Source organism: Anastrepha ludens, chromosome 5 (genome assembly GCF_028408465.1).
Source record: "Anastrepha ludens isolate Willacy chromosome 5, idAnaLude1.1, whole genome shotgun sequence".
Taxonomy (NCBI): domain Eukaryota; kingdom Metazoa; phylum Arthropoda; class Insecta; order Diptera; family Tephritidae; genus Anastrepha; species Anastrepha ludens.
Window position 1 is genome coordinate 94362640 of NC_071501.1, and position 144179 is coordinate 94506818.

A 144179-nucleotide genomic window follows, 5' to 3' on the forward strand; every position below is an offset into this window, starting at 1 on the left:
GGTCGAATTCTCTTATCTCTTCTTCGCGCTATTGCGTCACATTCGAGAAGAAGGTGTGTTGGAGTATCCAGGGATTAGTCGCAGAAACGACAGGAGTTAAATGGCTGCGTAATTTGCTTTGACTTGTGGGAATACCCGTGAGCATTCTCGGTTTGTTCTTAGGTAGGGTTATGAGTTTTCAGAACCTTTTTTCCAAAGTAAACCAGTGAGGACTTCACCTTGCGTAGTCCCACAATTTGGTGCCAATTAACGTATCTTAGTCTTAGCTTTGAGCTTCTTAGCATATTTTTGATAGTTTGTTGTGCCACAGCGAGGAAGGTTTCATGCCCTTTTAATAACGAGGCCGCAGCCTCTCTAGTCAGTGCATTTGCTACTTCGTTCCCAGTGAGACACCGCTATCTCATGAGACCTATATGATCCGGATGTGATTATGAATTACTAGCAAATTTAATTTCTCGATGCACTCAAAAACTCATAAGGACTTAGCCACAAAATATAACAACGTCTTGAGTGCCGACTCGTTCGGCAGTAGTTCAGACTGGTAATTCCCTCGATCCGGAGGTTTCTGCCTAAGTTGATCTCTGCCCAAGGCATATGGCTTACACTTTCACTTGAAAGATGCGGGCAAAACTATCCATCGGCACTGATTGCTTTGCTGTGGTGCCATAAAATTCAGCCATATAATCCACAAGACGAAGGTTACTGTAGTCGAATGGCTTGATCCGTAACTACTATTCGGCAGTGCATAGCTTTGAATCTCCGTGCATGAAATACCAAATGATAGAAAACGTTTTTTCTAATACAGATCGCGCCTCGGTATCCGAGTACATTTTTGCCATGAAAAAAAGCTTTTCATAAAAAACTCATGAAAACTGTTGGTCCTTCCATTTGTGTTTGTTTCCTCCGATTAAGAAGAGAAGCTCGGCCAAACACCAATAAAGGGTATATATTAGGCCGGATCGATTTGTGGGGAGGCAAAAAAATCGCCCATTGCTCTGTGAAAATCATATTCTAGGGATCAAAATAAGAAACTTTGCCGAAGGAACCATACCTCTAAAACGAATTCTGATGTCCCCCAATTTGGGTCGAACTTTTAGTGTATTTTGTAGGGAGGCAAAAAAATCGCGCATTGCTCTGTGAAAATCATGTTCTAGGCATCAAAATAGGAGACTTTGCCGAAGGAACCAAACCTCTAAAACGAATTCTGATGTCCCCCAATTTGGGTCGAACTTTTTAGTTTCTTTTCTCATATAAATGGTGATATTTTGAAATGATTGTATGGGGAGCAACCCAGGGGAGTTCCAGGGGGTGTGCCACTGGCATGGGTGGATCGGCCGTCCAAAGTTAGTGGGGGTCGGTCATACATTTGGACTCGATTGGAGCACTCTAAATGGGTCAAAGTGGGATTTTTCGTTCGGCAAAGTTTCTTATTTTGATCCCTAGAATACGATTTTTACAGAGCAATGAGCGATTTTTGAATCGACCCGCCCTAATGGGTATGCTTTTTGTGTGTAGGGTACATTCTTGAAGTTTACTTTAATTTTCAGTTGCACTCCAGTTTACTTTATAGTTCATTTCGATGCAGAACTTCTTCTCAAATTTAATTTAATAACCTTAGTGATAGCATCCCTGAGTAGCTGGGCCAGTGAGAGCTGCAGGTCCAACAATTCCATGTTCTTGAATGAGATCACTTTTCTTTTACTAAAACCTTCCCTAGCCATATTCCACAGGGTGCGCTTGGCTGATCAGTGAATAGCTATGTGAAGCGGTGTCAGCTCGAGCATCACCTTCATTGCAGCTGTAGGGCAGGTCCGTATCGCACCCGAGATGCACACACATGCTAAGCGCTGAATCTTAGCAAGTGGGAGTCGCACTGTCGAGATAGTGGCCTTCGATACCGCTTCATATCTTATCATAGGCCTTATTATCATTATGTACAACCATCTCTGTATTCTTGAGCTACAGTATTTTCTTGCTAAATGTTTGCATCTCTTTAGAGCCTTTGTTGCTTTGGATAAGGTTGCGTCAACATGCCTTTCCAAGTTAGGCCTGGCATCCCGGGCAAGGCGAAGATACTAGTTTGCTGACTATTCCAATGGTAACCTCGTTCATATTGATTTGCCACATTCTTGGTAGGTATCTTTTCATCGTGAAGGAAATGACGGCTGTTTTGAACGGGTTTATATTCAGACCAACAACGACACACCATCTCTTTGTTGGGTTTAAAGCTCGCTGCATTATGTCACAAAGGGTATTCTCGAAATTGCCTCTTCACATGATTACAACGTCAACCCATCTGCTTGACAGCGGAGGATATTGTTTATCCGCAACTGCTGTAAGTCAGCAACGATTGGGATACACAGGAGAGGTGATAGGGCTTCCGTTTGACCGTTTAGAGTGTGTCTTAATAAATAGAGTTCTTCATAAATCAAATTACTTCAAAAAGAAAGAAAAGGTATTACCGGAAAGATATTTTTTCAAGTCTATCATACCTTGGAAAATTAACCCATTCACAACTTAAATTTTTTACATATAATATATTAGCGCAGTTCCGTTCCGTTGATAAAATTTGTGGCAATTGATGTTGATCTTTTAGTTTGAAATTTTTTATACGATCTGAGCTGATTGAAGAAAAATATTGAATTGAGTTAGGAAGAGGTGACTTGAGCGAAATCCCCGACGAAGTGCCAATCAAATGGCGAAAGAACTGAAAATATCAAAATCAAGTCTTAAAAGATCCAAATGGCGCATTATCTCACACCAAAGCAGCAACAAGTCAGACGACTTGAGAGAGCGAAGGAGTTGCTTCGCTTGACTGAGAGCGATCAATTTCCGAACATTGTGTTTTCTGAGCAATTCATAAACTGCCCAAAAGAATAGGGTTTATTCGAACGACCGTTCATGCGAGAATTCGAGTCATCGATTGGCCACCAGGAGGCAGGACCCGCCACAAGTAATGGTTTGGCCGCTGCAGCTGTAGATAGGCGCTCTCCAACCGTTTTTATTGAGAATGGCGTCAAGGCACATGCGGGAAAATATTCGAAGGTTGCTTTGAAGCCGTGGGCAGACAAACATTTCGGTGGCAGACTACGGACGTTTGAACAGGACTCGGCACCGTCTCACAATGTTCCAGTGAACCAGTAATGGCTAAAAAACAAAGTTCCGAACTTCATAACTTCCACTCAATAGCTCTCAAATTCACCAGACCCGATTCCGATGAATTATTCTCTATGAGCTATTGGGAGAGCAAAGTCCGATCTAAAAGATTCACCAGTCTTGAGGCGCTGAAAAAAGGCATTGTCGGCGAGTGGACCAAAATACCTGCAAGTCACATTCGGGCAGCTTGCGATTCATTTGTGGACCGTCTCAAAGTCATAGTCAAGGGAAAGCGTAGTCATATCGAACAAAAGTAAATTGATTCTTAATTTTGTATTATTTTTACACATTTTTTGCTTTGAATTTAATAAAAATAATTTTTCAAACTAAATTTTAAAATTTTTCGAAAATTTATTTATTTCAATTCTTTATTTTTGAAATCCTAATTTTATTTATGAAAAACTAAATTTTTTAAGGTACTTTCAAGTCGACCCAGCTCACTTATTTATCCACATTTTAATATTTTTCGGAAATTGTTTGGCTGAAGTCTAAAAATATATTACAATAAAATTTACCATTCTGATCGAAAAGCAAAACTATTAATATTTTTTTATATTTTTATATATTTATATATTTTTTATAATTATTATAAATAAATTATACTTTACTAATTTTTATTTCTTATAAATATTCTATTAAGCAAATAAAATTATTAATTTGTTTTTTTGTACGCACCCAAATGCCCCTCCGAGTGTGTATGTAGGCAACTGGTGTCGTTGGATTGCAAGTTTCGAATGTTTGCAGAGATACCATTTACAAGAGAAACACACTTGTTGATGCTTAAATGCTCGTACAAGTATTTATGTATTTGTCTTTGAATGTCTGCACATTCTTTTCAAAGTTCGTTAAAATTCCTCGGCGGTAGACAAGCGACAGTTTGACTAACAATGTCTTGCAACAATAACACGAGCAGTGGTTACGAAAGAGAAATGAGCAAAAAATTGCCTGAATGTCTGCCGAGACTCAAACAAGCCCGTTAAGCTGGTTGACAGATAATTGCGGATTAATACTTGTAATTTTTACAGCACTCCGCATAGACATTTTAAATACTCTTTCCTTTTTCTCAAATTGTATTTCTTGAAATGAGTTAAACTTTTGCCGAAATAATTGTTTGCAGCTCCAATTAAAATCGCAGCGTTGCCAAATTTCTTGCACGAAAAGGTTTATTCAAAATTTACTAGGTACAGCTATTAAGTAAAGATACGGATGTTGTAAAGCGTTTTTTTTTATTTCATGCACACTAACTTATCGTATTCTATGCGCTTTGTAAAGGGTCTTTCAATACCCCAACATAGAAGTTGTTGTAAATTAAAACATATGCAAATTTATATTCTTTTAGGTTTCAAAAATTGTATTTAAAATATGGCTCTTAACAACTGATGTGAAAAATAACAATAATAACAAATAAAAATTTGTGAAAAATTGCAAAATTTAAATATCCACGCAACCATGCGCAACACCATGCGCAACAGGTCCACATGTAAAATCTGCCATGCAGTCGATTTATGAATGCCCAATTGTTACGAAGGTGGAAATCTCGATGTTGAGGGCTGTTGAGCAACACTCTGCGATACAGCAGCAACTCCAGTTTTTGGTCTGCCAGACCAAAGTCTGCCTTTTCCAGTCTTCAACAAAACCATATTCTTGAAATTTTTTCACCACTCTTTGAATTGTCGACTCATTCCAACGATTATTCCACCAAAAATATTACGAATTTTTGCGATATGTTGTTCTTAAAGATCGACTATTTTCATTATAGATTTCAATAATTTTAAGGCGTTGTTTTATGGTGTAAAATTGTACTACTCTGTAGACTGTCAACTTGACTTGAATCACCTGGTAGACTAATCCTAATCTAGAGCTGACGGCACAAAAAACTGGAACAGTTCTATAATCAGTATTTGTAGGCGAAAGGAAAGCCTCAGTACTTCGGTTGAAAGGCATACTATCGAATTCCAAGCGTCATTAAAGTATCTTGGAGTCCATAACGATGAGAAGCTGGTAAGCTACCACACTCGTAAGCTCATAAGCTACCACACTTTAAAGGACCTCAAGGAGGTAAAAGAAAGACGCTTTCAACAGTTACTGACTCTATTTTCCTATACGCCGCACCAAGTATGCTCAAGAAGACAAACGAGACGCTCAAAAGAGGTACTGGAACGTAACAGACTCAGAGAGCTCAGAGTAGCATTTGCTTACAGAACAGATCAGGTGGTGCACTCTGTGTTATAGCGAGTAAAGTTCCCTTTAATATACGAGCAAAGGAACTTAAGCGACTGTATCACTCACGTGGACACAAGCTGACGCCTGAAGAAAAGATAACCGAGCGCACATTTTGCTAGCAAAGTAGATGTCATTACTCTTCCAAAGACCGCTCAACACATACGAGTAATTCCCAAACTAGATGAATCAATATGGCGCGAAACAGATTTCTATCTAATTCAGATGCGTACCTTCACCGTTTTAATCTAGCAGATTAATCGACCCACTCAGAATATCGCAGCAAAGATGAGAGTACAGAGCACGCAACCTTTTACTGCACCAGATTCTTCGAAGAACACTACGAGTTCGGAAATGTCCTCGGCGTCGTCCCCACACCAGATAATCTGGTAACGCAAAAGCTGAACTTGAAAGAGGAAAGGGAAGCAGGAAAAAAAAACTGCAGCAAGAATTATAATAAAACTCGGAAACATGGAATGGAAGCGCAAGCGGAAGCAAGACGAAGGCGACAGGACATCCCAGAGGTGAATCATGTTGAAGCAGATTTTCTTCGAGGGTGAGTGACTATATTTCTGAACAAACGACAAGCACGTACGCCTAAAGTAAGCCTCATAAGGGTCAAGCTCCATCTGGTCTCACTAATGACCTATGTGATGGTTTTCAGCCAGCCCGGTCAACCTAACCTAACGTAACCTAAGTAAGGATATCGAGCAACGACACTGCACCTTTCTGATGCTCCATTGGTCGCAAAGTAGTAATGAATAGCCTTCATCAGCGTATAACTCCCACACGCAACTAGAAGGGAAACCCGAACGCAGGTGATTGGTGTGTCCGAAGAGCACAAACGCGTCTCCACCTTAATGAAATGCTTTTAGCTGTGCCTGGGTGAAATTAGCCGAGCGGGAAGGAATGCCCACTGGTGTGAAGCCACCTTTGATGATGTGTCTGACATTTTCGATTTGAACCTCTTTTGACAGAAAGTAATCACCCGTCAAGGAAAGGCCCTTTTCTTCATGCGCTAATTGAAACGAGGTCTCGGTACTCATGCGAGATAACCAACAACGATCGGTGTTTTTAATGACAACAACTCCCGGCGACGGTCTGACACTACGGTGCTCAAAAGCACAACGGATTATATCAGCGCAGATGGGTCAGCGCCCCAAAAACGCTAAAAACATTTACGGTACCAATTGGCAGAGTGAAATGGACACACTAACTACCTTGGTGGGGTTCGAGGCCTATCTAAACCTCTGACGAATTACGGGTTCCGCACTCGGTTGCAGTGCAACTCCACATCAAGCCAAAAATACTCTACCCGCATATGGATGTTAAGCCACTACTCGAGGGGTCGTCCGAAAGAACAGGTCGGAGCAAGCTACGAGGGCTCCTGCTCCCTGTAGTACCAGATTTAAGTCCCCGGTCAAACGTCGTAGCCAAGACTACTACCAGTTGAGCTTCCACAGGAAAGGAAATGAGGGAAACCCCTTTACCTCATGCGCTAATTGAAACGAGGGCTCAGTACTCATGCGAGATAAGGAACAGCGTTCGGTGTTTTTAACGAGAGCACCTCCCGGCGACTGTCTGACACTACTTTGCTTAAAAGCACAATGGATCGATTCAGCGCAGATAAGTCAGCACCCCAAAAACGCTAAAAGCATTTACGGTATCAATTGGCAGAGTGGGTGGGGTTCGAGGTCTATCTAAACCACTGCCGTACTATGAGTCATCCACTCGGTTACAATGCAACTCCACATCGAGCCAAAAATACCTGTATTAAGCCACAACCACTACTATACTTCCCAAGAAAACGTCCTCAAGAACAAGTCAGAGCTCCTGCTCCGAAAGCTTCTGCTCCCTGTAGTACCAGATTTAAGTCTCCGGTCAGGCTTCGTAGCCGAGACTACAACCAGTTTCCATAGGAAAGGAAAGGAAGAAAATGAAGGAAAGACCCTTTACCTCATGCGCTAATTGAATCGAGGGCTAGATGCTCATGCGACATAACCAACAGTCAACCAATATCAAACTTTACGAAATGTATCCTACATCCACATACCACAATTAGATATTCAAAAGTATCTCTTTAAAAAGCCACGCCTCGCAATTCTGAGCCAAACTTGTTTTACTCTTCGCCAAAGTTTTTACTCTCCACCAACTGCCTTCTTTTGACCCATACAAATCTCTCGTTTCAAACCCGCTTTAGAAGAAGTCAAGCTCAAGTGACAAGGCGGTTGGCTAAGTACACGCGGAATTTGTGCAGCCAGCTTTGACCGGCAATTTCCAAACAACAACAGCAACTACAAATCATTTGCAGTGTTGCCGGCATAAGACAACATAATTACCTTTGTTGTTGCTGGCACTGTTGTGGCGATTAGCATGTGATTCATTATTATGACCAAATAATTTCCCAACAACTGCCAGCGGCCAACATCAACACCAACAGTCCCAATGGCTACCGTTCAAACGCATTAACATTTCAAACGCGCCACTGCAATTCCAACAAATACTTTTCCGTGCATATAAAGTTGTTGCCGTTTTGTTGGTGTTGTGTTTGTGTGTGAATGTTGTTGCTGGCATTATTCCGTGGCATTTTCTTTTTATTTATTTTCATTGCAACGACATCGGTCATGCGGCAACCAATGTGAGCTGCATTTTTCCAGCTACTTAACTCGCATTTATTTTTAGTTATTTATCTGGCTAACTGACGGCCTAACAGCGTAACACCGAGCGGGTGAGAGACGGGTTGTTAGAGACTTGCAGGCTGCTTACCTACGGATGTGTTAAGACTGCGCTGAGCGACCTACCAGTGGCGGCCCATCGGCCATTTCATTCCTGGCTGAGACGGTCTGTCTACATGGGAGTACTCGTGCATATATACGCAGTTGATTGGCCCACAGTAAGCCGTACTTTACGAGTGCTACAGTGCGCCCTCTTTCACCACTAACTTTCGCCTTTCTAACAGTCCAACCACTCCAGCCACGCGGCGCTTTTGCCCATTTTGCCCATTCGTTATGAAAACTCGCGAAATGTGCGATAGGCTGGTTTAAAAATGGTTTGATGGCTGTTGTTGTTTGTGTACCTGTTGCCAATTGTTGTTTGCAGTTTTTATTGCAATCACTTTTTAATTTCCTGTTAAGCGTTTTATGCTCATTCCATGATAATTTGCAAATTCCATTCAAATGTCCGTCCTAATGGCCAGCGCTTTGTTGTCACTTTTCCAATTTGCCAATTTGTTGTAGTCATCATAAACGGCAGGTTAAGTAAGCGATTGGAAGTGTTGTTTATTGCGCTGTGCGACTCAGTTAGTGGCAGAATTTCAAAGTTCCCCCGGACCTATTATCAAACAGGATACCTGCAAGGGTAGACAAATTCAGTAACCAGGAGGAAAGCTTCCTTCAATAAGGAAAAAAGGCCATTAAGGAAAAAGGGATTAGGACGTGGGTCTAAGAGCAAAAGGAGTGATCTACATAGAACAGTTATCACGAGAGTTGGTTCTAGGTTACTGGAAAACCCTGGGCTTATATCGGGCCAAGGACTGCCTCTCCAGCAGCAACAAAAAAAAACAATCTACATTGGAAAATTTCAATGGCGATAGACATCCAATAGCTCTGCTGACACCTGAACTCAAAGTCGATTGCTTAAGCTGAACTCCATATATAAACTCGACTTGGGATGCCCCAGAAAACGGCGGCAGTGAATGAAAATGCAAACAATCAAATAAGGCAACAATAAAGAATCGAGGCACTTTGACATTCCAACTAGCAGATCGCAAGAAAAAAAACACGGGGGGTGAGGGACGCGTGTGGTTGGGCCTGCTGTGCATTCCGCTGTTGTTGCTGCGGCCTGATGGTGGTGGGCGGCCGCGCCACGGAGGCGGTTGCGGGTGCATAGCTCTGCAGCAGGGGGCAACGTAGTCAGCAGCAGTGGGCCGGAATATCTCCGAAAGTGGCACCAGCCATTGCAAAAATTGCATTTGACTGATGCCAGCTTCCGAGGTATTCTGGAAACAGGGAGGACCAAGAGCTGTTGGTTTGTCCCCGCACTGAGGATGTAGCACGAGGGAAGGGGACGGGCTGTGTTGAGGGAGTTTTGTTGCTCCGATAAGCTCCTTACCGTGGAAGTATGGGTTGTGGTGGCAGTTGGAAGAGCCGTCCTATCAGGGGGTAGTAGCCCTTGAGTCATCGAACGCCGACATACCAAACATATGTCCAGAATGTGAAGGCAGCCTGCACGACACTAACCATCTTTTCACATGCCGCTTAAAACCCACTCATCTAACACCCCTCTGCCTCTGGACCCAACCTGTCGAAACAGTATGTTTCCTGGCCCTACCTTTAGATGAGCCTGACGAAGACGACCGTTGCTATACCGGGCTTGTATTACTGCTACAACAACAACAAAAACAATTCAAGTGCCTTAGCGAGGTTATCTAGTGTGGATTCGCCTCGATCAAGGCACATTAAACAAGTACCAGCAGCACCAAACCAAACAATAGAAGTATTTTACTTCTTCTTTTGGTCTCTAGAATCACAAGATCTATAAACAAAGATTCATAGTTTGTTCTTCTTCTTGATAGCCGCTTAAGCAATTTTGGGCGGGTTCAACAAGGCGCCAGTTGGACACACCAAGTGAAGCCAATTCTTTCTTTTCTGATCAGAGGAAGCCCTCATCCCCCCCGGAGAATAACTCTTGCCAATAAATGTTACTTGGGGCCCAGTAGACAACTGAGAAGTAGAGCTCTCTCTCGAAGGACTAAACTGGCACTTTACAAAACGCTGGCGCAGAAGCATGGACGGTGCCAACAGCGGATGAAAAAGTTTTGGGGGCCTTCGAGAGAAAAATTTTACGTAAAATCTTTGGTCCCCTCCGCGTTAGTGAGTTATATGAGCTATATAGGGACATGTACATAGCTAAGCGTATAAAAATACAGCGGCCACGCTAACTTGGCCATGTTACCCGCGTGAAAGAAGACGCTCACTAAGGCGAATTTACGACACGGTACCTCAAAAAGGAAGGCGGGGAAGAGGAAGACCACATCTGCGTTGGAAAGACCAAGTACTGCAGGACCTGTCTTCAGGTCCGGACTACAGTGACCACTCCACTGTGCGGAATTCGTCTGAAGAACACAGTCTTTTTTCGTATTTCACAGATACAATGTCAATTTTTTCGTAAACATAACGCTGCCATGACCCCAGTGACGTCAGCCAATTAGCTAATTCTTTCAAATTCGCTGAGAAGTGGTTAACCGATTGCTCTTGGCCACACCTTTTGAATTCTTTTTACCAGGAACAAATATGACATGGAAAACAATAAAGAAATTTTACTCTGAATTTGTTAAGTTATTATTCGTTATACGTTAACTTTCGTTATGTATTTTGATTTTGTTAAATTTTTTATTTACCATTTAAAATTTGAACGAGGTAGGCCTACCAGCAATGTTTTAAAAAATATCTTTAACAACAATCGTGAACACAACAGTTGATTTGTTTTGACATCCATTCCAAGCACTAGCATAAAATTAGATTTATTTTAAAATTTAATAAAGTCAATATTAAAATTCGCTCAATAAGCAACTTTCAAGCCATGCATTCCTCTCACAGACTTGAGACTTCGCATTTTTTCGGGGCATGCTATCGTACTTTTGCCTACTTTTTTGAATGGCAATCACTATTTCCAGCAAGTTTGCGCAAGCAATATAGGTTTGTGCAAACTACAGAACAGCTTGTGCAACTCTTCCAACATTAGTTCTCTCTGCTATCACAGCTCATCATCAAACAGTAGTATTGTTAATATTGTTGTTGTCTGCTCCACTGCTACTTGGGTCTACTTCTCCTGCAAAATTCAAATGTTAACCATTGCTCGCTCGCCACCTGCGCACTCACTGTGAGAGCTAAGTGTGGTGCATCACTCGCATTGCAATCAGCTCGATAATACAAATATATACATCCATGCACACCTACATATTCCCAACAACTATGAACACGCGAGTTGGCGCTTTAGTGTAGGAGCTGCTCCGACGTACATTCGTTATTTTTTTGTTAATTTTTTCATTTTCCATCTCTTCAACCTTTGTTGCTTTCATTGCCGCTTCTTGCTTGCCTTCGCTAACATATCGAACACTCAGGTCATTCTTTCTCCGACTTGTCGTTCGTATTTGCTCAACAGACTGCTATGACTGTTGGCTATGTGTAATGTTGTTCTTGCTTATCACGTTGATGCCTACTTTTCGTTGGTGTGTGTGGCTCCGCATTGGTGCCATCGGTTCGCTTGCTCTTCAGTCAAGTACACCGAAATTGGCAGCCGCTTGTTGCAGTCGCTTGGGCGCCTATTCGAATATTTCGTGTAGAGGGACCTGCCTCAATGTTGCGAGATTATCTAGGGGTACTTTAGGTTACCTTAGTGGTACCTATCTACATATCTGCCCATATTTTGTTGCTGTGTGCTCACAATGGCTGAAGAGGAGCAGATATTTTTTTTAGCATAGGGTTTTAGTGCAAGGCACCGTTTGTCGACCACATACTCTATATGTATGTGTGCATACCATGTATGCGTGTAGTAGCTATTTGTCTGGCTCTTTGACCTTTGTTTTTTATCTGCTGCGAAACGGCAAAAATGTTTGTACACATACTCCATGCAAGCGTCAGTGTGTCTTTCCCCTATTGAGTGGCGTAGCAGGTTTCTACGGCAACATATACCATGTTCGTGTCTATTCTTGTAGCCTGCACCTCTTTGATGGCGCTCAGCTATTTGTCTCCTCCAGAAAAAGTGCCTACATATTGGTTATGCTTTTGCTTGTTCCCATCTTTAATCTTGCTCTTCTTTTTATTTCTTATTTGAGAATCTCCAACACTTGCTGATTTGTTGCATATGTATGCCGTATTGCTTTCTCCAGTCCACTATTGGCCTGTATGGCGCTCTATTGTTTTTGCTTCGCGAAACAGATTCGTTTAATCGAAAACGTGGCTACCATCTCCCCAATAAGTTGCTCTCTTTTGTCTCACTTACTTTCCCCAATATAAAATTGAATTCCATACACAGTATAGGGAACATTTTCGTATGCTCCACATCGTGTTAGCTACCCAACGTTCAATGAGCACATAATGAAGCGTATAAATAAAATAATCTCAGCGTTATCCAATGTTATGTACAGTGGGATATGATGGGTTAGCAGTACAGAGGAAATTGTACTTAATTGTTAATTTTATATGTATGAGTAGTATTGAAAATATTTATACCTTGATAAGAATATTGCGATTCGCTGACTTTTCTAGATATCATATGTTATTTTAAAATATAAGCAAAATGGTTTAATATACTTTTTATTGACCAAAATCTGATATCATTTAGTTAAATCCTAATAGGATTTGCTTAATTGAACTTAGCGTTAGAAACTTGAGTCATAAGGCTATATGGTTTAATCATCCAGAATATCGATTTTTGAGCTTAGAGAAGTTCCTGAAGTTGTAGGGTTAAAAAGACCTCGTATTTGAATTCAACGACCTCAAAAAAACATAAGATAATCATGATCTGACCTGTATAAAAAAAGACAATTTTTTTTTTTGTGTGGCTATATTATCGACATCTCTGCGCTCGATTTTTATATAGGGGTGATTCAATAAGTTGGCAGCATTTGTTTTATGTATTTCATTATTTTAGCATGTTTTTTAGACTACGGCATTTATGTAAAAAACAACATCACAGGTTGCACATATTAAAATTTCCCTAAGACCTTTTGGCATATTTCGGGCAGTCTAGAAAGGCCTATGATAATATAAGTAGTATAGCGCATGATTTCGCTCTTCAGCTCTGGCATTGTGCCGGACTTATTAGTATAGACCATTGCGATATTCTTCGTGTAACCCCAGAGGCTGAAGTTGAATGATGCCGAATTGCGAATTACAAGTTTTGTACAAATAAATGGGTATACAACTTTGTAGCCCTTTCAATTCTGGTATAATTTTGTGCAAGTGGAGTGAGGCGCGTTTTCTTACATTAAAAAAATTTCGGTCACTCGTTATATGGAGAAAATACGTTTTTATTACTTTCACGCGTTGTTCAACTGAGTTTGGCTTCTTTGTTTTACAAAACCTTCAACTTCTTAATTAGCGCGATAACTGCTTACGCAGTCCTTTCTTGCTCGTTGTTGTTGTAGCAGCATATTTACTAACATACGGGGAATGCTGCTGGAGTGACAGTCCTTGGCCGGATATAAATCCGGGTCGTTCAGGTAACGTAGAGCTGACTGTCTTTTCTCGTGCTAACCGGCGCCAGTTGGAAACATCAAATGGAAACACCAGCTGATATTTCCAACGCAGAGGTTTCAACTCTTTCTCTCCTACCACCAGCTGTTACCCCATCGAATACTTTCAGAGTCGAAGTGTTTGTATCCATTCCGACAACATGACCCAGCCAAGGAAACCGCTGGATCTTTATTTGCTGTGCTTTGTCTTTGTCGTCGTAAAGCTCATAAAGATCATTGTTCCATCACCTGCGATACTCGCTGGCACTAACGTGCAGAAACCGAAAAATCTTCCACAGAATCTTTCTCTCAAACACTCCAAGGTACGCCTCATCGTTTCTACGGCAGTCGGTTCTACGTTACCAAAATGACCCGAATTTATATCCGGCCAAGGATTGCCACTCCAGCAGCATTCCCCGTAATTAAGCATGGGAAATGTTTATGCTGCTACAACAACAACAACAACAACAACAACGCCTCATCGGATGGATGTTCTCATGCTCCGTGACTAAGTTTGAGAAAGTCTGGAAAAAAATAAAAAAAATTAATATATCACAAATAATGGATATCAAAGCTAGCAGCATCCTTGAGTCACCCTATATTTGTCCTGAGATATGGCTCCCTAACTGCATCTAATGGAAAATATTCAGAACTTCTTAGTTCAGCTAATAGATAAAAAAATTAATAAGAGTTTAATATACTTTATTAATAATGGAATGTAATGGAAAATATTCAGTATTTCTTACTTCATCTATTAGATAAAAAAAATTTAGGATAATACAAATAATTTGTTTAATACATCATCATCCGTTGTTTTAATACAAAAATATTTATAACGGTTTAAATACAATTCAATTTACAGCACGCATTTTACAAGCTTAAGCCACTGTGCATCTCAGCTGTATTTAGCAGTCAAATGTGCACGAACGCTCTAACATTCCAACACAAACAATGTTTTTGCCTACTTATTGTGTTCGTAAATCGGTAAGAGCACTTCAAGCCAACAAACACCAACAACTGTACACACACATGTGCGTGTTCCTCGATCTCCAACCATCAACTGTCGCCGTCGCTACGCTTGTGTAAGTCAAAACTCTTGATTTTTTCATTTTTGTGGTGGCAACGGTGGCTTTGATGGTGTCGCGCTATGCTTCCACGTATTCCTGAGCGCTTGCTATTATAACCGCACCGATGACAATGACGCCATGATAGTCTCTTTGCGTTTGATTGCATTGCGTCGCGTTGTGTTGTGTTGTGTTGCGTTGCGTTGAGCCGCGTTGATGGTCGCGGCGGCAAAATGTTAACGTCGCACAACGCATAGCACAAGTAAACATGGAATGGCGCGCGCGGCAAAGCAACAAATTGGAATATTAGCGCCAGACCAAAATTTAGTAAGTTTGAAAACAATAAAGCAATGAAATAAAAAAAAGTTTAAAATAAAATAATGATGGAATTGCATCAATTGTAAAAAGTCACGCAAGCCGCGCGACATTTAGGCGTGTCAAGTCACCTGTAGCGCGCACCAGTACTTTTGACACCGACGCGCTGGAAAGTCACTTCATAATCAAACATCGAAAATTCAGATAGTCAACACCGATGGTGCGCATTTAGCGGCTGAATGATTTTCACACCTCGGGCGCGTTCACGCGTCCCAGTTGGGACGATGCCAGTGTCAGTGAACGCGTTGCGGCGCGTTCCATTAAACTGTCGCCCGGTGTCACGCGCCACCGACTAGTCACTGCACCGGTGGCGCTGATTATTAAACCACCAAACCACCAATCAACCGACTGATTGCGCGACCAAACAACCAGTCAAGCAACAAGCGAAGATGCCACCGTTCTGTGTTTGGAAATAAAAGAAGTACACAACGAGGTACCAACGATTGCACCGCCGATTGACAGCTGTCCGGGTTACGTCAGTCAAAATGACGCATCGTATTTTGGTAACAGGGAAACAGACAATTCCAGCAACCGACTTGTAATGTGCCGACGACTATGCGTCCCAAAGTGCCCGTAGCAAAGCGCCATCCGCGCGGCAATCAACAATGGTGGCGCGCACCGTGCAAGGTTGCGTTGGTGCGTACGTTGAGTTGTCAACAACGCGGCGACGCCAAAAAAGTAATGAAAAATGAATGCAAATGTATGTGCATTAAGTGTAAAATGGTATTGTAGCATAGCGTGGAAGCGAGTTTCTAAATTTTCATTGTCGCCTTGTCGTTGTAAAAGCATAAAACGCCAGGCGTTGTAAGGGCAACACCCAACTGCCGCAGTAGAGGTCCCAATCTACTGTATTATAACTTCATCAGCTGTGTAGGGTAGTTGTTGTTTTTATTTTGCCATTGCACTGATTAGTCGCGCTATGTCAGTCGCCCTCAGTGAACAAAAAGTGTGCGGCGACTTTCCGCTGCCATGGCGCGCCACAGTTAATCATACGAAAAAAGCACTATTTGAAGAATATAAATGGGTGTATGTGTATGCATAAATCAATGCCGTTATGCGCATTCGTATGTAAATTCATGTATGTATGTCTGCATTTGCATTACTTTTCCCGCTGTGCCTATTTTATATTTTGGCTCATGTTTTGCTTTATAATTTTTTCTTTAGCTCTGAATCGTGCGCGCATTTCCCCTGTTTGCTCCACTCTTGGGTTTCCCTGAGAACTTATGTATGTTGCTGAAAATGACTCAGTTAATTAAATGCAGCGCAAGGGCGAAATGTATTTGAATGTGGAGGCAAATTTGATTGGAGGCGTATTTAGCCTACGATGGAAAAATGGGAACCAATTGAGGATTTTAATTAAATTTTTAGATTTTACTTGGCAACAAAAAAAATATTATATTTTTGTATGCAACTGAGAGGATTTCCGAACATGAACAGAAGGGGAAAGGGGGAAACAACAATTGTTCAGAACAAAAGAAAGGTTGGTAGTGATGGTTAAGATGGAAGGTTCTGCCAAGGAAAGTAAGTAGAAAAAGTAGTTTTACATTATTTAAGAACAGTTTTTAATATTTATGCTGAAAAAAAATTCATACAACCGCTCAATTTGAAGTATTTATTAGTTAGGAAAATGGAGAGAAATCCTGGCCTAGCCAGGGGTACAGCAGTGTTTGAGAAAAATTAACTCTCATGGCGCGACTGGAAGAACGGCCGTCGAATGGAACAAAAGTAAGCCTACATTTCACGCTGCACCTAAATACTCTCCAATTGTTGTTTCTTTTTTTACTGATATCGCATTTTTTTCTTTTAAGCTATGAGATGATTTGAAAAGCCGAACAAAGAAAAATATTGGTGAAAATACATAGAGCCTTACTGCGACCGAAGGGGGCCCATTCCATCATTTTCTCCGTTCTGAAATTAACCAACCTTGATAATCTCGTTTTTATTTCAAGGTCAGCAGCTCTGAGCGGCAGAGTTTGGTGCATGATTCGACGGCAATCCACAATCACACCAAGGCATTCATTGCTCCAAGAAATACACCCGTGATTTATTAAGTCCATCAAATATTCAATCTACTGTGAAGCAAAGCCAACTCCACGACAGTCGGTTCTACGTTACCGAAACGACCCGGATTTATATCCCGCTAAGGACTGTCACTCCAGCAGCATTCCCCGTATGTAAGTATGGGGAATATTTATGCTGCTACAACACCACCACCAACAACAACAACAACAACCGCTTTTAGGACAACATCATTCCAAATAAATAAAACAAAAACTAAATAAAAACATTAATAAAAAAATTAAATAAAACAAAAAAATAAGAACAATTAAAAAAAAATTGAAGAATGAAACAAAACATAACATAAAAATTAAAAAAAAAATAAAAATTAAACAAAACAAAAAGTAAACAAAACAAAGAAATAACAAAATAGAATGAAACAAAAGAAAATAAATAAATAAAAAAATTAAATTAAATCTAAATTTAAAAAAATGTATAAAACAAAAAATAAAAAAATTAAGCAAAAATTAAATAAAACTAAGTACAAAATATAAAATTAAATCTAACCAGAAACTAAACAAATAAATTTAAAAAAATATATAAAATAAAAATTAAAAAAATGAAATAAAACAAAAATTAATAAAAGCATTAAACAAATCAAAAATTAAGAAAAAATTAAACAAAACCAAAGAATAAAAAAATAATTTGTTTTACTTTACATAAAAAAATTCAAAAAATAAAAAAATGTAATGCATCAAAAATAAATAAAAATATAACGTGAAACAACAAAAATTAAATAAAAATTTTATTAAATAAAAGCAAAAAATAAAAAGATTAAATAAAACAAAATAAAAATAAAAATAAGTAAAAGCAGAGTTTAAATAAAACTAAAAAAAAAAAATTAACTAAATAAAAAATAAAAAATAGTATAAAATAAAAATTAATAAAGGTCTGTGCAGGTTTCATTCCGCACAAGTTAACTGAGGATCAAAAATTGCTCAGAATTCAACATTCGAAGGACCTCATTAAAAAGGCGAGGAAAGACATTGTAACTGGTGATGAAAGGTGGTGTATATTGCTATTACTGTTAACAAACAAACAAACAAACAAACAATGAAACGTAGTGTGTCCAACATAAACCTGAAACTAAGCGTCAAAAATGTCGAATGGAAGGCCCCAGACGAGCCACCAGACAAAAATTTGCATTTCGACAAGCCAAAAATCAAGTCGATGCTCATTTGTTTTTACGAGTCCAAGGGAATTGTCCTCAAGGAGTTCGTGCCAATGGGCCAAACCGTCAATGCAATTTTCTATCTTGGCGTTTTGAAGCGTTTGTTGCATCGCATTCGTCGAATTCGCCCTGAATACCGCGAACGAGGAAGCTGGCGCTTATTGCGTGATAATGGACCATCTCATCGATCCATTTTGTGACTGGTGTTTTGACTAGAAATCGCATTTTAACCATCAATCACTTACCGTATTCGCCTGATGTGGCTCTCTGTGACTTGTAGCTATTCGGAAAATTGCATTTGGCCAGGAAAGGAAAACGTATTGCGACCGTAGAGGCCATCCAAAAAGCTTGTACCGACATCCTGAAGGACATTCCGGTGAATGACCTGAAACACTCTTTCGAAAAGCTTTTAGATCGCACAAAATAGTGTATCGCGGCTAGAGGGGACTATTTTGAATAAATTAACTCGAAGTTATCAGAACAAAGCTCCTGTCGTTTCTATTTTAGCTCAGTCTTATTTATTTTGGACTTCTCCGTGTATGTATTTATTTGTATATGCCAATTTCCTTTTTGCTGTTACATACAACTGTTATGAGATTATAACACAATGGACACTGGTGGGCGTGTATAAAAATTATGTACGGATAAAGGTTTTGAAGCGATGTTAAATTAAAAAAAAATCGTTTCTTCTTATATTTTACTAGAAGAGATCTAAATTTGCAAATTCAAAATTTTTTCATTTGTGCCACTCAACACATTTATTTGAAAATTCATTAACAGAAACATAAAGTGGGGTTTTAGCTCATGCTTGTCAGCGTAATTCCAACGAAAATGTAATAATGACGTATATTTTGTAAATAAATATTCATCATCTCTAGTCACAGCTTATCACATCAGTAGCTAACTTCTGTTACTGTTCGCACAGTTAGTGCAACCCAATACCTTTGTTTAGCCAAACCTATTTCCCAGCTTACCCGTTTGACGCAACAGCTTCCATTGTGCCCCAGCTCATTACTTGCAGTGGCGCACATTCGTACACATATGCGCACATGTTAATTCTCATTCCTCAATTCCTCAATTCCTGTGCGACCTTGCATGCACTTTTCTGTTGCTGCCCTGCGCACAGTCTCCATCACTTCCCCAGCTGCCATGGAGGGAGCAGCTGACGTCTGTTGGCTGTTTTGGTTGTCAGCTTTCGGCCCTGGAATTCACACTTCACTTTGTTTACCGCAGCATCGCGTGCACGCTTGTTGGTTAGCGCGCCTGCTTTAAAATCATTTGTGCTTCTCTCCTCCTTTAACAATTCTTGCACACACCAATTTTTTATGTTCCGGTCTGCTTTTTTCGTGTTTCAAGTTTCTGTTTTGTTTTTATTGCTCTTTCCACTCCACTCATATTTGTTCATTATATTGCATTCGTTAAATATTTGTTGTTATTCCACTTCTCCATATGGATGGCGTTTTGGGTCCCAGCACCTTGTGTCTTGCGGTTGACGCATGTGGCTGGCTTTGCTTGCCGTATCGGCTGTTTGCCTGTTGAAAATACCAGTTGGGGATTTCCCATGTGACCAGTGTACGCCCACGCAGCCACAGCGGGGAACACTGGCGACGATGGAATCCAAGTAGGAGATGTTCTGTGTTGCTGTGGGGCTTTGACGACGCTGCAGTATGCCTTATTCCAATTGGGAAGCTGTGGCATTATCCAGGCAGTGGTAATGTAGACGAAGGGTAGGCAGCATCGCAAAGCCATTTGGTTGACTAAACAGCCGACTCATGATTATGGTAATGGTGTCGTTGTTGTTTGTAGAGGTGGAGAGGTAGAGCAGCGCCATTGCTACTCTGCACAGAAGTAGGGGCTGTAGTATTAACTCTTATGTTTGCTTTTTTACCTATTTTCTGTTTGTTATTTTTGGTGTGATATTCTGCAAATTGCTTCTAGGCGAATTTGCATCATTTTCTGTGAATACTTTAGTGCCCGTTGTGCATTCTTTGGAAGCACAAGTCACTGCTGCATGAGCTTAACAGCGCTTTACGCATAAGTTGTCCTGTCTTTAGTCCCGTCGTTGGCATCCATTTCGAACATTTCGGTGATTTGTGCGTATTTTCTTGGGTACAGCTCTACTCAATTGTGCTCATATGGCACTGGGACAGCAGCAGTGGTAGCCAGCGTTGAGTGAGTATGGCACCTATTCTTGCGAGTACTTACTGTTGGTTATTTTATATTATCTGCACACTCGCCTCTTGCAGGGAAGTGGCAGTTCAGCGGAAATTATTTGGCGCCGGATATGAATTCTCGTAAGCAAAAAGTTGGTAGAAAAAATACTGAGTTTTAATTTGGAAGTACATTCGTACATCAGGAAACTTTAATTTGGTGGGAATTAATTCAATTGCAAATGTTTGTCTGGGTTCTACACTGCGTAGTGACATCTGTGCCGACGGGCAGTTTTCCCCCAGCATCTTCCAGCCCGAAGTGTAAACCAGCTGTCTATGTGCAAAGACCAACTTAGATAGGAACCTGCGGAATGAGCGAATTGCCATTCTGAGCGACAGGCAAGCGGCACTCAATGCGTTGCCATTCTTTGAATTTAAGCCCTCATTAGTCCTGGAGGTCATCGAGAAACTGTGTTTTGTATTAATGCACAATCGCATACGACTCATATGGGTCCCAGGACACAAGGGTATACCCGAGAACGAAGGAGCGAATGCATTGGCTAGGTAGGTGCCCCAGCCTCGTTATTAAAAGGTCCCGAGACCTTTGTCGCCATGGGACAACACAGCATCAAGGAGGAGCTTAGAAGAGACGTATGCTGGTGCCAAATTATGGAGCTACGCTAGGCGAGGTCCTCAGTAGTTAACAGTAGAAGAAAAGAAAAGTTATAACCTTGGAAATCAGGAAACGTATAATCCTGTTAAAGAACGAACTATAATTCTCACGGGTTTTCTCACAGATCACTGCAAATTACGCAGCCATCTGCATAGGCTGGATATGATTCACTAACTACTGTCGTTTCTGCTACCAGTCACCGGAGTTTTCCACACCTTCTTCTTGAATGAAACTTTTGAAACTTTGTAAGAAACATTCGTCGTTAGATCAAATATTTTTGAAGAAGGTTTGTGATACTTAAATTTTAGCGCATGGAGAAAATGTATCTGAGTCAAGAATGAAAACTGCAAGAGCTGGTAAATTAAATAGTTGAATGCACGTACAAATGCGAACATGAGTCAATCGGTAAATGCCGCCTTTACCAATAGAATTATTCCCTCAAAAGATAACCCGATGATTGGGAACTTCTGTCATCGTTAGATGAGATTGACGATGATGACCGATGACTTCATTAAGGCTTGGTAAACTACTACAAAATCAATAATAATAATAACAATAACAACAACAACAACATCATCAATAACAACAACGAAAAAAACAACAATCACAGCAGCAACAAGTGGAACTTCAGTCCCATACAAAAGCGCAGTGAAATACTTCGGTATGGCATTTCATGTCAAGCTAAAGTGGAAAGAATACATCGAAAAAAAGCAAGAAACTCAAATGGCTGATTGGAAGCAAGTTTAAACTCTCCATTCAAAATAACCTACCTTTTAAGAACCCAACGATTATAATATTGGGTAGTCGAAAAAGTCTTTTCGTTTTTGTCAATAGATGTCGTTGGAGTCATCTATCTCCAGTGCTACCAATCACATTGTGTCACATCATATGGTGTTAGAAAGGTGACATTTTCAGCTCCATTTAACCAGAAAAAAATTAAATTCGGGGAAGTTGGAAAAATGTTATAGCTGTTCAAAAATGAATGAAAATAATGAAGAAATTCGCTATATTTTGAATTTTTTTTTAAAAAAAGGGGAAGAATGCCACGCAAGCCACCAATGAAATTTGTGAAGCTTACGGAGACGATGCTGCATCAGTTCGTGTAGCACAACAATGGCTCGCTCGCTTCCGTTCTGGAAATTTCGATGTGAAAGATGCACCCCGCTCCGGTCGACCTATCGTTGAAAAAGTCGATGAAATTATGGAAAAGATTGACCAGGACCGTCACATAAGCTGCCATGACATCGCCAAGGCACTAAACATTCATCATCAAACGGCTTTAACCATTTAAAAAAGGCTGGTTACAAAAAGAAGCTCGATGTTTGGGTACCACATGAATTGTCTGTGAAAAATTTAATGGACCGAATTAACATCTGCGATTCTTTGCTGAAACGAAATGAAATCGAACCATTTCTGAAGCGAAAGGTTATGCTGTGTGTTTGGTGGGATTGGAAAGGAATCATTCACTATGAGCTGCTCCAGCCTGCTCGAACGATTGATTCTACACTTTGCTATCAACAACTGATGAGATTGAACAATCAATCGAAAAAAACGGCCAGAGCTGATCAGCAGAAAGGGCGTCGTCTTCCATCAGGACAACGCTAGGCCACACACATCTTTGATGACTCGGCAAAAACTGGGAGAGCTTGGCTGGGAAGTTTTGATGCATCCACAATATAGCCCTGACCTTGCACCATCGGACTACCATCTGTTTCGGTCAATGCAGAACTCCCTTAATGGAGTAAAGTTGGCTTCAAGAGAAGCCTGTGAAAATTACTTGTCGCAGTTTTTCGCCAGGAAACCACAAAAGTTTTACACTGATGGAAAAATGTCTCTAGAAGAAAAATGGCAAAAGGTGGTCGACCAAAATGGTACATATTTGGTTTAATAAAGTTCATTATAAATATAAAAAAAAATGAGTTGAAGTTTGATTAGAAATACGAAAAGGCTTTTTCGACTACCCAATCTGTGCCCTCATTCCCACGGCAGTCGATTCTACGTTACCGAAACGACCCGGATTTACTATATATCCGGCTAAGGACGGTCAGTCCAACAGAACTCCCCGAATATACAAGCAATGTTTTTGCTGCTACAACAACAAAAACAACGTCGAAAATGGGTTCAAAATTTCAAAACAAAATATTTTCGGATATTTTAAAGGCGCCATGGCATATTAAAAAAAATAGCAACCGATCAATGCAGAAATTATAAAACGTAAGTGGAATTGGATGGATGAGCCATTACATGAAACCCACAAGGCAGCAGACGTAGAGGAAGATCAGCTCATACCTGGAGAAGACAACTGGAAATCGAAATGCAGAATCTCCCGCTAAGTTGGAATGAGACCAAAACTCATGCAAACGACAGAATAGCTTGGAAAAAACCTATTACGGCTCTTTGCTCCTTAACGGAACGACAGGAACTTATACAGGGCCTGCCATCTATCGTTACGGATTTGAACTAGGTATTATTTGAAGAATGGTAACACTTAGCTGTCATCTGATTTGACAGAAAATTAGTTTTATTCTTCCGCTGAACGAAAATGGTTGTGTATACGCTCAAAGAACGCTGGGAAATATTGCAACATTACCTTGAAAATCATGGCAATGTTGCAGAATGTGTACGAAAATTACGTATGGCAATGGGAAGAAGAAAATCACCGAATGAAGCGTACGTGCGTTACTTTGCGAAAAAAGTAAGAGAAACTGGGTTGCTTTTGCCGTTGGATTATTATTTTTGGGGTGCCGTCAAAGACCAGTGTTATGCCAACAAACCAACAACAATTGATACACTGAAGACCAACATACGCGATGTCATAGCTAAAATACAGCCGCATACAATCGAAAATGTGTTGAAAAATTGGATCGATCGTATGGGATGGTGCATGGCTAGCCGAGGCAGCCAAATGAATGAAGTTGTATTCCATCATTAACCGGAAGGGTTGTACTTCAAAATAAAAAAAAAAAAACAGTTTGGAAAAATATTGAGTAGTTTCTTTTTTATAGCATTTTTAATTCCGTAAAGTTATATGGCGAACCCTTTATATAATTAAAAAATAAGCCCTGTATCGTAACATACATTTACGATCAATTTGCTTTTTCAATACAGGCAGAAATTCATGATTGTTTATCGGATACTCATTGAAAACTTTTTCGTTAGTAGTGGGCAAAAAGTCTGAACACTTGAAAAATAATCTTATTGTCTGATGTTTTGTTCTATATTAGCTGTTAAAACAGACATAAGATAAAGAAGGTATATTAGTTAAAAACTTTATTAACAAAGTGGAACCTTTTTAATGGCATTGATTTTAGAAAAGGAATTCCTTGTCTTCTAATTGCTATAACAGCAGGATTCTGTATTAAATTATTTCTTATCATATAACCAACCATAATTGTATTATATCACTTATTTCGATTATATTAGGTTTGTTCATTTAAAAATTACCCAAAAACTTGTTGGTAACTTAACTTCATAGAACTCGCACTCAAATAGAAAAATATCGAAAAGAAGTACACGTACGTAAAACCAGTGACAATTTGGCGGGAAAAATCACAAAAATTCAAAATTGTTTCAGTTTAGCTACTTCGTATTAAATAAAAGAAAAAAAAAAAAAAAACAAAAAAAAAAAATTAAGCAAATAAAATGACGACACGATGATTTTCTATTGTTTTTTTTTGCACAATAATTTTTCCCTTTTTATCATCGCTGTCAGATGAAGACCATTAAATTAGAAATTGTGTTGTTGTGGCAATCATAGCTTTCTTTATATGTATTTATGTATGTCTGTATTTTATATATTTTGCCAAATTAGTTAATAACCAAAAAGTAGAGTATAAAACACAAACGATACCTTCAATGCTTTCGATTTGTATTTTGGAAACTGCAGCAATGGTAACTGGAGGCTGTGGTTGAGAAGTACATACCTCTTCCTATTTAATATAATTCTAAATAATAAACTTCTTATAATAAAAACTTTAATATACTTTATAAATTGAATCTAAAAAATTTTTATTTAATTTTTTTATTATTTGTATTTTCTTTATTTTTTAAAGCTTGCATGGATACTACTTTGGATACCAAGCCATATCGAAATTCACGGGAACGAGATGGCAGACACTGCGTCCAAAAAATCCACATGCGAAAGGAGAGATATTCTGTCAACAATAAAACGATATCTCAACACCAGAATGAAACTGGAGTGGCTAAACTACACCCACCGCCACTACACTACCATAAACCGAGAGCATATACCCCACCGGCGTAGGAAAAACACAAATAAAACACTTCTCTCGGTTACGTCTTGGCCACACTATTGACACACTTCAACACATCCTGACTGGAGAGCCACCTCTAGTCTGCGCACACTGCTGGGAAGCTCTCTCTGTAAACCATCTATATATGTATTCCAGGATTGCCCCGCTTTCGTGGTAGTCAGATATCACTATCTGAAGAAGAACTGGATTAAATTGTTAAAAAACCCCACATCCGATAATATGTATAATCGCTATATACAACTTTATAAAGCACATCCGAGCCCGAATTTGAGTTAAGGATAAATTTTCCCTATTTAGTTTTTAGTACATACATATCGCCCCCTAAATACAAAAGGGGCACAACTCAAAATTTTCCACACACGAGCTTGACTTGTTTACAGTAGCACAGAAAACAAACTATGTGACATATCACGCTGAAATTTGCCACGTAAGCTTATAACAGTCCTACCAAAAAACAAAAAATTTATGTTTGCCATACGTCATTCGCGGGCCGTTTTATTGATAACGTCTCGTTCATATTTGAGCTTCTGCTCATTTTGAGTTGTGACCCTTTTGTATTTAGGGGGCGATATATAAGTATAAACATATTTCATTGTATTTCTACACAAACATTCTAGTCTTACTGTTTTTAAATATTTTTGTAGAGCTGATAGCCCTGGCAGCTAGTGCTCTTTTTCAATATTAACGTAATTAATTTAGTTTAATTTGTTAATAAATAATTATAATAATAAAATACATGATAATAAAATTATTAATAAACTCAAACAAACGCAGCGCTAGCAGAAGAGGCTTTCGGCTGGCTGTCTAAAATATATTTACTTACGTTCTCAATTTTATTCACCATTTTTATTTAAAATTTAGAAGTTCGACTCAATTTGCAAGTTTTAATTCGTGTTTATTTTCACTTTACGATCGGCTGTTTTCCTTACTTGCAAATCTTACAAGTAAAAATTGATCCAGTAAAAACTTGCACCTTCCTTTAAAAAACGGAATGTCATTTTGCTCTCTCACTTTCCCCTACTTTGCAAGTTTTATGGATACATGAACACCAAATCTTGATAATTTGTATTAATTGCTACAAATTATTTGCTTCATGAACGGACCTATTATCAAACTCTGTTAGAGCTTTGTGCTTCTGAATTCCTACCGGGACAGCCGACTTCTTATAAATAACCTACAATAGGCGAAAGAAATGTACATTTTTTTTTTTATTAATTTTTCTGTTTTTGGTTACTTTGTATATTTAAATAAAAATCATTTTGCCATTAACAACGATGACAAATGACACTGAGTATACGAGTACGTATGTATGTATGTATGTATGTATGTATGTATGCATATAAGTCGCGTAACAAAACAAAATCCACTCACATTATTACTTCCACACTTAAGCTTCCGCTTATTTAACAGAAAATAACAGCAGAGAATGTTAATGGAACAGCAGAGAACGTTCTCTGTTTAGAGCTTTGTGGAAAAAGCATTAGCAACAGAACGAAAAGTATAAGCTTCTGAAGAATTAAGACTGGTGCCGTTCTCTTTTACACATTTTGCAATACTCTTTGATATTTTAAAAATATGCACTCCGCGACAAAGCGATAGCACCTCAACATTTTAACCAGTTTTGACTACTTTTTTTGTTTTGAATGTTCAGTACCTTTTTTATAAAAGTATAGCAAAAATTAAAAAAAATCAACCAAATTTTCATTCCAGTCGGATGGCTTTTAATTAGAGTTTCGTGACAGATTTTTAGTATGAGGTTTAATAGTTTATCAAATTTAAGTTTGGGAAGTTTGAAGTTGGTAAAGTGCAGGTTTGAAGTTGGTAGAAATTTCCGTTGATTGTTGTTTTTAATTTTTCCTCTTTCCATATGAAAGAAAATGTCGTGCATTTGTTATAAAATTGAGTGAGAAGCTATAAGTTAATTGTTGTTGCTTTACGTTCTCTCTTAAAAAATTGGTGGTTTTTATACAGATACATATGCAAGTTCTGTTCGCGATTGTCAGAAATTATCAAACTTTGGTGTTCATGTATCCAAAAAACGTGCAAAGTAGGGGAAAGTGAGAGAGCAAAATAGTATTTCATTTTGGGAGGAAGTTGCAAGCCTTTACTGGATTAATTTTTGCTTATAAAAATTTGTGGGTGAGAAAAACAGCTGATTGCAAAGAGAAAATAAACACAAATTAAAATTTGCGAATTGAGTCAAAGTTCTAAATTGAAATAAAAAATGGTTATTAAAATCGAGAATGCAAGCAAACATATTTTAGTTAAAATTTATTTATTTGCTTTTTATTGTTTAAAGTGGCGCTTTTCCCTACATTTGATCTCAAGGCCCTTACTTTAGAGATGAGCAACTTTGTTGGCGCAACCAACCATACATTCTGGTTTCGGTGCTTTCACAGCTAGCACCTACTGGGACAAAGTTCTGATCAGACAGTGCGTGCATGTACATATTTCCGATATGTACACTTATTCCCAGTTTCTTACCTGATTCACACTTACGAAACGATCCAGGCGAACAACTGATGCTAAGCTCGTTGCTTTTCATTAATTTTATTGTCTTTATTTTATTCTTTTTAATTTAATACGAGGTAACTCAATTGAATAAGTTTTTAATTTCTATTATTTTTTCCAACAATTTAATCAGCTGTTCGTAAAACTTGGAAGTTGTTATTGGTTTCGCGTTCATGTACTTTTTTTCTGATATGTTTCTCTTTGAGAGAAAGTTAAGTTACTGGATTTTTTTGACATTAACAGACCTAATATGAATTTCAAAATGAGCCTGAAAATAATATTTTTCAAACGCGATATCTGCACATAGTAGCAAATTTGTTGCCGAAATATTTATATTATCCAATTTTATAAATTTATGTTATAAGTACATACAAATATATTAGTTTTGTTCGATAACAAAATTGACAGTCACCAGACATCCACCCAAATCAGGAGCGCAGCGAAAACTCTCTTCCAAAGAGAAGAAAAAACAAAAAATTAACAAAAGGGAAATTTGTCATCACTTGCAAAAACAGATAGAAATTTACTTATCAGCTGAATTTATTTTAAAAATTTTGTGTTCGCCAAAAACTCTACCAAAATACCTAAAATATGCTTTATGAAGGGTGGTTAAATTTTAAGGGCCGATGTTGAATGTGAACCACACCTAAACGTCAAGCTTTTTTTCTGCATTTCATTTCACATCTTTTAATAACAGACTAACTCAATTTGAACAATGGAACGTTACACAATCGAGCAACGCGCTAAAGTTATTCAGGCTTATTATGAAAACGGGCCTTCAAAATGCATATCGCGCACTTCGTGAAGAAAATCATCTTCAGTGATGAGGCACATTTTCCCATCAGTGGATTCGTCAATAAGCAGAATTGCCGCATTTGGGCGAATGGCAAGCCAAGAGTGATTGCCGAAAAACCAATGCACCCACAAAGAGTGATTGTTTGGTGCGGTTTATGGGCCGGCGGCATTATTGGGCCATATTTTTTTCAAAATGAGGTCGGTCAGGCAGTTACTGTGAATAGTGTTCGCTATCGTGAGATGATAACGAACTTTTTATGTCCCGAATTGGAAGATATGGATGTGGACGATATGTGGTTTCAACAGGACGGTGCCACTTGTCACACAGCTAACGAAACAATGGCTCTTTTGCGAGAAAAAATTGATGACCGAATAATCTCACGACGCGCCGATGTCAATTGATCGCCGCTGGACTTCTTTATTTGGGGTTATTTGAAAGAAAAGGTGTACGTCGATAAGCCAGCAACGAATTCAAGAGCTAAAGGAAGAGATAATTCGGCACATTAACGGCATAGAACCTCAATTATATCTCAGCGTCATCGAAAATTTGGACCATCGGATGGAGGTGTGCCGTCGAGGCCGCGGCGGCTATTCGGCCGATATTTTGTTTTATGCGTAATTGAGCCATACCAATATTATCATAATAAAGAGAAATGACAATAATTTTCTAAAAAAATTGTATTTATTGAAAATCAACACCGGACCTTGAGACTTAACCACCCTTTAGTATAAACTCACGTTTTTTGTTGCTAAATTTGCCCCTTTTATCATTTCTGACTATAAACTGCAAATTTCAAACCGGCAGAAGTAAAGAAGTGCATAAAAGATCAGATGTCACATAAATAAATTTATATGTTTGAAATTTATTTAGCACAAGAGAAGCGTCTCTCGGGTATCGAACTGTCACTTTGCTCTCTTAATTTACAACGTACAAAAATTATGTACGAGTATTTGCTAAGTCTGTAAACCTTTCCCAACACAAATTAAGTCGGTATCTTTTAATTGTTTCCCAGCAGGAAAAATCTGAGCTCACACAGCAAATATTCTACCTCTTAAACTAAGCTTTGATAGAAGGGGTCATACTAGTTCGAGGGTGGTTAAAGTTCTACTAGCTGCAAATGAATAACAAATGAACAATACAGCTTTATTTAAACACAAGAACAAAAAAATGAGAGGGTCATTTGAAACGCCTATGCAAAAATAAAAACTACTTATTTGTTTGAGATAAACCGTTTTTATTTTTGTCATAGTCTCTTTTTAGGCTTATGCATTTCGTCCAACGAAGTGCTCTGCTCTGGTTAGCAGTTTGCTTTTGCGAATAATAGAATTTCTTCAAGACTTAAAAATAGCCACTCGTTTCTGCACTCAGCTCCTTGTTTGAATTAAATTTTTTTCGTGCCAGCCATTTCATTGAATTGGGGAGCAAATAGTAGTCTGAGGGAGTCATATCTAGAGAATAGAGGGAATGTGAAACGATTTACAACTCTATTTCCATTAATTTTGTGACACACTTGTTGAAGCGCAAGCTGATGCGCTATCATGATAGATAGGGAAAATCACTCGACTTCCTCGATTCAAATGATTGCCAAACACAAAGAAATATACCGTTCTGGGCGAAATTTGGTGAGCGTGATTTCAAGAAATGCTACTAGAATATCAAAAGAACGTATTGGTTTTATATTGCAAGAGCATTTGACTATGAGACAGATCTGTTCAAAGTGGGTGCCGCGTTTGCTCACTGATGAACCAAAACAAGAACGTGTTCATGATTCTAAGCAAATGGCAAAACTACATAAATTTAACTTCGAATTGCTGCGCAATCCTCATCCACATTCACCAGATTTGGCTACCAGCGTCTACTGACTGTTCGCAAACCTAAAAAAATTGCTCGCCGGTAAGAAATTTCGTTCGAATGAAGAGGTTATCGCTGAAACTGAGACCTATTTTGAGCCAAAACATAATCGTTCTTCAAAAGTAATATTAAAATGTTAGATTGCGTTGTGCTTGATGGAAATTATGTTGATGAATACAGCTAATTTTGAACAAGAAAAAAAACGAGTTTTCTTTGTTAAGCACGGGACTTTTCAGGCCCACTATACTTAACCTCGATACGCGCTAGTAGTGCCAGCTCTCGGACTTTGCACAGAATTTTCAAACGACACTCGTTTTGTGTTTGTTATGCTTTCCAATTTTTTTTTGAATTTTAGTATTTTTTTGTTTTTATTTAGTTTCAGCACAATTAACGTTTTGTATTATGACATTTCTTAAAATAAAATAATTTTACGTAAGGTTAGGTTGACCTGGCTGGCTGAAAGCCATTATATGGACCTATTGATCGTTAATGTTACCATCTTGTAATACGTCTGCGTCTTTTGCGAATCTAAGTAAACTGTAAAGCTCCAAAGCACTTTAATCTGGTTCTAGCTAACGGAGGACAAGAACATAGAAGGAGTTCTACCGTTTTCCTCTCTTCCAGTTCATTGCAAAATCTGCAGCTATAAAATAATTTCAAGTCGAATAGCAAATTGCAAGGTAAGAAAAAATGTTGCACAATATTTTTAATTTGTAATGAAATAATTTAGAAGCGCTTCCTTTATCAATTTTGATTTGCTTGCCCAACTTCCCCAAAACATTGTTATCTTTCGCCACAAATTGGATCAGAGCTTTTCTGTCTGTTATGAACTGATATGAGATTTATTGCAGAGGCTAAGTAATTTAATAACTGTTATGGCACTTATGCAGAGTCAGACCAGAGTCGTACCAGGCAGTTTACTGAATAATGTTGATATATAGGCTGACAATAAACATTTCGGAGGACATCGCAGTTTCTGAGTCGCCAAAGTACCTGCATTGAAGAAAGATAGAAGAAGAATTTCATTAGCTGCAATACAAACTGGTTTTGAGGTAGTTCAAAACTAGTAGCTTTGGCTGCTGGGTTATGAGGCAAATCACTTGACTCACTTTACGCAAAAGCGTGAATCCCCTTATCGAATGACGGAACAATCTGTACTTATGCTAGATACATCTACCAAAAATTTCAAAGTGAAAAAATTCTAGTCGTAATCGAAAAATATGATTTTAACCGAGATAATTATTTATCACACAATACGCGCATGCATATATACATACATACATATTTATATGCACATATTTTTTGTACGTCTACGTAGTTATCTGTAATTGGCAACTACTCTTACCTCCAGCAGTGGATGTTTGTGAAACATTTTAAGCGATTTTATTATAAACTTACTAGGTTTTGACAAATTTATTTAGTAGATCGCTAGACGTGCAAGCGCAAAGTGGGTTGGGCAGGCAGTTGTGTTGAAGAAAAATATTTGAAACAAATAAAACAAAAGCACAGATTAAATCGGTGAGTGCGAAAGTGTTAACTTAAAGCGAGCGCATGAAGCTTTTAAACGTTGAGTGCAGTGGGTCGGGAATGAAAATTATATGCAAATTGAAAAAAATAATAAAACATACTTTTTTATACAATAAACAGAAAAAAAATATTCAAAGTTAAGAAAGTGCAATATGAAATTCAAAATCGGCAAAGTTTTTTTTTTCTGATACCCCTAAGCAAAGTCTACGAATTGTTCAGTTTTCAAATAACGAAAAAGCTATACATTCCAGCTGCATACTGGAATTTCGTATACCGATTTCAAGCGCGCTTAAGTTAAACTAGCAGAAATAAGAAAAATCTGATGAAAATACCTAAAATTTTCTAATCATGTAATATCCATTAACTCAAAAATCATAAAAGTATAACAAAATGTTATGAAGGCATTGCAAGGATAATTAAAATACATTTCAGCGGTGGCCCAACATTCTTAACTTTTTCTTGAAAAAAGAACTGCCTCAAAATAATTTTAAATGTTTAATAAAAAGTATTTTATTTCGAAAAATGTTTGCGTTTTTGCTGAGAAACTTTCACTTATTTAAGAAAGATAAATTTTTATCCCTAGCTTTTTATGCCTTTTTGATTCAATTTTGTACACTTCTTATGTCTGGTTTTTTTATTATGCCTTTTATTGTGGCGGCCGCCGTGGCCGATTCGCGTGACTACCATGCTGAAGTGCGCAGGTACGAATCTCCGTGCATGAAACCACCCAAATGATAGAAATAGCGGTAGGCAATGCCAAACGCCCTAGTCTATTTCTGCAATGAAAAAGCTCCTCATAAAAAACCATTTGCCGTTCTGAATCGGCTTAAAACTGTAGCTTGAGGATCAACATCGCCACAACGCACGCCACAAATAAGAGGATGAGCTCGCCCAAACACCTAAAAGGGGTGTCACGGCCAATTATATTTATTGTGACAAAGCGTGCCTTTACATTCTTAAAAAAAATAAAATTATTGTAAAGACATCCTGCATTTTGCATCATTTCATTCCTATTCTACGCCAAGGCAAAATGTGCAAAAAATTTGGCATTTTGTGTAAAATTATTGTGAAAAAAAATAAAAAATTTAAAATTGAGCGCCAGGTATTAGATGTTTTAAATTTTTACAACAGGATAATTTTAGCGTTTCGTTAATACACTTACTAAAAAATCTGAGTTCAATCGAGGATGGATACATAATATTTTGATATTTTGAAGTAGAACTTAGACACGTTCTAACCTAAAGAAAGATTAGATTACTAACCTAAAGAAAGACTAAATTACATGTAGATATTTCGAAATTCTGGTAGTTAAACAAATTCAAAATTATAAAAAGATAAAGAAACAAGTGACTTGTTTAAAAACTACTCGCAAAGCAAAAAAATATAATATAATCAAAAAGAAAGACATTTTAAATATGTTTGACATATCAGTTTTTTTATTTCAATTTGAAACTTTTGATGCTCTATTAACTTGTCAAAAAAGTATAAAAATGGTTAATTAAAATTAAATCGTTTTCATTGAAGAAAGTTTAAAAAAATATATTTATGTAGCATTAGCATGCCACTACGAATTGATGATGGCATATCACGATTCGGATTAACGAAATATTCCAATTAGTAAATAGATTCTAAATATAATCAAATACATAATAATGGTATTTTCAATACCGACGTGCTCTTAAGCTTCTCTAATGTCATATAAATGGCAAAAAGGCTGTCAGGACTTACTTTTTCACCAATAGTGAAGTTGAGCAATGTTTGGAAAACAATGCCGGTCTTTCACCTTAGTTGTGTATAGTATTTCTCAATTCGATGACCACCACTTGCATTTTACTGATTTGCGTGGTGTAATCGAGGTCAAATTTTATGTACGAAAAGTGTTTTCTTTTTAAACTCAATTAATAAATCATAAAAGTTTCATAAATCGTTATAAGTTAACTTTTTCATTTATAAAAACAAAAAACAAATAATACTGAAAATACTTCGTCGAATCGATGATCGTTAGTATTATACTAATGTACGCAAAATATGGTTGGTATTTTGGATTATGGAAGCTTACTTACATAGGGATTAACGATCCTTAGGGATTGTGAGAAACTGGATAAATTCGAGTCGGCATATTCGCTTTTGAATCGTTTTGTACCTTTTTTGAAACAAAGCACTGCTTCCAGAACCGAAATTATTGCAGCCGCAGTTGCTCCAATTCAAAGTCAGCCATTGGCATTGTAGTCTCATCAGATCATTTGAAGCACCGAAATTTCTCCAATTAAGCCCTGCTGGAATTCACCATGAGAACATAGGTTCAAATCTCGGTGTAACACCAAAATTAAGAAAAACATTCTTCTAATAGCGGTCGCCCCTCGGCAGGCAAAGGCAAACCTCCGAGTGTATTTCTGCCATTAAAAAGTTCGTCAATTATATATATATATATATAAAGATAAGGAAAAAAAAGATATATATAAACTGCTAAAGTTGTATTATGTCTTTTTGAAAAAATTGTCTGTTATTTCAAAAAATAAAATATTAAATTATTAATTTTTTTTTTTTTAATCAAAATTTATAATGTTGATTTGCTGCAATTTTATGACACATACATTCAAAGCTCTGCTCGCGATTCTTTCTGCCATAATATCTATGTGATCTCGGATATCTACTTGTACATAACATTTGCTGTTTGTAAGCAACGATATTTTAGTGTGACGTTAATCGTAGAACTACGTCTATAAAATCACTGTTTACTCAGTCACAGTAATAAAGCAATAAGAATCCATTAGAAGTCGAATTTTAATTACCTTTCCCCTTCCTCTTGATTGGCGCGATAATGGCTGCTTTGCATGGACTTCAGTTCTTATCGGTTAGACAAGCCGACAAGCCATACATTTGGAGTTATTGGAAATATTGATATACAATTTTTAAATTAATTTAGCGCGTCCATATGTACTCAGCACTACACAGCTACTCAGCACTCAGCATTAAAGTAAAAAACTGGATATTCCTTAATTAAGTGATAGGCAGACCTTTGTTATCTTACATATTTTTATGTGATCAAAAAGAACGCTCTCTACCTAAGTAAATTGTTCCTAAACAGAAAAGAGCAAAATTGTTTTTTTTTTTTAATGACAAGCCACCTTCCAAAATTTGTCAATATTAATTTTTATTTATTAATGAAATCAATATTCCAAATTCTGTGTAATTTCTTCACTTACACCAAGGCACATGTGACTTGACTTATGCATACATAGAAAACATTTATTTTCACTTCGCTCAAAAATACACAAACTAGTTGCACTGTCATTGGGTAAATATAGAAGCGACCAGAGAGCAAACAGTTTGATTCTTATCGGCGTGAATGAGAGAGGTGCAAAAATTGAGAAGGCGAAAGCTTGCGAGAGGCACACACACCCACACCTATTGGCAAGATTGAGTGATCGCCTACAACTGCTAGTAGTCCAAATGCACTTAGAGGCTAAATAAAATTGTGATGTTTGGCTCGCAGCAGAGCCGCCTATTGGGCACAAGAATTCTGCAGAAAATATCCTCCATTCGTATGACGAATTCAACGAAAGAGCTGAGAGCGACTTGTGAGTGAGCGCGGATTAACTGAAAATCCGGTTTTTAAATACAACATTTTGAAGCTATGCCTTTAGTTTTAGTTTGCTTTAAGGCTCGAGAATACAAAGAACATTTAAATTTGTTTGCGCTTAAATCTTAGTTTTGGCTAGAATAGAATTTTTCTTTTTATACTTTTTTTTTGTTGTGCTTGACCCTTAACTCGCTTAACCACAAAATGCATATAAAAAGCTTATATATTTTTCTATTCACTATCTGCATACTACACGTCGTCGCCATCATTCCCACATCCACCGCGCACGCCTCACCTCGCGACGAAAACACAGGTAAAATGTCCGGCGAAAAAAAATTTAAAATTTTAGTAACACACCCAGAAGTGCCACAAGCTGGCATCGATCTGTTGTCACGCGACTGTGAGGTGACCGTAGTGCAGAGTTTGCCGCCTTTGCGTTCAGAGATTTTAGAGAAAGCTAAAGGTGTAGACGCACTCTTTTGGGGCAGCCATGAACCGCTCAATGCCGAAGTATTGGATGTGGTTGGACCACAACTGAAATCGATTTCCACCATGTCGGCGGGCATAGATTACGTGGATGTGCAGGAAATTAAGCGCCGTAAGATACCACTCGGCCACACGCCCGTCGTGCTCAATCAAGCGGTGGCAGATGTAGCGGTTGGTTTATTGCTGGCGGCAGCGCGTCGCTTCCACGAAGGACGGATGAAGATTGAAACGTAAGTAGTATCATTTTGTGCTGTTATAGAAATACATAAATTGCAATATAAATTTCCCTTCCGACTTTCTTAACTGCCCTTAGTGACACCTGGGAGGACTTCCATCTCAACTGGATGTTGGGCCGCGATTTGCGCGACTCCGTAGTGGGTTTCTATGGTTTTGGAGGTATTGCACAAAACATCGCCAAGCGTCTGAAGGGCTTTGACATTGATAGCGTACTCTATACGACACGTCGTCGGGTGGCGCCTGAAATTGAGCAGGAATACAATGCCAAAAAAGCAGATTTCGACACGATGCTAGCCGAGAGTGATTTCGTAGTTATTGCGGCGCCCTTGACCAAGGACACTGCTGGTGTTTTCAATGCCACCGCTTTTGGTAAAATGAAGAAGACTGCCGTGCTGGTGAATATTGGACGTGGAGGTGAGTGCCGAGCAGTGCTTACATACAGGCAAAGGTATTTAGTACTAATACACAGACATCTTATCGCATTTGTAGGTATTGTGAATCAGCCAGATTTGTATGAAGCTTTGAAAACAAATCAAATATTTGCTGCCGGTTTGGATGTGATGACACCTGAACCACTGCCACCCACTGATCCGATTTTGAGTCTACCAAACCTCGGTGAGTACAAGATGAGTGGGAATGAGTAGTTAAAGGCCAAGAGCCAAGAGTTGTGACACTTTTGACCTAATTGACTTTAGATTAGATTTTTAGATTTTAAGTTTATTGAAGGTTTGCTCTTCGATCTCATGATATTTTAAGCCCTCTATACATCACAGTATCTTATCCAGGCCCAGTTTCCTTATTAAACTTAAAGTAGAATTTACTTTAATGGTAATTTTTTAAGGATTTAATGTAATTTTTATGCAATAAGGAGTTTTTCGAGAAAAATAGTGACTTGGCGAAAATACTTATGCTTTTAACAAATATTAAAATTTTTGTTTACACCCACAGTTTTGCGGCTTAAGTACTAACGCGTGGGAGCGGTGATAAGTACAGACTATTTTCGTCAGCAAGCAACAAAGTGATGCAAAAAGTGATCACAATCTTATCAAAGTGGATTATTGTAGTTTTGTTTTTGTTTTTGTCTCTTATCTATACATATGTACAACCACTAGCTGAAGTAACGGGTGATCAATTAAGAGGAGTTTTTTTCATTTGCGTTTTTTTTACAGATCGCGCGCGAGTTGTGGCAAACTGTCACCGTGGATTTGTTGAACAGCGTTTGGCATTTCATCATGGAAAGACTCACACCGCAACAACGTCTACAAATTGTTCAACTGTATTATGAAAATCAGCGTTCTGTGACAAATGTTTTTCGTGCGCTTAGACCGCATTATGGTCAACATAATCGGCCTGCCTTAAACACTATTCGACATACCATCAACAAATTTGAATCCGAATATTCATTGGTGGATAATTCTCGACCGAATAGACCACGTCCAGCAAGAAACATTGAGAATATAGCGGCAGTAGCAGAGAGTGTACGTGAAAACCGCGATGAATCGATTCGGCACCGTTCTCAGCAACTTGGACTGTCGTATGGAACAACTTGGTCAATTTTACGGAAGGATCTTCATTTAAAAGCATACAAAATACAGCTCGTACAAGAACTAAAGCCAAATGACCTTCCTGCACGTCACCGTTTTGCTGATTGGGCTCTTGAAAAGATTGAAGAAGATCCGCTGTTTTCGAGCAAAATTGTGTTCAGCGATGAGGCGCATTTCTGGCTCAATGGTTACGTCAATAAGCAAAATTGCCGTATTTGGGATGAAGAGCAACCAGAACAGGTTCAAGAGCTACCTTTACACCCAGAGAAAACAACGGTCTGGTGTGGTTTATGGGCTGGTGGAATCATCGGTCCATATTTTTTCAAAAATGATGATGGCCGCAACGTAACTGTGAATGGTGCTCGCTACCGTACCATGATATCGGACTTTTTGCTACCTGAAATTGAATCTAATGATCTCTACGACATTTGGTTTCAACAAGACGGAGCCACTTGCCATACAGCTCGTGAAACAATGACTTTATTGAGAAGTCATTTCGGAGAGCAGCTGATTTCACGTTTAGGACCTGTGAGTTGGCCACCAAGATCTTGTGATATCACACCTTTGGACTTTTTTCTTTGGGGATTCGTGAAGTCCAAGGTCTATGCTGATAAACCAGCTACGATTGAAGCTCTGGAAGCCAACATTACGCGTGTTATTCACGACATACCAGTCGAAATGCTCGAACGAGTGATTGAAAATTGGACCTTCAGAATGGACTACCTTAAGCATAGTTGCGGCCAACATTTGAATGAAGTCATATTCAAAAAGTAAATGTCAAAGAATGTCCTTTCAAATGATAAATAAAGGTTTTGAACATAATTTACATTTTTGTTTTTTTTTAACTATTGAAAAAAGCACCTCATGATTGATCACCCGTTACTTGCAAATACTAAATGCTTTCCGCACTCGTGTTTTTTATTGTTATTATTATTTTTTCTTTTTTCTTTGCTTTTTGTTTGTTTTTGCGGCCAATGTCAAAATGTCAACTAGGGCACTCAAAATGTTCAAAGTAATTGCAACTAATTTTTTAAACTGGCCATATATCGATCCCTGTCTTCGTGTGCTAATTTAGAATACGCATTCAGTTGTGAAATTCGATTGAAATGTATTTGAATTTAATGTTTTAAAAATTTCAATATTATTGCGTCAAGCCTACAGATAAGAAGGAACTCCAAATTTTAGATTTTTATCTGAGTGTGAATTTCCCAAGGCGCACTCGTGAAAGGTCAAAGCGAATTGAGTACTGGAAGTGTCGTCTATCCAAAACAGTTACTTTATTTTTCGCGATTTTGACAAGTCTATTAAAGTCTTTATTAAAGGTGATGGCACGGGACCAACAACAATGTTTTGCACGTTAGATTGCAGATTGTTACGGCAAAGTATTGGCAAAGTAGAAAACAAAGAATGAATTTTCTATGTTACCGGAACGATCCGGATTGATATCTGGCCAAGGACTGCCACTCCAGGAGCCCCCCGTAAATGTATAGGAAATGTTATGCTACAACAACAACAACAACAACCCAATGAATGCTGTTTAATGCTTGTCTAAACTCTGCCTGCTCCAATAGATGCGCTCGGTCCTGGATCCGTCTATTTTTCTTTCTTTTAGGCCAAAAGCATTCGCGATAAGTTTTTGGCGAGTCCTGCTAAAGTGGCAGTTCATAGCTGGATATGAATCTGAGTCGCACCGATTATGTGGATTCAACTTCAGGAGTCACTCGAACTTAGCAATTGGTTCCGAATTGAAGCTCTTCATCTGAAATATATGACTATTGTTCCCTGATTCAAATGAATACTTGCCAAGGTAGTGAATGAAGTGACAGTCCTTGACCAGAAATAAATGTGGGTCGTTCCGCTAGCGTAGATCCAACTATTGTGGGAACGTCATAGTTAACTTTGATGATCCACCTGAATGTTGAGAAAGTCTTTAGAACGGAATTTGTTTATCTAATACCCACATATTTGTTATCTTAGGCAATACGGAAGTGCATAGGTTCGAATCTCCATGCATGAAACACCTAAAGTTTTTTCTAAAAGCGTCACCCCTCGGCAGACAATGGCAAGCCTTCGAGTGCACTTCTGCAATGAAAAAGCTTCTCATAAAAATCATTTGCCGTTCAGAGTCGCCTTAAAATTGTACGTTCCTCCTATTCCTTCGCTTTAGTTTAGAGAAACACCAGAGATGTAAACATCAGAAAGTTTGAAAACAAAAACAAGTCTTGACGTTTTGACGATGGATGAAATTCCAGGCTTAAAGAAGCTATAAGTAACAACTTTGAAATATGAAAAAAGGAAAAATCATAACAGAAAACTAACGACGTTTATTACACATAAATTTGTAAAAACCCCCTTTGCTGTCTCACAACCCTACGAGATCTTCAAAAGCAATATTTATAGTGCAATCGAACGTTGAAATTATTATTATGAGATGAAAAAAGAATTATAAATAGCAACTATTTTAATCCCCTTTCATTTCTCCTTTCAGTTGTTCTCCCTCACTTGGGCTCGGCCACCGAACGCACCCGTGACGATATGTCTATCATAGCAGCGCACAACGTTTTGCGGGGACTGGCTGGTGAACCAATGCTCTCGCCCGCCTATTAAATGGTTATGGATAAAACGACATTTTTCCATGAAGCTCCCATAGCAAACCGCTGGGGTGTATGTATGTTTAGCTGTGTAAAATATGAAGCCTTTTTGTAATAAAAAAATCCATTAAAAAACACTGCATGTTTCTAAATAAATTTTCTCGCCTCAGCACGAGTGGAATATCCAAGTAATTAATAGGCGTATTAATCAAAATTTTATGCAATTACAGCAACCCGTCAGCCAATTGGAAAAACGGAAGTTATTGTACTTATTTTACAAAAACAAAAAGAAACAGTGCTATTTATATGCCGTAATTTCCATAATAAGCAAAAAGTTGGAGCTTGTAAAAATGTAATAAAAAAAAAATTATGAACCTCTATGAAAGTTGGTTTTTTAACGAAATTATTGCTTTTGAAATGAAAAAAAGAACTCATGTATAAATATCTAACGGTCATGGCATTGACTTAATTGAAAAGTTTATTTATTGTGACGGGTACGATTTCAATCTTTTATTACTTTTCTGAGTAACACAGGCAAATCTACTGAAACAGCACTTAACTCACTTGTTACAGAAATCGAGAAGTCAATTTATAATAAAGAATTCACACTGGTAGCCTTCCTTGATATCGAGGGCGCGTTCAACAACATCCTACCGGATACCATAATAAAGGCACTGACGGATATCGGGATCTCTGGCGCTCTGGTTGAGTTCATCAAAAACATGATCTTGAGCAGACTTGCGATCGCAACCCTAGGGACCTCAGAGATCAAGAAAAAAAGTTAGCAGAGGAACACCTCAAGGCGGTGTGCTGTCCACTCTCCTATGGGTGGTGGCATTAAACTCCTTGCTAAAGAGCCTAGAGGAGAGAGGACAACACGTCGTAGCTTATGCGGATGTCGTTGCAATGGCAGTAAGAGGGAAATTTCCCAATACACTTAGAGAAGTCATGCAAGATTTACTAAACAAGCGTCAACCCCAATAAAACTGAACTCATCCTATTTACCAGGAACCATACAATTCCAAATATAGCTCCCCCGACTCTAGGTGGAACGGCACTGTCATTTAGTGATGAGTAATACTAGATCGAAAACTAAATTGGAAGGCAAATGTCGAAGATAGAGTAAAAAAGGCGACAATAGCACTATACTCTTGTAAACAGCTGATAGGACTAAGGCCTCTCCCCATCTATCGTATATTGGCTTTACACAGCAATTGTCAGACCAATCCTAACATACGGCATATTAGTATGGTGGACAGCTTTAGATAAATTATACATTAAAAGAACTATGGTACATGTACAAAGAATGGCCAGTCTTTGCATCTGCGCGGCCCTTAGGGCCACACCCACAGATGCACTAAATATTATGCTTAATATTTTACCAATAGAACAATTCGGTAAGCAAACAGCTGCCAAAGCAGCTCTCAGACTAAGAGCAGCTCTCAGAAAGAGCAAATGCAAACGTAAAATTCGTCGTCTGGCTGCTCAAAAAGAAATGCCTTGCATGGAAATCAAACACCATTTAAGTCTTAAGGTCACCGATAGATGAATACATCAAATGTTGGTCGAGGACGGAACATTTAAATATTGTTTACGGGAGCCGGTACCAACTTTTTCAACTCTTTAGCACGCCACATTAATGCTCGTTTAGCATTTGCCGGAAAATATAAATTTAGGATTAACGAATTCCGAAAAGTTGTATTTTCGGACGAAAAAAAGTTCAACTTAGATGGTCCAAATGTTTGCCGGAAATATTGGCGGGACCTTAGGCAACCACGGCCAAGCGGAACCGCGGTGGCGGGTCTTTGCTGATTTGGACCACTTTCGGCCATGGTGGAAAGTCTCCAATTTGTTTTATTCCGACAAGAATCAATGCAGAATTCTATGTTGAAGTATTAGAGGATGTTTTCATTGAGTTTGCGGGAAACAATTACGGCGACGACTGGGTTTTCCAGCAAGACAACGCCCCAATCCATACGGTTCGTTTAACTAAGGCCTTCCTATCGTCAAGAAAAATTTCAGTTCTGGATTGGCCAGCACTAAGTGCCGATTTAAACTCAATTGAGAGCTTCTGGGGAATATTGTCGGCCCGTATTTATAAAAATGGCGGTTCGAGACAATCAAAGACCTGAAAGTTTCTTTAGTGGAAGAGTGGGACAAGATAGATGATTTCACTATTCAAACCTTGGCAGGCTCTATGCCTAAACGTATAAATGATGTGCTTTCTGAAAATGGAAAATTTATTAATTATTAGAAAATCGAAAGTTATAGAAACGTTGAAAAAAGTGTAAATAAAAGCCAATGCACATATACTTATTTTATATAAAGTTATTTTAATTTCTTTTCAAATACCAGTCGAATTCCCAGACCGAGAAGACTGAAGAAATGTCCCAGACAAGACATTAAATACGTACATATCATACACTGAGTCATTGGCCCACTTGCGGAAATTTTACACAACTCATTATAATTCCCCAAAACTCAATTTTTCTTTTTCAACTTTTTTTAATATACGCAAAGCTTAATGAGCAACCAATATAGAAAAGCTAAATTATTAGAGGAAGATGGGAATATTATCAGTATTTAAAAACTCATTAACATTCATTAACATTTTGTTATGCCATATGACGCGCCTCTCAAAATAACTCACTCATTGATGGGTAACGATTGTTTTTAAGAAAATTGTTAGTAAATTTGTATCTGTTTGCTCGATCTAGAATAGTAGGTAATGAGATTGCCTTTTAAGTTGTGTTAGCGAATTTTAGTAGTGTAGATATTGTGCGTCATCATAAAATGGCTCCATAAACTAGAATCGACATATACAATATATTAAGGGCACAGATATTTGTAAACGGTCATATTTTCCCTGATTTTCATTAAAATTATTTAAAACGAAGAAGCCAATATATTTTTTTATACATTAAAATAATATAAACATTTGTTTTTAATTTAATTATTTACAATGGCGTGTGTACACTCAATTCTTCCAACAGGGCTTCTCAATAGTTCTTTTTTATTAATGTAATAATTTCTATATGAATTAACAATAAATGGAAAAAAATTCGCGGAATAAAATGCTTAAAAAAAAGAGTTTTGGGGCGAATTTTCCTACTATTTTTGCTTCGAAAAAATTATTTTTTCGAAAAAAACTTGTAAATTGACATAGAAAGTAATATCATAAAAAAGATGTGTGCAAAATTTCAGGGAGATCGGTCAATAACTCTTCGAATTATCATGTAAGCCAATTCGAACGATCAATTCTGATCTCTACATTGAACAAGTAACGAAATTAAACAATGCAGTTGAAGAAAAGCGACCCGAATTGGCAAATCGAAAAAGTATTGTATTCCATCATGACAATGTAAGGCCACACACATCTTTGTCCACTCGGCAAAAGTTATTGAAGCCTGGTTGGGAGGCTTTGCCACATCCACCGCATAGTCCTGACCTTGCACCATCTGATTACTTTTTGTTTCGATCTTTACAAAACTCCTTGAATGGTAAAAATTTCAATAATGATAATGATGTCAAATCGTACCTGATTCAGTTGTTTGCTAATAAAAACCAGAAGTTTTACGAACATGGGATTATGATTCTGCCTGAAAGATGGCGAAAGGTCATTGAACAATATGCACAATATATTACAGAATAAATTTATTTAGTTCCACGAAAAAATTGTATTTGATTTTCTAAAAAAAATCCGCAATTACTTAGTTGCCTACCCAATATTTATAAGTAAGCATTTATATTTATAAGTATAAGGCTTAAACATTCCAAAGCTTTCGACGAGGACCCACTGTATTTCAGTCAGAGGTACTGGTAATGTTAGCCGAGAGGACAAACAAGGACTGTACCAAGTTGAGTAGGACCGGTTTAAGATTGTTGGTGGTTAATGGATGGAATGGAACTACTGAGGCATAATACCGACTAAGTGTGGATGACGAAGAAACGCCACAGTATTTTCTATTTGAGTATTCGTTCTTTACTAGGCTTAGGTAGATTTTCTCTAATAAGTATGTAGCTGATCGGAATACGAGAGCCACATATATTTCAACCCACTGATGGGAATGTAAAGGTACTTTGAGCTCTTCATTAAAATAAACTCATTGTAATGTCATTTGGTCCCTTTCAGCAAAAGGTAGCAGCTCCTTCTGAATCAATTTATCTATTAATAATGGCAGGCTACTCTTAATAGACGATTGGCTGAAATTAACGGGGGATAGATATCTACACAATTGTATATTTCAGTCCACTTCTTAACCCAATACGATCCCTGCCTTACTGCTTCGACAGCCAAGCTGCGGGGGAGTCTGTTTGCCGGTAGACTAAGGCAACGTACAATAAAAGTAATGTGGGTATAGGTATATCGAAAAACTGCGGTAAAAATCCTTTTCTAGGTGGAACATATAGTTTGGCGTGTTTGGAGGTAGAAAAATTAATTTTTTTAGAAAGAGTCGCAGAAGTTTCTCTGCTGGCTCATATCTATTAACACCCCAGATCGGAGCACCTTGGCATATTATCGACCTTATTTAAATTTTTTTTGGAATTATTTATTCCGGGTTGCTTATGCATTTCAGCCACGTGGCATTTATTGCAAATTTTGTCTCAAAAAGTTATTTATCCAAGTGTTTTATGTAACTAAGTGCATAGTTTAACATAATACTAAGATATTTATATTCAATGGCAATACTACCGTACGGCCAAAGACAGCCACGGGGATTCTAATATAAGCTAACGCAATATTTCATATGACCTAATCAAAATATGATGGTAAACTAACACTCTACACGCGCAACCACAAAGGTATTGAGGAAATTCAGAGCAGTGATGGGCATTCCCGTGGAAAACCTCTACTACCCGTGAGAAACCTCTAGTACCGTTCACGTTGCAAGCACGCGGGCTTAGCTTTTCATCTTAGTAGATATTAGAATTAAACTAATTTGTAAGTTCAGTTGTAAAAGATTTAGCAACCAATAAAGACCGGTCGCATCTGGAACATTTTTTTTTGTTAAACACCACAGCCAGGTAGCTTAACTTAGATTCTCGGTAAGCCATAACTGTAGATTTAAACAGATTTACGTTTAGTCCTCATTGCGTACAAAAAACGTATAGATCATCAATCAATTTTTAAAGATCTATCGCAGAATATGCAAGCAAAAGAATATCGTCAGCGTACAGCAGTAGCTTGAGCGCACTATCAGCAACTTCCATACCGCATTGTAAAGTGGTACTTAGGTCATTAAGATACAAGGAAAAATATGTTCTTATCTATTACCTATTAATCTATGTTATTGTTCATTTATCTATAATTAGTTTATTGTAATAGTTTAGGAACACGTTTCAAAGTCATAACTAATGTGCATAGTGTAATATACGAATAAGGGATAGGCAAATACGTATTTCCAAACTGAGATATGGTGAAAACAATCTTTGTTTTCGAGTATATCATTTATTATGATAGAAATAGCTAAATTTATATTCTCTATGGCGTATGAGTTCATTAATGTGACTGACGGCTTGGCTCGCGAATGACTCCGTGGTTGTAGACGCTTTAAATAAGTGTTCACGGTGTAAAAAATTTCTCACCAGAGATGTGTTATTGAGCAAAGTTTTGGCCTAGGAAAAGACCAGCCAAAAGTTGGATATTTAGTATAAAATTGGTTATCAAGAATACTTGATTCTAGTGGAAAACGAACAATTTCTCGAAGGTAACTACAACTTTATCCAACAGCTATATCCAATACTGCAATCATTTTCGTGGAAACGAAATAAATCGAAACGGTTCCTCGAGACTCTTCTTCTTCCACTTAGCATCACAGTCCTTGATGAACCATTGCCTCATTCACAACCTTGCGCCATCTGTCTCTATCTAAGGCTACCTCATTCCACGGCCGCATGTTTAGATTTTCAAGATTAACTTCCACATCTTCGAGCCATCTCTTTCTGGGGCGTCCTCTGCTTCGGCCTTTAATAGGGCGTAATTCAGCTGCCTTTCGAGTTGTTCTCTCTTTGGGCATTCTAAACACGTCTCCGAGACATCTTATCCACTGAGATCTTATAAATCTTATCACAGTTTCGGTTTTTGCCAACAGTTCCAGCTCATGATTATATTATATCTAATTCGATAAGTAACGTCTTGCAGTCTTACAGGTCCATATACTTTTCGCAATATTTTTCGTCTTCAAATACCATTAGCTAATTAATGTCAGTAGTTTTTAGCATCCATAGTTCGCAAGCACGAGGAGTATCAAGATTTTGTATATCCTGAACTTTTGGTCGCGAAATAATAACTCAGACTGAAGCAACTTCAAATTAGAAAAGTAAGACTTATTTGCTGCTAAAACTCTGTCAATGACATGTCCTTATTGGCTGATATTTTGATACCCACATAGGAAATTCTTCTACACTCTCGAATGCATAGTATTCGATTGGCAGGTCATCATGCCTTAAACCGGAGCTGGATTGGACCATAAATTTCGTTTTCTCTGTGTTAATTCTTAGCCCAGTATTTCGGTTTATTAATTCTAGTATAAGTAAGTATATCATCTGCATATGCACACAGCTGGAGCAGTCTCCTTGTTTAACTCCCGATATAAGCGGAAAGGATTTGAGCGCTCTCCTTGCGTCATAATTGAAAGCTCAATTAGCTTTAGCTTTAGCGGGATGCCTATAGACTGCAGCAAAAATGTAATTTGCCTTCTACAGTCTGTGTCAGAAAAAAGGAACAGTGATTATTCATGAAGTATAAAAGATACATATTTAAAATCTTTTTTTACATGAAACTATGTACCAACCTACGAGTCGCAATTACTCTTCTTCGTTTTTGAGTATAGCCTGACATCTTCTTCATGCTTTGAACCAGCTTTTCTGCGTAGCTCGTCGACAAGCAGGACTAGATTTTGCACACTTGACGTACGATTTGGTTTCAATCATGGACTGGCCTTCCGACAAGATGCGTTTTTATAGTTCCCCAGACATTTTCAATGGGGTTGGCGTCTGGGGGCTGGAAAGGCCAGTCCAATACTGTGACACCATTTTTTTGATTTGTTGTTTCTCAATATGTTTTTCTGAGAGCAGTGATGTGTGGGACGGTAGGATATGTTCGCGTCCTTCAGTCGACGTTCGCTAGTGTTGATACTCACATTTATTTCCTTTTTAGCAAAACTGGGTCCCGCTTAAAAAGTTGGACGATCACTTTATCCTCCGTCACTCGCTTCACGCCGCGCTCGGAAAAGTCATCCACATTTTTGTACCGATAATTTCGGCCCTTCGATTATATATATATAAATAAATAATAAATAATTGGCGCGTACACTTCTGTTAGGTGTTTGGCCGAGCTCCTCCTCCTATTTATCACGCACGAACCCATTCGGCTACGGCGACCAACCTTCGATTGGGGGCATAAAAATACCGCCTCAAAACGCTTCGCGTACTACTCACTCATTTTTGTTTGGTTGCGTTTACGGGAAAGTTTCGAACGACACTAACCTGAGTTAGCTAGCACTAGCGTCGTGGGACTATTATGCAGCAAAAAGCAGAACGAAATATACCTTGAAGTTAAAAGAAAAAACCGGTTATTTTCTGCTGACTCAGACTGTATCTATGCTGTCGAACGCTTGTTTGAAGAAACAACAAAAAACAAAAACTTTGCCCCGTTGGCGCATTGTTTTGCGACTGCGCTCAAATAGCCAAGATTCACCTTAGTATATTGCTGTCATTCCAAAGCGGAAATGGAATGTTAAAGTTAAGGAAACTGAACCAGAAGCTAGCGCATTTCCTACAGGGTATGGGACTCTTCAAAAACATTATTTGTATATGTGACAGTTCATAGCATGAATTCGCCTTGTTGAATTGTGTACAAATTCAAGAACAGAAAAGCGTATTGCTGTTGGGCGAGCAATTTAGTGTCTCATGAGCGACGGCGAAGCTAATCAAACTTGCACAAAAAGTCTATCCCTAAGATGTCCGCGACACGACGGCTATACAAAGTGCTAGTCACGCATCCTAATGTGTCCAAGGCGGCGTTGGAGTTGCTCCAGCAGCGCGGTTGCGAGACAATAGTGTGTGAAAGTGTGCCGCCATCGCGCGTCGAAATATTACGCAAACTGCCGGGTGTGGATGCGATTTTCTGGGCGCACTATCAGTCGCTTGACGGAGAAATACTCGATGCGGCAGGCAGCCAATTGAAAGTGGTGTCCACCATGTCATCGGGCATTGACTATGTGGACATGGCAGAATTTAAGCGACGCCAAATGCCACTGGGTCACACGCCAGGCATTGTAAGGAATTCTGTTGCCGACTTAGCCGTGGGTTTAATGGTATCTGCGGCGCGTCATTTTCATGCTGGGCGGCAGGAGATCGAAAAGTGAGTTAAAATGTAAACAATAGTAAATGTGACAATATTTAGAGGTGACACCAAAATGTTTTGATTTGTATTTGCGGGGCGTGTGAAGCGAACAGCTGATATAATAGTAACGATGAAACATTTTGTTGCTGGATGAAGCTTTGAAAGCTTACTTTGGACTTGCCAACTTAGCAATTGCAGCGCTGTTAAATATTCTCTCGCTATATTTATGTTGCTCTTTTTGCTTGCTTTTTCATCTCTTATTTCAGATCTCTTGCGCCTGGCACAAGGTCGAAGATGTGGAGCACTTGAAATGGAAAAAAGGTCTATGCTATGAGGAAGAAATCATTTTGAATGGGAAAACTCACCTGTGTTATCCAAATTATCGCGTATAGCCAGCACATCCAGTCCCAGCGATACTCCGCGCCAGGTAACTAATGGTATTTGTGCTTGTAGACCTGGATAGCGCGGATTCAAATACAGGCGTCCACTGTAGGTGTAGACCCAAATCGAAGTGGCATCTAAGACCATAAAAAATCTGAAATGGGTACATTACGGAGGATGCCATAAAAGGTGTAAAAAACACATTAATATCTGCATAGACTCAAACTCATAAGAATGGAGTGAAGCACAAAAAAATTGCATGAAATCCTTTCCTTAATTAGACCGAAGTGAAGAGGATATTGCGGCTGTAAATGGGAGTTTTGCCGAAGACCCGGAAGAATCGATTCTGCGCCGATCTCTACCACATGGCCTTGCTAATGGGATAACTTGTTCCGGTTTTACGCAAAGCTCTTGGTTTGAAAGCGTATAAAATACAGCTAGTCCAAGATTTGAAGCCGGCCGATCCTCCGACACCTTATAATTTCAGTCGTTGGACACTCGCCGAAGATCCGCATTTTGGAACCCGAGTTTTGTTGAGCGATTATTCCTATTTTTGGCTTAATGCCTACTTCAATAAGCAAGATTGTCATATTTGGGCTGAAGAGCAACTCGAAGTCATTCAAGAACAGCCATTACACCATTTGATGCCGCCTATGTGTTGAAGCATTCATCCGCCCATATTTCTTGAAAGACGAGGTTGATGCCAATGTAACAGTGAATTGCGAACACTATCGCGCACTGATAAGCAACTTTTTGATGTCGGAAATTGAAGCCCGTGATCTCAACAATATTTGGTTCAAACAAGACGGTGTTAATCGCCATACAGCTCTTGAAACAATGGATTTACTACGTCCTCATTTCGATGAACAATTTAACTTTCGCTTCAGACCAGTGGATTAGTCACCCAGATCGTGTGATATCACACCTTTGGACTTTTATTTGTGAGGGTATGTAAAGTCTTTGTGAGGGTATGGCGACCGCCGTAGCGGAATGGGCTGGTGGGTGACTACCGTTCGGAATTCACAGAGAGAATCTCAGTGAAACACCAAAATTAAGAAACAAATTTTTCTAATAGCGGTCGCCCCTCGACAGGCAATGACAAACCTCCGAGTGTATTTCTCCCATGAAAAAGCTCCTCATAAAAATATCTGCCGTTCGGAGTCAGCTTGAAACTGTAGGTCCTTCCATTTGCGGAACAACATCAAGACGCACACCAAATAGGAGGAGGAGCTTATATGTTAAGTCTAATGGTTTATGATAAACCAGTTTGAATTGAGGCATTGGAAGCCAACATTACTAAAGTTATTCACAAGATACCGACCGAAGTCCTCCTGCGAGCCATTCAAAATTAGTGTTTACCGATGACCCAATTACGGCGCATTTGCGGCCAACATTTGAAAGAGATTATTTAAAAAAAATAAATGACATGAATGGTTCTATTCAAAAATAATAAAGATTGCCCAATCAATTGGAATTATTGTTGTTTTATTTCAATTTAAAATCCGATACCTCTAACTTGATTATCCTTTACATACATGATATATAATTACAGGGAGATACTAGAGGTCCCGAGTCGATCTCGAGCAAAAGTAGAACACTAATCAGATATCAAATCTGGGGGAATCACTCTCCGAGGCGCGCAGGCTTAGCCAGCCACCTCGTAATCCTATTCATTAAGTAAAATCTTGTAGAACCTGTACAAAAAAAAAAAAACATTTTTAGTTAATATACTTCTTCAAATATGATGGTATGAGAGCCATAATACCCAACTCTTTACTCTCAATTCATCTCCGTTATATTAGATATTTGAAGCACCATAATTTTCTTTAGCTCAGAGGAGGCGTTTGGCTTAGCGGTGGGTGAGGACAAAACTTGAAGGTAACTTCCTGCCGGCAACACAAATAGAGTTTTGAACACACGTCAATTACTGAATTTTGGATCATTCTTGTCGGTTATAACCTCGAGGTGGTGTTCACCTTTAGTGGGTAAATACCACCAAGAATATCAGCCATGAGCTAAAGCGAAAAACAACTTTTCCCACCATACACAAGTGCCAAACACAAAGAAATAGAACGAAGGCTGGAGCTTGGTATGTGTTCTTCCAAGAGATGCTACTAACTAAATATAACCTCGATATGCATCAGTAGTGCCATCTCGTAATACTCGTATTTTGGGCTCCTCGGTGGGCAACTAAAAAACATTCTTATCCTGCCTTCAAACCACATTCCTAAAGTGGCTCTTCAAGCTCCGACCTTCAATTAGGCACCTAAGGGAGGCTAAGGAAAGCAAGAACGCCCGTTAATAAAGGGGAAAAATCAAATTTACTCTAAGATGTCTGATATGAATAATCGCAAAGCAGAAAAGTCTGTAGTTGCCCGCGCGAGATTTTGCAAACGGTAGTAGAGCCATGGAAGAGGACGACTTAGAATAAAGAGACTTTCGCCATACAAGAATCAAGCCTCTCAAGCCAAAAAAAGATTAAGCTCAGCAAGAAAATACGCGACGAGGCAGCCGTTCGTAGTGGCCGAAGAAGAGAAAGGCTGCTTAGAACTAACAGTCAGAACACTGCTGACCGTGGCAAAAATCTCGTAGACGGTTACAGCTTTAATCAAGAAAAAGGAGGGAGATCTAGAAAAGATATCTAGAGTCTCAAATTATATATCTTTATCTGAGTTATAATACTTTATCTGTGCTACTTCGATGGTTCTCAACAATACTTAAGTAGATATTCATACTCACTTTTTCCCCACCTCGATTTCGCGCACATCCGTCCTGCCATCAATAATAATCGGTGTATTGATATACTTTTCATTGTAGATGTGCAATTGATTCGATGTGGCCACAATTAAGTGACCATAACCCAAGCCAAAGTTAATTACACGCTCAGGAAAGTCCAAAACATCGCTGCTACTATTCGAAATGTCCTGCAATAGTATAATTTTGCGGCCTGTAGTTGTAGCCTTCAGATTACTTGAGACCAACTGCCGATCAACAATATAACCAACAATGAGATTGCCGGTCGAGGTGCCACAAGCCACCTGTGTGCTATCCGAATACCAGGACATAGTGTAGAAAGAGCCAACCACAGGTTCGCTGAAGCGAGTGCTGCTATAGGACCACTACGAAATAGAGAGGGAGAAAAGAGAGACTTAAATATCAAAGTTTGGGTTTTATAGTTTTGCTTATCCTTACTAAATATTTTAAAATACTACTTACACCAGCGCTGGAGCACAACTTTAGTATATTGAAAGAGCCCACCAAGAGCACATCCTTTTCAGAGTTGAAGCACACTGAAGTGATTGCATATTCCTCTGCGGAGCTGGTGAACAAATTAGCGCCTTGTGTATCCCAAGTTTTGAAGCGAAAATCTTCACCACCCGAGGCGATAATATTCGAATGTGTAGACCAGGTAAGGGAAAGTACGAGACCATCATGGGCGCGCCACTATAAAAGAGATGATACTACATAGGTATACTTATATACTACTGTGGGCAAAAAGTAAGGTGAATTTATTTGTTAAACTTCGCGGGATTAAAATTTCGCTTTAGTTATTTTTTCATGAGTTGGCAGCACTGTTAATAATATCTGGGCCAACTTTCATGTGAATGTCATTATCAGTAATATATTTACGCTTGTGTTTACCAAACGACCAAGAGTGCATTTTTCGATTTTTACAATGTGTGATTTGATTGAGCAGAGAAGTGCCATCAAATTTTGTTTCCGGAATGAAATTTCGGCTGCGGAATCGCTTAGCATGCAGAAGGCATTTGGGGATCGACCATGTCGCAGAAAAATGTTTATAAGTGGTACAAAGACTTCAAAGAGGGTCGAGAACGTGTTGATGACTTCTTGCGCTCCGGACGACCATCGACGTCAACAGATGACCAACACGTCAATAAAGTGAAGGAGTTAGTGCTCAAACATCGTCGGTTGACTGTTAAAGACCTTACTGATATGATCAGAATATCAGAAGGATCTGTGAAAACCATTTTGAAAGACCATTAGGACCTACGAAAAGTCAAATCTCGTTAGGTACCGAAAACTCTCAATTTCTTGGAGAAAAGTAGTCGCGTTGATGTGTGTGAAACAATGCTTCCAGACTATCAGGACAAGCTCAAATGCATCATTACGGGAGATGAGACTAAGATTTATGCTTACCACCCTGAAACAACCGACCAATCAAGCGAATATCGTGCTAAAGGCGAGGCCAGACCGAAAAGAGCACGTCAAAGTCGTTCAAAAATAAAGGTCATGCTGACCGTGGCAAAAATCTCGTAGACGGTTACAGCTTTAATCAAGAAAAAGGAGGGAGATCTAGAAAAGATATCTAGAGTCTCAAATTATATATCTTTATCTGAGTTATAATACTTTATCTGTGCTACTTCGATGGTTCTCAACAATACTTAAGTAGATATTCATACTCACTTTTTCCCCACCTCGATTTCGCGCACATCCGTCCTGCCATCAATAATAATCGGTGTATTGATATACTTTTCATTGTAGATGTGCAATTGATTCGATGTGGCCACAATTAAGTGACCATAACCCAAGCCAAAGTTAATTACACGCTCAGGAAAGTCCAAAACATCGCTGCTACTATTCGAAATGTCCTGCAATAGTATAGTTTTGCGGCCTGTAGTTGTAGCCTTCAGATTACTTGAGACCAACTGTTCAGTTTTTTTCGATTTTCGTGGTGTGGTGCACTATGAATTCCTTCCACCTGGCCAAACTGTTAATAAGGAATATTATTTGAGCGTTATGCTTCGTTTACGTGAAGCAATTCGTCTAGAAAGACCAGAATTATGGGCCAACAACTCTTGGTTTTTGCATCACGATAATGCACCGTCTCACACTGTACTCGTTCTTCGTGACCATTTCGCCAAAAATTCCACGCATATCGTTCCGCAACCACCGTATTCGCCTGATTTGGCTCCGTGTGACTTCTGGCTATTCCCAAAACTCAAGAGACCACTCCGGGGAACGCGTTTCGAGTCGATTGAGGAGATAAAAGCTGAATCGAAGAAGTGCTGATGGATATACCGGAAATGGACTATTTGGTATGTTTCGGGGATTGGAAAAATCGTTGGCATAAGTGTATTTAATCGATAGGGGATTATTTTGAAGGATATGAAATTGATTTTCAAGAATAAATAAAGATTTTTTATTTTACAACCAAATTCACCTTACTTTTTGCCCACAGTAATACGTTACCGGAACGACCCAGGTTTACTATTATATATATCCAGCCAAGAACGGTCAGTCCAACAGAACTCCCCCAATATACAAGCAATGTTTTTGCTGCTACAACAACAATAACAACGTCGAAAATGGATTCAAAATTTGAAAACAAAATATTTACGGATATTTTAAATGCGCCATGGCATATTAAAAAAGAATAGCAACCGATCAATGCAGAAATTATAAAACGTAAGTGTAATTGGATCGATGAGCCATTACCTGAAACCCACAAGGCAGCAGATGTAGAGGAAGACCAGCTCATACCTGGAGAAGGCAAATGGAAATCGGAATGCAGAATCTCCCGCTAAGTGGGAATGAGACCAAAACTCATGCAAATGACAGAATAGCTTGGAAAAAACCTATTACGGCTCTTTGCTCCTTAACGGAACGATAGGAACTTATAAATAGTTAAAAAATTAGCCCTTTCAATTACCGTAACATACATTTACGATCAATTTGCTTTTTCAATACAGGCAGAAATTCGTGGTTTATCGGATACTCATTGAACACTTTTTCGTTAGTAGTGGGCAAAAAATCTGAACACTTGAAAAATAATCTTATTGTCAATGTTTTGTTCTATATTAGCTGTTAAAACAGATATAAGATAAAGCAGGTAGTTAAAAACTTTATTAACAAAGTGGAACCTTTTTAATGGCATCGATTTTAGAAATGGAATTCCTTGTCTTTACATTGCTATACAGCAGTATTCTGTATTAAGTTATTTCTATTTATATAATAAACGATAATTGTATTATATCACTTATTTCGATTATATTAGGTTTGTTCATTTAAAAATTATCCAAAAACTTGGGGGTAACTTAACTTCATAGAATTCGCACTCAAATAGAAAAATATGCAAATAAAAAAGTAAAAGTACACGTACGTAAAACCAGTGACAATTTGGCGGGAAAAATCACAAAAATTCAAAATTGTTTCAGTTGAGCTACCTCACATGAAATAAAAAAAAAAAAAAACATGTGCAGCATCGTACACGTGGTAGAAGTGAAACTTCTGTGTGTGAGTGATTGTGAATAAGAGAGAGAGAGAGAGAGAGAGAGAGAGAGAGAAAGAGCGAGAGAGGAAGAGAAGGAGACAGGGATAATTTCAAAAGAAATACAACAGTATAAAATTTGTGTAACCAAAATTCGATTTTATTAACTATATATGCATTACGCTATCATCTGTTGGTGGTTCAATTGGTAATACTTATATAATCGGCTTGTAATAGCTGAAATATGAAATATATGTACGTGATTCAATATTTTCTAAATAACGTGTGAAAATTGCATGTAGTGTAGTTCCGGATTTTGTTGTTGATTCTTTAGGGTTATTGTTTATCTGCAAACCGAATGTTTCTCGAAGAAATTGAATCAACGGCAAAGAATCATTGGATCCGAAATTTACGTTGAAATTTCCCCTGTGAGAATCAATGGAATTTTGTCCTCGCCTCTTCCAAGTGCATTTGCACCTGCGTGGCTGTAAACCAGTAGTGAGCGGTGAATGAAATATATTATGTTATCAAGATTTTGGTTCGGTGAGATATAGATGGCGGCTATGACAATAGTTTTTCCATTCAGCGTTTGACATTCTGCAAAGCAAACATCGCCAACTGGTGTGACTTTTGATGAATATGACTGAGACTGTCTTGCAGTCATTTCCATGTTTGGTGTGACGATATTTACGCAATCATCTTGATTGTGGTAGATTGCCACACCGCCAGCTCTAACATTTAGTCGCTTATATTTGATGACGCAATTGAAATTTGGTATACTAATATCCTCGTTATCGTTTAACCAAGTTTCGGACAAAAGTACTATACTCGATTTGCGGATGACAGAGTCTGTTAAATCTGCGGAATGTGCTCGTAGGCTCTGACAATTAAGAGTATATAAGTTAACACATGACTCACACGAGTGACACATGAATATCATGTGCAGACTAAGCTACTTTGCATTAGCGTGGGAAAGCTAAACTTTTCATGGTCGCACAAATTAAATTCGCACAACTGCAGCAGTAGGGATCATATTCATACTTACCGACAAGTGCAGACTACAACAACAACTCCATATTCAGCTACCTATGCAAACTACAACAACAACATTGGAATTCCACGCTTTTCAGACCAACAACAACAATAAAGTATCTACCAGAAAAACAATTGTGCCAAGAATAGGTACAAGTTAGATTTTAATTTATAAGTTAAGTTCAGTTCCGTTTTTGACTCGAAATAAAGAAGAGCGCATCGCGCTACAAACAAAAAACCTTCGGTTTTCTTTTTTAATAAGCACATAGTGCTTTAACAATAATTGGCGCTCAACTGGCAGAACAACTGAGTCTAACAACGAAGGACACAATCAACTCTTTTTGGAAAAGAAAAAATCTGAACGCAAAGCGAACGTGGGAGAAACCTGCACGGCTGCAGAAATGATTGTAATGTAAGTTAAATTTGTCAGATCAAGGGGAAATAAGTGAACATTTATTGTTAAGAATTTTTGAATTCATTTAATGAGTATTTGTGAATTAAAATTTTGATAAGAAAGGAATCCGTAAAAATTATTATAAAAATAATTTAGAAATTGTTGTGGAATTAAAATTTCCAAAAACAAGGATTCCGTAAAAAAATGATTGTGAAAATAATTTAGAAATTGTTGTGGAATTAAAATTTCCATAAGCAAAGATTCCGTAAAAATTATTGTGAAAATAATTTAGAAATTGTTGTGAAATTAAAACTTCCATAAGCAAGGACTCCCTAAAAATTTTTGTGAGAATTAATTAATAGTGTTCTAAAAAGAAATTTCCCTGTCGAGTGCTCAGTGATAAATATTAAAATGAACGAGGATCAGTTGAGAATAATAGTGACAGCCGCAGTTTCAGCTGCTACAGAAAGGACTAGAGCTTCGTTTGAAGCAACGATAGGACAACTAACTGATAGGCTTAGGATCCTAGAAACCCCGACTAGGGTTGAAGAATATCAACCAATAATAATAGATCAAACTGTGCGATGTGAAGAGTCTCTAGAAATCGTAAAGTCGTTGCCTGAATTTAATGGCGACAGGAAGCGGTATGTTAGCTGGAGGCAAGCAGCATTTGCAGCTTATAAACTGTTTGAAAGTTTCGACGGTAGCTCCAAGCACTACCAAGCTGTAGCGATAATTAGAAACAAAATTGTCGGTTCTGCCGATCAAGTGTTGTCGTCATTCAATACCGTTCTTAATTTTAAGGCAATTTTAGCACGTCTGGATTTCACATATGCGGACAAAAGGCCAGTTTATTTAATTGAACAGAAAATGTCGACTCTACGCCAGGGAAAATTTTCTATTGCTGATTTTTATGATGAGGTAGAAAAGAAGTTAACGCTGATAATAAATAAAACAATAATGTCACACGAGGGTAACAATGAGCTGATTAGGTCACTATGCCAAAAATATAGGCAAGACGCTCTGAGGGTGTTTATATCAGGTTTGCGTAGGCCTATGAGCGATATAATGTTTTCATCGCAGCCCGCAGATATGCCCAGCGCCTTAGCACTAGCACAGGAGTTGGAGGCAAATCATGCCCGGTATTCATTCGCGAATTCTTTCAATAACAGGGGTGAAATTCAGTCAGGACATAACAACGGAAGGTCATATGTGCCGCACTCCTCCCCACATTATACGCAACCTAACCGGCAAAATCAAAATAAGGCAACCCCAATGGAGGTCGACCCTTCCATTTCGAACTTCGGACAGAAGACTAGGAACAACCCAAATTGGAGGTCACCGCAGGACTCCTCCAGAACTCGTCAACCGTTTCAGAGACCATTGCCCAGTAATAACCAGCAGAATTTACGAGGGGAAGCACACAAAAGACAGCGTGAAAGCGGTAGGCAATCGCTTATACCTAAAATTCAGAGGATAAATCATCTATATTAAACCAGAATCTCGATGAAGGAAATTATTCTGAAAATAAAGTACAAAGCGAGTTTTTTGAGGAAATAAATTTTTTAGGAGGAAGTCGCTCCTGCCATATGTAAGCAGGGAGCTGGCAGGGCGACCAATAAAGTTTTTAATTGATACAGGGGCGGGGAAGAGTTACATAAAATATGATGAAAATTTAAAAGGGATTAAAAAAATTGATAAACCGTTTAGGGTAGAGTCAATTCATGGCACCCCCGAAATAAATGAGAAATGTGTAGTGAATATTTTCGGAAGGAACTCGGTTTTTTACCTCCTTCCTCATTTAAAAACATTTGACGGTATAATAGGATTTGATTTTATGAAAGAAATTGAGGTAAAATTGGATTTAAAAACAGGAATTTCACATTACCAAAGTGGTCAGGAGAAAATAAGATATTACAACTGTAAGGATGTGAATAGTGTAATATTAAATGGAAATCCTACAGTTAAGTCAGATGATAGTGATATGATTTCACTTATTTTAAAAAGACACTCAAAGGCTTTTGCGAACCTGAATGAAGCATTGCCGTTTAATACGAACGTAGTTGGCACAATAAGAACTGTGGATAGCCAACCGGTGTATTCCAAGTCGTATCCATGTCCAATGGCAGCTTCAAAATTTATAAATGAAGAAATTTCGAATTTACTCCGAGATGGAATCATTCGTCCCTCTCGATCACCCTATAATAACCCTATCTGGGTCGTCGATAAAAAGGGATTCGACGACAATGGACAAAAGAAAATGCGCATGGTAGTTGATTTTAGGAAATTGAATGGGAAAACAATTTCTGATAAATATCCCGTTCCGGACACTTCTGTCATTTTGGCAAATATGGGGAAATCAGTTTTTTTCAGAACTCTCGACTTGAAATCTGGATTTCACCAGATCAAGCTTGCAGAAAAGGATAGGGAAAAAACCGCATTTTCAGTGAATAACGGGAAGTACGAGTTTTGTAGGCTTCCCTTTGGATTAAAAAATGCTCCAGGAATTTTTCAAAGGGCGATTGATGATATTTTAAGAGCAGAAATCGGAAAATGTTGTCACGTGTACATTGACGATGTGATTATTTTTTCTAGCAGCAAGGAGCAACACTATAAAGACATAAAAAGAGACTCCTTACGAGACTTTATGAAGCAAATATGCGGGTTTCATCAGAAAAATCCAAATTTGTAAGAGAAGAAGTTGAATTTTTAGCCTTCATTGTTTCAAAGGAAGGCATCAAAACATGTCCTGATAAAGTCAATGATATAATCAATTATCAAATTCCTAGTACGCTTCGTGGTCTACGATCATTTTTAGGATTATCAGGCTACTATAGAAGATTTGTTAAGGATTATGCTTCTATACTAAAACCCCTCACGAAATATTTAAGAGGAGAAAATGGCCACATAAAGGCTAATCAATTAAAAAATGTTAAAATTAAACTGGACAAAGACGCATTGTTGTCTTTTGAAAAAGTAAAGAGGATTTTGTCCTCGGAGGACGTGCTTCTTCTTTATCCAAATTATAGTAAACCTTTTGATCTAACGACAGATGCGTCAGCACATGCTGTTGGAGCAGTCTTATCACAGGGAGGTAGACCAATCACTATGATTTCCAGGGCGTTATCATCCAGCGAAGAAAACTACGCAACCAATGGAAGGGAACTGTTAGCAATTGTATGGGCCCTTCAAAAACTCCGAAATTATTTGTATGGAGTAAGGCATTTGAATATTTTTACAGACCATCAGCCCTTAACCTTTGGTGTTTCGGACAAAAATCCAAATACAAAGATTAAGCGTTGGAGAGCGTTTGTCGAAGAATTTTCTCCAAATTTTTTTTATAAACCCGGGAAAGACAATCTTGTTGGCGATGCGTTGTCCCGGCAACACTTAAATGCTATAAAACATTCCGAAGATTCTACATCCGTCACGATGCATAGCGAAGAATCTTTATCGGAAGTAATTCCAACGGTTGAAAACCCAGTGAATTCATTTCGGAATCAAATAATCCTAGAAAAAGGGAATACTTCAACAAAAGTTACAAAAATTATTTTCAAATCCAGGATAAGACATTTAATCACATTTAAAACATTGCAGGATCTTATGGCGATAGTTGGGGAATGCATTAATCCTGACGTTGTAAATGCTATTCATTGCGATTTACTGACCTTGGGCAAAATTCAAAATGAAATTGTAAGGAAATTTCCATCAGTAAAATTTCGGTATACTACGAAAAGAGTAGATGATATTTTTAATGAGGACGACCAGAATGAAATTTTAATAACGGAGCACACTAGAGCACACCGCTCTGTCCGGGAAAACTTAAAACAAGTTTTGAATGACTACTATTACTATGCGAAAAAAGTGAAAAGAAATTACATTGAACTGTGAAATTTGTAAAGAAGCCAAGTATCAACGACATCCGGTTAATCCTGAAATGAGAAAGACCCCAGTGCCATCTCGTCATGGGGAAATGTTACATATGGATATTCATTCTACTGATAAACACTATTTTTTAACTTGTGTAGACAAATTTTCGAAATTTGCCGTTGTTATTCCAATTAAATCCAGGGCCATTGTTGACGTTAAACAGGCTTTATTACAGATTCTTAATTGTTTTGAAAATACAAAAAATATAACATTTGATAATGAAAAATCTCTCAACTCTCAGACCGTTAGGTCCCTTCTAAAAGATCATTTCGGAGCGGACGTTTTTACAACCCCTCCTTTCCATAGCAAAAGAAATGGACAAGTGGAAAGATTACATAGTACTCTTACAGAAATTGCTAGGTGAGCTAAAATGACACTGATGAATTAGTACTTCTTGCCACTTCAAAGTATAACAGGTCCATTCATTCAGTAACTGGATGGAAACCGATTGAGTTAATTTCTTCTATACCAACGTGGCTTAAAACTGAAATTAAGGCGAAATTAATAAAAGCTCAGGAAAATAAGTTGGAAACACACAATAAGGATAAAGTGACGCGATTTTTCAATCCAGGAGATAACGTCTATGTTAAGACTAATAAAAGAATAGGCAATAAGTGTTCCAAAGTTTTTATAGAAAAAACGGTACAGAAGGATTTAGGATCCACCGTTCTAATAGATAATAGGAAGGTCCACAAAGGCAACCTGAGGTAATAAGTTTCTTTCTCTTTCAGATTTTTTATACTACTTTTAATTCAAGGGTTATACGGTAAAATAACGGAGTTTTCAAAATCGAACTATATACCGATATCGGACGGGAAAGCTGCAATTTGGGAAAATTTTGACTACATGACACATTGTACAAACCTTACGACTTACCGTAACGTTGTAAAGGAAACAGAAAATATACTTCACGTTTTCCCTCAATCTCATATGAAACAAATTCTCCAATCGGACATGGAACATATACTCAGACTGATGGACACACTTCAGATTCATCATAGACATGCACGAAGTATAAATTTAATTGGTACAGCAGTCAAATACATAGGCGGAACCCCGGATTTTGACGACTTCAATGAGGTAAAATTCAAAGAAAGAGCGCTCATTGAATCTAATGAACGTCAATTCACTATTAATACAAAGATACAAGTACAAATTAACCAACTTACTGATACAGTCAACCAAATTTTAAGAACTACCAAGGAAAATAAAATAGATACAGGGAATTTATACGGATTATTGACGGCAAGAAACAGGGCAGTTATAACTGACTTAGAGAATATAATTTATTCTATAGTTTTAGGGAAAGTAAATATAGTAAATCCTATTATTCTTGACACAAAAGAAATTTCAAAAATATTAATCACTGAGCTCGCTGCAAATGTTAGTATAAGTGATATTATAAGTAATTCTAAGTTGAAAATTTTTCAAAATAATGAATTAATTTACTTTATAATTAAGTTCCCAAGAATAAAAAAATTATGCAGTTTAGTTAGGGTGTTTCCAGTGGCACACAACCAAAGGACAATATTCTTAGAAACTAATCAAGTTGCGGACTGTGGAGACTCAACCATTCCTGTCACAAACTGCACGACGGCACTAACACCTAAATTTTGTAGAGTAAAATTAGATGCGACTTGTGTGCAACAACTGTTTAACAATCACAAAGCTACATGTAAAACTACATTCAACCAACTCGAACCAGTTGCCGAGGTAGACAATGGGGTGATTATAATAAATGACCAAACTGTTGAAGTTCAAGAAGCAGACAATTCATCAGTCACGATATCTGGCACCTTTTTAATAACTTTTGATAAAACAATTCACGTAAACGGTACGACTTTTGTCAACGAAAAGGCAATAGCAACACTCTAATAACTTTTGATAAAACAATTCACGTAAACGGTACGACTTTTGTCAACGAAAAGGCAATAGCAACACTCTACCCGGGAGTTCCCTCAACCCAGTTTGTGAACTTGACGGAAGATTTGGAAATTTTAAGCTAACCGTACCTACACAGAATCAATTTGAAGAATCTTGGATACATTGAAAAATTACATGACGACATTCAAACTTGTTCAATTCAGGGAGGATCAATACTAATTATCATAGTCATCGTTGTTGCCATAATCTTTGTAATCAAAAAATACAAAGCAACCAAAGTGAAAAAGGATAAGATAGAAAGAGATGAGATAGCAGCAAAAATCATAAAAGCGGCCGAGGACGACCTAAATTTACGAGGGGGGCAGTTAACACATGACTCCCACGAGTGACACATGAATACCATGTGCAGACTTAGCTACTTTGCATTAGCGTGGGAAAGCTAAACTTTTCATGGTCCCACAAATTAAATTCGCGCAACTGCAGCGGTAGGGATCATATTCATACTTACCGACAAGTGCAGACTACAACAACAACTCCATATTCAGCTACCTATGCAAACTACAACAACAAATTTTCAAGTCGATCCGAATAATAAATTCGGAGATACAGCCTTTGGAATGTGTGCGCTCCAAGCCACTTTTATTGTTACTCAAAACTTTAAACACGTTTTTCTCGGAACCGTGTTTTCAAAGGCCGTTGTCAAATGTTCTCGAAAACTGCTCAACCGATCTTGATGAAATTTTACACAGGTGTTCGAGATACAATTTACTCGTGCTTGATTGAAGGATTTTCGTTTTTTTCAATTATAACTATTTACAAAAAAAAAAAAATGTCAAGGAAATTTTACCGAATTTTTCATTTTTTTGGAAAAATGTCAAAATTCCAATTTTTACTTTTTTTCTTTCTTTCGTTGAAGCACAAGTTTATGGTCTTAACTACAATAAAACACTTAGTTTATTTTGCTTTTTCATTTTTATGATCCTGTCAGGAGTTATGCTGACAACACGGACGCACCTTTTTTCCGAGACCGGAAATGACGTCACAATGGAGGAGTTTTAATTTTTTTTTTTTTTTTTTTTTTCAAAAATTATTCTTTAAATATGAATGTAAGTTAAAGTTTCATTTTACAATTTATGTTTTTAAAAAATATTGCGTGAACAGGAGTCCACGTCTTTTCCTTTTATTGCCCACTTAAAAACTGAATTTACAAAATATTCTTACTTCTATATTACAACTATATTTTGGCCAGGACACGTTGCATCTGCATGTGCTGGGAAAATTCCTAAGTTTGGTTAATGCATCATCATCACTTTATAGTAGCGCGTGTAGTCTCGTTTATCCGTGAGACACAACTTTGTGATATGTTCACAATATGATACATGATACGTGGCTACAACCATTTTCTCTGTTTTCAACGCTGAATGTGTTAACTTGTATAAGACAGAAAAAAGTTTGAATTAAATGAATAATTTTTTACAAAGAAAAAAAAATATTGAAAATAGGCCTCTTTTTACCCGACGAAACTTAGGTAACCCCTTAACAGACCTAATATGAATTTCAAAATGAGCCTGAAAATAATATCTTTCAAACGCGATATCTCCACATAGTAACAAATTTGTTACCGAAATATTTATATTATCCAATTTTATAAATTTATATTATAAGTACATACAAATATATTAGTTTTGTTCGATAACAAAATAGGCCGTCACAAGCCATCCACCCAAATCAGAAGCGTAACGAAAATTCTCTCCCAAACCGAAGAAGAAACCAAAAATTAACAAACGGGAAATTTGTCATCCTTGCAAAAATAGATAGAAATTTACTTATCAGCTTAATTTATTAAAAAAAAATTTGTGTTCGCCAAAAGCCATACCAAAATACCAAAAATGTGCTTTATAAAGGGTGGTTAAATTTTAAGGGGTGATATTGAGTGCGAACCGCACCTAAACGTCAAGTTTTTTTTCTGCATTTCATTTGACATTTTTCAATTTCAGACTAATTCAATTTGAACCATGGAAAGATACACAATCGAGCAACGCGTTAAAGTCATTCAGGCTTATTATGAAAACCGGCGTTCAAATCAAAATGCATATCGCGCACTTCGTGAAGAAAATCATCTTCAGTGATGAGGCGCATTTTCACCTCAGTGGATTCGTCAATAAGCAGAATTGCCGCATTTGGGCGAATGATAATCCAAGAGTGATTGCCGAAAAACCAATGCACCCACAAAGAGTGACTGTTTGGTGCGGTTTATGGGTCGGCGGCATCATTGGGCCATATTTTTTCCAAAATGAGGCCGGTCTGGCAGTTACTGTGAATAGTGTTCGCTATCGTGAGATGATAACGAACTTTTTATGGCCCAAATTAGAAGATATGGATGTGGATGATATGTGGTTTCAACAGGATGGTGCCACTTGTCACACAGCTAACGAAACAATGGCTCTTTTGCGCGAAAAATTTGATGGCCGAATAATCTCACGTCGCGGCGATGTCAATTGGTCGCCAAGATCATGTGATTTGATACCGTTGGACTTCTTTCTTTGAGGTTATTTGAAAGAAAAGATGTTTTTGTTGCTAAATTTGCACCCTTTTATCATTTCTGACTATAAACCGCAAATTTGAAAACCGGCAGAAGTAAAGAAGGGCACCAAAGAACAGATGCCACAAAAATAAATTTATATGTTTGAAATTTGTTTAGCACAAGATAAGCGTCTCTCGGGTATCGAACGGTCCCTTTGCTCTCTTAATTTACAACATGCAAAAATTATGTACGAGTATTTGTTAAGTAATCCTTTCGCAACACAAATTAAATCGGTCTCTTTTAGTTGTTTCCCAGCAGTAAAAAGCTGAAGTCACACAGCAAATATTCTAACTCTTAAACTAAGCTTTGATAGAGGAGTTCATACTAGTTCGAGAGTGGGTAAAATTCTACTAGTTGCAAAAAGAACAATACAGCTTTATTTATACACAAGAAGAAAAAAATGAGAGGGTCATTTGAAACGCATATGCAAAAATAAAAACTACTTAATTGTTTGGGGTAAACCTTTTCAATTTTTCCAGATAGTCTTCTGCTTATAGTTTACATTTCGTCCTACGCTGCAATAGTTTGTTTGCCCCTTCCGAATAATAGAATTTAGCCAAGTCTGAAAAATAGTCACTCGTTTCTGCAATCAGCTCCTTGTTTGAATAAGCCATTTCCATTTGTTTCGTGTCAGCCATTTCATTAAATTGGGGAGCAAATAGTAGTCTGAGGGAGTCATATCCAGAGAATAGAGGGAATGTGAAACGATTTACAACTCTATTTCCATTAATTTTGCGACACAACTGTTGAGGCGTAAGCTGATGCGTTGTTGTTATAGATAAGGAATTTCACTCGACTTCCTCGATTCAAATGATTGCCAAACACAAAGAAATATACCGCTCTGGATGAAATTTGGTGAGCGTGATTTCAAGAGCTGCTTCTAGAATATCAAAAGAACGTATTGGTTTTATATTGCAAGAGCATTTGACTATGAGACAGATCTGTTCAAAGTGGGTGCCGCGTTTGCTCACTGATGAACCAAAACAAAAATGTGTTGATGATTCAAAACAATGGAAAAACTAAATGAATTGAACTTCGAATTGCTCCCACATCGAGCATATTCCCCAGGTTTGGCTCACAGTGACTACTAACTGTTCGCAGACCTAATAAAACTGCTCGGCGGTAAGAAATTTCGTTCGAATGAAGAGGTTATCGTTGAAACTGAGACCTATTTTGAGCCAAAAGATGATCGTTCTACAAAAGTGGTATTGAAATGTTAGAGTGCCGATGGAATGATTGCGTTGTGCTTGATGGAAATTGTGTTGGTGAATAAAGCTAATTTTGAACAAGAAAAAAAACGAGTATTCTTTGTTAGGGACGGGACTTTTCACCCCCACTAAACGTCCTTGCAGTGCCATCTCTCGAACTTTGCACGGAATTTTCAAACGACACTCGCTTGTTGTGTTTGTTATGCTTTCCAATTTTTTTGAATTTTAGTATTTTTTTGTTTTTATTTAGTTTCAGCACAATTAACGTTTTGTATTATGACATTTTTTAAAATAAAACAATTTTAAGTCAAACAATAAATTTCAAGGTTAGCAAAATTTTTGCACAATATTTTATTTAATTCATAATTAAATAATTTAGAAGCGCTTCCTTTATCAATTTTGATTGACTTTTTCAACTTGTTTAAAATTGAACTGTCATTTTTCGCCACAAATCGGACTATAGCTTTTGGACTGGTCCATCCACTGGAATAGAATTTATTGCAGAGACTAAGTAATTTAGTAACTGTTATGGCACTTAGGCAGAGGCTGACTGGTTCGTTAACTGGGTAATGCTGATACACAAAGCTGGTTGGGTGGTTGGTGCAAGTGGTGATTTACCAATAATCCAATTTGTGTTTCCGCACCATTTTATTCCCACCTTCTCGCTGCCAACAAGTTATACGGTGATTCTTTCACGACTATATCCAGTCTGTGCGATTGAGAAAACTTATAAGGTTGTTTATGTCTAAACTATTTAGTTCTTCGAGGTTTTGAAAAAGCGGATATTTAGGTTGACAATTAACATTTCTGAGAACGTTGCCATTTCAAAAGTATCTACCTTTTGCCAGCATTGAAGAAAGATAGAAGAAGAATTTCATTAGCTGCAAGACAAACTGGTTGTGGCGTAGTTCAGAACTAGTAGCTTTAGCTGCTGGGTTAAGAGGAAAAGCACTTGACTCACTTTACACGTGCGTGAATCCCCTTGCCGAATGGCGAAACAATCTGCACTTATGCTAGATACATCTATCAAAAATTTCAAAGTGAAAAAAATCCTCTCCTAAATATGATTTTAATCGGGATAATGACTTATCACACAATACGTGTATGCACATATACATACATACATATTTATTGTACGTGTACGTAGTTATTCCTAATTGGCAACTACTCTTACCTCCAGCAGTTAATGTTTGTGAAACATTTGAACCGATTTGATTATAAACTTACTAGGTTTTGACAAATTTATTTAGTAGAACGCTAGACGTGCAAGCGCAAAGTGGGTTGGGCAGGCAGTTGTGTTGAAGAAAAATATTTGGAAGAAATAAAACAAAAGCACAGATTAAATCGGTGAGTGCGAAAATGTTAACTTGAAGCGAGCGCATGAAGCTTTTAAACTTTGAGTGCGGGGGGCGGGAACGAAAATTATCTGCAAATCGAAAAAATTGTTAAAAACATAATTTTGTATACAATTAACACAAAAATAATATTAAAAGTGAATAAAGTGCAATATGAAATTGAAAATCGGCAAAGGTTTTTTTGGATACCCTTAAGCAAAGTCTACGAATTGTTCAGTTTTCAAATAACCGAAAAGCTATACATTCCAGCTGCTTACTGGTATTTCGTATATCGATTTCAAGCGCGCTAAAGTTAAACTACCAGAAATAAGAAAAATCTGTTGAAAAGACCTAAAATTTTCTATTCATGCAATAGCCAATATCTCAGAAAGTCATAGAAGTGTAAGAAAATGTTATGAAGGCATTGCAAGGATAATTAAAATACATTTGAGCGGTGGCCCAACATTCTTAACTTTTTTTTGAAAAACGAACTGTCTCAAAATAATTCCAAATTTGTAATAAAAAGTAAATTGAGTCCCAAACAGAAAAGAGCAAAATGATTTTTTTTGTTTAATGCCAAGCCACCTTCCAAAATTTGTCAATATTATTTTATTTATTAATTAATTTATTTATTTATTAGAATTAATATATAATACTAAAACTAATACAAGAACGAGTACTAGCTGTCAATATTAATTTTTATTTATGTATGAAATGAAAATTCAAAATTTCTGTGTAATTTCTTCACTTACCCCCATGATTCAATTATTAAAGGTTCGCTCACTAGTGACATTCGATTTTTGACACTCCCTTACAAAAGGTTGTATTTAAAAATGTGAATAAAGTGGAACAAATTAAACCCTTTTTGGTAAAAATGGTAGCAAAAAAGTATTTTCTTGCTTAAATGGAAATAAACTGCGAACGCTTTAAAAAATTAATTTTAATTAATATTTGAATGTAAATAACGGTACAAACAGAAGTTATAAGCGGAAATTGCGTCAAATATTAAAACAAGAAATTATTTCACTTAATCCAAGATTATATTTTGTGAATTTATTATTAAATTTAAAAGCGGTCGCGAAGTTGCGAAGCTTCGCCAATATGAAACTATTTTGTTAAAAATAAATAAATAATTGGCACGTACAATTATGTTAGGTGTTTGGACGAAATCCTTCTCCTATTTGAAACGCGTGTCTTGATGTTGTTCCACAAATGGAAGGACCTACAGTTTTAAGACGGTTCTGGCAGATGGTTTTTTATAAGTAGCTTTTTCATTCTGGTACTGTGCTCTACTAAGCCTCCTCTGGACACTTCATTCATTCATGGTAAGGTGGGCTATTTGGAAACAAGTTCCGTCAATCCTAACTTTTTATAATGAAGTATGCAATGCTATCGGTCGCGTCGGGACTATCCAATTATTCTCCCTGTCGTAATTCTTTGGGAAATGCTAGCAAAATATGAATTCCTTCTAAATCAACACATCACAAGAAATAAAGCTTTGTAAACTCTCCACTCATCGATCTTGGATTATGTCAAATAGTCTATCATGTCCTAACTTAAGCGGTATGTATTCCATGTCATACTACCATAGTCCTGAACATACCGATAAAAACTCTTGAGCGAGTGGCTGCTCGTAAGCAGACCACTTACAAAATGAAATGCTTTTTCTACAAATTTTACTTTTCCTCCACTTTCTTTCAAAATTTCTAGAGCTAGCAACCCAATGTCTTGCTAAGGGAGCCGATTTTTATCATTGAATCATGACTTACCCCAAGGCACACGTGCCTTGACTTATGCTTACATATGAAAACTTTTATTTTTACTTCTCACTCAAAAATACACAAACTCGTAGGGTAAATATAGAAGCGACCAGAGAGCAAAGAGTTTGATTCTTATCGGCGTGAATGAGAGAGGTGCAAAAATTGAGAGGCAAAAGCTTGCGAGAGGCACACACACCCACACCTATTGGCAAGACTGAGTGCTCGCCTACAACTGCTAGTAGCCCAAATGCACTTAGAGGCTAAATAAAATTGTGATGTTTGGCTCGCAGCAGAGTCGCCTATTGGGCGCAAGAATTCTGCAGAAAGTATCTTCAATTCGTATGACGACTTCAACGAAAGAGCTGAGAGCGACTTGTGAGTGAGCGCGGATTAACTGGAAATCCGGTTTTTAAATACAACATTTTGAAGCTATGCCTTTAGTTTTAGTTTGCTTTAAGACTCGAGAATACAAAGAACATTTAAATTTGTTTGCGCTTAAATCTTAGTTTTGGCTAGAATAGAATTTTTCTTTTTATACTTTTTTTGTTGTGCTTGACCCTTAACTCCCTTAACCACAAAATGCACACAAAAAACTTATATATTTTTCTATTCACCATCGGCATACTACACATCGTCGCCATCATTCCCACATCCACCGCGCACGCACACAGGTAAAATGTCCGGCGAAAAGAAATTTAAAATTTTAGTAACACACCCAGAACTGCCACAAGCTGTCATGGACCTGTTGTCACGCGACTGTGAGGTGACCGTAGTGCAGAGTTTGCCGTCTTTGCGTTCAGAGATTTTAGAGAAAGCTAAAGGTGTAGACGCACTCTTTTGGCGCAGCTATGAACCACTGAATGCCGAAGTATTGGATGCGGTTGGACCGCAACTGAAATCGATTTCCACCATGTCGGCGGGCATAGATTACGTGGATGTGCCGGAAATTAAGCGCCGTAAGATACCACTCGGCCACACGCCCGTCGTGCTCAATGAAGCGGTGGCAGATGTAGCGGTTGGTTTATTGCTTGCGGCAGCGCGTCGCTTCCACGAAGGACGGGTGAAGATTGAAACGTAAGTATTATCATTTTGTGCTGTTATAGAAATACATAAATTGCAATATAAATTTCACTTCTAACTTTCTTAACCGCCTTTAGTGACACCTGGGAGGACTTCAATCTCAACTGGATGTTGGGCCGCGATTTGCGCGACTCAGTAGTGGGTTTCTATGGTTTTGGAGGTATTGCACAAAACATCGCCAAGCGTCTGAAGGGCTTTGACATTGATAGCGTACTCTATACGACACGTCGTCGGGTGGCGCCTGAAATTGAGCAAGAATACAATGCCAAAAAAGCCGATTTCGACACGATGCTGGCCGAAAGTGATTTCGTAGTTATTGCGGCGCCCTTGACCAAGGACACTGCTGGTGTTTTCAATGCCACCGCTTTTGGTAAAATGAAGAAGACTGCCGTGCTGGTGAATATTGGACGTGGAGGTGAGTGCCGAGCAGTGCTTACATACAGGCTAAGGTATTTAGTACTAATACACAGACATCTTATCGCATTTGTAGGTATTGTGAATCAGCCAGATTTGTATGAAGCTTTGAAAACGAATCAAATATTTGCTGCCGGTTTGGATGTGATGACACCTGAACCACTGCCACCCACTGATCCGATTTTGAGTCTACCAAACCTCGGTGAGTATAAAATGAGTGGGAATGAGTAGTTAAAGGCCAGGAGCCAAGAGTTGTGACAATTTTGACCTAATTGACTTTAGATTAGATTTTTAGATTTTAGATTTATTGAAGGTTTGCGCTTCGATCTCATGATATTTTAAGCCCTGTTGTCGTGGGGATACTGACGGGACACTGTCTCACACCATCGTATACGACCAAACTAAAGCTAGTGCAGAACGATGCATGCACAACATGTAACGAAGTCAATGCAATAGGAACTCTGGAACAGCTACTCTGCCATTGCCCTGTACTTAGCAAAGCACGAATAAACTGCTGAGGTTCTGCATCATTTTCAACATTAGAAAATGTGCCAGATCAAAAAATTAGCATCCTAAGCAAATTATCTAAAGGATGTTTTAAAGATAAAACATAAAGTTCCTAAACCCTCCACTACGGATCAATTTCTAGTCCATGTGTGACCTACAGGATCAACCAAGTCCAACCTAACCCAACTTATATAAAATATGGTATGAAATTTTAGTTCGAATACTTCATTAGCAGATAAGTTTAGATTAGTTTACGGCACTTACCACTCTCCATAAGGGAGAAAAGGGAGCCCACTTAGATCTGAAAGCCCATTGATGATACCACTAATCTCGACTCATGTTCTCCCTCTACTTCTAAATTGTACGTGATGAGACCGCTTCATCTCTCGGATAGCTGATAAATAAATGTGGATGGCTGCCGATTCGAAATCTGCTAGACATCCATAGAAGTAAGAGTTCAGACAGCCATATCACGTTCTGGCAAGAGCCGGACAGTGGCGGAGAAAGTGTTTAACAGTAGTCATTTGAGGAAAACCTCACACGTGTTCTATGTGTTCCCATTAGCAGATAAACACATGAAAAACATTTGAATCCGAATTGATAGTATCTTGGTGCTTTTATTTTGAATTTTTATTTAAAATAACATTACCTTCTTGAAAATCAATCGCCATATCAACTTCACCGTTTATCTTTTTTTATCAGCAATTAAAAGTTCAAATGTTTTTATAGTACATTTCTTCAAACCATGAAAGAACTTTTAAAATTTATTTATTTCCCTTTTTTTTTTGTTTTTGATGACCATCTGCGATCTCTCTAACATTCTCACAACCACACGCCCATAGAACTTCCAGTGCTTATCAGAATATACCGACGCAATTACGTTTTTGCAGGTCATCCTCACAAATGAAAGTTTCAGCACTCAAAGAATTTGGCAAACTGACTTTACTGGGACAAGATCAGCCCACGATCGTTTCACAAACAAATTCTAATATTTCTCAATAAATTTCCATATTTTCCTAAAGATGTTTGAGACTTTGCACGAGTGTCGAATACGATTTCTCTGTATTTTGACAGCTCTGCCCATTTTTATTGTTGTTGTTGTAATAGTTCTTCACGCGCTGCCAGTGCGGTGTAGTCATCGATCGTCTTCGTCTAGCTCATCTAACGGTAGACCCAGGAAACTTGCTGTTTCGACGGGCTGGGTCCAAAGGAAGAGGAATGTTAGATGAGTGGGTTTGATGGATCATGTGAAAAGGTGGTTAGTGTCATGAGGGCTGCCTTCACATGCAGGACATATGTTTAGGTTCTACATTACCGGAATAAATCGGGTTTTCTCGATCAAGAGCTGCTGCTCCAGTAAACTAGCTCTATCTAGTGTACCGTACCCCCAGGCAGCTGAGGCTCTCCATTGGACTTTGACGACGGCATTCCCGGGCGGGAGTTCAGGAAGGTTGATATCTGGCCAAGGACTGCCACTCCAGGAGTACCCGCGTAAATGCATAGAGAATGTTTATGCTGCTCCAACAACAACACTCCCAATGTCGTTTAATGCCTGCCTAAACATTGGCCCCTATTATGAGTTGCATTCGATCTTCGATATTCGTTGGTTGTCGAAGATCGAAAATCGAATGTCAATTTGGTATTATGAGCGGTGCAACGCTATCGAAATTTTCGTTGTATACTGAATTTAGAGTCGAATGCAATTTTGCTTTCGATTGTGTAGCGTATTGTAGGAAAACTTGTTAAAATGTACGTTGTTTGCGATTATTTATTGTTTTATAGTAACCAAATAATAAATATATACTAATTTTGTTAATATTATGCAGGTCGAAAGTCGTGAGTACCAAACAGCAATTGGAAATGCTAGTTGCATTAATGGAAGAGAATCCACAATTCGCAAAAGGGATTTCCACCAAAGTACAAGCAGCAAAAAAATGGGAGGAATTTACAAAGGAGCTGAATTGATTGGGACCACCAGTTAGAACGGCAGCAAAATGGATTAAGGTTAATAATGGTTTTTTTTTTGTGATGTTTGTAGAAATACATTTTTATTTTCCCTTGGCAGGTATGGGCTGAAATACGTAGAGGAACTGAAATACATATTTGTTTCGAATGACGAATAATTGAATAAAGAAAATTTATAACAAAAACAGAAACTGTGGCGTAAAGGTTTCTATTTAATACTTTTAGATTTTTCTATAATATTCTAAAAATTTCATTTCTTATGTTTTGTGCTTCTCCGCTATTTGGCTCCACTTCAATATCTTCAGCATCATCGTTGAGGGTCTCATCGGATAACTCTTCATCCGGAAGTTGAACATTATAAAACAAGCAAAAAATTAAAAATTTTTTGGAGAATAGTGAAGAGCTCTTGGCTCGCGTGCACTGCTGCAACTGGTTTTGTACTGTACTGGACAGTAGGTTCATAAACGCCTCTTCAGATAATCTAAAGTTCTTTAAAAAACTGTAAGGAAATTTCTGTAATATTAAGTACGTCAACACATTTTGAAAATACTAAACTTACTCAGTGGAAGCCATTTCTAGGGGGTTGGATGCGCCTCTCAGCTGTTTTCTACTTTTAGCTAGTTCCACTAGTTCCGTTGTACTCATTTTCACAAAAAATTATTTTTTTAACTTTTAAAAATGTTGTTAGCAAAGAATTTCAACACAATCGGTTTTTCTTTTATTTTGATTTGCTGTATCAGCTGAGAAAAAATTATCTATTGTAAATGCGTCCAGCGATCGAAATTCACAATAGTCCTATTCTTCAACAAATGAGCACCATAATACCAAATGAAAATTCGTTCGATCAGCACTTTCGACTATAGTCGAAAATCGAATGTTGCTCATAATAAGGGCCATTGTCTGCTCCAATAGATGTGCTCGGCTCTGGATCTGTATATGTTTCTTCCTGTTCTCCAAAGATTTGGGCAAAAAGCATTTGCAATAAGTTTTGGGAAGCCCTGCTTGTGTGACAGTCCATAGCTGGATACGAATCTGGGTCGCACCGATTATGTGGATTCAACTTCAGGAGTCACTCGAACTTATCAATTGGTTCCTAATTGAAGCTCTTCATCTGAAATATATGACGATTGTTCCCTGATTCAAATGAATACTTGCCAAGGTGCTGAATGAAGTGATAATCCTTGGCCGGAAATAAATGTGGGTCGTTCCGCTAGCGTAAAACCGACTGGCGGTGGGAATGTCATAGTTACCTTTGATGATCCACCTGAATGTGGAGAAAGTCTTTAGAATGAAATTTGTTAATTTAATACTCACATGCCTTTTATATTAGGTAATACGGAAGTGCATAGGTTCGAGTCTCCATGCATGAAGCATCTAAATGATAGTAATTTTTGTTTTTTAAACGGTCGCTCCTCGGCAGACAATGGCAAGCCTCCGAGTGCACTTCTGCAATAAAAACCTTCTCATAACAATCATTTGCCATTAAGAGTCGTCTCAAATTGTAGAACCCTTCATACCATCGTTTTAATTTAAAGCAAAACCAGCGTTGAAAGCATGAGAAAGTTTGAAAACAAAAACAAGTCTTGACGTTTTGACGATGAATGAAATTCCAGGCTTAAAGAAGCTACAAGTGACCACTTTGCAATATCAAAAAAAATCATAACAAAACACTAACTATTTTTATTACACATAAATTTGTAAAAACCCCTTTGCTATCTCACGACCCTACGAGATCTTCAAAAGTAATATTTATAGTGCAATCGAACGTTGAAATTATTATTATGAGATGAAAAAAATAAAAGTAAATAGCAACTATATTAACTCCCCTTTCATTTCTCCTTTCAGTTGTTCTCCCTCACTTGGGCACGGCCACCGAACGCACCCGTGACGATATGTCTTTCATAGCAGCGCACAATGTTTTGCGGGGACTGGCTGGTGAACCAATGCTCTCGCCCGCCTATTAAATGGTTATGGATAAAACGACATTTTTCCATGAAGCTCCCATAGCATAGCTGTGTAAAATATGACGCCTTTTTGTAATAAAAAAATCCATTAAAAAACACTGCATGTTTGTAAATAAATTTTCTCGCCTCAGCACGAGTGGAATATTCAAGTAATTAATAGGTGAATTAAGCAAACTTTTATGCAATTACAGCAATTGGAAAAACGGAAGTTATTGTACTTATTTTGCGAAAACAAAACGAAACAGCACTATTTATATACCGTAATTTCCATAATAGGCAAAAGGTTGGAGCTTGTAAAAAAATTAATACTACTAAAATTATGAACCTATGAAAGTTGCTTTTTTAACGAAATTATTGCTTTTGAAATGAAAAAAAACCCATGTGTAAATATCTAACGGTCATGGTATTGACTTAATTGAAAAGTTTATTTATTGTGACGGGTACGATTTCAATCTTTTATTACTTTTCTGAGGCAAATCACAGGCAAATCTACTGAAACAGCACTTAACTCACTTGTTACAGAAATCGAGAAGTCAATTTATAATAAAGAATTCACACTGGTAGCCTTCCTTGATATCGAGGGCGCGTTCAACAACATCCTACCGGATACCATAATAAAGGCACTGACAGATATCGGGATCTCTGGCGCTCTGGTTGAGTTCATCAAAAACATGCTCTTGAGCAGACTTGTGATCGCAACCCTAGGGACCTCAGAGATCAAGAAAAAAGTTAGCAGAGGAACACCTCAAGGCGGTGTGATGTCCCCTCTCCTATGGGTGGTGGCATTAAACTCCTTGCTAAAGAGCCTAGAGGAGAGAGGACAACACGTCGTAGCATATGCGGACGATGTTGCAATGGTAGTAAGAGGGAAATTCCCCAATACACTTAGAGAAGTCATGCAAGATTTACTAAACAAGTGTCAACCCCAATAAAACTGAACTCATCCTATTTACCAGGAAACATACAATTCCAAATATAGCTCCCCCGACTCTAGGTGGAACGGCACTGTCATTTAGTGATGAGGCCCGCTACTTAGGTGTAATACTACACCGAAAACTAAATTGGAAGGCAAATGTCGAAGATAGAGTAAAAAAGGCGACAATAGCACTATACTCTTGTAAACTCTGATAGGACTAAGGCCTGTCCCCATCTATCGTATATTGGCTTTACACAGCAATTGTCAGACCAATCCTAAAATACGGCATATTAGTATGGTGGCCGGCTTTAGATAAATTATACATTAAAAGAACTATGGTACATGTACAAAGAATGGCCAGTCTTTGCATCTGCGGGGCCCTTAGGACCACACCCACAGATGCACTAAATATTATGCTTAATATTTTACCAATAGAACAATTCGGTAAGCAAACAGCTGCCAAAGCAGCTCTCAGAAAGAGCAAATGCAATCGTAAAATTCGTCGTCTGGCTGCTCAAAAAGAAATGCCTTGCATGGAAATCAAACACCATTTAAGTCTTAAGGTCACCGATAGATTAATACATCAAATGTTGGTCGAGGACGGAACATTTAAATATTGTTTAGTGGAGCCGGTACCAACTTTTTCAACTCTTTAGCACGCCACATTAATGCTCGTTTAGCATTTGCCGGAAAATATAAATTTAGGATTAACGAATTCCGAAAAGTTGTATTTTCGGACGAAAAAAAGTTCAACTTAGATGGTCCAAATGTTTGCCGGAAATATTGGCGGGACCTTAGGCAACCACGGCCAACGCGCCATAAGCAGAACCACGGTGGCAGGTCTTTGATGATTTGGGCCACTTTCGGACATGGTGGAAAGTCTCCAATTTGTTTTATTCCGACAAGAATCAATGCAGAATTCTATGTTGAAGTATTAGAGGATGTTTTCATTGAGTTCGCGGGAAACAATTACGGCGATGACTGGGTTTTCCAGCAAGACAACGCCCCAATCCATACGGCTCGTTTAACTAAGGCTTTCCTATCGTCAAGAAAAATTTCAGTTCTGGATTGGCCAGCACTAAGTGCCGATTTAAACTCAATTGAGGGCCTCTGGGGAGTATTGTCGGCTCGTATTTATAAAAATGGTCGGCAGTTCGAGACAATCAAAGACCTGAAAGTTTCTTTAGTGGAAGAGTGGGACAAGATAGATGATTTCACTATTCAAAACTTGGCAGACTCTATGCCTAAACGTATAAATGATGTCCTTTCTCAAAATGGAAAACTTTTTAATTATTAGAAAATCGAAAGTTATAGAAACGCTGAAGAAAGTGTAAATAAAAGCCAATGCACATATACTTATTTTATATAAAGTTATTTTAATTTCTTTTCAAATACCAGTCGAATTCCCAGACCGAGAAGACTGAAGAAATGTCCCAGACAAGACATTAAATACGTACATATCATACATTGAGTCATTGGCCCACTTGCGGAAATTTTACACAACTCATTTTAATTCCAAAAACTCAATTTTTCTCTTTCAACTTTTTTTTTAATATACGCAAAGCTTAATGAGCAACCAATATAGAAAGCTAAATTTTTAGAGGAAGATGGGAATATTATCAGTATTTAAAAACTCATTAACATTCATTAACATTTTGTTATGCCACATGCCGCGCCTCTCAAAATAACTCACTCATTGATTGATAACGATTTTTTTAAAGAAAATTGTTAGTAAATTTGTATTTGTTTGCTCGATCTAGAATAGTAGGTAATGAGATTGCCTTTTAAGTTGTGTTAGCGAATTTTAGTAGTGTAGATATTGTGCGTCATCATAAAATGGCTCCATAAACTAGAATCGACATATACAATATATTAAGGGCACAGATACTTGTAAACCGTCATATTTTCCCTGATTTTCATTAAAATTATTTAAAACGAAGAAGCCAATATATTTTTTTATACATTAAAAAAATGTAAACATTTGTTTTTATTTTAATCATTTACAATGGCGTGTGTACACTCAATTCTTCCAACAGGGCTTCTCAATAATTCTTTTTTATTAATGTAATAATTTCTATATGAATTAACAATAAATGGAAAAAAATTCGCGGAATAAAATGCTTAAAAAAAGAGTTTTGGGGCGAATTTTCCTACTATTTTTGCTTCGAAAAAATTATTTTTTCGAAAAAACTTGTAAATTCACATAGAAAGTAATATCATAAAAAAGATGTGTGCAAAATTTCAGGGAGATCGGTCAATAACTTTTCGAGTTATCGTGTAAGCCAATTCGAAAAATACATCAGGTCAGTCCATAAGTTCGTGCGTATTTTGCCAATAATTTCACTTTTGTACGATTTTTGCATACAAAAAATTATTCGCGGAATATAACGGAACTATTTATATTTTCTTTGATATATTGCGCATTCAACAAGTGATTTTAATCGCGGATAGAAGCACGTGTTGCTAAAAAATAAAATGGAAACTTCGAACGCCTATAAGAGTCATATTTTGTATTTTTTTTATAAAAGTGGTAAAAATGCAACAACTGCTGCTGCACAAATAAACACTTTTCACGTAGAGGATACCGTGAGTATAAGGACTGCGCAAAAGTGGCTTTCAAAGTTCCGAAGTGGTAACTGCGACGTGGAGGATGCCCCCACCCCCTGAAGTCTTTAACTCCGACGCCTTCTCAAACTCGTGGAAGCTGAGCGAAATTTGACAGTCGATATGACAGCTCAGAGTTTAAATTCATTGCATGGAACAGTTCACAGGCACGTGGTTCAGTTGGGAAAGGTTTCAAAGCTGGAAAAATGGGTTCCACATAGACTTTCCGTCGCCAACCTTCAGCAGAGAGGGAATGTGTGTTCTCAGCTGCTGCAACGGTTTGAAAATGAAAGTTTTTTTCGCAAAAGCCAATGGTTAGATAAAGATGAAACACCAGAACCGACCTCTAGAGATTGCCTTCAGCCCAAGAAGGTTCTTCTGTCTATTTGGTGGGATATGGCCGGTATTGCTTATTCTGATCTTCTGTAACCAAACCAGATGATAACTGCTGATTATTATCCGCATCAGCTATCAAACCTGAATGAGACACTTAACAGAAATCGCCCGTCTTTAGTGAATAGACGCAAAGTTTTGTTTCACCACCACAACGCAAGACCTCATACCGCAAGGCAAACATTAGGCAAGCTGAACGAGCTCGGATGGGAGCTAATGCCGCATGCACCATACTCTCCGGATATTGCACCTTGTGATTATCACCTTTTCCATGGACTTCAATCCCATATGAGTCACAAGAACTACTCCTCAAAAGAAGCTATAGAAAGGGATATCGAAGCTTATTTTGGCTCCAAGGACAAACAATTTTTTGAACAGGGAATTAAAAATTTGCCTAAACGTTGAGAAGACATAGTAAATAATGAAGGAAAATATATTATTGATTAATAAATACTTTAAACATCTTTTTTATTAATTTTAAAACCACCTTTAAAAAACGCACGAACTTATGGACTGACCTGATAGTTTTGAGAAAAACGCGTCTACAGTTTGAATACAACGTAACTACACCTCTCCCAGCGCTCGAACGCAAAGAATAGAGTCGTCACGGTTGACGATCTATGTATAAGAAATACTTAAATTTACTTCTAAAATTTTTTTGACATATTCTTAAAGGATTATATTAATATTTCATGAAAAAAAAAAAAACATTCGAAATTTTACAGGTACAAAAGATGCATTCACTTCAACGTTGAACAACAGAAGCCAAACCTGATAGCCAGGCAGCAAGCAAGGCTCGCAACTTATGCCCAAACTGGTGCTGAAATATCTTGATAAACTGAATATCTTAGGCCAGAACACTCAGGCACTATGCGATCCAGGCACATAGGAACTACTGGGAGCGATATGTCAGAAATATTAGCCAGGAGAAGGGTGGCGTCCGTATTTATAGGCCTAGAGCCACTTATTGGCCTCGCTTATTCAGGAAGTAGAGGAAAGACAAAGAAGATCAAAGTGGGACAATCTACGGGGCTTATCGCATTCAACTTCAACTGATTTAAAGATTGTATGGAATTAAATAAGAATAATTTTAGAATATAGACATTTAGGAATTTGAAGAGAATATTTTAGATTAAATCAACATCTTGCTAATCTAGCAATACAGGTATATTCCACTACAACTTACAGGTTCTGTAGGGAAGATAAAGCCGCCAAATCTTTCAGGTCGCAGTGTTAAGTTCCCTCACAATAATAATAATATTGAGTTGGCAACTAAGTAATTGCGGATTTCACTCATAGACGGCTTCAGTTGAATTTTTAGGTTTGCAGACGTAGTACAAATGTAAGACACATTTTGCTATTTGGTAGTTGGTAATTCAGCTGTCAATCAGTAAAAAAAGTTATTTTGATCGGTTGCGTAGTTTTCGTTTGGCGTTGGTTGCAAAATGGAAAATCAAAAGGAACATTTTCATCATATTTTGATTTTTTATTTTCGCAAAGGGGAAACCTCATTGCAAGCTCATAAAAAGATATGTGCCGTATATGATGACGAAGCCTTAAAAGAACGGCAGTGTCAAAACTGGTTTGCCAATTTCGTTCTGGTGATTTTTCACTCAAAGATGAAAAACGCTCTGGTGGTCCAGTTGAAGTTGATGACGCCCTAATCAAAGCAATAATCGATTGGGATCGTCACAGTACAATACGTGGTATTGCAGAGAAGCTTCATGTAACACATACGGGCATTGAAAATCATATATTCAAAAACTCGATACATGGGTCCCTCACGAACTGAAAGAAACGCATTTGACGCAATGCATTAACAGCTGCGATTTGCTAAAGAAACGTAATGAAAATGATCCATTTTTAAAATGACTTATAACTGGCGAACTGGCGATGCAAATTGGGTTGTTTATCAAAATATCAAGCGGAAAAGATAGTGGAGCAGGCCAGGTGAACCAACTCAAACAACATCAAAAGCTGATATTCATCAAAAGAAGGTTTTGTTATCAGTTTGGTAGGATTACAAAGGAATTATCTACTTTGAATTCTTTCCACCCTAATGTCTACATTCACCAACTAACGAAGTTAAACAATGCAGTTGAAGAAAAGCGACCCGAATTGGCAAATCGAAAAAGTATTGTATTCCATCATGACAATGTAAGGCCACACACATCTTTGGCCACTCGGCAAAAGTTATTGAAGCCTGGTTGGGAGGCTTTGCCACATCCACCGCATAGTCCTGACCTTGCACCATCTGATTACTTTTTGTTCCGATCTTTACAAAACTCCTTGAATGGTAAAAATTTCAATAATGATAATGATGTCAAATCGTACCTGATTCAGTTTTTTGCTAATAAAAACCAGAAGTTTTACGAAACCTCTAGTACCGGTCACGTTGCAAGCACGCGGGCTTAGCTTTTCATCTTATCATTAGAATTAAACTAATTTGTAAGTTCATTTGTACAAAATTAAGCAACCAATAAAGACCGGTCTCGTCTGGAACAAATTTTTTTTTGTTAAACACCACAGACAGGTAGTTTAACTTATATTCTCTGTAAGCCATAACTGCAGATTTAAACAGATTTACGTTTAGTCCTCATTGCGTACAAAAAACGTATAGATCATCAATCAATTTTTAAAGATCTATCGCAGAATATGCAAGCAAAAGAATATCGTCAGCGTTCAGCAGTAGTTTTAACGCATTATCAGCAACTCTAATACCGCATTGAAAAGTGGTACTTAGGTCATTAAGATACAAGGAAAAATATGTTCTTATCTATTACCTATTAATCTATGTTATTGTTCATTTATCTATAATTAGTTTAATAGTTTAGGAACACGTTTCAAAGTCATAACTAATGTGCATAGTGTAATATACGAATAAGGGATAGGCAAATACGTATTTCCAAACTGAGATATGGTGAAAACAATCTTTGTTTTCGAGTATATCATTTATTATGATAAAAATAGCTAAATTTATATTCTCTATGGCGTATGAGTTCATTAATGTGACTGACGGCTTGGCTCGCGAATGACTCCGTGGTTGTAGACGCTTTAAATAAGTGTTCACGGTGTAAAAAATTTCTCACCAGAGATGTGTTATTGAGTAAAGTTTTGGCCTAGGAAAAGACCAGCCAAAAGTTGGATATTTATTATAAAATTGGTTATCAAGAATACTTGATTCTAGTGGAAAACGAACAATTTCTCGAAGGTAACTACAACTTTATCCAACAGCTATATCCAATACTGCAATCATTTTCGTGGAAACGAAATAAATCGAAACGGTTCCTCGAGACACTTCTTCTTCCACTTAGCGTCACAGTCCTTGGTGAACCATTGCCTCATTCACAACCTTGCGCCATCTGTCTCTATCTAAGGCTACCTCATTCCCCGGCCGCATGTTTAGCTTTTCAAGATTAACTTCCACATCTTCGAGCCATCTCTTTCTGGGGCGTCCTCTGCTTCGGCCTTTAATAGGGCGTAATTCAGCTGCCTTTCGAGTTGTTCTCTCTTTGGGCATTCTAAACACGTCTCCGAGACATCTTATCCACTGAGATCTTCTAAATCTTATCACAGTTTCGGTTTTTGCCAACAGTTCCAGCTCATGATTATATTATATCTAATTCGATAAGTAACGTCTTGCAGTCTTACAGGTCCATATACTTTTCGCAATATTTTTCGTCTTCAAATACCATTAGCTAATTAATGTCAGTAGTTTTTAGCATCCATAGTTCGCAAGCACGAGGAGTATCAAGGTTTTGTATATCCTGAATTTTTGGTCGCGAAATAATAACTCAGACTGAAGCAACTTCAAATTAGAAAAGTAAAACTTATTTGCTGCTAAAACTCTGTCAATGACATATCCTTATTGGCTGATATTTTGATACCCACATAGGAAATTCTTCTACACTCTCGAATGCATAGTATTCGATTGGCAGGTCATCATGCATGCCTTAAACCGGAGCTGGATTGGACCATAAATTTCGTTTTCTCTGTGTTAATTCTTAGCTCAGTATTTCGTATTATTAATTCTAGTATAAGTAAGTATATCATCTGCATATGCACAAAGCTGGAGCAGTCTCCCTGTTTAACTCCCGATATAAGCGGAAAGGATCTGAGCGCTCTCCTTACGTCATAATTGAAAGCTCAATTAGCTTTAGCTTTAGCGGGATGCCTATAGACTGCAGCAAAAATGTAATTTGCCTTCTACAGTCTGTGTCAGAAAAAAGGAACAGTGATCATTCATGAAGTATAAAAGATACATATTTAAAATCTTTTTTTACATGAAACTATGTACCAAACTACGAGTCGCAATTGCTGTTCTTCGTTTTCGAGTATAGCCTGACATCTTCTTCATGCTTTGAACCAGCTTTTCTGCGTAGCTCGTCGACAAGCAGGACTAGATTTTGCACGCTTGACGTACGAGTTACTTTCAATCATGGACTGGCCTTCCGACAAGATGCGTTTTCATAGTTCCCCAGACATTTTCAATCGGATTGGCGTCTGGGGACTGGAAAGGCCAGTCCAATACTGTGACGCCATTTTCTTGATTTGTTGTTTCTCAATGCGTTTTTCTGAGAGCACTGATTTGTGGGACGGTAGAATATGTTCGCGTCCTTCAGTCGACGTTCGCTAGTGTTGATACTCACATTTATTTCCTTTTTAGCAAAACTGGGTCCCGTTTAAAAAGTTGGACGATCACTTTATCCTCCGTCACTCGCTTCACGCCGCGCTCGGAAAAGTCATCCACATTTTTGTACCGATAATTTCGGCCCTTCGATTATATATATAAATAAATAATAAATAATTGGCGCGTACACTTCTGTAAGGTGTTTGGCCGAGCTCCTCCTCCTATTTATCACGCACGAACCCATTCGGCTACGGCGACCAACCTTCGATTGGGGGCATAAAAATACCGCCTCAAAACGCTTCGCGTACTACTCACTCATTTTTGTTTGGTTGCGTTTACGGGAAAGTTTAGAACGACACTAACCTGAGTTAGCTAGCACTGGCGTCGTAACCCTTGAGTGGGACTATTATGCAGCAAAAAGCAGAACGAAATATACCTTGAAGTTAAAACAAAAAACCGGTTATTTTCTGCTGACTCAGACTGTAACTATGCTGTCGAACCAAGGTGGATTTAATAAGGTGACAGCATTCACCCAGCTGAATTTTTCGCCGTAGGTATGGCTTACGTCAAAATGATACGCTTTGTTTGTATGTATTGGTATGTTTACATTCGTATGTTTACATTTGCTTGCTGATTTTGACATGATGCTTGCACCAAACGCAACAACAAATACATGTAGGGTTTTACTTATATATGTTTGCTGTCACCTGTAATAAATTCGCCTTGTGTCGAACGCTTGTTTGAAGTAACAACAAAAAAAAAAACTTTGCCCCGTTGGCGCATTGTTTTGCGACTGCGCTCAAATAGCCAAGATTCACCTTAGTATATTAGCTGTCATTCCAAAGCGGAAATGGAATGTAAAAGGTACGGAAACTGAACCCGAAGCTAGCGCATTTCCTACAGGGTATGTGACTCTTCAAAAACATTATTTGTATATGTGCAAGGCGAATTTATAAATCCCCTTTGTATATGTGACAGTTCATATCATTGAATTCGCTTTGGTTGAATTGTGTACAAATTCAAGAACAGAAAAGCGTTGGGCGAGCAATTTAGTGTCTCTTGAGCGACGGCGAAGCTAATCAAACTTGCACAAGAAGTTTATCCCTAAGATGTCCGCGACACGACGGCTATACAAAGTGCTAGTCTCGCATCCTAATGTGCCCAAGGCGGCGTTGGAGTTGCTCCAGCAGCGCGGTTGCGAGACGATAGTGTGCCGCCATCGCGCGTCGAAATATTACGCAAACTACCCGGTGTGGACGCGATTTTCTGGGCGCACTATCAGTCGCTTGACGGAGAAATACTCGATGCGGCAGGCAGCCAATTGAAAGTGGTGTCCACCATGTCATCGGGCATTGACTATGTGGACATGGCAGAATTTAAGCGACGCCAAATGCCACTGGGTCACACGCCAGGCATTGTAAGGAATTCTGGCCGACTTAGCCGTGGGTTTAATGGTATCTGCGGCGCGTCATTTTCATGCTGGGCGGCAGGAGATCGAGAAGTGAGTTAAAATGTAAACAATAGCAAATGTGACAGAATATTTAGAGGTGACACCAAAATTTTTGATTTGTATTTGCGGGGCGTGCAAAGCGAACAGCTGATTTAACAGTGATGCTAAAACATTTTTTTGTTGGATGAAGCTTTGAAAGCTTACTTTGGACTTGCCAACTTTGCAATTGCAGCGCTGTTAAATATTCTCTCGCTATATTTATGTTGCTCTTTTTGCTTGCTTTTTCATCTCTTATTTCAGATCTCTTGCGCCTGGCACAAGGTCGAAGATGTGGAGCACTTCATTGAAATGGAAAAAAGGTCTATGCTATGAGGAAGAAATCATTTTGAATGGGAAAACTCACCTGTGTTATCCGAATTATCGCGTATAGCCAGCACATCCAGTCCCAGCGATACTCCGCGCCAGGTAAGTAATGGTATTTGTGCTTGTAGACCATGATAGCGCGGATTCAAATGTAGGCGTCCACTGTAGGTGTAGACACAAATCGAAGTGGCATCTAAGACCATGAAAAATCTGATATGGGTACATACGGAGGATGCCATAAAAGGTGTAGGAAACACATTAATACCTGCATAGACTCAAACTCATAAGAATGGAGTGAAGCACAAAAAAATCGCAAGAAATCCTTTCCTTAAATAGACCATGGCGCTACTTAAGCACTTATACATACATGATTTATCGTTATAGAGAGATACTAGAGGTTCGAGATATTCTCTATCAAAAGAAAAACAATATTCAGTTACTTCTTCCTCTACAAGAACCAACTCCAGAGGAAAATTTCCCTGCAAGACATTCATGGTTGGACAGCCACCTGTGTAATCTTGTCCTTCCAGTAAAATCTTCTAAAACCTTAACAATAAAAATATTTCCGGTGAATAAAAGTTGATCAGATTGGAGGTACTTTTTCCAATAGGGGTTTTTGACAGATCACAAGTGACTACTGTCAAACTAAGTACTATTTTTTTTCAGTATTCATTGACATTTCTTCATGGAAAGTCTTACGCCTCAACAAAGTTTACAAATCGTAAAAGGCCAATTTATGGTGTAGTATAGGTATAACTGTTCTACCGAACGCACCATGGGGAAAACCATAGGCGAAAATGAGAGTAATTTTACATTATTTTACGATACTCGGCCGATTAGACCACGTACTGTCCGAAGTGAAGAGAATATTGCGGCTGTAAATGGGAGTTTTGCCGAAGACCCGGAAGAATCGATTCTGCGCCGATCTCTACCACATGGCCTTGCTAATGGGACAACTTGTTCCGGTTTTACGCAAAGCTCTTGGTTTGAAAGCGTATAAAATACAGCTAGTCCAAGATTTGAAGCCGGCCGATCCTCCGACACCTTATAATTTCAGTCGTTGGACACTCGCCGAAGATCCGCATTTTGGAACCCGAGTTTTGTTGAGCGATTATTCCTATTTTTGGCTTAATGCCTACTTCGATAAGCAAGATTGTCGTATTTGGGCTGAAGAGCAACTCGAAGTCATTCAAGAACAGCCATTACACCATTTGATGCCGCCTATGTGTTGAAGCATTCATTCGCCCATATTTCTTGAAAGACGAGGTTGATGCCAATGTAACAGTGAATTGCGAACACTATCGCGCAATGATAAGCAACTTTTTGATGTCGGAAATTGAAGCCCGTGATCTCCACAATATTTGGTTCAAACAAGACGGTGTTCATCGCCATACAGCTCTTGAAACAATGGATTTACTACGTCCTCATTTCGATGAACAATTTAACTTTCGCTTCAGACCAGTGGATTAGTCACCAAGATCGTGTGATATCACACCTTTGGACTTTTATTTGTGAGGGTATGTAAAGTCTTTGTGAGGGTATGGCGACCGCCGTAGCGGAATGGGTTGGTGGGTGACTACCGTTCGGAATTCACAGAGAGAATCTCAGTGAAACACCAAAATTAAGAAACAAATTTTTGTAATAGCGGTCGCCCCTCGACAGGCAATGACAAACCTCCGAGTGTATTTCTGCCATGAAAAAGCTCCTCATAAAAATATCTGCCGTTCGGAGTCAGCTTGAAACTGTAGGTCCCTCCATTTGCGGAACAACATCAAGACGCACACCAAATAGGAGGAGGAGCTTATATGTTAAGTCTAATGGTTTATGGATAAACCAGTTTGAATTGAGGCATTGGAAGCCAACATTACTAAAGTTATTCACAAGATACCGACCGAAGTCCTCCTGCGAGCCATTCAAAATTAGTGTTTACCGATGACCCAATTACGGCGCATTTGCGGCCAACATTTGAAAGAGATTATTTTAAAAAAATAAATGACATGAATGGTTCTATTCAAAAATAATAAAGATTGCCCAATCAATTGGAATTATTGTTGTTTTATTTCAATTTAAAATCCGATACCTCTAACTTGATTATCCTTTACATACATGATATATAATTACAGGGAGATACTAGAGGTCCCGAGTCGATGTCGAGCAAAAGTAGAACACTAATCAGATATCAAATCTGCGGGAATCACTCTCCGAGGCGCGCAGGCTTAGCCAGCCACCTCGTAATCCTATTCATTAAGTAAAATCTTGTAAAACCTGTACAAAAAAACATTTTTAGTTAATATACTTCTTCAAATATGATGGTATGAGAGCCATAATACCCAACTCTTTACTCTCAATTCATCTCCGTTATATTAAATATTTGAAGCACCATAATTTTCTTTAGCTCAGAGGAGGCGTTTGGCTTAGCGGTGGGTGAGGACAAAACTTGAAGGTAATTTCCTGCCGGCAACACAAATAGAGCTTTGAACACACGTCAATTACTGAATTTTGGATCATTCTTGTCGGTTATAACCTCGAGGTGGTGTTCACCTTTAGTGGGTAAATACCACCAAGAATATCAGCCATGAGCTAAAGCGAAAAACAACTTTTCCCACCATACACAAGTGCCAAACACAAAGAAATAGAACGAAGGCTGGAGCTTGGTATGTGTTCTTCCAAGAGATGCTACTAACTAAACATAACCTCGGCACGCACCAGTAGTGCATCTCGTAATACTTGTATTTTGGGCTCCTCGGTGGTCAACTAAAAACATTATTATCCTGTCTTCAAACCACATTCCTAAAGTGGCTCTTCAAGCTCCGACCTTCAATTAGGCTAAGGTTGCAAACACAGTGCACGCTGAGACGAAGACGAAGATGAAGACGAAGCTGAAGAGAAATTGCTTGCGTTGCGAGTAAGCGAATAGGTTGCACAGTGCAAGACGAATTGGTTGCGCTTTTGTTATGTTAGTCTAATGGACTCCTCATCAGATAACGACCTGCTGATTGAGCAAAGCTTATATTTTAAATTAAAACGTATAAAAGTAAATAAAAAAGTACACCCTATACATTTGGGAAGAGAAGCATTTGGTGAATTTCATCATTTGTATGATGAGCTGCGCCACAATGAAAAGAAATTTGTGGAATATACCAGAATGACAATTAGCACATTTGATTATATTCTAATTAAAATTGAGCCACTCATTATTAAAAATTGGACTAATTTTAATAAAACGCCAATTATATGTGCTGAAAGGCTAATTGTGACGTTAAGGTAAAAAATAAATTAAAATATATTTAGTTTTATGCCTTTTATTGATTATTACTTCTCATTTAATTACTTGTTTATCGACTGTTTTAACTTAATTAACGTGCCAAAGCATAAACAGAACAAACCACGAACCAAAAACCACGGTAACTAGCAAGCCATTCGTCTTCAAATTCAGTACAGCAGCGTTTGAAGCTGATTGCTTGCGTTTCGTCTTCATCTTCGTCTTCGTCACAGCGCGCACTATGCGTACGAGCGAGCGAATTCATACGATTTGTTCTGCACTGTTTTTCGTCTTCAGCTTCGTCTTCATCTTCGTCTTCGTCTCAGCGTGCACTATGTTTGCAACCTAAGGAAAGCAAGAACGCCCGTTAATAAAGGGGAAAAATCAAATTTACTCTAAGATGTCTGTTCTTGATATGAATAATCGCAAAGCAGAAAGGTCTGTAGTTGCCGGCGCGAGATTCTGCAAACGGTAGTAGAGCCATGGAAGAGGACGACTTACAATAAAATAAAGAGACTTTCGCCATACAAGAATCAAGCCTCTCAAGCCAAAAAAAGATTAAGCTCAGCAAGAAAATACGCGACGAGGCAGCCGTTCGTAGTGGCCGAAGAAGAGAAAGGCTGCTTAGAACTAACAGTCAGAACACTGCTGACCGTGGCAAAAATCTCGTAGACGGTTACAGCTTTAATCAAGAAAAAGGAGGGAGATCTAGAAAAGATATCTAGAGTCTCAAATTATATATCTTTATCTGAGTTATAATACTTTATCTGTGCTACTTCGATGGTTCTCAACAACACTTAAGTAGATATTCATACTCACTTTTTCCCCACCTCGATTTCGCGCACATCCGTCCTGCCATCAATAATAATCGGTGTATTGATATACTTTTCATTGTAGATGTGCAATTGATTCGATGTGGCTACAATTAAGTGACCATAACCCAAGCCAAAGTTAATTACACGCTCAGGAAAGTCCAAAACATTGCTGCTACTATTCGAAATGTCCTGCAATAGTATAGTTTTGCGGCCTGTAGTTGTAGCCTTCAGATTACTTGAGACCAACTGCCGATCAACAATATAACCAACAATGAGATTGCCGGTCGAGGTGCCACAAGCCACCTGTGTGCCATCCGAAGACCAGGACATAGTGTAGAAAGAGCCAACCACAGGTTCGCTGAAGCGAGTGCTGCTATAGGACCACTACGAAATAGAGAGGGAGAAAAGGGAGACTTAAATATCAAAGTTTGGGTTTTATAGTTTTGCCTATCCTTACTAAATATTTTAAAATACTACTTACACCAGCGCTGGAGCACAGCTTTAGCATATTGAAAGAGCCCACCAAGAGCACATCCTTTTCAGAGTTGAAGCATACTGAAGTGATTGCATATTCCTCTGCGGAGCTGGTGAACAAATTAGCGCCTTGTGTATCCCAAGTTTTGAAGCGAAAATCTCCACCACCCGAGGCGATGATATTCGAATGTGTAGACCAGGTAAGGGAAAGTACGAGACCATCATGGACGCGCCACTATAAAAGAGATGATACCACATAGGTATACTTATATACTACTGTGGGCAAAAAGTAAGGTGAATTTATTTGTCCAACTTCGCGGGATTAAAATTTCGCTCTAGTTATTTTTTCATGAGTTGGCAGCACTGTTAATAACATCTGGGCCAACTTTCATGTGAATGTCATTATCAGTAATATATTTACGCTTGTGTTTACCAAACGACCAAGAGTGCTTTTTTCTATTTTTACAATGTCTGATTTGATTGAGCAGAGAAGTGCCATCAAATTTTGTTTCCGGAATGAAAGTTCGGCTGCGGAAACGTTTAGCATGTTGCAGAAGGCATTTGTTGATTCGACCATGTCGCAGAAAAATGTTTATAAGTGGTATAAAGACTTCAAAGAGGGTCGAAAACGTGTTGATGACTTGTTGCGCTCCAGACGACCATCGACGTCAACAGATGACCAACACGTCAATAAAGTGAAGGAGCTAGTGCTCAAAAATCGTCGGTTGACTGTTAAAGACCTTACTGAATGATCAGAATATCAGAAGGATCTGTGAAAACCATTTTGAAAGACCATTTGGACCTACGAAAAGTCAAATCTCGTTTGGTACCGAAAACTCTCAATTTCTTGGAGAAAAGTCGTCGCGTTGATGTGTGTGAAACAATGCTTTCAGACTATCAGGACAAGCTCAAATGCATCATTACAGGAGATGAGACTTAGATTTATGCTTACGACCCTGAAACAACCGACCAATCAAGCGAATATCGTGCTAAAGGCGAGGCCTGACCGAAAAGAGCACGTCAAAGTCGTTCAAAAATAAAGTCATTGATAAGAGTCGGAAGACTGATTTGTCTTGACTTCGAATTCACTTTATTTCGCTAGTGTATTTTTTCTAATGGTAATGTACATAAGTTGAGTTGGACCTTATATAGCAAAAATGTATGTACAAGATGTTACAGTAAATTAGAAACGAATATAAGTAATAGGTAAAATGATTAAAATGAGAGGGCTTAATTGGTATGTGTGTATGTATGTAATATAAGTATGCATTGAGTGTAAATGACTGTAAATGACAACAAAACGAAAGAAATTGCAAAGTCAAAGTGCTGGGTTCTATTCATTACAGCGGTTCCCAACAGTCATGATGACAGTTTTTTTCGATTTTCGTGGTGTGGTGCACTATGAATTCCTTCCACCTGGCCAAACTGTTAATAAGGAATATTATTTGAGCGTTAAGCGTTGTTTACGTGAAGCAATTCGTCTAAAAAGACCAGAATTATGGGCCAACAACTCTTGGTTTTTGCATCACGATAATGCACCGTCTCACACTGCACAGGTTCTTCGTGACCATTTCGCCAAAAACTCCCCGTATATCGTTCCGCAACCACCGTATTCGCCTGATTTGGCTCCGTGTGACTTCTGGCTATTCCCAAACTTAAGAGACTACTCCGGGGAACGCGTTTCGAGTCGACTGAGGAGATAAAAGCTGAATCGAAGAAGGTGCTGATGGCTATACCGGAAATGGACTATTTGGTATGTTTGGGGGATTGGAAAAATCGTTGGCATAAGTGTATTTAATCGAGAGGGATTATTTTGAAGGATATGAAATTGATTTACAAAAATAAATAAAGATTTTTCATTTTACAACCAAATTCACCTTACCTTTTGCCCACAGTAATACGTTACCGGAACGACCCAGATTTACTATTATATATATCCAGCCAAGAACGGTCAGTCCAACAGAACTACCCCAATATACAAGCAATGTTTTTGCTGCTACAACAACAATAACAGCGTCGAAAATGGTTTCAAAATTTGAAAACAAAATATTTACGGATATTTTAAATCCGCCATGGCATATTAAAAAAAAATAGCAACCGATCAATGCAGAAATTATAAAACGTAAGTGTAATTGGATCGACGAGCCATTACCTGAAACCCACAAGGCAGCAGACGTAGAGGAAGACCAGCTCATACCTGGAGGAGGCAAATGGAAATCGAAATGCAGAATCTCCCGCTAAGTGGGAATGAGACCAAAACTCATGCAAATGACAGAATAGCTTGGAAAAAACCTGTTACGGCTCTTTGCTCCTTAACGGAACGATAGGAACTTATAAATAGTTAAAAAATTAGCCCTTTGAAGTACCGTAACATACATTTACGATCAATTTGCTTTTTCAATACAGGCAGAAATTCATGGTTGTTTATCGGATACTCATTGAACACTTTTTCGTTAGTAGTGGGCAAAAAATCTGAACACTTGAAAAATAATCTTATTGTCAATGTTTTGTTCTATATTAGCTGTTAAAACAGACATAAGATAAAGCAGGTAGTTAAAAACTTTATTAACAAAGTGGAACCTTTTTAATGGCATTGATTTTAGAAATGGAATTCCTTGTCTTTACATTGCTATACAGCAGTATTCTGTATTAAGTTATTTCTATTTATATAATAAACGATAATTTTATTATATCACTTATTTCGATTATATTAGGTTTGTTCATTTAAAAATTATCCAAAAACTTGTTGGTAACTTAACTTCATAGAATTCGCACTCAAATAGAAAAATATGAAAATAAAAAAATAAAACTACACGTACGTAAAACCAGTGACAATTTGGCGGGAAAAATCACAAAAATTCAAAATTGTTTCAGTTGAGCTAACTCATATGAAATAAAAAAAAAAACATGAGCAGCATCGTACACGTGGTAGAAGTGAAACTTCTGTGTGTGAATGATTGTGAATAAGAGAGAGAGAGAGAGAGAGAGAGAGAGAGAGAGAGAGAGAGAGAGAAAGAGCGAGAGAGGAAGAGAAGGAGACAGGGATAATTTCAAAAGAAATACAACAGTATAAAATTTGTGTAACCAAAATTCGATTTTATTAACTATATATGCATTACGCTATCATCTGTTGGTGGTTCAATTGGTAATACTTATATAATTGGCTTGTAATAGCTGAAATATGAAATATATGTACGTGATTCAATATTTTCTAGATAACGTGTGAAAATTGCATCTAGTATAGTTCCGGATTTTGTTGTTGATTCTTTAGGGTTATTGTTTATCTGCAAACCGAATGTTTCTCGAAGAAATTGAATCAACGGCAAAGAATCATTGGATCCGAAATTTACGTTGAAATTTCCCCTGTGAGAATCAATGGAATTTTGTCCTCGCCTCTTCCAAGTGCATTTGCACCTGCGTGACTGTAAACCAGTAGTGAGCGGTGAATGAAATATATTATGTCATCAAGTTTTTGGTTCGGTGAGATATAGATGGCGGCTATGACAATAGTTTTTCCATTCAGCGTTTGACATTCTGCAAAGCAAACATCGCCAACTGGTGTGACTTTTGATGAATATGACTGAGACTGTCTTGCAGTCATTTCCATGTTTGGTGTGACGATATTTACGCAATCATCTTGATTGTGGTAGATTGCCACACCGCCAGCTCTAACATTTAGTCGCTTATATTTGATGACGCAATTGAAATTTGGTATACTAATATCCTCGTTATCGTTTAACCAAGTTTCGGACAAAAGTACTAACTCGATTTGCGGATGACAGAGTCTGTTAAATCTGCGGAATGTGCTCGTAGGCTCTGACAATTAAGAGTATATAAGTTAACACATGACTCACACGAGTGACACATGAATACCATGTGCAGACTTAGCTACTTTGCATTAGCGTGGGAAAGCTAAACTTTTCATGACCCCACAAATTAAATTCGCACAACTGCAGCGGTAGGGATCATATTCATACTTACCGATATGCAAACTACAACAACAACATTGGAATTCCACGCTTTTCAGACCAACAACAACAATAAAGTATTTGCCAGAAAAACAATTGTGCCAAGAATAGGGACAAGTTAGATTTTAATTTATAAGTTAAGTTCAGTTCCGTTTTTGACTCGAAATAAAGAAGAGCGCATCGCGCTACAAACAAAAAACCTCCGGTTTTCTTTTTTATGTTAATAAGCACATAGTGATTTAACAATAATTGGCGCCCAACTGGCAGAACAACTGAGTCCAACTGGCAGAACAACTGAGTCTAACAACGAAGGACACAATCAACTCTCTTTGGAAAGGAAAAAATCTGAACGCAAAGCGAACGTGGGAGAAACCTGCACGGCTGCAGAAATGATTGTAATGTAAGTTAAATTTGGCAGATCAAGGGGAAATAAATGAACATTTATTGTTAAGAATTTTTGAATTCATTTAATGAGTATTTGTGAATTAAAATTTTGATAAGAAAGGAATCCGTAAAAATTATTATAAAAAGAATTTAGAAATTGTTGTGAAATTAAAATTTCCAAAAGCAAGGATTCCGTAAAAAAATGATTGTGAAAATAATTTACAAATTGTTGTGGAATTATAATTTCCATAAGCAAAGATTCCGTAAAAATTATTGTGAAAATAATTTAGAAATTGTTGTGAAATTAAAACTTCCATAAGCAAGGACTCCCTAAAAATTTTTGTGAGAATTAATTAATAGCGTTCTAAAAAGAAATTTCCCTGTCCAGTGCTCAGTGATAAATATTAAAATGAACGAGGATCAGTTGAGAATAATAGTGACAGCCGCAGTTTCAGCTGCTACAGAAAGGACTAGAGCTTCGTTTGAAGCAACGATAGGACAACTAACTGATAGGCTTAGGATCCTAGAAACCCCGACTAGGGTTGAAGAATATCAACCAATAATAATAGATCAACCTGTGCGATGTGAAGAGTCTCTAGAAATCGTAAAGTCGTTGCCTGAATTTAATGGCGACAGGAAGCGGTATGTTAGCTGGAGGCAAGCAGCATTTGCAGCTTATAAACTGTTTGAAAGTTTCGACGGTAGCTCCAAGCACTACCAAGCTGTAGCGATAATTAGAAACAAATTTGTCGGTTCTGCCGATCAAGTGTTGTCGTCATTCAATACCGTTCTTAATTTTAAGGCAATTTTAGCACGTCTGGACTTCACATATGCGGACAAAAGGCCAGTTTATTTAATTGAACAGGAAATGTCGACTCTACGCCAGGGAAAATTTTCTATTGCTGATTTTTATGATGAGGTAGAAAAGAAGTTAACGCTGATAATAAATAAAACAATAATGTCACACGAGGGTAACAATGAGCTGATTAGGTCACTATGCCAAAAATATAGGCAAGACGTTCTGAAGGTGTTTATATCAGGTTTGCGTAGGCCTATGAGCGATATAATGTTTTCATCGCAGCCCGCAGATATGCCCAGCGCCTTAGCACTAGCACAGGAGTTGGAGGCAAATCATGCCCGGTATTCATTCGCGAATTCTTTCAATAACAGGGGTGAAATTCAGTCAGGACATAACAACGGAAGGTCATATGTGCCGCAATACTCCCCACATTATACGCAACCTAACCGGCAAAATCAAAATAAGGCAACCCCAATGGAGGTCGACCCTTCCATTTCGAACTTCGGACAGAGGATTAGGTACAACCCAAATTGGAGGTCACCGCAGGACTCCTCCAGAACTCGTCAACCGTTTCAGAGACCATTGCCCAGTAATAACCAGCAGAATTTACGAGGGGAAACACACAAAAGACAGCGTGAAAGCGATAGGCAATCGTTTATACCTAAAATTCAGAGGATAAATCATCTAAACCAGAATCTCGATGAAGGAAATTATTCTGAAAATAAAGTACAAAGCGAGTTTTTTGAGGAAATAAATTGTTTAGGAGGAAGTCGCTCCTGCCATATGTAAGCAGGGAGCTGGCAGGGCGACCAATAAAGTTTTTAATTGATACAGGGGCGGGGAAGAGTTACATAAAATATGATGAAAATTTAAAAGGGATTAAAAAATTGATAAACCGTTTAGGGTAGAGTCAATTCATGGCACCCCCGAAATAAATGAGAAATGTGTAGGGAATATTTTCGGAAGGAACTCGGTTTTTTACCTCCTTCCTCATTTAAAAACATTTGACGGTATAATACAATAGGATTTGATTTTATGAAAGAAATTGAGGTAAAATTGGATTTAAAAACAGGAATTTCACATTACCAAAGTGGTCAGGAAAAAATAAGATATTACAACTGTAAGGATGTGAATAGTGTAATATTAAGTGGAAATCCTACAGTTAAGTCTGATGATAGTGATATGATTTCACTTATTTTAAAAAGACACTCAAAGGCTTTTGCGAACCCGAGTGAAGCATTGCCGTTTAATACGAACGTAGTTGGCACAATAAGAACTGTGGATAGCCAACCGGTGTATTCCAAGTCGTATCCATGTCCAATGGCAGCTTCAAAATTTATAAATGAAGAAATTTCGAATTTAATCCGAGATGGAATCATTCGTCCCTCTCGATCACCCTATTATAACCCTATTTGGGTCGTCGATAAAAAGGGATTCGACGACAATGGACAAAATAAAATGCGCATGGTAGTTGATTTTAGGAAATTGAATGGGAAAACAATTTCTGATAAATATCCCATTCCGGACACTTCTGTCATTTTGGCAAATATGGGGAAATCAGTTTTTTTCACAACTCTCGACTTGAAATCTGGATTTCACCAGATCAAGCTTGCAGAAAAGGATAGGGAAAAAACCGCATTTCCAGTGAATAACGGGAAGTACGAGTTTTGTAGACTTCCCTTTGGATTAAAAAATGCTCCAGGAATTTTTCAAAGGGCGATTGATGATATTTTAAGAGCAGAAATCGGAAAATGCTGTCACGTGTACATTGACGATGTGATTATTTTTTCTAGCAGCAAGGAGCAACACTATAAAGATATAGAAAGAGTCCTTACGAGCCTTTATGAAGCAAATATGCGGGTTTCATCAGAAAAATCCAAATTTGTAAGAGAAGAAGTTGAATTTGTAGGCTTCATTGTTTCAAAGGAAGGCATCAAAACATGTCCTGATAAAGTCAATGATATAATCAATTATCAAATTCCTAGTACGCTTCGTGGTCTACGATAATTTTTAGGATTATCAGGCTGCTATAGAAGATTTGTTAAGGATTATGCTTCTATAGTAAAACCCCTCCCGAAATATTTAAGAGGAGAAAATGGCCACATAAAGGCTAATCAATTAAAAAATGTTAAAATTAAACTGGACAAAGACGCATTGTTGCCTTTTGAAAAAGTAAAGAAGATTTTGTCCTCGGAGGACGTGCTTCTTCTTTATCCAAATTATAGTAAACCTTTTGATCTAACGACAGATGCGTCAGCACATGCTGTTGGAGCAGTCTTATCACAGGGAGGTAGACCAATCACTATGATTTCCAGGGCGTTATCATCCAGCGAAGAAAATTACGCAACCAATGAAAGGGAACTGTTAGCAATTGTATGGGCCCTTCAAACACTCCGAAATTATTTGTATGGAGTAAGGCATTTGAATATTTTTACAGACCATCAGCCCTTAACCTTTGGTGTTTCGGACAAAAATCCAAATACAAAGATTAAGCGTTGGAGAGCGTTTGTCGAAGAATTTTCTCCAAATTTTTTTTATAAACCCGGGAAAGACAATCTTGTTGGCGATGCGTTGTCCCGGCAACACTTAAATGCTATAGAACATTCCGAAGATTCTACATCCGTCACGATGCATAGCGAAGAATCTTTATCGGAAGTAATTCCAACGGTTGAAAACCCAGTGAATTCATTTCGGAATCAAATAATCCTAGAAAAAGGGAATACTTCAACAAAAGTTACAAAAATTATTTTCAAATCCAGGATAAGACATTTAATCACATTTAAAACATTGCAGGATCTTATGGCGATAGTTGGGGAATGCATTAATCCTGACGTTGTAAATGCTATTCATTGCGATTTACTGACCTTGGGCAAAATTCAAAATGAAATTGTAAGGAAATTTCCATCAGTAAAATTTCGGTATACTACGAAAAGAGTAGATGATATTTTTAATGAGGAGCACCAGAATGAAATTTTAATAACGGAGCACACTAGAGCACACCGCTCTGTCCGGGAAAACTTAAAACAAGTTTTGAATGACTACTATTTCCCAAGCATGCGAAAAAAGTGAAAAGAAATTACATTGAACTGTAAAATTTGTAAAGAAGCCAAGTATCAACGACATCCGGTTAATCCTGAAATGAGAAAGACCCCAGTGCCATCTCGTCATGGGGAAAAGTTACATATGGCTATTCATTCTACTGATAAACACTATTTTTTAACTTGTGTAGACAAATTTTCGAAATTTGCCGTTGATATTCCAATTAAATCCAGGGCCATTGTTGACGTTAAACAGGCTTTATTACAGATTCTTAATTGTTTCGAAAATACAAAAAATATAACATTTGATAATGAAAAATCTCTCAACTCTCAGACCGTTAGGTCCCTTCTAAAAGATCATTTCGGAGCGGACGTTTTTACAACCCCTCCTTTCCATAGCAAAAGAAATGGACAAGTGGAAAGATTCCATAGTACTCTTACAGAAATTGCTAGGTGCGCTAAAATAGAGCAGACAATAAATGACACTGATGAATTAGTACTTCTTGCCACTTCAAAGTATAACAGGTCCATTCATTCAGTAACTGGATGGAAACCGATTGAGTTAATTTCTTCTATACCAACGTGGCTTAAAACTGAAATTAAGGCGAAATTAATAAAAGCTCAGGAAAATAAGTTGGAAACACACAATAAGGATAAAGTGACGCGATTTTTCAATCCAGGAGATAACGTCTATGTTAAGACTAATAAAAGAATAGGCAATAAGTGTTCCAAAGTTTTTATAGAAAAAACGGTACAGAAGGATTTAGGATCCACCGTTCTAATAGATAATAGGAAGGTCCACAAAGGCAACCTGAGGTAATAAGTTTCTTTCTCTTTCAGATTTTTTATACTACTTTTAATTCAAGGGTTATACGGTAAAATAACGGAGTTTTCAAAATCGAACTATATACCGATATCGGACGGGAAAGCTGCAATTTGGGAAAATTTTGACTACATGACACATTGTACAAACCTTACGACTTACCGTAACGTTGTAAAGGAAACAGAAAATATACTTCACGTTTTCCCTCAATCTCATATGAAACAAATTCTCCAATCGGACATGGAACACATACTCAGACTGATGGACACACTTCAGATTCATCATAGACATGCACGAAGTATAAATTTAATTGGTACAGCACTCAAATACATAGGCGGAATCCCGGATTTTGACGACTTCAATGAGGTAAAATTCAAAGAAAGAGCGCTCATTGAATCTAATGAACGTCAATTCACTATTAATACAAAGATACAAGTACAAATTAACCAACTTACTGATACAGTCAACCAAATTTTAAGAACTACCAAGGAAAATAAAATAAATACAGGGAATTTATACGGATTATTGACGGCAAGAAACAGGGCAATTATAACTGACTTAGAGAATATAATTTATTCTATAGTTTTAGGGAAAGTAAATATAGTAAATCCTATTATTCTTGACACAAAAGAAATTTCAAAAATATTAATCACTGAGCTCGCTGCAAATGTTAGTATAAGTGATATTATAAGTAATTCTAAGTTGAAAATTTTTCAAAATAATGAATTAATTTACTTTATAATTAAGGGGGTCTTCTGGTCTCGAGGCCCTGAAATGAAGGGTTTTTTTGGGGATTGATTGTGACAAATCCTGTGAATATTTAAAAAAAAATTTTTTTTTATTTTAAAGGTACATGTCTTGGCTTTTAAAAAATGGTTTTGACTTTGAAAAAAATTAACACCCGCGACCTTGAAATGGCGCTGAAGACGTCCACCTCCAAACGAAACAGGTCTCCATTTTGGTCACGGTTTTTCCACCTGGGTAATCAGAAAGCAAAAATTAGATTTGCGTTGTCTTCAGAGTTGCCCTGGTTAAGTTTTCCCTTGACAGATTTTTTTTTTTAATTTTTTTCAAAAGTTATGCAATAATTTGCAAAAAAAATTTTTTTTTGCTCATTTTTTGAACTTTAAAAGGTTATAAAAATGGAATGAAAAAAAATTTCAAAAATCGTACACGGGGAAACTTACCAAAACGGGGAAACCAAAACCATTGAAATCGGAGTATAACTACTATGAAAAGTGTGACCAAAATGCTTAAAAAACACGATTTTCGGGGAAACGCGTTTAAAGATAAAGTTTATGATAAAAACGGCCGGAGGAGGGTACACTTCGGTGCCCAGAAAAATGTGAAAAAATGCGATTTTCAAAAAATCCTTTCTGTGGCGTATTCTCGCATACACATACAACAAAATTATGCAAAACAAAAAAAATCGATTTTTTTTTCGCTGGAGACCAGAAGACCCCCTTAAGTTTCCAAGAATAAAAAAATTATGCAGTTTAGTTAGGGTGTTTCCAGTGGCACACAACCAAAGGACAATATTCTTAGAAACTAATAAAGTTGCGGACTGTGGAGACTCAACCATTCCTGTCACAAATTGCACGACGGCACTAACACCTAAATTTTGTAGAGTAAAATTAGATGCGACGTGTGTGCAACAACTGTTTAACAATCACAAAGCTACATGTAAAACTACATTCAACCAACTCGAACCAGTTGCCGAGGTAGACAATGCGGTGATTATAATAAATGACCAAACTGTTGAAGTTCAAGAAGCAGACAATTCATCAGTCACGATATCTGGCACCTTTTTAATAACTTTTGATAAAACAATTCACGTAAACGGTACGACTTTTGTCAACGAAAAGGCAATAGCAACACTCTACCCGGGAGTTCCCTCAACCCAGTTTGTGAACTTGACGGAAGATTTGGAAATTTTAAGCTTACCGTACCTACACAGAATCAATTTGAAGAATCTTGGATACATTGAAAAATTACATGACGACATTCAAACTTGTTCAATTCAGGGAGGATCAATACTAATTATCATAGTCATCGTTGTTGCCATAATCTTTGTAATCAAAAAATACAAAGCAAGAGATGAGATAGCAGCAAAGATCATAAAAGCGGCCGAGGACGACCTAAATTTACGAGGGGGGCAGTTAACACATGACTCCCACGAGTGACACATGAATACCATGTGCAGACTTAGCTACTTTGCATTAGCGTGGGAAAGCTAAACTCTTCATGGTCCCACAAATTAAATTCGCGCAACTGCAGCGGTAGGGATCATATTCATACTTACCGACAAGTGCAGACTACAACAACAACTCCATATTCAGCTACCTATGCAAACTACAACAACAAATTTTCAAGTCGATCCGAATAATAAATTCGGAGATACAGCCTTTGGAATGTGTGCGCTCCAAGCCACTTTTATTGTTACTCAAAACTTTAAACACGTTTTTCTCGGAACCGTGTTTTCAAAGGCGGTTGCCAAATGTTCTCGAAAACTGCTCAACCGATCTTGATGAAATTTTACACAGGTGTTCGAGATACAATTTACTCGTGCTTGATTGATCCTGTCAGGAGTTATGCTGACAACACGGACGCACCTTTTTTCCGAGACCGGAAATGACGTCACAATGGAGGAGTTTTAATTTTTTTTTTCTTTTTTTTCAAAAATTATTCTTTAAATATGAATGTAAGTTAAAGTTTCATTTTACAATTTATGTTTTTAAAAAATATTGCGTGAACAGGAGTCCACGTCTTTTCCTTTTATTGTCCACTTAAAAACTGAATTTACAAGATATTCTTACTTCTATATTACAACTATATTTTGGCCAGGACACGTTGCATCTGCATGTGCTGGGAAAATTCCTTAGTTTGGTTAATGCATCATCATCACTTTATAGTAGCGCGTGTAGTCTCGTTTATCCGTGAGACACAACTTAGTGATATGTTCACAGTATGATCCATGATACGTGGCTACAACCATTTTCTCTGTTTTCAACGCTGAATGTGTTAACTTGTATAAGACAGAAAAAAGTTTGAATTAAATGAATAATTGTTTACATAGAAAAAAAAAATATTGAAAATAGGCCTCTTTTTACCCGACGAAACTTAGGTAACCCCTTAACAGACCTAATATGAATTTCAAAATGAGCCTGAAAATAATATCTTTCAAACGCGATATCTACACATAGTAGCAAATTTGTTACCGAAATATTTATATTATCCAATTTTATAAATTTATATTATAAGTACATACAAATATATTAGTTTTGTTCGATAACAAAATAGGCCGTCACCAGCCATCCACCCAAAACAGGAGCGTAGCGAAAATTCTCTCCCAAACCGAAGAAAAAACCAAAAATTAACAAACAGGAAATTTGTCATCCTTGCAAAAACAGATAGAAATTTACTTCTCAGCTGAATTTGTTCCACAAATTTTGTGTTGGCCAAGAACCATACCAAAACACCAAAAATATGCTTTATAAAGGGTGGTTAAATTTTAAGGGGCGAACCACACCTAAACGTCAAGTTTTTTTTCTGCATTTCATTTGACATTTTTCAATTTCAGACTAATTCAATTTGAACCATGGAAAGATACACAATCGAGCAACGCGTTAAAGTCATTCAGGCTTATTATGAAAACCGGCGTTCAAATCGAAATGCATATCGCGTACTTCGTGAAGAAAATCATCTTCAGTGATAAGGCGCATTTTCACCTCAGTGGATTCGTTAATAAGCAGAATTGCCGCATTTGGGCGAATGACAATCCAAGAGTGATTGCCGAAAAACCAATGCGCCTACAAAGAGTGATTGTTTGGTGCGGTTAATGGGCCGTCGGCATCATTGGGCCATATTTTTTCCGAAATGAAGCCAGCCAGGCAGTTACTGTGAATAGTGTTCGCTATCGTGAAACGATAACGAGCCTTTTATCGCCCGAAGTGGAAGGTATGAATGTGGACGATATGTGGTTTCAACAGGACGGTGCCACTTGTCACACAGCTAACGAAACAATGGCTCTTTTGCGCGAAAAATTTGATGGCCGAATAATCTCACGTCGCGGCGATGTCAATTGGTCGCCAAGATCATGTGATTTGACAAGGTTGGACTTCTTTCTTTGAGGTTATTTGAAAGAAAAGGTGTTTTTGTTGCTAAATTTGCCCCTTTTATCATTTCTGACTATAAACTGTAAATTTGAAAACCGGCAGAAGTAAAGAAGGGCACTAAAGAACAGATGCCACAAAAATAAATTTATATGTTTGAAATTTATTTAGCACAAGATAAGCGTCTCTCGGGTATCGAACTGTCACTTTGCTCTCTTAATTTACAACGTACAAAAATTATGTACGAGTATTTGCTAAGTCTGTAATCCTTTCGCAACACAAATTAAATCGGTCTCTTTTAGTTGTTTCCCAGCAGTAAAAAGCTGAAGTCACACAGCAAATATTCTAACTCTTAAACTAAGCTTTGATAGAGGAGTTCATACTAGTTCGAGAGTGGGTAAAATTCTACTAGTTGCAAAATGAACAATACAGCTTTATTTATACACAAGAAGAAAAAAATGAGAGGGTCATTTGAAACGCCTATGCAAAAATAAAAACTACTTAATTGTTTGGGGTAAACCTTTTTAATTTTTCCAGATAGTCTTCTGCTTATAGTTTACATTTCGTCCTACGCTGCAATAGTTTGTTTGTCCCTTCCGAATAATAGAATTTAGCCAAGTCTGAAAAATAGTCACTCGTTTCTGCAATCAGCTCCTTGTTTGAATAACATTTTTTTCGTGTCAGCCATTTCATTAAATTGGGGAGCAAATAGTAGTCTGAGGGAGTCATATCTAGAGAATAGAGGGAATGTGAAACGATTTACAACTCTATTTCCATTAATTTTGCGACACAACTGTTGAGGCGTAAGCTGGTGCGTTGTCGTGATAGATAAGGAAATTCACTCGACTTCCTCGATTCAAATGATTGCCAAACACAAAGTGTTTTGGTGCGCGTGATTTCAAGAGATGCTACTAGAATATCAAAAGAACGTATTGGTTCTATATTGCAAGAGCATTTGACTATGAGACAGATCTGTTCAAAGTGGGTGCCGCGTTTGCTCACTGATGAACCAAAACAAGAACGTGTTCATGATTCTAAGCAAATGGCAAAACTACATAAATTTAACTTCGAATTGCTGCCCAATCCACCACCACATTCACCAGATTTGGCTATCAGCGTCTACTGACTGTTCGCAAACCTAAAAAAATTGCTCGCCGGTAAGAAATTTCGTTCGAATGAAGAGGTTATCGCTCAAACTGAGACCTATTTTGAGCCAAAAGATGATCGTTCTACAAAAGTGGTATTGAAATGTTAGAGTGGCGATGGAATGATTGCGTTGTGCTTGATGGAAATTATGTTGATGAATAAAGCTAATTTTGAACAACAAAAAAAACGAGTATTCTTTGTTAGGGACGGGACTTTTCACCCCCACTAAACGGGCTTGCAGTGCCATCTCTCGAACTTTGCACGGAATTTTCAAACGACACTCGCTTGTTGTGTTTGTTATGCTTTCCAATTTTTTTGAATTTTAGTATTTTTTTGTTTTTATTTAGTTTCAGCACAATTAACGTTTTGTATTATGACATTTTTTAAAATAAAACAATTTTAAGTCAAACAATAAATTTCAAGGTTAGCAAAATTTTTGCACAATATTTTATTTAATTCATAATGAAATAATTTAGAAGCGCTTCCTTTATCAATTTTGATTGACTTTTTCAACTTGTTTAAAATTGAACTGTCATTTTTCGCCACAAATCAGACTATAGCTTTTGGACTGGTCCATCCACTGGAATAGAATTTATTGCAGAGACTAAGTAATTTAGTAACTGTTATGGCACTTAGGCAGAGGCTGATTGGTTCGTTAACTGGGTAATGCTGATACACAAAGCTGGTTGGGTGGTTGGTGCAAGTGGTGATTTACCAATAATCCAATTTGTGTTTCCGCACCATTTTATTCCCACCTTCTCGCTGCCAACAAGTTATACGGTGATTCTTTCACGACTATATCCAGTCTGTGCGATTGAGAAAACTTATAAGGTTGTTTATGTCTAAACTATTTAGTTCTTCGAGGTTTTGAAAAAGCGGATATTTAGGTTGACAATTAACATTTCTGAGAACGTTGGCATTTCAAAAGTATCTACCTTTTGCCAGCATTGAAGAAAGATAGAAGAAGAATTTCATTAGCTGCAAGACAAACTGGTTGTGGCGTAGTTCAGAACTAGTAGCTTTAGCTGCTGGGTTAAGAGGAAAATCACTTGACTCACTTTACGCAAATGCGTGAATCCCCTTACCGAATGACGGAACAATCTGCACTTATGCTAGATACATCTACCAAAAATTTCAAAGTGAAAAAAATCCTCTCCTAAATATGATTTTAATCGGGATAATGACTTATCACACAATACGTGTATGCACATATACATACATACATATTTATTGTACGTGTACGTAGTTATTCCTAATTGGCAACTACTCTTACCTCCAGCAGTTAATGTTTGTGAAACATTTGAACCGATTTGATTATAAACTTACTAGGTTTTGACAAATTTATTTAGTAGAACGCTAGACGTGCAAGCGCAAAGTGGGTTGGGCAGGCAGTTGTGTTGAAGAAAAATATTTGGAAGAAATAAAACAAAAGCACAGATTAAATCGGTGAGTGCGAAAGTGTTAACTTGAAGCGAGCGCATGAAGCTTTTAAACTTTGAGTGCGGGGGGCGGGAACGAAAATTATCTGCAAATCGAAAAAATTGTTAAAAACATAATTTTGTATACAATTAACACAAAAATAATATTAAAAGTGAAGAAAGTGTAATATGAAATTGAAAATCGGCAAAGTTTTTTTTGGATACCCTTAAGCAAAGTCTACGAATTGTTCAGTTTTCAAATAACCGAAAAGCTATACATTCCAGCTGCTTACTGGTATTTCGTATATCGATTTCAAGCGCGCTAAAGTTAAACTACCAGAAATAAGAAAAATCTGTTGAAAAGACCTAAAATTTTCTATTCATGCAATAGCCAATATCTCAAAAAGTCATAGAAGTGTAAGAAAATGTTATGAAGGCATTGCAAGGATAATTAAAATACATTTGAGCGGTGGCCCAACATTCTTAACTTTTTCTTGAAAAACGAACTGTCTCAAAATAATTCCAAATTTGTAATAAAAAGTAAATTGCGTCCCAAACAGAAAAGAGCAAAATGATTTTTTTTTGTTTAATGCCAAGCCACCTTCCAAAATTTGTCAATATTATTTTATTTATTAATTTATTTATTTATTAGAATTAATATATAATACTAAAACTAATACAAGAACGAGTACTAGCTGTCAATATTAATTTTTATTTATGTATGAAATGAAAATTCAAAATTTCTGTGTAATTTCTTCACTTACCCCCATGATTCAATTATTAAAGGTTCGCTCACTAGTGACATTCGATTTTTGACACTCCCTTACAAAAGGTTGTATTTAAAAATGTGAATAAAGTGGAACAAATTAAACCCTTTTTGGTAAAAATGGTAGCAAAAAAGTATTTTCTTGCTTAAATGGAAATAAACTGCGAACGCTTTAAAAAATTAATTTTAATTAATATTTGAATGTAAATAACGGTACAAACAGAAGTTATAAGCGGAAATTGCGTCAAATATTAAAACAAGAAATTATTTCACTTAATCCAAGATTTTATTTTGTGAATTTATTATTAAATTTAAAAGCGATCGCGAAGTTGCGAAGCTTAGCCAATATGAAACTATTTTGTTAAAAATAAATAAACAATTGGCACGTACAATTATGTTAGGTGTTTGGAAGGACCTACAGTTTTAAGACGGTTCTGGCAGATGGTTTTTTATAAGTAGCTTTTTCATTCTGGTACTGTGCTCTACTAAGCCTCTTCTGGACACTTCATTCATTCATGGTAAGGTGGGCTATTTGGAAACAAGCTCCGTCAATCCTAACTTTTTATAATGAAGTATGCAATGCTATCGGTCGCGTCGGGACTATCCAATTATTCTCCCTGTCGTAATTCTTTGGGAAATGCTAGCAAAACATGAATTCCTTCTAAATCAACACATCACAAGAAATAAAGCTTTGTAAACTCTCCACTCATCGATCTTGGATTATGTCAAATAGTCTATCATGTCCTAACTTAAGCGGTATGTATTCCATGTCATACTACCATAGTCCTGAACATACCGATAAAAACTCTTGAGCGAGTGGCTGCTCGTAAGCAGACCATTTAGAAAATGAAATGCTTTTTCTACAAATTTTACTTTTCCTCCACTTTCTTTCAAAATTTCTAGAGCTAGCATCCCAATGTCTTGCTAAGGGAGCCCATTTGTCAAGACAGAACGAGAAAGCTGCTTACTGAGCAAATCTTTTATCATTGAATCATGACTTACCCCAACGCACACGTGCCTTGGCTTATGCTTACATATGAAAACTTTTATTCTCACTTCTCACTCAAAAATACACAAACTCGTTGGGTAAATATAGAAGCGACCAGAGAGCAAAGAGTTTGATTCTTATCGTCGTGAATGAGAGAGGTGCAAAAATTGACAGGCAAAAGCTTGCGAGAGGCACACACACCCACACCTATTGGCAAGATTGAGTGATCGCCTACAACTGCTAGTAGCCCAAATGCACTTAGAGGCTAAATAAAATTGTGATGTTTGGCTCGCAGCAGAGCCGCCTATTGGGCGCAAGAATTCTGCAGAAAGTATCCTCCATTCGTATGACGACTTCAACGAAAGAGCTGAGAGCGACTTGTGAGTGAGTGAGCGCGGATTAACTGAAAATCCGGTTTTTAAGAAAGAACAACATTTTGAAGCTATACGCTTAGTTTTAGTTTGCTTTAAGACTCGAGAATATAAAGAACATTTAAATTTGTTTGCGCTTAACTCTTAGTTTTGGCTAGAATAGAATTTTTCTTTTTATACTTTTTTTGTTGTGCTTGATCCTTAACTCCCTTAACCACAAAATGCATACAAAAAACTTATATATTTTTCTATTCACCATCGGCATACTACGCATCGTCGCCATCATTCCCACATCCCCCGCGCACGCACACAGGTAAAATGTCCGGCGAAAAGAAATTTAAAATTTTAGTAACACACCCAGAACTGCCACAAGCTGTCATGGACCTGTTGTCACGCGACTGTGAGGTGACCGTAGTGCAGAGTTTGCCGTCTTTGCGTTCAGAGATTTTAGAGAAAGCTAAAGGTGTAGACGCACTCTTTTGGCGCAGCTATGAACCGCTTAATGCCGAAGTATTGGATGCGGTTGGACCGCAACTGAAATCGATTTCCACCATGTCGGCGGGCATAGATTACGTGGATGTGCAGGAAATTAAGCGCCGTAAGATACCACTCGGCCACACGCCCGTCGTGCTCAATGAAGCGGTGGCAGATGTAGCGGTTGGTTTATTGCTGGCGGCAGCGCGTCGCTTCCACGAAGGACGGGTGAAGATTGAAACGTAAGTATTATCATTTTGTGCTGTTATAGAAATACATAAATTGCAATATAAATTTCATTTCTAACTTTCTTAACCGCCTTTAGTGACACCTGGGAGGACTTCCATCTCAATTGGATGTTGGGCCGCGATTTGCGCGACTCCGTAGTGGGTTTCTATGGTTTTGGAGGTATTGCACAAAACATCGCCAAGCGTCTGAAGGGCTTTGACATTGATAGCATACTCTATACGACACGTCGTCGGGTGGCGCCTGAAATTGAGCAAGAATACAATGCCAAAAAAGCCGATTTCGACACGATGCTGGCCGAAAGTGATTTCGTAGTTATTGCGGCGCCTTTGACCAAGGACACTGCTGGTGTTTTCAATGCCACCGCTTTTGGTAAAATGAAGAAGACTGCCGTGCTGGTGAATATTGGACGTGGAGGTGAGTGCCGAGCAGTGCTTACATACAGGCAAAGGTATTTAGTACTAATACACAGACATCTTATCGCATTTGTAGGTATTGTGAATCAGCCAGATTTGTATGAAGCTTTGAAAACAAATCAAATATTTGCTGCCGGTTTGGATGTGATGACACCTGAACCACTGCCCCCCACTGATCCGATTTTGAGTCTACCAAACCTCGGTGAGTTCAAATGAGTGGGAATGAGTAGTTAAAGGCCAGGAGCCAAGAGTTGTGACACTTTTGACCTAATTGACTTTAGATTAGATTTTTAGATTTTAGATTTATTGAAGGTTTGCTCTTCGATCTCATGATATTTTAAGCCCTGTTGTCGTGGGGATACTGACGGGACACTGTTTCACACCATCGTATACGACCAAACTAAAGCTAGTGCAGAACGATGCATGCACAACATGTAACGAAGTCAATGCAATAGGAACTCTGAAACAGCTACACTGCCATTGCCCTGTACTTAGCAAAGCACGAATAAACTGCTGAGGTTCTGCATCATTTTCAACATTAGAAAATGTGCCAGATCAAAAAATTAGCATCCTAAGCAAATTATCTAAAGGATGTTTTAAAGATAAAACATAAAGTTCCTAAACCCTCCACTACGGATCAATTTCTAGTCCATGTGTGACCTACAGGATCAACCAAGTCCAACCTAACCCAACTTATATAAAATATGGTACGAAATTTTAGTTCGAATACTTCATTAGCAGATAAGTTTAGATTAGTTTCCGGCACTTACCACTCTCCATAAGGGAGAAAAGGGAGCCCACTTAGATCTGAAAGCCCATTGATGATACCACTAATCTCGACTCATGTTCTCCCTCTACTTCTAAATTTTAAGTGATGAAACCGCTTCATCTCTCGGATAGCTGATAAATAAATGTGGATGGCTGCCGATTCAAAATCTGCTAGACATCCAAAGAAGTAAGAGTTCAGACAGCCATATCACGTTCTGGCAAGAGCCGGACAGTGGCGGAGAAAGTGTTTAACAGTAGTCATTTGAGGAAAACCTCACACGTGTTCTATGTGCTCCCATTAGCAGATAAACACATGAAAAACATTTGAAGCAGAATTGATAGTATCTTGGTGCTTTTATTTTAAATTTTTATTTAAAATAACATTACTTCACCATTTACCTTTTTTTATCAGCAATTAAACAAATTTTCAAATGTTTTTAAAGTCCATTTCTTCAAACTATGAAAGAACTTTTACAATTTATTTATTTCCCTTTTTTTTTTGTTTTTGATGACCATCTACGATCTCTCTAACATTCTCACAACCCCACGCCCATAGAACTTCCAGTGCTTATCAGAATATACCGACGCAATTACGTTTTTGCAGGTCATCCTCACAAATGAAAGTTTCAGCACTCAAAGAATTTGGCAAACTGACTTTACTGGGACAAGATCAGCCCACGATCGTTTCACAAACAAATTCTAATATTTCTCAATAAATTTCCATATTTTCCTAAAGATGTTTGAGACTTTGCACGAGTGTCGAATACGATTTCTCTGTATTTTGACAGCTCTGCCCATTTTTATTGTTGTTGTTGTAATAGTTCTTCACGCGCTGCCAGTGCGGTGTAGTCATCGATCGTCTTCGTCTAGCTCATCTAACGGTAGACCCAGGAAACTTGCTGTTTCGACGGGCTGGGTCCAAAGGAAGAGGAATATTAGATGAGTGGGTTTGATGGATCATGTGAAAAGGTGGTTAGTGTCATGAGGGCTGCCTTCACATGCAGGACATATGTTTAGGTTCTACATTACCGGAATAAATCGGGTTTTCTCGACCAAGAGCTGCTGCTCCAGTAAACTAGCTCTATCTAGTGTACCGTACCCCCAGGCAGCTGAGGATCTCCATTGGACTTGGACGACGGCATTCCCAGGCGGGAGTTCAGGAAGGTTGATATCTGGCCAAGGACTGCCACTCCAGGAGCACCCGCGTAAATGCATAGAGAATGTTTATGCTGCTCCAACAACAACACTCCCAATGTCGTTTAATGCCTGCCTAAACATTGGCCCCTATTATGAGTTGCATTCGATCTTCGATATTCGTTGGTTGTCGAAGATCGAAAATCGAATGTCAATTTGGTATTATGAGCGGTGCAACGCTATCGAAATTTTCGTTGTATACCGAATTTAGAGTCGAATGCAATTTTGCTTTCGATTGTGTAGCGTATTGTGGGAAAACTTGTTAAAATGTACGTTGTTTGCGATTATTTATTGTTTTATAGTAACCAAATAATAAATATATACTAATTTTGTTAATATTATGCAGGTCGAAAGTCGTGAGTACCAAACAGCAATTAGAAAGGCTAGTTGCATTAATGGAAGAGAATCCACAATTCGCAAAAGGGATTTCCACCAAAGTACAAGCAGCAAAAAAATGGGAGGAATTTACAAAGGAGCTGAATTGATTGGGACCACCAGTTAGAACGGCAGCAAAATGGATTAAGGTTAATAATGGTTTTTTTTTTGTGATGTTTGTAGAAATACATTTTTATTTTCCCTTGGCAGGTATGGGCTGAAATACGTAGAGGAACTGAAATACATATTTTTTTCGAATGACGAATAATTTAATAAAGAAAATTTATAACAAAAATAAAACAGAAACTGTGGCGTACAGGTTTCTACCTATTTAATACTTTTTAGATTTTTCTATAATATTCTAAAAATTTCATTTCTTATGTTTTGTGCTTCTCCGCTATTTGGCTCCACTTCAATATCTTCAGCATCATCGTTGAGGGTCTCATCGGATAACTCTTCATCCGGAAGTAGAACATTATAAAACAAGCAAATGTTGGGCAAAGCTGCACACACATTAAAAATTTTTTGGAGAATAGTGAAGAGCTCTTGGCTCGCGTGCACTGCTGCAACTGGTTTTGTACTGTACTGGACAGTAGGTTCATAAACGCCTCTTTAGATAATCTAAAGTTCTTTAAAAAACTGTAAGGAAATTTCTGTAATATTAAGTACGTCAACACATTTTGAAAATACTAAACTTACTCAGTGGAAGCCATTTCTAGGGGGTTGGATGCGCCTCTCAGCTGTTTTCTACTTCTAGCTAGTTCCACTAGTTCCGTTGTACTCATTTTCACAAAAAATACTTTTTTTAACTTTTAAAAATGTTGTTAGCAAAGAATTTCAACACAATCGGTTTTTCTTTTATTTTGATTTGCTGTATCAGCTGGGAAAAAATTATCTATTGTAAATGCGTCGAGCGATCGAAATTCAATATAGTCCTATTCTTCAACAAATGAGCACCATAATACCAAATGAAAATTCGTTCGATCAGCACTTTCGACTATAGTCGAAGATCGAATGTTGCTCATAATAAGGGCCATTGTCTGCTCCAATAGATGTGCTCGGCTCTGGATCTGTATATGTTTCTTCTTGTTCTCCAAAGTTTTGGGCAAAAAGCATTTGCAATAAGTTTTGGGAAGCCCTGCTTGTGTGACAGTCCATAGCTGGATACGAATCTGGGTCGCACCGATTATGTGGATTCAACTTCAGGAGTCACTCGAACTTATCAATTGGTTCCTAATTGAAGCTCTTCATCTGAAATATATGACGATTGTTCCCTGATTCAAATGAATACTTGCCAAGGTGCTGAATGAAGTGATAGTCCTTGGCCGGAAATAAATGTGGGTCGTTCCGCTAGCGTAAAACCGACTGGCGGTGGGAATGTCATAGTTTCCTTTGATGATCCACCTGAATGTTGAGAAAGTCTTTAGAATGAAATTTGTTAATTTAATACTCACATGCCTTTTATATTAGGTAATACGGAAGTGCATAGGTTCCAGTCTCCATGCATGAAACATCTAAATGATAGTACTTTTTTTTTTTAAAACGTTCGCTCCTCGGCAGACAATGGCAAGCCTCCGAGTGCACTTCTGCAATAAAAACCTTCTCATAACAATCATTTGCCATTAAGAGTCGTCTCAAATTGTAGAACCCTTCATACCATCGTTTTAATTTAAAGCAAAACCAGCGTTGAAAGCATGAGAAAGTTTGAAAACAAAAACAAGTCTTGACGTTTTGACGATGAATGAAATTCCAGGCTTAAAGAAGCTACAAGTGACAACTTTGCAATATCAAAAAAAATCATAACAAAACACTAACTATTTTTATTACACATAAATTTGTAAAAAACCCCTTTGCTATCTCACAACCCTACGAGATCTTCAAAAGCAATATTTATAGTGCAATCGAACGTTGAAATTATTATTATGAGATGAAAAAAATAAAAGTAAGTAGCAACTATTTTAATCCCCTTTCATTTCTCCTTTCAGTTGTTCTCCCTCACTTGGGCTCGGCCACCGAACGCACCCGTGACGATATGTCTATCATAGCAGCGCACAACGTTTTGCGGGGACTGGCTGGTGAACCAATGCTCTCGCCCGCCTATTAAATGGTTATGGATAAAACGACATTTTTCCATGAAGCTCCCATAGCAATCCGCTGGGGTGTATGTATGTTTAGCTGTGTAAAATATGATGCCTTTTTGTAATAAAAAAATCCATTAAAAAACACTGCATGTTTGTAAATAAATTTTCTCGCCTCAGCACGAGTGGAATATTCAAGTAATTAATAGGTGAATTAAGCAAACTTTTATGCAATTACAGCAATTGGAAAAACGGAAGTTATTGTACTTATTTTGCGAAAACAAATCGAAACAGCACTATTTATTTACCGTAATTTCCATAATAAGCAAAAGGTTGGAGCTTGTAAAAAAATTAATACTACTAAAATTATGAACCTATTAAAGTTGCTTTTTTAACGAAATTATTGCTTTTGAAATGAAAAAAAGAACTCATGTATAAATATCTAACGGTCATGGTATTGACTTAATTGAAAAGTTTATTTATTGTGACGGGTACGATTTCAATCTTTTATTACTTTTCTGAGGCAAATCACAGGCAAATCTACTGAAACAGCACTTAACTCACTTGTTACAGAAATCGAGAAGTCAATTTATAATAAAGAATTCACACTGGTAGCCTTCCTTGATATCGAGGGCGCGTTCAACAACATCCTACCGGATACCATAATAAAGGCACTGACGGATATCGGGATCTCTGGCGCTCTAGTTGAGTTCATCAAAAACATGCTCTTGAGCAGACTTGTGATCGCAACCCTAGGGACCTCAGAGATCAAGAGAAAAGTTAGCAGAGGAACACCTCAAGGCGATGTGCCGTCCACTCTCCTATGGGTGGTGGCATTAAACTCCTTGCTAAAGAGCCTAGAGGAGAGAGGACAACACGTCGTAGCATATGCGGATGTCGTTGCAATGGCAGTAAGAGGGAAATTTCCCAATACACTTAGAGAAGTCATGCAAGATTTACTAAACAAGCGTCAACCCCAATAACACTGAACTCATCCTATTTACCAGGAAACATACAATTCCAAATATAGCTCCCCCGACTCTAGGTGGAACGGCATTGTCATTTAGTGATGAGGCCCGCTACTTAGGTCTAATACTACACCGAAAACTAACTTGGAAAGCAAATGTCGAAGATAGAGTAAAAAAGGCGACAATAGCACTATACTCTTGTAAACAGCTGATAGGACTAAGGTCTCTCCCCATCTATCGTATATTGGCTTTACACAGCAATTGTCAGACCAATCCTAACATACGGCATATCAGTATGGTGGCCGGCTTTAGATAAATTATACATTAAAAGAACTATGGTACATGTACAAAGAATGGCCAGTCTTTGCATCTGCGGGGCCCTTAGGACCACACCCACAGGTGCACTAAATATTATGCTTAATATTTTACCAATCGAGCAATTCGGTAAGCAAACAGCTACCAAAGCAGCTCTCAGACTAAGAGAAATCGGCCTACACAGAACGAACCCGGGAGGAGACTCTTCAATTTTAGAAAAATTCCCCTGCATTCCTGGCACAACGGATTTCTGTAAGACCAAGGATACCAACTTAAATAAATCCTTCGTCACAGTATTTCCCTCCAAAAAGGAATTGGATAACAGGCTTATTGTTAGGAAAAATGATATAAACATCTATACAGATGGCTCAAAACTAGACAACAAATTAGGTGGAGGGGTTTACTCCGATAAACTCGGAGTATGCCAATAATTTTGTCTACCTGACCATTGCTGTGTATTTCAGGCGGAAGTCACTGCCATAAAAGAGGGACTTACAGAAATAAAAACGAGAGTATTATCCACAAATGAAGTCTTCATTTACTCGGACAGTGAAGCGGGAATGAAAGTGCTTGAATTAAAAACGCACTCGTCAAAAACAGTTCTAGAATGTTTTACGACTACTAAATGACGTATCTAAAGGCTACAAAGTGCTCCTTATTTGGGTGCCAGGCCACAGGAATATAGCTGGGAACTGCAAGGCAGATGAACTTGCACGAACCGGTACAACGCTCGATCTCGAACCGGATAAAGTGCTGATACCCATGCCTATAGCCACTTGTAATTTACTTATAGTTAGGGAAACCATCAAAAAGGTAAATACAAGCTGGCAAAACCTCACAACATGCGAACTAAGCAGACAGACATGGCCGAACTGGAACAGCAATCGATCGAAGATCTTGCTAAGATTTAACAGAGAAGCTATATGAAAAATGATAGGTGTATTAACTGGTCATTGTTTAAGAGGCAGTCACGCTAGAAGGTTAGGACTCCCGTACTTCGATTTCTGTAAAAGCTGTCTTAATACAGAAGAAGAGGAAACAGTCAGACACCTTTTATGTGAGTGTGAAAGCTTAGCTATGAGAAGGCTGTGCACTCTTGATACAGCATTTTTAACCGATGTAGCGGACATAGCCCATCTGAAACTAACGAAGCTCTGCTCGTTTATTAAAGCTACCGGATGGTTTGAAAAGGAAAACGTAGGGTAAGGATAAGCTCCAGTGGTATCACAATGGACCTGCGAAAGGTCTAAGTGTGTCTTTATGTCAACCGCCCCACAGGCAAAAATGCGCTGAATGTTGACTCGCAAATCTTTCAGAGTTGTTGGTTGTTGATGTTACACAATCGTGTAGACACTCACCGAATATTTCTGCAATGCATGGCAAGGCCCATCTGTGAACAATTCACGCGATTGATCCAGCCCAAAGAACACCAAAATAACTCAAATTTGACTTCTGCCTGTTGTCTACTTCACTTTCGGTATTTTTACAGACAAAAGTTATTAAAAAATCATAAGCCTGGAGTCTTATAAAAGCCTTGCGAAATAAATTTTTTATGGGATAATATTAAACGGCATGTATAGGGTGTTTTTCGTTAGCTGCATGAGAACTATCGATATCGATAACTATGGTTTGACAGCTGAGAATGGCAAACGGTCTTGAGGTTTGGTAAGTCATCATGAATCGTTAAGCGCCAGAAAACCGCTTCTAAACTGTGGAAATTTACTAAAACAAAAAACCAAAAATAAGTAAATAAATCTGTTCGCCTTTCATAGAGCACTTCGACCATTTTATGCCCGGTTTACTTGCTGGTGGCATCAGATGTCTTTATTTCTTTCAAATTGAGGAAGGATCTGCCGAATATTTCTGTTTTGTGTTACCATTTTAAGTTATCAAGCCCTTAAAAACCACCCCATAAAAGTTATCAAAAAATGTTGTGTTATTTGCACTGGTAACATAGAGAAAAACGTAAATAAAATAGATTACTTCTTTTAAATAAAGAATAATTGAATTATTGATGGGTTAATCTGTAGAATGCCACGTGAAAGACATTTATCCGATGAAGAGTGGGGTCTGATTAAAGGGCTAAGCGAAAGTGGCAAAAGTATTCATGAAATTGCTGCTAGAGTAAATCGGTATAGGAATACCATCAGCAACTTTCTTAAAAGTCCAGAAACATATTGTCAACTCAAACGAAGCGGCAGGCCAACTAACATCGACAGCAGATGAAAAACAAGAAATGACTTGGATGGAAATCAAACACCATTTAAGTCTTAAGGTCACCGATAGATGAATACATCAAATGTTGGTCGAGGACGGAACATTTAAATATTGTTTGCGGGAGCCGGTACCAACTTTTTCAACTCTTTTTATTAGCACGCCACATTAAGGCTCGCTTAGAATTTGCCGGAAAATATAAATTTTGGACTAACGAATTCCGAAAAGTTGTATTTTCGGACGAAAAAAAGTTGAACTTAGATGGTCCAGACCACGGTGGTGGGTCTTTGCTGATTTGGACCATTTTCGGACATGGTGGAAAGTCTCCAATATGTTTTATTTCGACAAGAAACAACGCAGAATTCTACATTTTATAAAAATGGTCGGCAGTTTGAGACAATCAAAGACCTGAAAGGTACTTTAGTGGAAGAGTGGGACAAGATAGATGATTTCACTATTCAAACCTTGGCAGGCTCTATGCCTAAACGTATAAATGATGTGCTTTCTCAAAATGGAAAATTTATTAATTATTAGAAAATCGGAAGTTATAGAAACGTTGAAAAAAGTGTAAATAAAAGCCAATGCACATATTCTTATTTCATATAAAGCTATTTTTATTTTTTTTAAATTTAATAAGTTTAGTCAAGTTGAATTTTTGTTGTATAATTTTGTGTTCCTATTAAAATTATTGGTTGAACCTTTCTCTGCTTCTTTATAGGTTTTCATTTGAAAATACCCTTGTACATATACTTATTTCTGTGAGGTATGTATTCTATATCGCAAACCGGTATTGTGAGAAAATCAACTGGGTTAGCAAGGTGCCAGATTTGTGTCTTAATGGCCAAAGAAACTGAAATTATTTTCAAATACCAGTCGAATTCCCAGACCGAGAAGACTGAAGAAATGTCCCAGACAAGACATTAAATACGTACATATCATACACTGAGTCACTTGCGGAAATTTTACACAACTCATTATAATTCCAAAAACTAAATTAAAAAAAAAATATACGCAAAGCAACCAATATAAAGGGCGGTTAAGTTTCAAGGGCCGGTGTTGATTTTCAATGAAATACAATTTTTTTAAGAAATTATTGTAATTTTTCTAATTATGATAATACTAATATGACTCGATTAGGATAGAATAAAATATTGGCCAAATAGCTGCCACGGCCTCGGCGGTACACCTCCATCCGATGGTCCAAATTTTCGATGACGCTGAGGCATAATTGAGGTTCTATGCCGTTAATGTGCCGAATTATCTCCTCCTTTAGCTTTTGAATTGTTGCTGGCTTATCGACGTACACCTTTTCTTTCAAATAACCCCAAAGAAAGAAGTCCAACGGTATCAAATTACATGATCTTGGCGGTCAATTGACATCGCCGCGACGTGAGATTATTCGGTCATCAAATTTTTCGCGCAAAAGAGCCATTGTTTCGTTAGCTGTGTGACAAGTGGCACCGTCCTGTTGAAACCACATATCGCCCACATCCATATCTTCCAATTCGGGACATAAAAAGTTCGTTATCATCTCACGATAGCGCACACTATTCACAGTAACTGCCTGACCGACCTCATTTTGGAAAAAATATGGCCCAATGATGCCGCCGGCCCATAAATCGCACCAAACAATCACTCTTTGTGGGTGCATTGGTTTTTCGGCAATCACTCTTGGATTATCATTCGCCCAAATGCGGCAACTCCGCTTATTGACGAATCCACTGAGGTGAAAATGTGCCTCATCACTGAAGATGATTTTCTTCGAAAATTGGTCATTCACTGTTGCCATTTCCTGCCACCATTCTGACCATTAACGCTTGAAATGGTCAAGAAGCTTTAGTTCTTGAGTCAATTGCACCTTGTAAGCGTGTAAATGCAAGTTTTTATGCATAATGTTCATCAACGACGAGCGTGAGAGGTGCAATTGTTGGGCACGACGTCGAATTGAGGTGGACGGCTCTTCAACCACACAATCGCGAACAGCAGCAATATTTTCTGCAGTACGAGCTTTACGAGCATGCACTGGTGTTTTCACATCTCCTACAGACCCGGTTTGCTCAAACTTTTACACAATTTTTCCGATTGTACGCACATTTGGACGATTAAATTGACCGAAAAAATCACGAAGTGCGCGATATGCATTTTGATTTGAACGCCCGTTTTCATAATAAGCTAGAATAACTTTACCGCGCTGCTTGATTATGAATCTTTCCCTGATTCAAATTGAATTAGTCTGAAATTGAAAAATGTTAGATGAAATGTAGAAAAAAACCTGACGTTTAGGTGTGGTTCGCATTCAAGACCGGCCTTTAAAATTTAACCACCCTTTAGAAAAGCAAAATTATTAGAGGAAGATGGGAATATTATCAGTATTTAAAAACCCATTAACATTCATTAACATTGTGTTATGCCATATGACGCGCCTCTCAAAATAACTCACTCATTGATGGGTAACGATTTTTTTAAAGAAAATTGTTAGTCAATTTGTATCTGTTTGCCCGATCGAGAATATATATTAGTTCATGAGATTGCCTTTTAAGTTGTGTTAGCGAATTTTAGTAGTGCAGATATTCCGCGACACCATAAAATGGCTCCATAAACTAGAATGGACATATAGAAGTTATTAAAAAAATGCACTCACTTCAACGTTGAACAACAGAAGCATAACCTGATAGCCAGGCAGGAAGCAAGTTGCGATTATGTCAAAACTGGTGCTGAAATATCTTGATAAACTGAATATCTTAGGTCAGGCACATTTGCTATGCGATCCAGGCACTTAGGAACTACTGGGCGAGATATGTCAGAAATATTAGTAAGGAAAAGGTGGCCTCCGTATCTATAGGCCTAGAGCCACTTTGTGGTCTTGCTTATTGAGGAAGTAGAGGAAAGACAAAGAAGATCAAGCTGGCACAATCTACGGGGTTTATCGCATTCAACTTGAACTGATTTAAAGATTGTATGGAATTAAATGAGAATAATTTTAGAATATAGACATTTAGGAATTTTAAGAGAATATTTTAGATTAAATCAACATCCTACTAATATGGTAATAAAACTTACAGGTTCTGTAGAGAGGAAAATAAAAAAGCCAAATCTTTCAGTTCGCAGTGTTAAGTTCTCGCATAATAATAATAATATTGGATTGGCAACTAAGTAATTGCGTATTTCACTCATAGATGGCTTCAGTTGAATTTTTAGGTTTGCTGACGTAGTACAAATGTAAAACACATTTTGTTATTTGATAGTTGGCAATTCAGTTAATCGTTGTAAAATGTAAAATCAAAAGGAACATTTTCGTCTCATTTTGCTTTTTTACTTCCGCAAAGGGAAAACCGCATCGCAAGCTTATAATAAGTTATATGCTGTTTATGGTGATGAAACCCTAAAAGAACGGCAGTGTCAAAATTGGTTGTCAAATTTCGTTCTGGTGATTTTTCACTCAAAGATGAAAAAAGCTCTGGTCGTCCAGTGGAAGTTGATGACGCCCTAATCAAAGCAATAATCGAGTCAGATCGTCACAGTACAACACGCGAGATTGCAGAGAAACTTCATGTAACACATACATACATGCATTGAAAATCACTTGAACAACTTGGCTATGTTCAAAAACTCGATACATGGGTTCCTCACGAACTGAAAGAAACGCATTAACAGCTGCGATTTGCTAAAGAAACGTAATGAAAATGATCCATTTTTAAAATGACTTATAACTGGCGAACTGGCGATGCAAAATGGGTTGTTTATCAAAATATCAAGCGGAAAAGATAGTGGAGCAGGCCAGGTGAACCAACTCAAACAACATCAAAAGCTGATATTCATCAAAAGAAGGTTTTGTTATCAGTTTGGTAGGATTACAAAGGAATTATCTACTTTGAATTCTTTCCACCCTGATGTCTACATTCACCAACTAACGAAGTTAAACAATGCAGTTGAAGAAAAGCGACCCGAATTGACAAATCGAAAAAGTATTATATTCCATCATGACAATGTAAGGCCACACACATCTTTGGCCACTCGGCAAAAGTTATTGAAGCCTGGTTGGGAGGCTTTGCCACATCCACCGCATAGTCCTGACCTTGCACCATCTGATTACTTTTTGTTTCGATCTTTACAAAACTCCTTGAATGGTAAAAATTTCAATAATGATAATGATGTCAAATCGTACCTGATTCAGTTTTTTGCTAATAAAAACCAGAAGTTTTACGAACATGGGATTATGATGCTGCCTGAAAGATGGCGAAAGGTCATTGAACAATATGCACAATATATTAAAATAAATAAAAAAAAAATTATAATTGGCGCGTACACTTCTGTTAGGTGCTTGGCCGAGCTCCTCCTCCTATTTGCGGTGTGCGTGTTGATGTTGTTCCACAAATGGAGGGACCTACAGTTTCAAGCCGACACCGAACGGCAGATATTTTTATGAGTAGCTTTTTCATGGCAGAAATACGCTCAGAGGTTTGCCATTGCCTGCCGAGGGGCGACCGCTATTAGAAAAATGTTTTTATTAATTTTGCTTTCACCGAGATTCGAACCGACGTCTCTCTGTGAATTCCGAATGGTAATCACGCACCAACCCATTCGGCTACGGCGGCCGCCAATATCCGCAATATATTACAGAATAAATTTATTTAGTTCCATGAAAAAATTGTCTTTGATTTTCTAAAAAAATCCGCAATTACTTAGTTGCCAACCCAATATTTATAAGTAAGCATTTATATTTATAAGTATAAGGCTTAAACATTCCAAAGCTTTCGGCGCAGGATCCACTGTATTTCAGTAAGAGGTACTGGTAATCTTATCCGAGAGGACAACCAAGGACTGTACCAAGTTGAGTGGGACCGGCTTAAGATTGTTGGTGGTTAATGGATGGAATAGAACTACTGAGGCATAATACCGACTAAGTGTGGATGACAGAGAGACGCCCCAGCATTTTCTATTTGAGTATTCGTTTTTTACTAGACTTAGGTAGATTTTCTCTAATAAATATGAAGCTGATCCTATTACTGGCAGAAAGTAACGGGGGATACATATTTACACAATTGTATATTTTATTAACCCAATACGATCCCTACGTTACTGCTTCGGCAGCCAGCTCCGCATCAAGTCTGTTTGCCGGTAGACAACGTACAACGCCTGTTCAGCTGACGTATTTTCCCCCCTCTACGGCGCAGCTGACTATTTTTATTCTACTAAATGTCAACAATACACAAAAAAAATTTCAGCCGGTATTAAATGAGTTGTTAACTTTTTTTTTCGACACGTTTGGCAGCATCCCACGCACGTACCCATCGCTACTGGACCAGCTGACGGTTGGTTTCATCATCCATTGGATGGCGTCTGCCTTCAGTATTGAAGTTAGTTTGGCGTATTTAGAGGTAGAAAGATTAATTTTTTTAGAAAGAATCGCAGAAGTTTCTCTACTGGCTCATATCTATCAACATCCCATATCGGAACACCGTAAAGCGACCTTATTTACAATTTTTTGGAAATACATATTTACCTCGAGTTGTTTATGTATTTCAGCCACCTGGCATTTATTGCAAATTTTGTCTCAGAAAGTTATTTATCCAAGTGTTTTATGTAACTAAGTGCATAGTTTAACATAATACCAAGATATTTATATTCAATGGCAATACTACCGTACGTCCAAAGACAGCCACCGAGGATTCTAATATAAACTAACGCAATATTTCACATGACCTAATCAAAATATGATGGTAACCTAACACTCTCCAGCGCAACTACAAAGTTATTGAAGAAATCTAGAGCAGTGATTGGCGTTCCCGTGGGAAACCCCTACTCAGTAAAGTACCGTTCACGTTGCAAGCACGCGGGCTTTGCTTTTCATCTTATCATTAGAATTAAACTAATTTGTAAGTTCAATTGTAAAAGATTTAGCAACCAATAAAGACCGGTCTCATCTGGAACATTTTTTTTTTGTTAAACACCGCAGACAGGTAGTTTAACTTATATTCTCTGTAAGCCATAACTGCAGATTTAAACAGATTTACGTTTAGTCCTCATTGCGTACAAAAAACGTATAGATCATCAATCAATTTTTAAAGATCTATCGCAGAATATGCAGGCAAAAGAATATCGTCAGCGTTCAGCAGTAGTTTTAACGCATTATCAGCAACTCTAATACCGCATTGAAAAGTGGTAGATACTTAGGTCATTAATAGAGATCGGATTTTTATGCAAATTGAATATTTTATTATGATGAGTTTCTCCCTAGGTGCGAACTTATGCACTGCATAAGAGTCCGATGTCTAGTCATTAAGATACAAGGAAAAATTATTATTAAATTATATAAATAAATTAAATTATCTATTACCTATTAATCTATTTTATTGTTCAATTATCTATAATTAGATTAACAGTTTAGGAACACGTTTCAAAGTTATAACTAATGTGCATAGTGTAATATTTTATTGTTCAATTATCTATAATTAGATTAACAGTTTAGGAACACGTTTCAAAGTCATAACTAATGTGCATAGTGTAATATACGAATATGGGATGGGCGAATACATACTTCCAAACTGAGATAGAGTGAAAACAAACTTTGTTTTCGAGTATATCATTTATTATGATAGAAATTGCAAAATTTATATTCTCTATGGCGTATGAGTCTATTAGTGTAACTGACGGCTTAGGCTCGCGAATGATTCCGTGGTTGTAGACGCTTTAAATAAGTGTTCACGATGAAAAAAAATTGTCGATGAGATGGACCACAGATGTGTTATTGAGTTAAGATTCGAGCTGGGAAATGACCAGTCGAAAGTTGGATATTTAGTATGAAATTGGTTATCAAGAATACTTGATTCCAGTGGAAAACAAACAATTTCTCGAAGGTAACTACAACTTTATCCAACAGCTATATCCAATACTGCAATCATTTCCGTGGAAACGAAGTAAAGGGTTTTCCAATAAGAGGTGTTATTTTGATATAAAAAAAAAATCTTTTTTTTAATATAAATGATCGGATGATTATTTCATTATAAAGGGGAAGGTATGCCGTTAATAGTGGAAAATAACATCAGACAAATGACCCCGCGACCACGCTTACAGGACAATATCGTTTTCATGAAATTTTCCATAACCGAATTGCAAAGTGGCTGCCCTATGTCCTCGATAGCCTCACGAATTCCATCTTTCAGGTCTTTAATCGATCCTGGGCTGTTGGCGTAGACCTTCTCTTTCACGTGGCCCCAAATAAAAAAGTCACAAGATGTTAAATCACAAGATCTCGGTGGCCAATTGTGATCACCTTTTCGAGAGATAACACGGTCCGGAAACTTTTCCCGTAAAAGATCAATGGTTTTGTTGCTTGTGTGGCACGTAGCGCCATTTTGTTGAAAATAAACGTTATTCAGATCAATACCATCTAATTTCGGCCATAAAAAATCGTTAATCATCTCTCGAAAGCGCAATCATATTCAAAATTACAACTGTTTTTGGAAAACCCTTTAAATCAACATGGTACCTCTACACTCTTCTTCTTATTCTTAGCATCACAGTCCTTGGTGAAGCATTGCTTTATTCACAACCTTGCGTTATCTGCCTCTATCTAAGGCTACCTCCTTCCAACGCCACTCGTTTAACTTTTCAAGGTCAGCTTTCACGTCTTCGAGACATCTCTTTCTGGCGCGTCCTCTTCTTCTAAACACGTGTTCGATCTATCTTACCCTCTGAGATCTTATAAATCATATCACAGTTACGTTTTTTGCCCACAGCTCCAGCTCATGATTATATCTAATTCGATAGGTACCATCTTGCAGTCTTACAGCTTAATATATTTTTCGCTATATTTTTCTTTTTCAAATACGATTAGCTAATTAATATCAGTAATTTTTAGCATCCATAGTAAGCAAGCACGAGGAGTATCAAGGTTTTGTATATCCTGAATTTTTGGTCGCGAAATAATAATTTAGATTGAAACAACTTCGAATTAGAAAAGTAAGACTCTGTCAATGACATATCCTTATTGGCTGATATTTTGATACCCACATAGGAAATTCTTCTACACTCTCGAATGCATAGTATTCGATTGGCAGGTCGTCATGCCTTAAACCGGAGCTGGGTTGGACCATAAATTTCGTTTTCTCTGTGTTAATTCTTAGCCCAGTATTTCGTATTATTTGTTCTAGTATTAGTAAGTATATCATCTGCATATGCACAAAGCTGGAGCAGTCTCCCTGTTTAACTCCCGATATAAGCGGAAATGACTCTGAGCGCTCTCCTTACGTCATAATTGAAAGCTCAATTAGCTTTAGCGAGATACCTATAGACTGCAGCAAAAATCTAATTTGCCTTCTAAAGTCTGTGTCAGAAAAAAGGAACAGCGAAGTAGGAACATGAAGTATAAAAGATATACATTTAACTTTTTTTTTACATGAAACTATGTACCAAACTACGAGTCGCAATTAGTCTTCTTCGTTGTCGAGTATAGCCTGACATCTTCTTTATGCTTTGAACCAGCTTTTCTGCGTAGCTCGTCGACAAGCAGGACTAGATTTTGCACGCTTGACGTAAGAGTTACTTTCAATTATGGACTGGCCTTCCGACAAGATGCGTTTTTATAGTTCCCCAGACATTTTCAATGGGGTTGGCGTCTGGGGACTGGAAAGGCCAGTCCAATACTGTGACACCATTTTTCTGATTTGTTGTTTCTCAATGTGTTTTTCTGAGAGCAGTGATGTGTGGGACGGTAGAATATGTTCGCGTCCTTCAGTCGACGTTCGCTCAAAACGCTTCGCATACTACTCACTCATTTTTTTTGGTTGCGTTTACGGGAAAGTTTCGAACGACACTAACCTGAGTTAGCTAGCACTGGCGTCGTAGCCCTTGAGTGGGACTAAAAAAAAACAAAAATAAATAATTGGCGCGCACACTTCTGTTAGGTGTTTGGCCGAGGTCCTCCTCCTATTTGTGGTGCGCGTGTTGATGTTGTTCCACAAATGGAGGGACCTACAGTTTCAAGCCGACTCCGAACGGCAGATATTTTTATGAGGAGCTATTTCATGGCAGAAATACACTCGGAGGTTTGCCATTGCCTGCCGAGGGGCGACCGCTATTAGAAAAATGTGTTTATTAATTTTGCTTTCACCGAGATTCGAACCAACGATCTCTCTGTGAATTCCGAATGGTAATCACGCACCAACCCGTTCGGCTATGGCGGCCGCCATGGGACTTTTATGCAGCAAAAAGCAGAACGAAATATATCTTGAAGTTAAAAGAAAAACCGGTTCTTTTCTTCTGACACAGACTGTATCTATGCTGTCGAATGCTTGTTTGAAGTCCTCGAATAAGTAAGCAGTAGACGTCAATATCATATTCGTAATGCTTCTCGAAAGTTTGTGTCGCTATGAAACCTTGATCTTTTGTAGACCAGTTGGCTCCAAAACCATCTTAGTAATCGTCCAGAATTCGCCCGGAATATTTGCGTATTTTTTCATAAAGAATATTTGTAAATATTTTATACGCAGCGTTTAATATTCTCTATACTCTGCGCCTACCCAACTCATAGCAATCCCTCCCCCTCGAGATCAGCATGCAAGTAGGCAACACGTCCTTAGTGACCCAAAAAGTAGTAAAATTCTTAGGTATTCAACTTGACTTCAGGTTTACTTTCTGAGCCCAGATACGGCATGCGGCTACCAAAGCAGCCCAGGTCACTGGTATGCTAAGAAGATTAATGGCAAATATCAGTGGGCCAACACAGAGCAAAAGAAAGTTAATTATGGCGGCCACAAGCTCAATTCTCCTATACGGCAGCGAAGAATGGGGGCATAGGGAAACAAAGCGAAGCCGCACAGATAGAGACGCAAAAAGGCGAGCCTATAGCATGAAAGCCGGCTACAAATATGGTTGACCAAGAGGTGGGTGAATAGAATTGGTCCTTTATGGATGCCGTTCTGGGCCCTCCCGAAGTAATATAGAAAGCAGTTCCGGGAAGGATGTGTCCCCAGAAGGGGAGGAGGGATAATTTTAGTGGCCACACCACACGACGGTCGCTGTAAGTGCGAAGGCATTCGGAACCCTACCTCACCCAACAAAAAAAAAAAAAAAACCTTACCCCGTTGGCGCATTGTTTTGCGACTGCGCTCAAATAGCCAAGATTCACCTTAGTATATTAGCTGTCATTCCAAAGCGAAAATGGAATGTAAAAGTTAAGGAAACTGAACCAGAAGCTAGCGCATTCCCTACAGGGTATTGATCTCATACACAAACATTAATTGTAATGTGACAGTTCATATGCATGAATTCGCCTTGTTGAATTGTATACAAATTAAACAACAGAAAAGCTTATCGGTGTTGGGCGAGCAATTTAGTGTCTCATGAGCGACGGCGAAGCTAATCAAACTTGCACAAAAAGTTTATCCCTAAGATGTCCGCGACACGACGGCTATACAAAGTGCTGGTTTCGCATCCTAATGTGCCCAAGGCGGCGTTGGAGTTGCTCCAGCAGCGCGGTTGCGAGACAATAGTGTGTGAAAGTGTGCCGCCATCGCGCGTCGAAATATTACGCAAACTACCCGGTGTGGATGCGATTCTCTGGGCGCACTATCAGTCGCTTGACGGAGAAATACTCGATGCGGCAGGCAGTCAATTGAAAGTGGTGTCCACCATGTCATCGGGCATTGACTATGTGGACATGGCAGAATTTAAGCGACGCCAAATGCCACTGGGTCACACGCCAGGCATTGTAAGGAATTCTGTTGCCGACTTAGCCGTGGGTTTAATGGTATCTGCGGCGCGTCATTTTCATGCTGGGCGGCAGGAGATCGAGAAGTGAGTTAAAATGTAAACAATAGTAAATGTGACAGAATATTTAGAGGTGACACCAAAATGTTTTGATTTGTATTTGCGGGGCGTGTAAAGCCAACAGCTGATTTAACAGTGACGATATAACATTTTGTTGCTGGATGAAGCTTTGAAAGCTTACTTTGGACTTGCCAACTTTGCAATTGCAGCGCTGTAAAAATTTTAGCTATATTTATGTTGCTCTTTTTGCTTGCTTTTTCAACTCTTATTTCAGATCTCTTTGGCGCACTGAGCAAATTAACTGGATGATGGGACAAGAGGTGCGCGGCTCGGTGGTGGGCTTTCTCGGTTTTGGTGGTATTGGTCAGACGATTGCGAAGCGATTGCAAGGTTGGGAGGCGGCCAAAATGATATACCATACACGCACGCAACGCGAAAATCCCTTTGGGGCGATTCACGTGCCATTTGAGCAGCTGCTGCGAGAAAGTGATTTCTTGATTGTCGCTTGTCCGTTGACTGCGGAGACGCGCGAAAAATTCAGTGCCGATGCTTTTAAACAAATGAAGTCGAATTGCGTGTTTGTGAATGTGGGTAGGGGAGGTGGGTATTTAAGTGGAAATAAAGAATTCTTTTCCTTGCTGTAAAGCAAGAAAAAATACTTGTACTAAAAAGTGTTTTTTGTTTATAAAAAATAAAGGCATAGTTGATCAACCCGCTCTCGTTGATGCCTTGAAATGTGGTGAGATTGCTGCCGCGGGCTTGGATGTGATGACGCCGGAACCACTGCCAGCAGACCATCCACTACTGAAATTGCCAAATTGTGGTAAGACTTTTGCAAATAAAATAAAACAACATATACGAGGTGAGGCTATTATGTAATCAGACGGACGCACTAAACCACTTACATCTGCAACACCGGCGAATATTTAATTTCATTATTTAAAACAGTGCCGCAAGCCTTTTTCTGTCAACTTCTTCAGGACATTGGACTGATCGAATGGTCCATGTAACTGGTAGCTACGGCGGATATATGCCGGATATCGTATTCAAAAAATAAATGCCATGAAATTAGCTACCAGAGAACAGTAAAAAAATTAATTCATTTAATCGTTCTAAGTTCTCAAGCTCTTCAATCAAAAACGCGATACTTATTTCGCTGAGATATTAGGCCTCTTTCAGCCGAAACTCAACAGGGGTCGTTCAAAATACCTGCTAAAACTTCACAGAGCGAATACAAGAACTTTGATAGGTGTTTTAACCGGTCCATGCCTAATAGGTAATCACGCCAGAATTTTGGGAGTTCCATACTGTGATTATTGTAGAAGCTGCTTTAATACAGAAGAAGAGGAAACATTAAGACACCTCCTTTGTGAGTGAGAAGCATTAGCTAAAAAAAGACTTTGCACGCTTGGTAGCGCATTTTTAACAAATGTAGCGAATACATCGCATTTAAAACTAACGAAGCTAAGCTCGTTTATAAAAGCCACAGGGTGATTCAAAAGGCATCCCATAGTGTAAGGAAGAAGTTGCAGTGGTATCACAACGGACCTACGACAGGTCTGAGTGTGCCACTTTATGATACTGATAACGGCATAGCGAGATATAAAGTAACTGGCGGTATTCCACAAGGCTCGGTGCTTGGCCCAACACTGTGGTTTGTATCCTACAGCTTTCTGAAGATGCTACCCTCATTGGGTACGCGGACGACAATGCGTTGGTGGTAGTAAAAAAGCTTCTGGACGTGCTGCAAACGTTATGCAATGATGCAATTGTAAGAATCAGAAGATGGCTTGGAAACGTGAACTTAGAGCTTAGAGCAACTCAAAAAACTGAAAACGTCTTGTGTCACGACGGGTACGTGAAGAGTTAGTGATTACGGTAGCTGACTATGGGATAAGGTCGCAGCCATATACTACTGTGGGCAAAAAGTAAGGTGAATTTATTTGTTAAACTTCGCGGGACTAAAATTTCGCTCTAGTTATTTTTTTCATGAGTTGGCAGCACTGTAAATAACATCTGGGCCAACTTTCACGTGAATGTCATTATGAGTATTATATTTACGCGTATGTTTACCAAACGACCAAGAGTGCATTTTTCGATTTTTACAATGTCTGATTCGATTGAGCAGAGAAGTGCCATCAAATTTTGTTTGCGGAATGAAATTTTGGCTGCGGAAGCGTTTAGCATGTTGCAGAAGGCATTTGGTGATTCGACCATGTCGCAGAAAAATGTTTATAAGTGGTACAAAGACTTCAAAGAGGGTCGAGAACGTGTTGATGACTTGGAGCGCTCCGGACGACCATCGATGCCAACAGATGACCAACACGTCAATAAAGTGAAGGAGTTAGTGCTCAAAAATCGTCGGTTGACTGTTAAAGACTTTACTGATATGATCGGAATATCAGAAGGATCGGTGAAAACCATTTTGAAAGACCATTTGGGTGAAAAAAGTCGTCGCGTTGATGTGTGTGAAATAATGCTTTCAGACTATCAAGACAAGCTCAAATGCATCATTACGGGAGTGAGACTTGGATTTATGCTTACGACCCCGAAACAACTGACCAGTCAAGCGAATATCGTGCTAAAGGCGAGGCCAGACCGAAAAGAGCACGTCAAAGTCGTTTAAAAATAAAGGTCATGATGACAGTTTTTTTCGATTTTCGTGGTGTGGTGCACTATGAATTCCTTCCACCTGGCCAAACTGTTAATAAGGAATATTATTTGAGCATTACGCGTCGTTTACGTGAAGCAATTCGTCTAAAAAGACCAGAATTATGGGCCAACAACTCTTGGTTTTTGCATCACGATAATGCACCGTCTCACACTGTACTCGTTCTTCGTGACCATTTCGCCGAAAATTCCACGCATATCGTTCCGCAACCACCGTATTCACCTGATTTGACTCCGTGTGACTTCTGGCTATTCCCAAAACTCAAGAGACTACTCCGGGGAACGCGTTTCGAGTCGATTGAGGAGATGAAATCTGAATCGAAGAAGGTGCTGATGGCTATACCGGAAATGGACTATTTGGTATGTTTGGGGGATTGGAAAAATCGTTGGCATAAGTGTATTTAATCGAGAGGGGATTATTTTGAAGGATATGAAATTGATTTACAAGAATAAAGATTTTTCATTTTACAACCAAATTCACCTTACATTTTGCCCACAGTAGTATCAAATGCCTGGGAGTACTCATTGACGCGAAAATAACATTTAAGTATCATTTACAGCCAGTCAAAGAAAATACCGTAGGAATAACATATTATCTAAGACTAATGCGTGATATTGGCAGCCCCCGCGCAAGTATGCGGAAACTCTTGTTAACAGTGACGAGCTCAGTGATTCTGTGATTCTGTACCCAGCCCCAATCTGGGCAACGCGAAGGCATCGCACCTCGTACACATACGAAACTTAACGCCTTGAGAGTAGCCATTGCCTGTCGCACTGTCTCAGACGACGCAATCCATGTGATAACGGGAATGGTGCCTATCGACCTTCTCGCGGCTGAGATGTATGTGTTACATAGTACCATTAGGCAGATACCATCGAGCGTGGCTAAGAAAGAAGAAAGGCTGCGAGTAATTGAAGAATGACAGATACGGCGGGAGCAATCCGAGATAGGTGGACCTTTGAACTGATTCGAAGAATTTTGTTTCACGCAGCTGCTTACTGGATATGGGTACTTCAAAGTATACCTAGACAGGTTCTATCTTGAGAACGACTCGTACTGCCCCGATGAATAAGAAACGGCGAGGCATATCTTGTTTCAATGCCGGCGGTTCATTAATGAGCGAAATAAGCTTGAGAGGTCGTTTGGTGAAAACATAAGTGAGACAAATCTTATCCTACATAGGTGCGAAACGAGGAGAACTGCAGAATGAGATAATCATGAAGAACCTTCAATACGCGGAATATGCTCGTAGAACAAAAAAACAAGTATGTGACATTGGCAGCCTACCTACATATCGAGGCCTCTATCGCGTTATCGTACCATGCCTTTCTATATATCATGAGATATGAATCTCTGGAGTCATCTATAGGAAAACATTCAGAACTTTTTACAATACTTTAGTTATCTCGATTTTTTTTGTCACCTTCTATTAAGACTGCCTTGACTCGATTGTTCAAAAATTTTATATTCTGCATTCCTTTGTTAATTTCATTATTCTTAAGACACTTCAACATTTTTTTGCAGTTGTCATTCCCCATCTGGGCACCCAAACGATGCAGACAACAACAGAGATGGGCATAACAGCTGCCAAAAATATACTTAACGCGCTCGAGGGTAAGCCGATGATCTGTCCTGCGTACTAAATGCCTTTTTATATACATACGCATGCGTATGTATGTGTGAATATACAATAATTTGCATTTGTTGTCACTGTTATTAGCAATTAAAAAGTTTATTACATTGTTTGCATTTTATTCGCTTGTGTCGTTATTTTCACCAGCTTGAAAAGGTAAAAATGCCTTGTCCCACTCATCGCGCTGCAATGCTTTCAAATACCTCCGCCTCTGTTCCAAAACCTTATCCAACAATTCGGGTTCGTATTTTTGCGCCACCTCCAAGGCCCGACGCCAATTGTGCATGCGCAAGCAGAGTGCAATAGCTTCGGGATATTTTTTGTTATGCAGTAAAATAGTCTCTGCTTCGACTAGACGTCCGAGCATTAGCGAATTTTCCGCCATTTGCTCAGGGCTGGCGGTGGACAATTCCTAGAGAAAATTAATGAGTGAATGATAATTTTAAGTAAAATATTTTTTCCACTTCAAACCTTGATGTGCTGCAAGTAGCTGACCTTGTCGATCTGCAGCGCCGCCGAATAAGCCTCCTCGCTAATCTGTAATTGATTTTTGCGCGTTGCGATTGCTGCCAGAGTAGCCCAGAGGTTGCCGTTCTGGGCTAGACGACAAATTTTCAACGCCTGCTGCCACTGGCCCTCCATCAGCGTGCGATGCAAAATCTCACAATAGATATTCACATTGACGGGTAGCAGTGCACCAGCACAACGGAAGGTGACAATGGCATCCTCAAACGATTCCAATGAGATGTTTTTTCCAAATTCTCTGCAGACAATTTTTTCTTATAATTTTTCTGTTAAAGTCTTCCACATTTGCATTGAACGCCTAACTCTACTCACGTCGCATCCACAGTGACCGTTGTTAGTGCAATCAATGTCGGATCGGCAGCTCCCTCGCCCGGACAGTACCATATGCTGTAACAGGTGTCGTGCACGCCCACCAATATGTTTGTTTCACTAGCCCACATAACGGTTGTTAGCTGTGTGCCAATCTTGTAAATTTCACCACTATTCGAATTGCTTCCGTTAATGCTGCGGTCTGTGTTGCCACTGCCATTGCTGCCGACCGCTGCCACAGCATTTAAACCACTTACACCACCCCCACCACCACCACCACCACCTCCTGCCCCGCTACCACTTCCATTTAAATTCCGCGTCTCTGTGATGTACAATTCGCGATTGTTATCGATTAGCACGACATACTGATCGTCGATTGTGCCTGCGCGACATGCCGAGATCTCGGAAATTTGGGTTTTTGCACGCAATGAATGCGGATCGTATTGACGTGAGGCGCCTGGCACAAGGTCGAAGATGTGGAGCACTTCGTTGAAATGGAAAAAAGGTCTATGCTATGAGGAAGGAATCATTTTGAATGGGAAAACTCACCTGTGTTATCCGAATTATCGCGTATAGCCAGCACATCCAGTCCCAGCGAGACTCCGCGCCAGGTAAGTAATGGTACTTGTGCTTGTAGACCTGGATAGCGTGGATTCAAATGCAGGCGTCCACTGTAGGTGTAGACCCAAATCGAAGTGGCATCTAAGACCATGAAAAATCTGAAATTGGTACATTAGGAGGATGCAATAAAAGGTATGGGAAACACATTAATATCTTCACAGACTCAAACTCATAAGAACACACAAAAATCGCAAGAAATCCTTTCCTTAAGTAGACCATGGCGCTACTTAAGCACTTATACATACATGGTTTATCATTATAGAGAGATACTAGAGGTTCAAGACATTCTCTAGCAAAAAAAAAAACAATATTCAGTTACTTTTTCCTCTACAAGAACCAACTCCAGAGGAAAATTTCCCTGCAAGACATTCATGGTTGGACAGCCACCTGTGTAATCTTGTCCTTCCAGTAAAATCTTCTAAAACCTTAACAATAAAAATATTTCCGGTGAATAAAAGTTGATCAGATTGGAGGTACTTTTTCCAATAGGGGTTTTTGACAGATCACAAGTGACTACTGTCAAACTAAGTACTATTTTTTTTCAGTATTCATTGACATTTCTTCATGGAAAGTCTTACGCCTCAACAAAGTTTACAAATCGTAAAATTGTATTACGAAAATCGACGCTCTGTAAAACTGTTCATCGCGCGCTCAGGCCAATTTATGGTGTAGTATAGGTAAACTGTTCTACCGAACGCACCATGCGGAAAACCATAGGCGAAAATGAGAGTAATTTTACATTATTTTATGATACTCGGCCGATTAGGCCACGTACTGTCGGAAGTGAAGAGGATATTGCGGCTGTAAATGAGAGTTTTGCCGAAGACCCGCAAGAATCGATTCTGCGGCGATCTCAACCACTTGGCCTAACTAATGGCACTACTTGGGCGATTTTATGCAAAGATCTTGGTTTGAAAGCGTGTAAAATACAGCAAGTCCAAGATTTGAAGCCGGCCGATCCTCCGACACCTTATAATATCAGTCGTTGGACACTCGCCGAAGATCCGCTTTTTGGAACCCGAGTTTTGTTGAGCGACGATTCCCATTTTTAGCTTAAGGCCTACGTCAAGAAGCAAAATTGTAATATTTGGTCTGAAGAGCACCCCGAAGTCATTCAAGAACAGCCAGTATACCATTTGGTGCGGCTAGAGGAATCATCGGCCCATATTTCTTCAAAAACGAGGTTGGTGCCAAAGTAACAGTGCATAGCGAACGCTATCGCGCAATGATAAGCAACTTTTTGATGCCAGAAATTGAAGCCCGTGATCTCCATAACATTTGGCTCAAACAAGACGGCGTTAATTGCCATACAGCCCATGAAACAATGGTTTTACGAAGTCCTAATTTCGATGAATAATTTAACTCTCGCTTCAGACCAGTGGATTGGTCACCAAGATCGTATGATATCACACCGTTGGATTTTTGTTAGTGAAGGTATGTAAAGTCTAAGGGTTTATGGATAAACCAGCTTCAATTGCAGCATGCCAATATTACTAAAGTTATTGACGAGATACCGACCGAAGTCTTCCTGCCTGCCATTTAAAATTATTGTTTACCGATGACCTAATTACGGCATATTTGCGACCAACATTTTAAAGGGATTATTTAAAAAAAATAAATGTAATGAATGGTTTTACACAAAAATAATAAAGAACATCCGACCAATTTGACTTTTCGTTGTTTTATTTCAATTTAAAATCTGACACCTCTAAATTGATCAACCTTTACTGAAGTGATATATAATTATAGAGAGATAGTAGAGATCTCGAGTCGATCTCGAGCAAAAGTAGAACACTAATCAGATATCAAGTCTGGGAGGAATCACTCTCCGAGGCGTGCAGGCTTAGCTAGCCACCGCGTAATCCAATTCATTCAGTAAAATCTTCTATAAAGAACCTGCACAAAAAACATTTCTAAATAGTTAATATACTTCTTCCAATATGATGGCATAAGAGCCATAATACCCAACTCTCTACTCTCAAAACATCTGCGTTATATTTTATATATGAAGCACATTGATTTTCTTCCGCTCAGGGGAGGCGGCTGGTTTAGCGGTGGGAGTGGACCAAAACTTGATGGTAATTTCCTGCCGGCAACACGCATAGAGTTTTGAATACACGTCAATTACTGAATTTCGGGTCATTCTTGTCGGTTAAAACCTTGAGGTGGTGTTCTCCTTCGGTGGGTAAATAACACCAAGAATGTGAGCCATGTGATAAAGCGAAGAATAACTTTTCCCACCATACACAAATGCCAAACACAAAAAAATAGACCGAAGGCTGAAGCTTGATTCCAAGAGATGCTACTAACTAAAAATAACCTCGACACGCACCAGTAGGGCATCTCGTAATACTTGTATTTTAACTCCTCTCTTCTTATCCTGCCTCAAAACCACATTCTAAAAGTCACGCTTTAAGCTCCGACCTTCAATTAGGCACCTAAGGTAGGCTAAGGAAAGCAAGGACGCCCGTTAATTAAAGGAAAAAATCAACTTTACTCGTAGATGTCTGCTCTTGATAGGAATAAACGCAAAACAGAAAAAGGATTACGAAGTCTGTAGTTGCCGGCCCGAAATTCTGCAAACGGTAGTAGAGCCATGGGAGAGGAGAACGTAAAATAAAGAAATCTTGCGATGCCTCTCTAGTGTTTAGGTTAGGTTGGTATGGTTGCCCAAAAAATAAGCACACTTGGACGAAGAAAAAACGGATTCATCCTTTGTGATATCATTTTGAAGGAGATCGGGGAAAGAGAAAGACCGATGGGATGCAGGGAGAGGGCGGGGAGAGGTGGGGCTCGGACGGTTAGGAGGGTGGGTTTATAGTGTGTGGATTACGAACGATGTCTGTGCTGCGTTTGCGTCAACCGCTTTGTGCTGCTAATTAAATTAATCAGATTTTTAATGTGAACGCCAGCTATATCAGCAGGCGTAGCAAAGAAGTGAAAGCCAAGATGCCTGGATCTTAGCGCCGCCAGAGCAGGGCAGCTAAGGAGAAGTAGTTGAGATGATTCCACCTCATCCTCCTTGCACCCAGCGCAAAAAGGACTCGAGGCAATTCCAAGTTTCCCAGCATGCATTCCTCGCGCTTAGTGACCTGTGAGAAAACCCACGAGATTCGAGAGCTGATATTTTGCCCATATTTTCAGGAGTAGACCGCAGGTAGTCAGGGGAATCCCAATCACCTCACATGCCCCTTGTCTGCCCAGCTCATCCGCCTCACAGTTTCACACAATGTCGCTGTGACTAGGAACCCAGATGAGGCTTATGTCAAAGAATTTGGACGCAATCGAAAGTGAGGTCAGGCATTCCCTGACCAGTTTTGAATGGACCTCTCTACTGTTTATTTTTAGCCCAAAAAAGATTAAGCTCAGCAGGAAAGTACTCGACGAGGCTGCCGTTAGTAGTTGCCGAAGAAGAGAAAGGCTGCTTAGAACTAAAAGACATGCACTGCTGCCCGTGACGAACATCATCTGGGCCGTTACAGCTTCAATCAAGAAAAAAGAAGAAGATCTATGAAATATATCTCTAGTATCCAATTATGTCTCTTTAGCTTTATCCGTCTACTGCGAAAATTTTCAACGATACAAAAATATTCACACTCACTTTTTCCCCACTTCAATTACGCGCACATCCGTCCTGCCATCAATAATAATCGGTGTATTGATATACTTTTCATTGTAGATGTGCAATTGATTCGATGTGGCTACAATTAAGTGACCATAACCCAAGCCAAAGTTAATGACACGCTCAGGAAAGTCCAAAACGTCGCTGCTACTATTCGAAATGTCCTGCAATAGTATAGTTTTGCGGCCTGTAGTTGTAGCCTTCAGATTACGTGAGACCAACTGCCGATCAACAATATAACCAACAACGAGATTGCCGGTCGAGGTGCCACAAGCCACCTGTGTGCCATCCGAAGACCAGGACATAGTGTAGAAAGAGCCAACCACTGGTTCACTGAAGCGAGTGCTGCTATAGGACCACTACGAAATAGAGAGGGAGAAAAGGGAGACTTAAATATCAAAGTTTGGGTTTTATATTTTTGCCTATCCTTACTAAATGTTTCAAAATACAACTTACCCCAGCGCTGGAGCACAGCTTTAGCATATTGAAAGAGCCCACCAAGAGCACATCCTTTTCAGAGTTGAAGCACACTGAAGTGATTGCATATTCCTCTGCGGAGCTGGTGAACAAATTAGCGCCTTGTGTATCCCAAATTTTGAAGCGAAAATCTTCACCACCCGAGGCGATAATATTCGAATGTGTAGACCAGGTAAGGGAAAGTACGAGACCATCATGGGCGCGCCACTGTAAAAGATATAAGAATGGTTACTTTGCCTCTAAAAATTTTAGCTTCTCATAACCGTGAGCGGAACGAGTGAGTGTGCAGCAATAGACTACTTATCATCACTCAACTGTGAAGTCAACTGTCCAAACTCACCCTCGTCAACTTGCTATTCGCCGCCAGCGGTTTGATGGACATATAGCAACCCTGACTGAAAACGATTGAGGTGGAATTGGGTGCCCAACGCGCACAACTGATTGGCTCATCGCTTTGTATGACTGTGGAGCGTAACATGCCGGAGCGTGACCAGATCTTTATAACACCATCCTCACCAGCTGAAGGCATTGGAGAGTAAATAATGCAAAGTAATTAAAAAACTAATTTCAAATGAAAGTTGTGTTTACCCGTCAATAGTCCAGCGCCATCTGGGCTCCAACGTCCCGTACTAATCGCTGCGCTATGTGCGGCAATATTTCGCTCCACCCGCGCGCTTTTATTCAGAATTATAAAACGGCCATCGTTGCTGCAGATGAGTAGCGTATCACTGCCTTTGCCACCGCCACTGTTACGTCCACCCAAGAGTAGCCAATGCAAATCGGTTGGTATGAAATCATCGGGTAACTTGGCCACTTCTACCATATCGCGACTGACAACACTCCATTTGTAGATCTGGTGGTCATCGCTTTTGGAAAGAAAAAAAAAAATTGTTAAAATAATACAGAATTTTGAAATCGAGTTGAGTAGTGATTAAGTGCATATAAAAGGTGCATTCGAATTTTGACGGTGTATAACGGGCATCCTAGCTATAGCTAGCAAATTTGGTGGGAATAATTTTTTATTTTAGAATTTAATCTTGGAATGTTGAACGCTAATATTGTAAACGCAGAAATATTGCAAAAATATCCTTTTTAAGTCAATGCTGTAATCGTCGGTTTTTCTCTGCCTATTCTTATATCTGCATTGAAAAAAATATAGCACATATATCTACTTTAATTTGGATATTTTTTATGAATAAAAATCAACGAAACCCATATAAAACCAAGTTTTAAATTAAATTATAAAAAAATTCAACAAATTTTTGTCAAAACTTTAAACTTTTTTGCTAAAAATATTAAAATTTTTCTAGATATGCAGTTTTATAGTCCATCCAATTTTACTCTAACAAAGTGCAAGTTACAACTCACTACAAAATACCGTTGATTTTTGACAATTTTTTTTCGCTGAGGTGTCCCACCTTATCTCCCATACAAAGTACTCGAATTTTCTTTATATAGAAGAAAAAGTCTACTCTTCCTCTCTCAATCTTTGCCTTGTTTCCGGCCGACCCTCAAGACCTTCCTTGTCGTTATGCGCCAGGTTCCTCTGACCTGCGTCGTCACATCAGCAAGGTGCTGCTCTCTTATCTCCCTTTGTATTGTATTTAGCTATGTATAATAGGTCGATTGTGGTCTTCCTCTAGTTCTTGTTGGTTCAATTATGTTCACGCTGAGTTTGACGATGTGGTCTTCGTCTGCCCTCATTACGTGTCCGTATTATCTTAGCCTGCCTTCTTTCATTTTCTCCGAGATTAGTGCAATTTTCATATTTTCTCGTACCTTGATGTTTTTCACTTTGCCCCCTTACTGGTCTCACACAGATTTTATGCACCTTTCTCTGAACCGTTAATTGCATTTTCCTGTCACATAAGACGCCTGTCAGTTTGAACCACTTTAACCACGCCGTATTATCTTTATGTGCTACATCTTCGTCCATGTTTTCATTTGTGCTCATGACCGATCGTAGGTGAAATTTTTTTGAAACTTTAAAAGTCGTCTCAAAAAGCACTGAGAGATTTAGTAATTCCTAAAACAATCAGGCTAAAAAGCTCATTGTATTCAAAGCTCTATAAAGTGAAAGGGTAGATAATCAAGGAGGAAAAAAGGAAATGTAGAATAGAATGCAGACATAGAGGTCTGACTGCCTATGATAATTGTCCAGATTCTTTGGCAGCTCTGAAAATATCCTTCAGTTTAAGAGCACGAAATTTACTCGTTCTTATGACATCGGAACCCAATACTCGTAGCCGTGCTCTACGAAAGGCAGGACACTCACAGAGAAAATGCTTAGTGCTATCCGCCTTCTCTAAGCAAGAGAAGCGAATTGGGTCCTCAATGATTCTAATGGTAGTCACATGCTTATCCCATTGTGTCCTGTAATTATACCAACCGTCAACCAAACGTCTTTCCTACCAAGTTTTAGTAGAAAGTTTGACAGTTTGATTGTTCGCACTTGTCACAAAACACTTTGCGGTTCTGCCGTTCTAGACCGGACCATCGCTCTTTATGTAAATTGCATACATAATCGCTGATCCACTTCATGATTCCGATTATTGGATCTGGTCCCTGTGGGGTAGCCGCTGATCCAATTCAATTCATTCAATTCATCAGAAATTTCATTCCCTTGAAGACCGGATTGCCCTGGAACCCATATAAGTACAAAATTATTTTGTACTGCAATGGAATTAAGCTTATTCCTACATTCTTCAACAATCTGTGAGGTTTGCTTTACGTTTTCCAGAGCCTTTAATGCATCCTGATTGTCACTAAAGATTCCAGTCTATTTCCCGCTGATCCTAGGTATGTGAAACTTGTTGTTCCTGTTATTGGCTATCAATTAATACAAGGGGCCTATCGTTGGTCTGTTTCCTCTTTGTCAAATGGTAGGTACAGGTATTCGGTTTTCTTTACATTTATGCGCATACAGTTGTTTGTCAATATTTTATTCCAGGTGTTAAGCTTTTTCTCCAGAATAGAGAATTAATGAAGACAATTAAGACTATATCGTCCGCGTAAAAGATATTCTATGGTCGTTTGTCTTGAGCTTTAGCTGTCAGATGATCCATAACAATGTTAAAGATCAACAGGCTGAGTGCTGAACCTTGGTGTCCACCTCCCATCAATGGGAGCCAGGTGTTCACACTTGCATGATGGTTTCATGGTACATGTCTTGAACCATTGCCTAAATACCCTATCGAGACTTTCTCTAGATCTACAAAAACCATATGCAAGATTTTCTTTCTACTTCCATATTTCTCCGCTGGTACTCTAATTGCCTGTATCGCGTCTGTTGTTGACTTTGTGGCTCCAAAACCGCATTAGTTTGGTATTATTTCTGAAGAAAAAGTCTACTACTCTCAACAAAAAAAATTTTCAGAAATCAATGGTATTTTGTAGCCACTTCAAACTTGCAGTTTTATAGTCCATTAATTTTTGCTATAATGAAACGTTGGTCTCAATAGGCTAAAAATCGATTTAATTAAACCAAAATTTTACTGCTGTTAAAAATTTCAATTGGATGTTTTCGCCCATATAAAAAACATTCTAGTCTATTGAATATATAATTTTTGTACTTTTAATCCATTTTTTCACTAACTTTCTTTATTTCCTTTTCCATATTCACCTACCTCACAAAATAGATTTCCTCATTGCTACTCCAATCCACGCAGCTCAGCGGTGATATGTTGGTTTTCTCGTTATTTCCTGTATCTTTATGTCCACTTGCACTTCTTTGTGTTGCCGAATTTTGCAGCCGGTAATCCACATTATTATGCACGGCGGTTCGCTTGCAAATATAAGTTTTTAGACGCATCACAAAAATATTTGTGGTAAATTGTACTGAAACTTTTCACAAACTAAATTTTCTTCAGCGACTTTTGTTTGGGTTGTCGCGTGGCGTTGCCATGGTAAGCTTGTTTCCGTTTCACGGACAACAAACAACCCTTAGCGCTTTAACTCGACCACCTGTTGCGTGGGGTGTTTGTGGAGAAACTACATTGCATTAGTATAGCTTACTAGGTGGCCGCTGTAGCCGAGTGATTTATGCGTGACTAACAATGGGTTGGTTTAGAGTTCGAAGCACACTTTTAATAGGCAATATCAATCTTCCGAGTGTATTAATGGGATTCGAAAAGCTTCTCATGAAACGCCTTATGATGTTCAGAGGCGGCATGAAATTGTAGGCTCTGCTATTTGGTGAGAAAAATTAAAACTGCCATGCGAGCTCTTTCCCTAAAATAAGCCTTAATAAAGTTGTTTGTTAGGTACTTTCAAATCCTAAATTTAAAATTTGGTGTTTTTTGGGGGAAACTAAGAGAGGTGAAGGAGTAAAGAGCGCAGTGAATAAAGATCTAGCGGTTTTGTTGGCTGCGTCACGTCGTCCGAATAGATGCAATCTTTTCGGCTCTGAAAGTATTCAATGCAGAACCACTGGTGGAAGTGAGAAGGAGGAAGCCCTCCTCTGCGTTGGAAACATCAGGTGGAGAAGGCTCTGGCTTCACTTGGTTTTGCCAACTGACGCTGGTTAGCACGAGAAAGAAAGCACTGGTGCACTTTTTTAAACTCGGCAAAAATCGCTTAAGCGGTTATCACGCCAATCAAGAAGAAGAAGAACGAGATTCTAAAATTATTTTCAATTATACAAGTGTTAAGTTTTTCAAATTCGTTCCATACATTTTTAACAACTATAAAATTGCAATCTTGTCGGCTGACACAATTCTATGAGAAAAATCTACGCACCCCAAATCCTGGCGAATTTTCAATTAGGCAATTCTCTTATAATCTGATATAAAATGATAGATCGCATCAACTAACACTTTCTATAGCTTTACAGACTAGTAACCAACTGTTTTATTATAGTCTTAGAAATGCACAAATTTGGCTAATTGGCTCGGCATAAGTGAACAATGAATACCTTCATTTCCAAAATTCATAAAAAACTCAGACATGACAGCGCCTTTTCATTCATAATTGTGTAAACATAAAATGAAAATTACAGTTATAAGCAAACAGGAGTATTGTTGTTTTTGTATTTCTACCAATATTTTTTCCAATTACATGAACGACTATTTAACAATTAAAATGCGTCAAAGTTACTGTTTGTGGGAAGCAACAACTTCAGTGAAAGTGTTAGAAAAGAAAAGGAATTTCATCACAAGCAAAGCATTCATATACGAGTGTAGGTATGTATTAGTTTAAGTACATATGTAAATAAAAATGTATGCATACTTATTTATATATATCCAAACGAGTGCCACTTAAGCCTATTGGAAAAGAGACCAACAATTGTAGCCAGTGTTAATTATAGTTAACAGCAAATAGAGGCGCTCAAACAATTGTGATTATGTACCTATATATTGGGTAATCTGAAATGTTCAATATAAATTTGTACTTGAATGTTTCTTGAAATACATGTAAAATGATCACATTGACGACCACCGTAGCCGAAAAAATTGGTGCATGACTATCATTCGGTAGGGCTCCGGCATGAAATTTACGGCATGAAACACCGTAAGATAGAAAACGTTTTTTCTAATAGCGGTCGGTCTCTCGACGCAAATCTCCCAGTACAATTCCGTCGAGAAAAACCTCTTCATGAAAAGCCATGTGCCTTTCGGAGATGGCATAAAATTGTAGGGGTCGCTCCATTTGTTGAAGATAATCAAAGCGCCTTTCACAAATAGGTGAAGGTGATAGGGTTATATAATAAAAATATAAAACATATTGTACATAAAAAATATAAAAAAAAAATAAAAAAAATATATAAAGAAATAACCAGAACTAAAAGAAAATATTAGTAAAATAAAAAAATATAAAAGAAATATTAAAAAATATAAAAAAACTAACATAAATTAAAAAAAAAAAATGTTAATAAAATAAAAAAATAAAACAAATTTAAAAAAATGTAAAAATATATAAAACAAGCAATAAAAAAAAATAAAAAGTATAAAAATTGAAATATTTTTTTTAATATTAAAAAAAATTAACAAAAATTGAAAAAATATTAAAAAAAAAAAAAAAAATAAAAATTTATGATAAACGTAAAAAAATTTATAAAATATATAAAAAAATAATAAAAATACAAAACATTATACAATAAAAAAATTAAAAAAAGAAGAAAAAAAACAATAAAAAATATTTAAAAAATTAAAAAAAAAATTATAAAAAATATACAAAGAAATAACCAGAACTAAAAAAAAACATTAGTTAAATAAAAAAATATAAACCAAATATAAAAAATATATAAAAATAAAATTTAAAAAATCTATA

The 144179-nt window shown here is 38.1% G+C and overlaps 5 protein-coding genes, 1 long non-coding RNA gene and 1 pseudogene across 14 annotated transcripts; 6 read left to right on the top strand and 1 right to left on the bottom strand.

The window, feature by feature from the left end:
* The first annotated feature begins 14761 nt into the window (after positions 1–14761).
* On the top strand, positions 14762–18169 carry LOC128864051 (uncharacterized). Of its 4 annotated transcripts, none has more exons than XR_008454645.1 (4): positions 14762–16129; positions 16216–16572; positions 16661–16776; positions 16860–18169. It is a non-coding gene; the product is annotated as an uncharacterized LOC128864051 (long non-coding RNA). The 4 variants fall into 4 exon arrangements; XR_008454646.1 differs by having other exon boundaries at positions 16675–16776; XR_008454648.1 differs by having other exon boundaries at positions 16216–16531; positions 16671–16776.
* A 13778-nt stretch (positions 18170–31947) lies between these two features.
* Positions 31948–40640, top strand: LOC128863971 (glyoxylate reductase/hydroxypyruvate reductase-like). Of its 3 annotated transcripts, none has more exons than XM_054103414.1 (5): positions 31948–32053; positions 35959–36361; positions 36445–36782; positions 36858–36983; positions 40401–40640. In XM_054103414.1, the coding sequence occupies exons 2-5, from the start codon at positions 35964–35966 to the stop codon at positions 40517–40519; spliced, it is 981 nt and encodes a 326-aa protein (XP_053959389.1). In that variant the 5' UTR covers positions 31948–32053; positions 35959–35963; the 3' UTR covers positions 40520–40640. The 3 variants fall into 3 exon arrangements, with proteins under 3 accessions (XP_053959389.1, XP_053959388.1, XP_053959387.1); XM_054103413.1 differs by lacking the exon at positions 31948–32053 and adding an exon at positions 35492–35643; XM_054103412.1 differs by lacking the exon at positions 31948–32053 and having other exon boundaries at positions 35721–36361.
* A 7798-nt stretch (positions 40641–48438) lies between these two features.
* LOC128863896 (glyoxylate reductase/hydroxypyruvate reductase-like) lies at positions 48439–75577 on the top strand. Of its 3 annotated transcripts, none has more exons than XM_054103301.1 (5): positions 67732–67839; positions 70258–70660; positions 70744–71081; positions 71157–71282; positions 75398–75576. In XM_054103301.1, the coding sequence occupies exons 2-5, from the start codon at positions 70263–70265 to the stop codon at positions 75514–75516; spliced, it is 981 nt and encodes a 326-aa protein (XP_053959276.1). In that variant the 5' UTR covers positions 67732–67839; positions 70258–70262; the 3' UTR covers positions 75517–75576. The 3 variants fall into 3 exon arrangements, with proteins under 3 accessions (XP_053959278.1, XP_053959276.1, XP_053959275.1); XM_054103300.1 differs by lacking the exon at positions 67732–67839 and adding an exon at positions 69847–69961 and having other exon boundaries at positions 75398–75577; XM_054103303.1 differs by lacking the exons at positions 67732–67839; positions 70258–70660 and adding an exon at positions 48439–48868 and having other exon boundaries at positions 75398–75577.
* Positions 75578–85103: 9526 nt separating this feature from the next.
* Positions 85104–86564, top strand: LOC128863885 (glyoxylate reductase/hydroxypyruvate reductase-like; annotated as a pseudogene).
* Positions 86565–106031: 19467 nt separating this feature from the next.
* On the top strand, positions 106032–113934 carry LOC128863884 (glyoxylate reductase/hydroxypyruvate reductase-like). 2 transcript variants are annotated; one of them, XM_054103288.1, is made up of 5 exons: positions 106032–106139; positions 108550–108952; positions 109036–109373; positions 109449–109574; positions 113695–113934. In XM_054103288.1, the coding sequence occupies exons 2-5, from the start codon at positions 108555–108557 to the stop codon at positions 113811–113813; spliced, it is 981 nt and encodes a 326-aa protein (XP_053959263.1). In that variant the 5' UTR covers positions 106032–106139; positions 108550–108554; the 3' UTR covers positions 113814–113934. The 2 variants fall into 2 exon arrangements, with proteins under 2 accessions (XP_053959263.1, XP_053959262.1); XM_054103287.1 differs by lacking the exon at positions 106032–106139 and adding an exon at positions 108131–108245.
* Positions 113935–127581: 13647 nt separating this feature from the next.
* LOC128864214 (glyoxylate reductase/hydroxypyruvate reductase-like) lies at positions 127582–132479 on the top strand. The gene is made up of 4 exons (XM_054103774.1): positions 127582–128081; positions 128329–128654; positions 128752–128877; positions 132250–132479. The coding sequence occupies exons 1-4, from the start codon at positions 127678–127680 to the stop codon at positions 132366–132368; spliced, it is 975 nt and encodes a 324-aa protein (XP_053959749.1). The 5' UTR covers positions 127582–127677; the 3' UTR covers positions 132369–132479.
* On the bottom strand, positions 132440–141826 carry LOC128864215 (intraflagellar transport protein 80 homolog). Its single transcript, XM_054103775.1, has 9 exons — positions 141539–141826; positions 138501–138778; positions 138253–138431; positions 137892–138119; positions 137415–137794; positions 133742–133911; positions 133196–133676; positions 132830–133121; positions 132440–132770 (listed from the first exon to the last, which is right to left on the bottom strand). Exons 1-9 carry the CDS (start codon positions 141721–141723, stop codon positions 132477–132479), a joined length of 2487 nt encoding a protein of 828 aa, XP_053959750.1. The 5' UTR covers positions 141724–141826; the 3' UTR covers positions 132440–132476.
* Positions 141827–144179: the final 2353 nt, after the last annotated feature.

Excerpts from the sequence above, each read along its gene's own strand:
- LOC128863896 (XM_054103300.1), top strand. The coding sequence starts at position 69,862 with ATGTTTGGCTCGCAGCAGAGTCGCCTATTGGGCGCAAGAATTCTGCAG. Across the intron at positions 71,082-71,156 it reads GGTGAATATTGGACGTGGAG|GTATTGTGAATCAGCCAGAT; the intron begins GTGAGTGCCGAG and ends TCGCATTTGTAG. Across the intron at positions 71,283-75,397 it reads TTTGAGTCTACCAAACCTCG|TTGTTCTCCCTCACTTGGGC; the intron begins GTGAGTATAAAA and ends TTCTCCTTTCAG.
- LOC128864215 (XM_054103775.1), bottom strand. The coding sequence starts at position 141,723 with ATGCGTCTAAAAACTTATATTTGCAAGCGAACCGCCGTGCATAATAAT. Across the intron at positions 137,795-137,891 it reads AGCTGTGCTCCAGCGCTGGG|TGGTCCTATAGCAGCACTCG; the intron begins GTAAGTTGTATT and ends TCTATTTCGTAG. Across the intron at positions 133,677-133,741 it reads CGATAATTCGGATAACACAG|TGCTCCACATCTTCGACCTT; the intron begins GTGAGTTTTCCC and ends ATTTCAACGAAG.
- LOC128863971 (XM_054103412.1), top strand. The coding sequence starts at position 35,850 with ATGCATATAAAAAGCTTATATATTTTTCTATTCACTATCTGCATACTA. Across the intron at positions 36,362-36,444 it reads GGACGGATGAAGATTGAAAC|TGACACCTGGGAGGACTTCC; the intron begins GTAAGTAGTATC and ends AACTGCCCTTAG. Across the intron at positions 36,783-36,857 it reads GGTGAATATTGGACGTGGAG|GTATTGTGAATCAGCCAGAT; the intron begins GTGAGTGCCGAG and ends TCGCATTTGTAG.
- LOC128863884 (XM_054103287.1), top strand. The coding sequence starts at position 108,146 with ATGTTTGGCTCGCAGCAGAGCCGCCTATTGGGCGCAAGAATTCTGCAG. Across the intron at positions 108,246-108,549 it reads GAAAGAGCTGAGAGCGACTT|GTAAAATGTCCGGCGAAAAG; the intron begins GTGAGTGAGTGA and ends GCACGCACACAG. Across the intron at positions 108,953-109,035 it reads GGACGGGTGAAGATTGAAAC|TGACACCTGGGAGGACTTCC; the intron begins GTAAGTATTATC and ends AACCGCCTTTAG.
- LOC128864214 (XM_054103774.1), top strand. The coding sequence starts at position 127,678 with ATGTCCGCGACACGACGGCTATACAAAGTGCTGGTTTCGCATCCTAAT. Across the intron at positions 128,082-128,328 it reads GGGCGGCAGGAGATCGAGAA|ATCTCTTTGGCGCACTGAGC; the intron begins GTGAGTTAAAAT and ends CTCTTATTTCAG. Across the intron at positions 128,655-128,751 it reads TGTGAATGTGGGTAGGGGAG|GCATAGTTGATCAACCCGCT; the intron begins GTGGGTATTTAA and ends TAAAAAATAAAG.